The 143,764-nt window shown below is 44.5% G+C and overlaps 1 protein-coding gene across 23 annotated transcripts; it reads left to right on the forward strand.

The window, feature by feature from the left end:
* The first annotated feature begins 1,061 nt into the window (after positions 1-1,061).
* SCRIB (scribble planar cell polarity protein) lies at positions 1,062-116,304 on the forward strand. 23 transcript variants are annotated; one of them, XM_084282424.1, is made up of 46 exons: positions 1,063-1,444; positions 23,913-24,030; positions 24,297-24,375; positions 25,690-25,779; positions 26,518-26,574; positions 30,329-30,392; positions 31,676-31,750; positions 31,839-31,983; positions 32,336-32,454; positions 33,058-33,257; positions 34,328-34,494; positions 35,091-35,215; positions 36,430-36,555; positions 37,072-37,305; positions 37,794-38,111; positions 40,324-40,386; positions 56,604-56,693; positions 57,274-57,351; positions 58,896-59,210; positions 59,698-59,778; positions 66,831-67,097; positions 67,353-67,463; positions 70,169-70,345; positions 71,229-71,345; positions 73,383-73,571; positions 74,259-74,378; positions 74,628-74,684; positions 77,721-77,780; positions 78,521-78,604; positions 82,715-83,122; positions 85,349-85,417; positions 89,761-89,811; positions 90,418-90,459; positions 91,319-91,447; positions 92,789-92,896; positions 94,651-94,810; positions 96,297-96,465; positions 100,001-100,090; positions 100,403-100,591; positions 105,427-105,591; positions 106,275-106,414; positions 106,816-106,853; positions 107,702-107,776; positions 110,443-110,494; positions 110,657-110,691; positions 115,872-116,010. In XM_084282424.1, exons 1-45 carry the CDS (start codon positions 1,283-1,285, stop codon positions 110,659-110,661), a joined length of 5,778 nt encoding a protein of 1,925 aa, XP_084138550.1. In that variant the 5' UTR covers positions 1,063-1,282; the 3' UTR covers positions 110,662-110,691; positions 115,872-116,010. The 23 variants fall into 23 exon arrangements, with proteins under 23 accessions (XP_084138554.1, XP_084138562.1, XP_084138555.1 ...); XM_084282438.1 differs by lacking the exon at positions 110,657-110,691 and having other exon boundaries at positions 36,430-36,507; positions 115,872-116,304; XM_084282422.1 differs by lacking the exon at positions 110,657-110,691 and having other exon boundaries at positions 1,064-1,444; positions 115,872-116,304.
* The last annotated feature ends 27,460 nt before the right edge of the window (positions 116,305-143,764 follow it).

A 143,764-nucleotide genomic window follows, 5' to 3' on the forward strand; every position in this document is an offset into this window, starting at 1 on the left:
ATTAAGTTTAAATATTTTTGTTTTTTTTTGTTTTTCCCCTCCTTAGGGAGAGGATAAATCATATGATGTATTGCTATTATTAGAGTTTCAGTAGGCTAGATAAATATAATCTGTTTCTTAAAAAAAAAAACATTTATTCTGATAGGTTTAGTCTGAATAGAGACACAATGTCAAGCTTTTTTTCCTTGAGCTGTAAGTGACCAGAACCTATGCATTTCAGGTGTCTGCAAGTACCTACTCGGCTGATTATGCTTCTTTCTGGGGGTGGGAGGAGGTGATCATTGCTGTTGTTTCTTTCCGAGTACTTGGGCTTTACAGACTTCTGTTGTGCTCCCTTGCCTCACGTATTACTATGTGGAGGCATTGTTTGAGCTCTCTTCATAAAAAACAAAAATCATATTTCTGATTGCTGTTGTATGTAACTGTAACTTGTCAAGGGCAAGGAGCGTCAGACGTTGGTGCACCGTACTGCTTTACATAAGGGCATGTAAGCTGTATTTTTCTTCTTCTTCTCCACCGTGCTTTCCAAATCATTTCACACGTTATGAACTCGATGCCCAGGAGCAGCCCAGAAGTGCACCCAGTTCTAGCGAGTGGTCCCGGCTACCCCGGAGCCCCCCTGTGTAACGCGGGTTGTTTCCCTTCGGCTCCCGGGGTGTGCCTACGGAGCAGCCCAGGCCAGAGGCTGACCGCCAGGAGTCCCGGTCCCGTTCTGCTCTCAGGGGCGAGGTGCGGCACCACGGGCTGCGGATCGCCGTTAGCCTCAACGCCGCTGCGGCTGCTTTCGGAGCCGGCTCCTGCGACCGCCCGGCGCCCACCTCCCCCGGGCCCCGCTCGGTACCGGCCCCTCGGAGCCGCCGCTCCCCGCCCCGGCCCCTCCTGCGCTCGGCGGCCCGGCCCGGGGGCGGCGCAGGGGCGGGCGGGGCCGGGGCCGGGCCGGGGCGGGCGGCGCGGGGCAGGGCGGGAGCGGCGGCGGCGGCCGCGGACTCGGTTTCCCAGGGCCGCTCGCGGGGGGCGGCGCGGCCCCGGCCTTGGAGCGGGCCCGGGCGGGAGCGGCGGGGCCCGAGCGCGGCGGCCAGGCCCGAGCCGGGGGGCGGCGCGGAGGCGGAGGCGGCACCGGGGGGGTTCCGGGGCCTGCGGCCCGGCCCTAGCGCGGCGCCCGCCCCGCCGCACATCCGGGCCCTCCCTCGGGCGGCCCCCTCCCGGCGCGGCCGCTCCCGGCCGGGCCCGCCCCTGACGCGCCGAAGCCGATCGCGGCCGAGCCCCGGCGCGGCCCGGCGCGATGCTGCGCTGCATGCCGCCGCTCTGGCGCTGCAACCGGCACGTGGAGGCGCTGGACCGGCGGCACTGCTCGCTGCAGGCCGTGCCCGAGGAGATCTACCGCTACAGCCGCTCGCTGGAGGAGCTGCTGCTGGACGCCAACCAGCTCCGCGAGCTGCCCAAGGTGAGGCCGCGGCCCGGCCGAGCGCGCAGCCGCGGGCCCCGGTCCCGGCCCCCCGAGCTCCGGGCGCTGCCCCCGGCCCGGCCCGGCCCGGCCCGCGCATCGCCCCCTGCCTCCCCTCCGGTTGCCGGGCGGAGCCTGGTGGCGGCTCGGCCGCTCCCGTCCCGCCGCGCTGCCGGGGTGGGTGGGGGGGGGGCCGGGGGCTTCTCCCCTGGACCGGCCCCGGCCCTGTGGGCGGGCGGGCGCTGCCCCGGCCCGGCGAGGGGACCCCGCGGCCTGCCCGGCCCGGCCCTGCCCGGCCCGGCTCGGCCCGGCCCGGCCCTGCCCCGCTCCGCTCCCGGGAGCGGCCTCCTCAGGGGCCGCGCCGCGTCCCGCGCCCCGCTCGCCCCGCAGGCACCGCGGCCTCCCCCCCTCCTCCCGGCCCCTCCGCCGTGCTCCCGGGGGAAGGTGGGCGCAGCGCCGCCGCTCGCAGCGGGAGCCCCGCGGGGAAGGGAGCGAGGCTGCCCTGCGGAGGGGCGGCCCGCCGGGGGTCCCGTGAGCCGTGCTGGCTGCTAGGAGAGGCACGGTGTGAATGTAAAAGCTCAGTTTTAGCCTGTAAGCCGGAACAGGTATCGGAGAAGCGTTTTATTCTTATTGTCCGGGACTTAAGCCCGCGCTTGTACCTTCTTTTGCTGTTCTGTTTAGCCTCAGTGCTCTCTGTGCAGATAATGCTGGTGATAAATGCTTTGTAGACACACCATGCCAGTGTGATTCTTCTGTAGTAGAGGGTGGGAGATCTGCTCTGCAGACAGCTGCAGGCTTGACCCAGACACCTCTGACTCCTAAAGGGTTTGCTTTCACAAGGCAGAGCCTTTATTTTTTCCTTACAGTACCATTCAACCAAAGCAGAAACGATGGCGTTCCTGTTCTGCTGGTTACTCTGAAGCACAGAATACTGCAAACAAGAACTGGAATTTGAACCTGTGCGTGTGCTTGCCTCTCAGGAAGGAGAGCACCTTTAAACATTACTGAGCTATAGGGTGTTATAGAGGAAGTTTTCCCATGTATTCCCTGACAAAATTGTACAAAAACTGTAAAAATTATGGAGTATCCTAAGTTGGAAGGGACCCACAAGGATCATTGAGTCCAATTCCTGGCTTCATACAGGAGCACACATAAATCAAACCATGTCTGAAGTGTTGTTCAAATGCTTCTGGAACTCGAGCAGGCTTGCTGCTGTGACTGCTTCCCACCGTTAGTTAGTGATACTTAACGAACTTTTCAGTTAAAAAAAGTTTTGTGCTGGAAAAAGTATTTCACTGTAGCACGTTTGGATAGGTGCTCATCAGAGTAAATATGGTCTAAGCTACTTTTTTATTAAAACATTAAGAAAAAAGGTAATTATTCTTTGTTTTAAAGTTTCTTGTTAAACTACTCATGCTTTTCTTATTGACGTAAATTTTAGGGAAAAAAGAATCTGGAAAAAAAAAACAACCCCTGCTTTTCAGTTATAGTGACACTAGTATGATCCTTCTGTCAGCTTTCTTCCATCATGTGTCTGGGGATCATTGTACAATTTAGGTGGGGACCTTTCTCAAACTACTGGAAAATTTGTGTTACAGGCAGGTTAGGACTTATGAATGAGTATCAGTCTCTTTTGCAGAGGAGGCTAATTGCATCACATCGGCAGTGAACTTGCCGATCCTCGCACTGCGCAACTCCTCCTTATCCCTCTGAATACTCAGAGTCTTACTTTGTGTTTATGTAGAAACTGGTTAGACTTCTACATAAGCTGAAGATACTGTGTTTTCTTTTATGTTAGCTTTTGAAAAGCATCTTTTGGACAACAAATGCAAATTTTATACTGCTTTATTTGGTCAGTGATCAGATAGGTATAATGCTGTCTGTGGAAGCAGGTGCTGTGTGTCTGTCCTAACCACCATCTCCTTCCTGCTGTCACTCCAACTACTTGTACTGTTCTGCTTTGGACCATCAGAGTCCTTGTTGTGATCATGGGTTCCCTTTCTGGTGATGGAGTTGTCCCCAGTTTCTAGAGTTTTCTGGTGAGGGATTATTAGAAAAAGCAATAGAGAAGAGAAAAATAATCTTACATGATCACGAATGGTGCTTCTGGTCCTCCAGTCTCAAAAGAGGTGTGGTAAAGTCAGAAGGGATACAGAGAATGGGGAACAGAAGGCTTGATAGGGGGTATGCAACAGCTTTCACACAAGGCAAAGAAAAGTTCGCGAGGTCTCCTCAGTCTGAAAAAGATAGTGCCACTCCTCCGTCAGATGGTAGATGTCTGGAGTACCACAAATGGCCTGCAGGGATTGAACAGGGAGCAACTGACCACTGGTTCTTGCAGCCCAAGGACCGAGGGCATTAACTGAAACCAAAAAGGGCTCAGTTCAGAAACAGTTTTTCATGCACGCTGTAGTTAACCTGAAGTGTGGAATTACTTGTCAGATGACATAACAGATGCTCAAAGTTTACATGGGCTCCTGAAAGAGAAGACAACCAAAAATGAATAAATACAAAGCCCTCATGTTTGACTGAGAAGTGGCTTATGCTGCATATCCTGGGAGAGACCTAAAAGTACTGTTTTGGACTTCATGTAGTCACGCTCTTCTGTATCGAATACTGTCTACAGCAGCTATGGGCTTTCTCCAGTAGTGAGAGCTACCAGCTATCTCTAGCAAAATCTAAATGCCCTCTCCCTCACAAGCAGGGTGAGGGTCAGATACACACAGCTGGGGCAATGAGCATAGTACCTCTAAGTGCTGGCCACTCTTGAATAAAGCAAAGGAGCTGATGGATGCTGCCAAGATATGCTGTGTCCTGGAGACATGTCAGCAAGAGCGAGCAGAAATAGGTCCTAAAGTTTTTCCCTTTGCAGCCACCCCTACCACATTTCCTCCAGCTGGTGACGCGGATGGTCGGGTAGTCCAGACGAAGTTGATGGTCTTTGGTAGAACAAGGCTGCAAGGTCAGACCCGCCTGAGGCGTGACCCAGTATGTCCGCGTGTTTTCTGCAGTTCAGAGCTGCGCTTTTTAGTCCCAGGTGTCGTTCCCGACACACAAATCACATGCAGGAAGGGTGTTATTAAGGGGTATTACTGCTGCGGACTGTGTGGTCATGGACATGGATCTAACAGAGGGGTGAGAATCTGCGTGTTAGGTGAGGTGGATGAAAATTGAAAGTAAATTGCCCTTTCACCAGGGGAAGAGAGGACAGCAGTGCATGCTCTGGGCACACGTTTCCCTCAGGGACAGCAGTCAGAGGGGTCTTTGGTTGGGGTGGGGAGCGTCCCTTCCAGGTGAGACACTTCACGGAAAGATGTGCCTTTTGTGTGAGAGAGATGAGGGGAGGAGGATTTGTGTGTACCATGGAGGAAGATACAGGGAAAGGAAAACGTGCTGGTTTCACAGAGTAGAGCTGCACGTGTCTGTTCCTTGGGGGAACGGTTTTAGAGGAATACTGAGGTGTGTGTACGGGAGAGGAGAGCAGCAAATGGAGATGAGTTGGAAGAATGTGAATGAGAGAGAGCACACGGGCTCTAAAGCAAGCTTGACCAGAACAAGCTTGTTTTTAAGGGCTCAGGAAGGATTTTGGGGAAAGGCATCTGTGTGGAGGTGGTCTAAGCAAAAGAATGGAGGGGAGGCTGACTTTTGAAAAGGTCCTTCTGTTTTACAGTTAACAAATAACTTCCTTTTAAAATGTTTGAATTTATCTGACCCCTCCTCTGTGGGTTTTCTTACTTACCTTATCCCCTTACCAGGCTATCTCTGTCTGACATACTCTTATTTATTCCATTTAATCTGGAGTCCAGAAACACTGGCAATGTCTTGTTCCTTCTGTGGCATCATTTTCGTGTGTTCCAGAACTTCCCAGGTCCCTTTCCTGCTACTGTTTTGCTTTTGATCTGATTAGATGATCTGTCTGCCTCCTGGCATTTCTTAATGACACCACACTTTCCTGAACTCTTTCTTCCAAGTTGTAGAAGTGACTGCTTGTTTCTCTCCTTTCTGCAGTGCTGAATAGTCATCTGTCTGCTCTTGCTCCTTTTTCATTTGTCCCATGTGGAATCTTTCTTGTTTTGAGTACGGATTTTTCATTATGGTGACTGAACTCTGGTTATTTGAAGTGATAGATTAAATCTATGTTGGGAACATCTGCTGCCTTGTTGCAGGGATTTGCTGCCAGGGTGATACAGCATGGTTTAATGGAAAGTGGTGAATTTTATTTGATAAGTTCTCTGCGCTCTTCACTGGGGTGCCTGAATTCTAGAGGACAACGTGCCTTGCGCTGTGCTGACCTGTTCCCTGCCTCGCTTGTATAAAGTGATTCCTGCAGGACCGTGTGTAGCACCTCACAGCAGCAGGATGAAGTCCTTCAGCTAGGGACGTGGTTTTCAAGAGTGCAGCTTGCTAGATCGCTAGATTAGAGCTACAAGAGGCACCTGACTCGCACAGCCCACTGTTTGTGAGAGCAGCTCAGAGGTGCAGGTCTCACCAGAAAGGAATGAAGGTAGTCTGGCATTCAGCGGAGGAACGTGGAGGCGGTGGATGGAGCAGATCATAGTCAGGAGGCGTCCAGACTCTTGCTGTGTTTTCTGAGGAGTGCTCGGGTTGGAGTACGGGAAGGCAAAAGGGAGATGTCGGAAGAAACCTGGGTGGAGCAGAGATTGTAGGACCTGGAGCGTGTGGGAGGAGGAGGAGGTGGAGCTGAGTAGGAACTGAAAATAGTGAGCAAGTTGATGTGGGGCAGGGAGGAGACATCCAGGCAGTGTCGGCCGCAGGGCGCTGCAGACCTTTTGCTGGAAGGATACCTGGCAGGGAGTGAAGTGAATTCGGGTGGGGCAGGCAAGGCTCATCCGAAGAGTGGGGGAAAAAGGAGGAAATAATAGAGCTAGATTTGATACCAAGTTTTTAGTGATGGTGCTGAAGAGGCAAGCCCTTAGGAATGTATAGCTGAGGGGGTGCAGTTCTGTTCCTTTGCTTTTTCCTTACCCAAACTCCCGTGATAAAGTGGGTCCAGTGCAGAAGACTTCCCCCCAGCTGTCCAGCGAGGTGTTTTCATCTTGCACAGAAAAACAGAGGAGAGGGATGCCTGGCTAGAACTCCAAGGAGAGAAGGGAGGCCTTGTAGGTCTGCTGCAGATTCCTTCCTGTTCTGGCTTGTTGCTATTTGCATCATGGCAGGGCAACTTCCAAGCTGGTAGAAGCACTCCGGGTTTCAGCGGTTCCTCCTGTTTGGCTGCAGTTAGCCCGGGGCAGCAGCATCGGTGTCCTTTGTCCCAGGCCTGGGATCCTGCTGCTCTGAGCAGGGTGAAACCCGAGAGTGGTATTTGTCACTTTCCCAAGACAAGGTGGGGCGTTGCAAGCCTAATTAAGAGCAGCTTTTAATTTCCTGGCATCTGGGGCTTGCGAGGAGGATCTCGGCTTTTATTTACTTCCACGGAGGAGTGAAGCTGTTCCTTTTAATCTCTGCATGCTAATAGCCCTTCCCTGAGAAAGTCGGGGAGCCATGAATCACCAGTGACTGGCCTCCTCAGTGTTTCACCCTGCCATAACGAGACTCAGCATGCTTGGGTGCCCAGCGAGGGCTGAATGTGCGCCGGGCACCTTCTCTTTTCCTGCATGTGAATGCTCTGCATCACAGGCTTTGTCAAAACGGCAAGCTGCATTTGCTTAACAAAACTAGCCAAGAAACTGGTTTCACTTGATTGTTATGAGACCTGTGCACAGAGTTGGCATGCTTCTCAATGCCTTTCAGGAGCCATATGAGTTAATGTGTACAAATGGATGTGGTTTTATTTTCCAAAAGCCAGATATTCTGGATGTGCTGCTGCCCAGAAGTTGAAATACTGCGGGCCTTTTCACCCTTATCCTTCCCTCTCTGTACAGAAACCTTCTGTCTTGCAAATCCTGGATGGTGGCTAGTCACCAGGTAAGGTTCTAGGGTAAGGACTTGTGCTGGAGCGTTAATAGCTGAGAATAAGCTCAGTTATGGAAAAAAGAGCCAATACAACTCTTGGAGATGCAAACAAGAGAACAGGAAAGAGGAAGAAGGAAGTAATTCTGTGTTCTATGGCCTACAAATAAGAATTGACCATTGTCATTTCTCAGTGAGCTGCAAGGTGTGTGGTCAGCTTTCTTTTTGTACAGTGTATAGGTGTGTTGCCCTGTGTGGATCTCCAAAGGAGCTCAGTTCAAAGGAGTGTAACAGCGAGGTAAAAAGGCGTACTGGGAGGTGAGGTTCAGTAAAGCAAAGGGTTCATGAAGATTTTGGTGCTGTGGCCTAAACAGGGCTTCTTCTTACCAAATCTTCCCTTTCATCGGCTTTAAACAATGAAGTGAGGTCATCAATGGAAATACCTACTCAGGCTCTCCTTTGGGTTCAGCTCATCTTGGTATTGTGTAGACTTCTAGATATGTCTCTGTATAATGTCAGTAATGTCTTCCATACCTTTGGGTACATCGGCTGCATTTGCACCTTTGAGATTTTTCTTATTCCTCAGTGACAACTCCTAGCATAGGTTCACCTTCCCTTGCTCCTGTTCCAGGCCTCTAAAGAATAAATTCGGCATCACAGTGGCCCTGCAGATCGTTTGATCGTTAACCTGATCTGCTTGCGTGTAAGATCTCTGTTTATTCCCTTTGACTATTTTCTGAGCATCTGCCAGCAATAATTTGGGGGGTGTCTCACTGATGTTTAGGGCTAAAGGCAGGACTAGGTGAATCTCTTTAGGTCCATGAAATTCCTGAGTTTAATGGAATCACAGAATGGGTGAGGTTGGAAGGGACCTCTGGAGGTCATCTGGTCCATTCCCCAATTAATCAGGGCCACCTAGAGCAGGTTGCCCAGGACCATGTCCGGGTGGGTTTTGAAGATCTCCATGGGGTGAGCCTGTCCGGGCAGCCTGTGCCAGTGCTCTGTGACCCGCACAACAAAATGTTTCTTGACTATCAGGGGGAATCTCTTGTGGTCCAGTTTGTGCCCATTGTCTCTTGTGCAGGCCACCAGGCACAGCTGACGAGAGCATGGCTCCATCTTCTTTGCACCGTCCCTTCAGGTGTTTCTAGACATTGGTAAGATTCCTCTGAGCCTCCTCTTCTCCAGGCTCAGCAGTCTCAGCTCTCTCAGGCTCTCCTCACAGGAGCCTGTGAATGTTTTCCTCACATTTGTAGGCCTTTGCTGGACTCTGTCCGGTATGCCCATTTCTCTCTTGTACTGGGAAGCCCCAAACTGGAGCCAGCCCTCCAGATGTGACCTCAGCAGTGCTGTGCAGAGGGGCAGGATCACCTTCCTTGACCTGCTGGCAATGCTTTGTGCAATGCAGGCAAGGATACCCTTAGTCTCTTAGTGACAAGGGCACACTGCTGGCTCCAGGGTCTTTTCTGCCAAGCTGCTTTCCAGGCGGGTGGCCCCCAACATGCCCTGTACCCAGGGCTCTTCCCCAGACACAGGACCTTTTGAGACTCTTGTCAGTCCACCTCTCCAGCCTGTCAGGGTCCTTCTGGGTGGCTGCACAGTCCTGTGGTGTGTCCACCACTGCCCCCAGTTTCATGCCAGCTTACTGAGGGTGCACTCTATCCCATTGTCCAGATCATTAATGAAGATGTTGAATAGGACTGGACTCAGTATTAACCCTTGTGGCACTGCCATGCCTTCCAGGCCTCCAACTAGACTTTGCACCACTGACCACCGTCTGAGCCCGGCTGTTCAGTTCAACCAGTTTTCTACCCACCTTGCTGTCTGCTCATCCAGCCCGTACATCAGCAGCATCTCCATGAGGGAGTTTTGGGCACGATGCTCTCCCTGCCATCCGTCCAGCTGGTTGTTTCACTGTAGAAGCTTATCTGTTTGGTCAGGTGTGACTTCCCCTTGGTGAGTCCGTGCTGACTGCTCCTGTTGATTTTCTTCTCCCTCATGTGCATAGAAATAGTTTCCTCTGAACTGCTCCATCGCCTTCCCAGGGATCGAGGTGAGGCTGACCAGCCTGTAGTTCTTTAGGTTGTCCTCCTTGTCCTTCTAGAAGATAGGAGTGGCATTTGCTTTTCTCCAGTCTTTGGGCACTTGATTTCATAACATTGCTTCACTGTCTGCCTGACAGCAACTTGAATGAGGCAGGGCACAGTGATGAAAGATTGTGGTGGATCGTGAGACATGGTGTGTGCTGTGGCAGAGGGATGTGGTGGCCTGCAGAGCTCTTGCATTGCAAGGTCCGTTGTGGCTTCGGGCTCTGCCTTCATCCATTCCTAGCTCGAGGTATTTAATGCGGTGTGTCTGAGCTGATCCCCAGAGAGCTACCTTGGCACCTTCCTATTTGTGCGCTTCCTGTTCAGAGGAATTGTTTTTGTCTTCTGTGTCTGAGAATCTCCTGCTGTCTCCTTCCACACAGGGGCATTTAACTCTTCTTAAAAACATTTTCAGGCCACCAAATGCACTTCATGAACACCAAGGTTAGAATTTGCTATACTCTGAATACCCTGCTCTGTACCAATTCATAAACTTGATGTTGTCTGCCTTGTCTCAGTTTCTCGGTTTCAGTATTAGAGTTAGTATTCCATTATAAATTAGTATTATTTGTGGTTTTGTTTGTTTGTTCTGGCTTTTTTTTTTTGGACTGTCGTTGTTTATCGTGCATCTCAAAGTCACTACCGGTGCTGGAGATGTCTGTTGTGTCAATGTACAGGGTGATATGATTTCTGCCTCAAGAAAATACATTCCCACTTGAAATAATCGGAACAGGTAATTGTCCAACTCTTGACATTGTTCTCCTTTGCTAACATTCGTGGCATTACGAATAAGTATTTTTTTTCTTTTTTTTGTTATAATTGCTACCTGACCTTTCTTTGGTCAGAAGATGGTTTAGAAGAGAACTAGGTGGGTACGTTGGGTCCCTTCGTAAGCCTGGAGTGATGGAGACTGAAAAAGGCCACTCCTGGGAGGCTGGCATTCTGTGAAAGGAGTGGGTGGGAACAGATAAAAGGTAGAATTGATAAGGGACAGGTCTTTGGATAGTACTTGGGGCGTGTTATGTTTTGCTGCTTCATCTGTCGCCAGAGTCCTGTCCCACGAAGTGATCTCGGTAGATCTTTCCAGATGAATGTTTCTGCAGGATTTCGGTGGGAGATGTCACTGGGGAACCAGGGTGTGTTGGTGGCACTCTTCCAGGCCTCCTGTACAGGACTCAGGGTAGAGGCTGCTTGTGCTCTGGTTTCAGCAGGGCCCCTCTGCTTATGGATTTGTATGGTGTTGCTTCTTCCTTTGAGATGCACTCTAAGACCATGAATTGCTGCAGACAGTGAAAACCCCCACAGCTCTGCAAGAGCAAAGTGTTAATTGTGGTGATCTAATTCTGGCTTGGGGATTTCCTTTCTGCAGCCCTGAATTAGTTTGTCATTTCGTTTGGACCAGAGATTTCACTTTGCTTCTGCATTAAATGCTTGGGCATTCTTGGTGTTTGCAGTCGAACAGTTGCTGCATTCTACCCCTGAGGGGGCTGCATTCCTCAGTCCCCGATTAAATGCCTGGGATGAAGCAGCTGGTGCGCCTTTGGCTCAGAGACAGCTTGCTTTGTCTTAGCTGGAATGTGTCCCCGATGCTTAAGTACTTTTATATATTTGAAATGCATTCCTCAGGGCCTGATACGCGGGGTTAAATAGTCGGAAATCCGGCCGGTCTGCATTACGGAGGGCTGCGTGGCTGCAGCCGGGGAGCAGCCTGCCTGTGCGTAGGTCTCTCCAGCTCTGGTATGTGCGGGGGCACACGGAGCCGCTGCCTGCCGTCCTGCCCTGTGAGCCAGGAGGAGCCAGGGCCCTGTGTATGGCTCTCCCGTGCTGCACACCAGTGTCTCCGTGTTGTGTTCTGCCTCGGGTGGGAGGGTGGGGAACGGCCCCATCTCGTGTATGGGGGCTGGTGGGGAGGACAGCCCGTTGCTGCCCTTGCTGAAGCCCTAGGGAACGGTGACCTCTCCGTGGGGGGCTGGCTGCAAATGCGAGCCTGGCCAAAGGCTCGTGTGGCTGGTGTTTGGCTGTTGCAGAGGATCGGCTGCTTCTCCTTGGGACTCTGCTGAGTTGCTGCCTTTTGGGTGTTGGTGATTATCTGCTTGTGGTCCGAAGAGGCTAAAGCTAGTTTAGTGAAAGAGTGGAGAATGGAACAGCCCTATAATTGGAGCTGGCTATTGGGGAGGATCCCTTGTTTGGGATGGCAGATGGATGTGTATCCACTGCCTGTATCTTGCTCGCTCAGGTGGGTCCGACAGAGTAACCTGCCAATGCCAGAGGGATCTCTGAGGAATGTCCTGGTGTCAGGGTATACCTGAGTGGTGGCACTGATGCCTTCCCCTTGGCATCTGGGCTTTCTTGTAAGGGTGGGGTGCGGCCTCGCCACTGAAGCTCCAAGCTGCAGGTGTTTGGATCTCTCAGTGGTGATGATCATGTTTTTGACCTCTGCTCTGTTAAGTCCATAAACCTCACTACGTTTCAGATGGGAATGATTCTTTTCCTTTTTTCAAGCCGTTCTGGCAATATATATTGCTTGGATCGTTTCTCTCAGGGTAGGGAAAGGTCTCTCTGGAATGTACTGCTCTGGTGGTGATATTTAGTGCTGCTTGGGGGTGCTTGGGTCTTCCAAGTGGGCTGACTCCTGCTCTGCTGGGAGAGCTGCACAGTCCTGGGACTGACGTCCTGCATTGGTCAGCTATGGGATAGAAATCTTTCTGGTTCTTTGGCCTCACCTGTCAGGAGTTGGCTTTGAGCACAGTGATTTTGAAGGACTGAGTTCAACCTTAAAGCCGAGCAATTCTGAAGTGCTTTGCTTTGTGTTCTTTTTGCTCCCAGTTCTCCATGAATCTCTCCTATACAGCGGGCTTCCCAAAGGCAATCCCACTGGTATGGTCATCAAAGACCATTTCTCTTTTATCTCAGACGTAAGAGGAGGAACCCCAGTTCTGTTAAGACTTCTAGTGCTAGATCTGACACGTGCTCCAGCATGCTGCCACCTTGGCCATGGAGCGCCCAACAGTCTCTTGCTGCCTCCACAGGTAATGCTTTAGATGTAAAGCCCATGTTAAGCAGGACAATGTGAATGAAGCATAAGGCTCAAATATGTGGCCTGGTTTTGCTGCAAAAATTTTGAGGAGCTGCTCAAGCTGCTGTGTTTCACTGATGACACCTCCTGCCTGCAGTGGCTGAGTCCTCTGTGTTCTGGTGGTGTTCCTGTGACCCCAGCCCATGATAGCATTGAAAGCATGGGAAACCAGGCCCTGGTCTTGCTCATGAATCACCAGGAACATTGCAATTATTTTCCTGCTACACAGTCGATCCTGCCTTTAATTAGACATGTGCTGTCCTGCTGAAGGCAGTGGGACTGTACCAGCAGGGTTTGACAGCTGGACTTGAAATTCTCCTAAGAGTAATAAGATCATAGAATCATGGAATGATTTTGGTTGGAAGAGACCTTAAAGATCATCTAATTCTAACCCCCCCGTGTCATGGGCAGTGACACTTCCAGAACTTCCCTAGGCAACCTGTTCCACTGCCTCAACAGCCTCTGAGTAAAGACTTTCTTCCTTATATCTAATCTAAACCTACCCTCTTCTAGTTTAAAGCCATTATTCCTTGTCCTGCCGCTCCACTCCGACAGAGTCCCTCTCCAGCTTTCCTGTAGCCCCCTTTAGGTATTAGAAGGTTGTTATAAGGTCTTCTCCAGGCTGAACAACCCCAACGCCCTCAGCCTGTCTTTGTAGGAGAGGTGTTCCAGCCCTTTGATCATCTTTGTGGCCCTCCTCTGGACTCATTCTAATACTTCTGTGTCCTTCTTATGCTGGGGGTCCCAGCGCTGAACACAGTACTCTAGGCGAGGTCTCATGAGAGCAGAGTAGCAGGGAGTCTCACTTCCCTAGACCTGCATTTGATGTAGCCTAGGATATGGTTGGTTTTCTGGGCTGTGAGTGTACATTGCTGGCTCATGTTGAGCTTCTCATCCACCAGCACCTCCAGGTCCTTCTCCTCAGGGCTGCTCTCAATCCATTCTTCACCCAGCCTGTATTTGTGCTTGGGATTGCCCTGGCCCAGATGCAGGACCTTGTGCTTGGCCTTGTTGAACCTCATGAGGTTTGCAGAGGTCCACCTCTTGAGCCTGTCAAGGTCCCTCTGGATGGCGTTCCTTCCCTCCAGCAGGGAAACCCCACAGCGCAGCAGTTACCCAGGCGCTGTTGGCTTGCTCACTCCTTGCAGCAAAATCGCCCAACCCAGACAGCTCTGTGGCTCTGGGCCTTTGCGTCTGAGGCAGCCTGTGGGTCACAGGTTGTTTCTGAGGAAATGGGGAGATGTCTGAGTCCTGCTGTTTGGGCACCTGAACCTAGGAGCACCCTAATAGTTTTAACTGCAGAAGCAAGAAGGTTTTGGGTAATTCTGGTGTGAACGGCATGTTTACAGTGCGGACCCAGTTCCTCTAGATATGTAAGTCTCTGGATATATAAGTTGTCACTGCCTTATTTCAAAAACATTGGCCTGTGTGTCAGATCATTGTGGCTCCGTGGCTATATGAGCTGGGTGTCTGACTCCCCCTAAGTGCTGCTGAGCTTGAGAAACGCCACATCTTTCTAAAGCACTTTGTTGAAGTCCGCTTAAAGCATGCTTAGCTGAGGAGACAAATGTCCCTGCAGCCTCTTGTCTGCTGTGTGCAGGAGGTGTCCTGGCACTGAGGCAGCCCCCACGAGCAGCCTGCTACTTCTTGTGAGAAAATGGGAGAGGAGCGGGGACATGCAGCCATGGGGATGGCTCTCCTGCAGGCACAGGCAGGAGCGTGAGGCTGGCCATCAGAGGAGAGCAGCAAGGTGACACCGGGAACAAAGGCGCCTGTGTCCTGGTCCCCGTCCCCAGGCAGGCACAGTGCCCTTGGCAGGACTGGTGTTTGGGTTGTGACACGGAAACATGACTGTGCAGACGTGGACGGCTTCATGCCTGTCTCTGTGTTAGCGTCAGTGTGGGGAACACAAAGGGGTCTCCTTGCATTAGCAGCATTTGAGTGGAGAGCTGGGGCTCTGCCGCAGAGAGGCCGGAAGCTCTTTATTCTGTACCCTCAAGAAAACAAAGGTTCAGAAAAGAGTTCAGAAACCAACCCAGGCCTCAGGCAGACCTGGAAGGGGGGAGCAGACTGCATCTGAAGTACTGGGTATTTTCATCATCCCTTGGGTGCTTCAGCACCAAAGAGGTTTTCTCTGCTTGCTTGGCTGTGAAAACGTACCTTTCTGCATGTGGGGTGGGAGGTGTGGGGCGTATGGGCTCATTTTTCTATCATACAAGTTGTGGGTAGGTACAGGGCGCTGGCCTTGGCTGCAGTAACTCTGGGCTTGCAGGTGCCACAGGCTGGATCACAGAATCATTAAGGTTGGAAAAGACCTCCAAGAACATCTAGTGCAACTGTCCCACTACCACCAATGTCACACTCTAGACCATGTCCCCAAGCACCACGTCCAACCTTTCCCTAAACACCCCCAGTGACAGTGACCCCACCACTTCCCTGGGCAACCCGTCCCAATACCTGACTGCTCTTTCTGAGAAGAAATCTCTCCTAATTTCCAACCTAAACCTCCCCTGGCACAACTTGAGGCCATTCCCTCTAGGCCTATCGCTGGTTATCTGCAAGAAGAGGCCGACCCCCAGCTCCCCACACCTTCCTTTCAGGCAGTTGTAGAGAGCAATAAGGTCTCCCCTGAGCCTCCTCTTCTCCAGACCAAACACCCCCAGTTCCCTCAGCTGCTCCTCACAGGACTTGTGTTCCAGGCCCTTCACCAGCTTCATAGCCCTTCTCTGGACATGTTCCAGGGCCTCGATGTCCTTCTGGTACTGAGGGGCCCAAAGCTGAACGCAGCACTCGAGGTGTGGCCTCACCAGTGCAGAGCGCAGGACGATCACCTCCCTGGTCCTGCTGGCTGCACTGCTCCTGATACAAGCCAGGATGCCGTTGGCCTCCTTGGCCACCTGGGCACACTGCAGGCTCGTGTTCAGGTGAGCATCAACCAACACCTCCAGGTCCTTTTCCTCTGCACAGCTTTCCAGCCGCTCTGCCCCATGCCTGTAGCACTGCATGGGGTTGTTGTGACCAAAGTGCAGGAACCGGCACATAGCCATGTTGAACCTCATCCCATGGCCTCTGCCCAGTGACCCATCCTGTCCAGGTCCCTCTGCAGGGCTTTCCTACCCTCCAGCAGATCGACACTTCCCCCCAGCTTGGTGTCATCTGCAAACTTAGTGAGGGTGCACTCAGTCACCCTCTGTGGCAGGCATTGCCAGTCAGCACAAGGTGCATGGTGGCTTTGGGTACATCGGTGTCCCTGGCCCTGCCACTTATTTCCGTGCTGCCTTGGTCATTCCTGTGCTGAAACCCTTCCTGCTGAAGCAGGGGGCCAGTTCCCCTGAGCCTCTCCTGCACAGGCAGCTGCGGTGGCTGGGGTCACGCAGCACTGCTGTGCAAGAGAGGGGCTGTTCCCCGCTGAGCGGGGCTGGCTCTTTGGCCATTAGTCCTCTTTGGGGAATGGTTGGCTTTCCAGGTCTGCCCTCAGGATTTTGTTGTTCCTGGGAAATGGCGTAGTTGAGTGGTGTTTCAAAGGGTTTTGTTCTGATCCATTCATTCATTATTCTTTCTCCTTTTTTTAATTTTCCACCTCTAGATCTGGCTAAGTGAGCAGAGAAAGGAGGCATGGCTCTGCTAAGCGTTACACTTCAGCAGAAAGGAAGCCCTTGGTGGTGGCGTCCAAATTCCCAGTGTCACTATCTGAATACTGTGGTTCTCCAAGCTAACCCAGTAGCTCCATTAACCTTTTGTTCATGTCCTGGGGCTTTGCCACAGCCTCAGTAGTAATGTTGAGAGCTTTGTGGATATGAAAGTAGACAGAGGCAGGATTAAAGTTCAGAAAAGTAAGCCATTTCAGCAAACTGAAGAAACACAACTTAGTGGAGGTATGCTAATTGCAGAGAGGAGGAGGGAGCCTCAGACATTTTCTAGGACCTCTTGTAGACAAGCAATAGTTTATAAGGGCTTTTTTAGGATTTAGCTGTGTATATATGTGTTGTGTGTGACTGTGCATGTATTTGATGGTTGTGTTGCCATTCAAAGGGAACGTAACAGCTAGAAAAATGGGCTGACAGGAGTCTCATACAGTTCAACAAAGGGAGATGCCAAGTTCTGCATGCAGGGAGGAATAATCTCACACACCGTTACAGTCAAGGAAATGACCACCAAAAGCAGCTTTGCGGAAATACCGGGGGTCCTGATGGACAAGAAGTTGATCCACAGATAGGAAGAGCATTGACAGCAGGTCACTAGAGGTGGTTCTTCTGCTCTGCTCAGCGCTGGTGAAAGCATATCTGGAGGACAGTGTCAGAGTGGGTCTCCCCAGTGCAGAAAATACATGGATGGACAAGATTGTGCCCATCCATGGGCACAAAGATGGTTAAGGTTAAAGGACTGGAGCATCTGTGATACAGGGAAAAGCTGAGAGAATTGGGACTCTTCACCCTGGAGAAGGCTGAGAGGAAATTTACAAATGTATATAACCTGTCAGGGAGTGAAGGAGATGGAGCTAGACTTTTCAGTAGTGTCCAGTAACAGGACAAAGACGTGATGGGCAAAGAGTGAAATAGAGGAAATTCAGTTTAAACAGATTGAAACACTTTTTTTTTTTTTTTTTTCTCCTCTTTTAACTGAAATCACTGTTGAATACTGAAACATGTTGCCCACTGAGTTTGCAAAATGGCCATCCTTGGAGATTCCCAAAACAAAATGGGACACAGCCCTGGGAAACCTGCTGTAGTTGAGCCTGCCTTGCGCAAGGGTTGGATAAGCCGATCTTGAGAGATCCCTTCCAACTGCAACCATTCTATGATTCTGCTGGGCCTGCCCCAGTGACACAAATTGCCTTTTTGAGAGAACTACTGTGTTTGAAAATCTGCCTCCTTCACTTACTGACCAAGCTCTCTGCTAGTATCCATAGGCAGTGGGATTTCTACCTCTAGCTGATTGATAGAGGTTGTGTGTGAAGGAAGGGGTGACAAGCTCCATTCCTTCTCTTGCAGAACAGGAGAAGGCTGAGGCAGCTAGTTTAGGAGTGGGACGGTCAGTGTTCCTCAAGTGTGGGAGGGAAATAGGGGACTGTCAAACTTCTGTCTCAGTATTTAGGCATCTCCCTCTCTTCGTTTTGGTCAGCACCACCTCTAGTCCCACCCACCTGCATTGCTAGGAAGCAGTCATGATATGTGAAGGATGTGAGACTGAAAGCTCATTTCCAAATCAGGTTAGTATTTACTCCTTCCTATGTTCACTCTGCTTTTCTAAGCAAGAACACAGCATTGACCAAAGCAGGAGACGCAGGCTAACCAGGCTCATTAATTAAGTGGAGGCACAGCGTTTCACGTATACTGAACTGCTTGAGACAGTGGATGCCAGTGGTGAGAAGCTCTGCAAAGTGGGATGGCAGGCATCCTCACATTACGAGCAAGAAACAAGTTCTGGATCTTTTGGATACAAATCCATCTGTATGTGAAGCTCAGTACTTTTTCAATATAGAGATTTTTTTAGTTCCTCAGCAGGAGCCAAAGGTGAATCTGCCAAATGGGTCCAGTATTTGCTGCTAGCAATGTTTCTTGTTTTCTTACATGGTTAGAGCCTGTTGTTGTTTCACTTGAGTAAAACCACAATATGCTGTTTGGAAATGTTCTTTGAGTAGGACTGACCTAACTGTTGAAGATGAGTGTTCTGTGGTCAGGATGGCTGTTGGTAATATTTCAGTTTGAAGCTAATGCTTCTTTCCCTTTTCCCAGTAGAAAAAAAAAAAAAGGGGGGGTGGAGGGGGGAGGCGGGTTGAGCTGAGGCTTTTTCTTTGGTTATGCAAGCAGGCCTGTGATTTTGACCTCACGTTGCATGTACTACCGTTGACAATGTTCTTTGCATGTCGTACTTGATCACCTCCTCTCATCCTTTTGGATGTTGTGCTCAGAGGTGTTCAGTTTTCATAATTTGTCCCCATGTTTAGAGTTCATCTCCTTGTAGGGTCTGGCAGAATGCCCTGGCATTGAAGAAGGCCAGCAGGCCACCCTCCTGGGTGTATGACTAGGAGCTTACCTGGAGACTGGAGAAGTGATTGTTCCCTTTTACCTAGCACTCTGCAGGACACACCTTGATAACGTGTCCATTTTTCCAGTTTGGAGCCTGCAATACAAGGACAGTGTGGACAAATTGTTGTGAGGGGAGGAGGGCTCGGTAAGGTGTGCAGGGGCTGAAACACTTGCTGTGGTAGGATAGGCCAAAGGGATTTCTTCAGCCTGGAGAAGACTGCTCTGAAGGGACTTCATAAAGCCTGCCAGTGCGTACAGGGAGGTGGGTTATCGAGGTGATGGAGTCCAGTGGTCCCTGGCAGGAGTAGGAGAGGCATGGGGTATTGTTGGACTAGGAGGTTCTGGCTGGTACGAGGATGTTCAGTGAGGATAATAAAGAGGCAGGTGCAGGGGCCTAGAGAATTTTTTGATCCTCCTTCATTGGAGGTTTTGAAGACTTGACTAGACAAAGGCCTGAGCAACCTGGTCCAACTTCATAGTTGACCCTTGGAGCAAGGGATTGGACTAGAGACCTCCCGAGGTTCCTTCCAACCTGAATTATTTCATGATTTTGTGATAAAGATCTGTGAGGTACAAGGGATTAAGGGGATATTACTTCATTGTCCATTTGGACTGAAAAACCCATGGATCTAGTTTGTCTTGTTTTGTAAGAGATTGAAGTAATCAAATTTTATTTCATAATCATGGATAAACTTGGGTGACTTTTCAAGTATTTGCCTGATTTTGTCTTTAGAGGGGATCCTGAATGAGGATGTCACTGCTGAAAACGTGCTGCAGAGCCTGCATTTCACATTTTTCTGTATTTTATGCGATGTTATGATTTTGAGCACTGAAGTTATTTATCTTTCATCTTAAAGTGCTTTAGAGGCTCTTTATACTTTTCACTAATTTTCAGCCTATCAGTACATTAATGAGAGCAATGGCTTATGTACTTCCAGTCTGTTATATTGTAGTTGCACTGCTCTGGATATTCTAAGAATTTATGCCACCTGAATTGTATTTGCAAGACAATTTTGTAGTTGCTTTCTATCTTAGGCATCCTGTAGCCTCTCACTTACTGTGACAACAAAATGTAATATATTCTAATTCACAAAAGCCTTTCCTCCTACCCAGATATGCTGTTAATATATTAATATATAATTTATACCCTCACATCTTTGTGTTGAGCCTCTTTTATGTGTCATAATCTCCATCGTACTCTGAGCTGGCTGAATTCCTCTGCATCAGAGTCTTGTTTCACTAATCCATGTTTGCTCTTTGTGGTCTTTGGGCTTCTGGTTTGCTAGTAAACTGTGAAAGTTTGTCATTCGTTTTTTTCTCTCCAGACTTATGGTTTTATTATTATATCGCTCTAGTTGGAAGGATCTAAGTCATGCAGCTTTGGTGGTTTTTCTGTGTGTGTGTGTTTTGGTGCTCAGAAAATCTTGAAGTTGTGTGTTTCATCTCAATAGAGACATACTGTATGGTACTAAATTTGTGATTTTTTTTCCAGCTGTGTGAAACATGATTAACAGTGATTAGAAAAAGGGATAATTACTGGTCTCCAAAGAGACATTTGCTTTGGCTTTCACTCTTAGTTCCAGTAACAATCTTACAATTAATTTGTTCTTCCAGTGTCACAAGTGGTTCTGTTGTGCGGTCACGTTTTGTAAATCTGGCTGTTGGAGTTACAAGTTGAAGTATCCAGTTTCCAGAATAGTGAAATGAAAATTGCATGCATCATGCTAGATCTAGTGTTTGCAGTCTTCTCGGTTCTTTATTACCTCATGTTGTCACGCATTACATCATACTAAATTTACAATCTTAGCAGAGATAAGAGCAAACTTGACTACTTGATAGGTTTTTTCCTAAAAACCTTGCTACTGTAAATGGGAAGTGTGCTTTTGTTTCCTCCTGTAGAAAGACTCCCCTCTGAACAGCAGCTGAACAACCAGCGTGTTTCAGCAGTGCTCATCTATCTACTTAGGCATTTTTACTGTAATGACACCTCAGTCTGTACTACACCAGTTACGGAATCCCCGATAAGCTGTCCTGGCAAAACTCCTTGTGCTGTTGGTGAAAATAGTATTGAACAAAGCAGTCTGTAAAGGGAAAATACAGACCTGGTGCGTCTGTGTTTCAGCTGCCAGCATTTCACTGACACAGTCCTCTTGGTAAGGGGTTAACAGTGAGGACTAAGTAGCTGTTACCTAACAGAATTAAAAACAGGTTCTTTCTAGTCAGACTGGGCATGGCAGGTCACTTGGGTCCTGTGGAACTTTCTTCTCTAGCAAATAAAAAATCTTAATTCTTGCACAAGAACACTAATTCTACACCCGTCTTTTGTGATTTCCCCTGATAACTTCTAACTAATTTGAATTTTTATCACATCTATCTATCTATCTATCTATCTATCTATCTATCTATCTTTCTTTCTATCTATCTATTTTTATTTTTTATTTTTATTTTTTTTTTTAAGTCTGGCTTAACTGACTTCTAAGGAGTGGGATGTACTACTCTGATGTTTTGGTGTTTACTGAATGGAAATTTCTGCACATACCTGATAATGGTCTGTCAGTACTGTGAAGTTTTGAGTTTATTTAGTCACCAAAAAAAAAAAAAGGCTGTGTCAGGAAAAAAACACGTTGTTTAATAGGTGTAAAACAAAATACAAAACAAGGTATCTTGCAGTGTTGTGTTTAGTAGGTAACTCCCAGAAGTGAAGTTAATTGTGTGAAGAATCGAGATTGTCACAGCAGCCTAACTGAGGCTTGGTCTGCACTTAGCCTCAAAAGCACGTCTGTGTGCATGTAGGTTCTGATTATTTTCAGTAACATAGCTATGCTAGTAAAATGCCTGTTAAGCAGTTTGTTTTGTTAGATTGTGATAAACTGCATGGATACAACTGCTGTGCCAAAGAAGTGTGTTTTTTTTTTTTTTTTAACAAGTGCTTTTTTTTGATGGCCTAGCTAAGAAAGTAACATAACTGTAGGCGAAAGAGAAGTTGTTCACAGCTAGCAGTTCCCTCCACAGATGACTATTTTTAAATTCCTGTGTCAATAAATTCTTCCCATGTATCTTGCAGTGCAACGTATAGCATGATTTTATTTAGTAAATTCTATTTTTTTAAAGTCTGGACATCTAATTTGAGACTGTTTAAAATCTGTAGCCAGAAGCGCTAGAAGTTTGGACTATAGATGTTCCGTTCCCTTTGTTATTTTCCAACTTGCAGACTCTAGCAGGTCAACACAATGTCTTGCCTGGAATTTCCTTACATTCTAAAATTAGGAGAAGGATCTAAGAAACAATAGCAAATCAAGTCTCTAAATGTCCTGCTCTGGCTCGAGGCTTTGCTGTCATTTAGACTTTCACCTACTTCCTTTTTTCTTAAACTGATTTTACATTAGATAAACTGAATTAAAAAGAGCTCATCCTGCTCAAAATCAGACTGAATTTACTCTTCTCCTGATAAAGCTTTTCATGCTCCCGATGTCCTAAAGCAGTACAGTATCCAGCTCTGGTGCTGTTCAGCCCGTGTTTCTTGCTGTCTGTGTGGGGGGTGATGTGGAAGCCTGACAAGCTCGGTGTAGCTGCGGCCGTGTTGGGCAGTCCCTCGCACTGCACACGCACCCAGCAGCACTTCCTGGCTGAGACACCTCTGTGGGAAACTGCAGAGGCTTGAGTCTACAGCACAGAAGCTTTTTGTGAGAAAAATCAGGTGCATACAACTCGTTAGCCCGTCTGGTGGGGTGAGCAGCTCTCTTCATTGTCTGTGTATCTTTTCACAGTCACGTTTTGCATCACCTTTACTTCCTTCCCCGTCCCTTGTCTGGCTTGTGTTATTGTGTTTCGCAGTGTTAGCTGAGGGTGCCCTCCCACCCCAAACTGAATGAATTTCAGTACCCCCTTAGCTGTTCCTGGGGCAAGTCTGTTTCAGCAGCCTTTTATACAGATGGATTACTGGAAAGGGAGCTGAGGAAGACCTCAAATTCTTGTTTGGTCCGCAGTGAGGCTGTGTAGGCAGCCTTGACTCTCTGAACCTGTTGTCTGATCTGCAAATAAGCTTGAGATTGCATTTTCTCTTGCTTAGTGTAACTCCATTTCTGCCTCTGGCTTAGCACAGACAAGGTGATTACGTGGATTAGAAGTGGCTTGTCCTTGTCACTTCATAGACATGAGTTTTTACCAAGCTTCTTTTTAATTCTCTTTTTCATCGTGGGTTGAGTTGTTACCTCTTAAGGTCTGGTCATCTAAAACTCAAAAGCTGTTAGAGATAACTTAGAGTACTCATCTGTGATGTGGCAGAACCCAAGCACATAATCAGAGTCTTGCTTCAGTGTTATTACACGTGTAACAGTCTCTGCCTTGATCTATTTGTAGGTTATGGGTAAACGTCTTGAAACTGACTCTTTCTTTATCAGGTTAATAATGTTTGTTTGTTATTCCCAGCCATTCTAAAACAATCCAGGAAATACAGCAAACGCCACAGCCTTGATTTCCATCCTGTCTTATATCCTATGTCCAACAATAGCTAGAAGCAGCTGCAAGATTTGTCAAGCTAATAATTATAGTATGTTATGTTTAGTAAACATACTGAGAGGCTGTTTATGTCTAAAAGAGGATGATGGACGAAAGTTCTAATTTACTTCTTATAGGTAATGTAATTCACTTCTGAGGACAAGAGTAGGTGTGAAAAAATTGAACGTTATTGGACTAGCACACCTCTAGAGGTCCCTTTGACTCAACACTTCTGTGACTGATGTTTCTAGAAAGGAATTTGCTTTCCTTCTCTAATTCTTGGTTACTTGGGCCCTACAGATAGTTTGCTCACTCCTTTTCTAGTACAAGTGGCACAAATGTTTTCCCTGTTGTTGTAGGAAACTGTGACTGATGTCTTGACAAGCTGTACTGTACAGCAGGAATGTTTATGACAGCAGGGACAGGATTCAGTCTGAATGTCCTCTTATGTTTCTCCTTTGTTGGCTTCTCTGAACCATACTCATAAACATCGTCGGGTCTGTTTGTGAGCTCCTTTATTGTGACTTCCTCATGATGGGAGTATGTGAATGCCTAGGACGGGTGTTCTGTGTTTCCTAAGGTACCTGTTCATTTTGCATCCTACACAGGAAGGAGAAGGGCAGTGGGATAATAGAGATATTAAATAAATCATTAAGCTAAACTCATTACATTACGGGTTTCACCCTTGTCTCTTGTAGACCTTAATTGGGGTTCTCATCTGTGCAGTGACTGCACTTTGGGGCCCTCAGCAGGAGGGAGATTGAGAAGAGATGGCATTTGTCTCCAAGGATGGATGCTTGCCCTGAGGTGAGACAACACATTTTCCACAGAACTGCTGCTAACCCAGTTTTGTTCTCTTCCTGTCCTAGCCTTTCTTTAGGCTCCTGAACCTGCGCAAACTGGGCCTGAGTGACAATGAAATACAGAGACTTCCCCCTGAGGTTGCCAACTTCATGCAGCTGGTGGAACTGGACATCTCCCGTAACGGTAAGGTCAGAGCTCAGTGAGGGAATAGATGCCCCACAGTCTTGCTTCTTTGCATACTGCACTGCTGTGTGCATTTCTGTTCGGAGAGTCAGAACAGTTCACAGTGCTGCAGAGTGATCTGTCATGGGTCCGGAGCTGTGAAAATTTGCTTGTTTTACTGTGTCTCAGGCTGCCACCAGTACCTGGTGGCCCATTTTCCACATGATGGATTCTCCTCAAGCCTCTTTTTCTTTAATGTTTGTTTGTTTGTTTGTTTGTTTTCACAGACATTCCAGAAATTCCTGAAAGCATCAAATTCTGCAAATCTTTGGAGATCGCAGACTTCAGTGGGAATCCCCTCTCCAGGTAGGAAGGTGTATGCAGCCTTTTTGTACAGCTGAGAATGAGAGTTGAAGTTCCTCATCCTCCCTAGCTTTCTCTGGTCTTCATCTTGTAATTGTTTTCCCTTGAAGTTAAGGCCTAGTATCACCCTGCTTTTGCCAAGACCTCCTGCTGTCTGCTCTCCTGACACGTGGAACACTCAGCATAGGGGAAAGTTGGCGTGGCCTCTCTCTTCTGCAGTGCCTTTGGTTTGGACTTAGGAGGCTTTATTCATACTGATGCCACTAGCGTGAGAGACTTCTGTCCTCTTGCATTAAGTTTCTTACTCTTTTCCTACTCCTTTACCATGCTGCACAAAACAGAACGGATGGAGACTGGTTGTGTTATGGAGGAGTACAGAAAGCCTTGCATGCTATCCTTTGCTCTCTCAGTCCTTTTTGCTCTCTGTCGCTTACAACCTAGGGTGGCCATGCTTTGAACCTGTTTGGTCAGTTTCCATGGTAACACAATGCCCAGAACTATGTCTGGGAGCAGGGATCTGCCTTCTCTAGTATTCTCTCTCTAAAGCTCTTAACGCATAATGATCTGGGAATTTAAGTGTGGCTTCTCTGCCTCAATGAGCTATATTTTAAGGCACTGATGTCTTATGTATTGTCTGCAAGGGTCCCTGGAGATGCCAGCCTGATGCCAGATGCCTGCTGCTCTTGTGCTCCTGGGCAAGTGCTGCCTGTCACCCTTTAAATAGATTTAACTCTGCTTCCCTCTTGTGGTGCCAAACACTGTCAGAATGGGAGAAGCCTTTCAGTCTTTGAGAATCCCCATGCCACAGGAATGAGGAGCATTTCTTGCCCTACAAGATATTTGTCAGTCTTTTTGTGGTCCAGAATTCATCAGGAAAGAAGGATTTCTCTGCTTTGTGGGTCTCTCCCTGCTCTATTGTACTTTGGAGCTGTTGTGATTGTACTACTTGCTCCTGGGGAATTCAGCAGTGTCCTCTGCAGCAGTATGCCTTACTGGGTATTTGGATTTCTTGGTAGCCCTTCCTCCTTCCAGGCTTAAATGATTGCATGGTGTAGCTTAGTCTGTGGTTCATGCTTAAATACTACAGAGAGCAGTGTGCATACTTGGACATGTAGTGACTTTGTTGCAAGGAGTTTTGTGTCTTGGAAATGGGGCATATCCTGGGTCAGGAGCTGGAGTCAGAATTGGTTCCTGCCTGTCTCATTTGTACCTGTTTATACCAATTGGAATAAGACTGGCTTTTGGGGGATTTGAGTGAGTTCAGCACTGATTTTGCATGCAGAATTGATGGCGCTTTATTCTGTCATGTTTTCACAGACTTCCTGAGGGTTTCACACAGTTGCGGAGCCTGGGCCATTTGGCCCTGAATGATGTGTCCTTGCAGAGCCTCCCTAACGACATTGGAAAGTGAGTATGCTCCTGTTCCTCAGAAAGGAGGGGAGGGCCGGGGTAGGAGCACTGTGCTATTGGGGGTGGCAGTGCTAGCAGGACTTGTAGGGCAAGAGCGTGCTCTCCCAGCTACAGCTTGCTGCTGTACTGAATATGCTATCTGACCACCTCTAAGCATTATTCTTGTTGAAAGGCAACCTTTTTTAAAAGTTTCTTTCCTGGACTCAGCTGCTTCTACTCTTCCACGGTCAGTGGCACAGGCAAGGTGTAAATCTAGGTCTCTCAAATCCTCTATCTTCTCTCCTTCTATGAGTGCCCGTTTGCCCATTTCCAAACAGGTTTGGTCTGTCCTGTGATGTTGAAGTGACTCATGCTTCTAGCAAATAACCAAGGGAAACCTCGTGGTGCTTTGTCCATGAGGTGCAGTGCCCCTCCTATGGGATTTGGCTTTCTACATGTGAGGGATTTTTATCTTTTTGGGCAGACAGTCCTTTATGTGATATCATGTTATCTTGCCCCAAGTTTGGACGCTGTGTTGTAGCCCCCTGATTTTGCAATAAGGTGTCACCGTCATTACAAGTAATTTAAGATATATTTCCCCCTTTCCCTCATCTCCATTTGTGTGTACACATTTAAGCATATGCATTTGTGTGGGACATGAGACACTGTCACAAGGGAAGGGATATGAACATCTCCTTGGTACCTCTGAAGCCCTATTGAATGAATTTGGCTTTCTAACTCCCTTTTCTCTTACAGTTTAGCAAACCTGGTGACTTTGGAACTACGTGAGAACCTGCTAAAGACTCTACCAACGTGAGTATCTGTTGGCTTCAGGAGTCTCCTGCCTGATAGTTCAGACTCATGGGCTTGCTTTTTTTATAGTATAAGATTTGGAACTTTGATTGGGAGGGCTCAAACCTTTGAATAAGTTAGCTGCATCATGCAGGTTTTCTGTAGATTGTGTTGAGGAGGGAGAGAGATAGTACAGGTCTTAAGAGCAGGGAAAAATATTTGGAGTCTATCCTCAGCCTCTGTGTCAGAAATGATTTGGAATAGACAGGGTTCCACACAAAAGCTTCTGGAAATTGTGGGAACCTTTTTTCCTTGAGAGGTGGAACAAATGACGATTGTTATGGAAAAAGAGAAATACGAATACATACTGATGTGGGTGTTGGAAGAACTCTGTATACAGTGAAGTTAGTAATTTGAATGTCTACAGTATATTTTGCTTCTTATGTCTATTTTCTTTCTGATTGTCCTGGTTGAGCAGTTTGTGGGAATGGGTGGGAATGGCTTTTCTGCAACGGGTAAAAAATAAGCTGGCAAAGGAATATTCAAGGTAGAAAAGGTAAGTCATATTAAATGTCTCAGAGAGTTAGGAATAGAGCTAACTTTCTGGCAGAGGATATGTTTGGTGCAGCTGATGCTATCAAATAAATAGAATGTGGAGAATTAATAAGGCTGTACATCAATCTTTGATCTGGAGCCCATAAGAATTGTCTGCTGAGTTTTCTTTGAGGTTTCATTAGCACTGTCAGCTTGTTTTCTGCCTGCTTATCCATCCAGTTGATGGTTACAACCCCAGTCTTCCTTGAATATACATTGGAAGGGATTCCACCTGACTTTTTTGAATAGCAGTAAGTTTTGGGGCTACACAAACTCCCCAGTGATTGCACGAAGTAAGCAAATATTGTCACCCTTCCTTAGTGTCCTCTTATTATTCATGGCAAGCATTCAATCTGGCTACCTGTGTTTTCCTCTGTGCTTTCCTGCTTTATTTAGATAAGTGGGCAAAAGAGGCTTCTAATGATGTGTTCAAGCAGGGCTTTGATAATAAGCAGTATCAGTAAACAGTTCAGGCTTTAGTTTTGTTTCTTCTGTGATAGCTGTACCTCCCTCACTGCAGGACGTTGCTGTGACTCATGCGCATCCTTTTACAGATGGTTATTTTCCTCCAGGCTTTGCAAGTACAGGGTTTATCTGGCTCTAGAATTAATGTGTCAGTTTTGACCCTTTAGATAAGACATTTCCAAAAGGGAGCTGACAGTCTGCACGGGTCACCTCCCAGGCTTTATACCTGGTGACTATGAAGTGATAGACACGTAGTTCAAACTAACACTGTCATCTTGTCTCTGATGCCAAAGTTGCTGGATCTTTTGTGCACAGAAGTTGAGAGCATTGAAGCACTGTCACAGAAAGGTGATGTTAAGAGGCTGGCTGAGGGGACCCTACGTGAAATATAGCCACAAGGGAGAAGGCAAGAGCTGAAGCTCCTCATGTCAGGCTGAGAACAGACAGGACAGAGAAGTTTGGGCCCTGGCATTGGGACCCGCTGCTGTCTGTTTTGTGTCTTCTGTGTTCACGCAGGCAGATGCCACCGCTATGATAAACTACATAAGAGGAGCAATGGCTACATCCAGAGCTGGCTTTTAAACTGCAGTGAAGAATGAGTAGCTTTTCACCATCTAGGAATCAGCAAGTAAATAGATTTTGAGAATTCAGTCTGTGAACAGACTCATGGTTTCTGGGAAGATCTCTCATGCCCAGTGTTCCCTTGTTTACCTGAATGAGGCCTCTACACTCCCTAGAATGATGCTTGTAGCACGTTCTGAGTTTGGGGATTTTTCTCTGAGAGTTAAGTCCATACTTAGTATTCATCCTGCAGTGCAATTCCAGCTTCTTTTCATTTTTCCCAATTGACAGGATGATTTCCAAAAGTAGAAAGTGCCTTAAAAGACCAAGGCAATTTTTGTCAGGTCTTTCAGTCAAGCATGAGATCTGTACTTAGTGTGGTTACAAACTGTGCCCAATAATGGCTCCAAACAAGTCCAAGTGATCTTGCCAAAGAGAAGAATGACTTATAAAAATGGATGATGTTTTCATTTTGCAAGTTTACTGAGCGCAGTAGATAGACAGACTTAGGTACTCTGAATTTGTGACAGTGTCCTTCCAGTTTTTGCTGTAGTCATTCAGTGTCTTAAAAGATCCAGCTTACAGTGACCTTGACTTGTTAAAACTTAAATTCAGTGGTTGGCCTTCTGTCAACTGACTTCTGAAAGAGTTTGTCTTGTACAACTGGTTATCACTCCTCATCTATTCCACGTAGGTGGGGCACAGCTTGCCAATCAGTTGGGAAGCGTGGCTCACATTGATGTATTCTCGTGGAATGGTATAGAGAGATCTGTACTTGAAGCATGTTGTAAGACCTCATATATCAACATGAATTCCATGGCTCACTTTTCCCTATTTTGGGAATTCAAACTGAAGATGCTAAGGGAGAGTCGCGGCTGCTCCGCCCTTCAGAGAAGTCAAAGAACAAATGTGCAGTCATAATGAGATACTGCTGTACAATAGAATCCTTCTGACAATACTGTTGATAACCTTTGTTTGAGTGAATATAATATCTCAAAATCTACCACTTCATAAGGTGAGTACTTGTTCTTCCTGTGTAGTCCCAATATTTTTCTAGCCTGCTCCAGGCAACACAGATCTGTTTTTGTTTTTTCTTTTTTTTCTTTTCTCACAGGTTTCCAGCCTCCAACTTCCTGAGTTTGGGTGGTGTTGAGATGCATAGCTGTATTTACAAACAAGTGCAGTGATTTCTTTATGAGATCATTTCCCTATAAAGAAAAAAATAAGCACTGAAGACCATCCATTCTGGGAACATAGGCAGGCTTTAAATGGGAATTCTGCCTTAGTGTAAAGCAAGAGGCAGCAGCCCCTGTTTGGGAGAGTAGGTGTTGGAGTTGATGGGGTAGGACTGAAAGCTGAAAACTTGTGGACACTTGGACCATGTCAGAAGAACTGAATCCTGGTGTTGTGGTGTTGACTTTTCATCAGCAGTTTATAATGTGTTTGGATAGTGGGGTACATCCTAGGGACCACCAGTGTTGACAGGCTTTGTAGCACAGTTCCTGTGTAGATTTCTTGCAGTATCTTGCCCAGTGAGCTTCTTGTCTGTACACCTTAACCTTTTCTGAGACATCATGCCAGTGTTGTCTTTCCTTTTGTCTTAAACAGCTTGTCCATCCCATTTGGGGAGATTGGGGCTCTTAAATTTGTCATTCCTGCCTCTCCCTGCAGCTATGCTCCCCTTGCCTCCCAAATATGTATTGTCCTCTGCTGATTCCTGTTATTTGTAACTCTGTGCTCAGGTCCCCATCCTTGCAACAAAAATTGGCATCAACGTTAAGGTGTGGCTTGTCATCTATCATGTTTTTGCTCAAAGAGTATTTTTTTTTTTTTTTTTATAGTGGAGGGGGAGAGGCCAAATTGGTATCAGAGTGGAAACTGACCACTTTGGGACTGATGGTGCTAATGAACCCAATTCCCTGGTGCACATGGTCTGGCCGGGGGAGGGGTACCAGCTCTCCTAAACTGCTTGGCTCAGAGGGAGTGTGAAAAGGGGCAGGACTGCCCCACCAGTTTTAGGAATTAGTCAAAATTATGTTATTTGTGAGATGTGTGTCCCTGATGCTAACCCTCCTTTCTTTCTTTCCTTCTTTTTTTCTTTCTTTCTTTCTTTCTCTTTTTCTATTTTCCCCTTTCTATTCCCTGTATCTTGCAGTTCACTCTCATTCCTTGTCAAGTTAGAACAGTTGGATCTTGGTGGCAATGACCTGGAAGTACTGGTAGGTGAGGGATGGTGGGGAGGGAATATGGGTGGTTGGTAGGGGTAGCACCTGTACCTTTGTGGAAGTGTGTTTTTTTTTTTTTTTTTTTTTTTTTTTTTGTCTGAAATGCAAAGAAATAGACCCTCGGGTTGTTCGGGAAGATTCTGATCTGCCCAGGATGGCCTAGTCATTGTTCCCAGTATAATGTTTTCTTTGTGTGTTGGCCCTGTCTCACTTTCTACTATCCTCATCCACATCTTGCTCTGCTTTTTCCAAGCCCTTTTGCTCTGAGACGTTCTTTGTTGCTATCTAGCTGCCTAAGTATCTTTTCTTTCCAATGAGGTTCTCTGGTACTTTCTTTCTCTGCTGTGTTACACTGCCACCAGCTGTTGTTTTTCACTTCTGCTGGGCTGACTTTCTGCCTTTCCCTTCATAATTTAATTTCTCCTCTAGAAAGTACAGGACCATTCCATGCTGTTCCTGACAGTTATGTCAGCCCAGCATATGGTGTATACCCTGTGGATCGGGGTGCCTCCATGGAGGGCTCTAAGCCTAAGCATGCTGAGAGCCAGTGCATAATCTTGAATTACAGCTCATCTTGACATTGGGGGAAATCCAGTGATGTTCTTTAACTTTGCAGTTGTGGATCAAGCTGTTACTGAATCCCGTTCTTAATGTTCTGAAATGCTTTTTGGCAGAAAGCCAACTAAAATGGGAGACAAAAGAGATTTTGCAGCTTCCTGTGCACAAAGCTGCAGCCTGCTTGTGAAAACAGTTGGCTGACACTTGAACTGCACTTGAATGGTGCTTTAACTCCTAAATCAAACGCTCATCAGTGTGTGTTGTGTTTATAGGTAACAAAAGGAGCAATTCTATGAACACGTCTACCATTGCTGATAGCGCTGCTATATCATGTTGGGATTGCCAGTGTTAAACAAAAGCTTTTACTCATGTCTGGGAGGAGGGGGAGAAAGACACATTTCTACTGTGGGGCCAGCATTTCCAAAACCCTGTTTGGTTCTTGTCTTGCTTGCTACTGGACAGTCCTTGCTGTTGTCTTCCATGTTTTCATTTGGGAGCTTCTGCAGCCAGTATGCTAGCCCAGACACTTCCAAACATTTGCCTGCAGTATTGTGGCACACCAACACACTAGTCTCATAAACCGTTTGATGAATGGTTTTAGGAGGTGAGAAAGCAGTAACAGTATCAAGTTTTGAGGAGTTTTAGTGTGATTTGGAATATCCTAGAGCAGTTTCTCCCCTGGAAAGGACTGACACTGCTACTGTCCTGCTCTGTTACAGCCAGATACTCTGGGAGCGCTACCAAACTTGCGTGAGCTTTGGTTAGACCGGAACCAACTCTCAGCCCTGCCTCCAGTGAGTACTTGTTCAGTCTTTTGCTTCGCTGCTTTGTTCCCTCCCTGTACTGCTCCCTTGAACCACAGTGTCTCCTTTCTGATCCTAGGAGCTGGGTAATCTCCGCCGTTTGGTCTGTCTGGATGTGTCAGAGAACAAACTAGAGCAGTTGCCCAATGAGGTCAGCGGGCTAGTAGCACTGACAGACTTGCTTCTGTCACAGAACCTGTTGGAATGCATTCCAGATGGGATTGGTGAGTACTGTGTGATGGGGAGCAGAGCAGGACTTGAACTGCCCCAGAAGTGCTCCTGTGGGGAGGCTTCAGGCAAGACAGTATGTAACGAAGTATTAAGGCTTGATGGACGTAGTTTCTGTAGGTGAGTGCAGAAGCAGCAGATGATGCTGGTGAGCAGAACTCTACAGGACACGTTCAGGTTCTTGATCTGTATAGATGAAAGCTGTGAACAAGCATGGTTGGGAAGAAGGGTAGTGCCTGTATTGTTAGGTTAGGTAATCCCTGATGGGAGGCATTTCAGGCAGGCAAACATGGGACAGCATCATTATCTCTGTGGCTTAGTTCACACCTAGCTTGTTGCCCTGGCCAGGTCAGCTGAAGCAGCTCTCCATCCTCAAGGTGGACCAGAATCGGCTGACGGAGGTGACAGAGTCAATTGGGGACTGTGAAAATCTGTCGGAACTCATCTTGACAGAGAACATGTTGACAGTAAGTACACCAGCAGTCAATCCTCTCCTGTGCTGTTCAATAGCTACACGCCAGGGATCTTATCCTATCTTCTCACCTCTGAGGCAGGTTCTTTAGTGTGTTTCAGCTGCTTTCCTCTTAGCTTCTTTGCAGCAGAGGTTCACCTAGCTCAGAGACCCCTGAAGACCCTGGTGGAAGCTGCTTTCTTGGTATTTTTTTCTCAGAAAAATTCTCTAGGATAACCAGGATGGATCAATGCAGAAACGCATCCAGTCTCATGGGAGAAGGACTACAAGAAAAGCTATACTTGGCAAGGGGCCATGGTGTAGTGTAGCTTAAAATCTCTCTTATCCAAACTGCTCACAATTTATTAATACATCAATATTGGAAATGGACAGGTGACCAGGAGAAATATCTTGACTAGTGGTGTGTGCTGTGCTGAGATAAATAGTTGACATGTAACAGCCTGTGAACCTGCAGGAAAACCTATCCTGAGGTTGTGGAAACTATACTGAAATCTCATCTCTGGACAGAAGGCAGCTTCTTTTTTTCCCATCCAATAGAGGATTTTATGCCCATTCTGCTGTCTTATCTTTAGCAGCTACTGAATCATGTCCTTCCTAGGCCTTACCAAAGTCCCTTGGGAAGCTGACCAAGCTGACGAACCTGAATGTGGATCGGAACCGACTAACATCCCTTCCAGCTGAGATTGGAGGCTGTGCCAATCTGAATGTGCTGTCCTTGCGAGACAATCGCCTGTCCCTCCTGCCAGCAGAGCTTGCCAACACCACCGAGCTTCATGTCCTTGATGTGGCTGGGAATAGGTGAGCAGCAAGAGGGGTAAACAGGCTTGTAGGTGTATTCCTAAGGAGGCTGCTGGAAAAAGCACTATGGGCTGGGCCATGGTGTGTTTTGGGAGACTCTGGATCTGTGCTGATCATGGGATCAGCAGTTTAGAGAGGTTGCTTAAAGCTCTGGAAAGAGGCTGTGTCTCTCAAGCTTTTTGCCTGCAAAGCATAGGGTAGAATTGATACAGATGCATGGGGACATTTTTCCATGTGTGAAACAAAGATCAAGGGAAATTCCTGGTCCACTGTATTCATGCTTCCAAATTCTGTAGTTGTATGTCATCAATCCTCAGGTAATTGGTGACCAAGCCTTATGTTTTTCCCAGTTCCCAGTGGTTTGCACCACTCAGCAATCAATTGTTTGTAGCCTGCTACAGGTCTGTAATTCATGCAGGGATGGAGATGGTTTTTTTTTCCTGATTTGCATGTGATTCCATGGGTGTTTGCATACTCTGACTGTGGGAAGATGAAATTTCTACCAGGTGCCATGTCACATGCAGAAGTGTGATTTGGGGCTTTGCTATTTACAAAATAGTCTGCAGGTAGACTAGTTCAAAAACTTCCATTTAAAACAAACAGGAAAAAATAACCACAGTGTGCAAACATTTGTGATCTGGTCTGAAAGCTTCTGCAGGTTTTAGCTGCAGTTCTGTTAGCTGAGGCTGGTATTTTTGTAGCTGTTGGAAGCTGACCAGAGCTTCTGTTTGGAACATCAGTGATGTCTCCACAACAGTGATGCATTAAAGTGGCATCTTTTTGTTTTCCAAACCCCTCTTCAGAGTTCACCATTTTCCACATGGGAAATGATAGGAGTTGTCACCTGCTAAAAACTGATTCAGGTTCCTTGTGGTTTGTGGGGATCAGTCCCTGGCTGTGGCAGAGCAGCATGCAGCTTGAGACAGCTGCTTCTGTGTGTACAGAAGTGAGGGATTCCCATAGTGGCTAGACCCTGTCCTTCTCTAATGCAGATGAGGCAGTCTGGAGCTGAGTGGAATTGCCTTCGTTACTAAATAAGTTTAACCAACAGTTCTTCTTTTCTTTTGCAGACTACAAAACTTGCCGTTTGCCTTGACGAATCTTAACCTGAAAGCCCTGTGGCTGGCAGAAAATCAGTCCCAGCCCATGCTGAAATTCCAAACAGAGGATGATGAAAAGACAGGAGAAAAAGTTCTCACTTGTTACCTGCTTCCCCAGCAGCCTTCTCCTAGCCTAGGTAAGAGACTACATTATGAATGCTGTCCGCAGTACTGTGTACTGCAGAGAGTGATGTAGGGAAGCGAACGTGAACCTTATCTGCTTGGCTGGACTGTTCTTGGTTACTGTGGTAGCTGTAGTGCACCTAAGCTCCTGACTGACTGCTGTTGATTTCCAAGGCAGATTGTTAAAACTGAAAAATTGTTTCTCTACCATGTGGTGAAAAAGCTGCAGCCTAGTCTTCAAATCTTCTGCTTATATTTACTGACTGAGGAGTTTGTAGTCTGTAAGGTTTGCTTCCTGTCATGTTGATGTTTTTGTGTTAGTACTTCTGATTTGTGCCTTATTCCTACCTTTTTTTGTTAGTTCTTGGGTAAGATACGCTAGAGCTGAAACCTTCAGTACCTTTTGTAGAGGCCGCCATGGATCTGGTAGGAGACATACAAGAGGTGACAACATCTGTAGGCTAGATCCTATGTTTTCAAAGCCTCTGCAGCTTGATGCCGTGGGCAGATGAGACAAAAGTGCCCTAATGAGTTGAGAACTGTCTTTCATCCAAGACCACATCCCTGAATATTCAGAAAGTAGCTCCCAGTCTGTTATTTTTCTTCCCAGAGAATCTTCTGCAGAACAGTGTGGATGAGAGCTGGACAGACACCAATTTAAACAGAGTCAGTGTGATTCAGTTTTTGGATGAACCCAAAGTGGATGATGAGGAGGAGTCTGGAGCTGAAAGACGGGTAAGGAGTTTTCTGGTGGCTTGCTATCTTCCTATGGAAGCTTGGGCACAATCCACAGTTTTTTACATAGGACAAGAAGCAATTATGGTGTTCCCGTCTCACAGCTCCTATGGTATTGCTGTAGGTTTGTACTAAATTTTTGCAGTAATGAGGGCATTATGTGTCCTGAAAAGAAAAAAGGTATATAAGATTTATTTCCTTGAGAGCATTTATGCAGACTTACAGTTTGGTGGCTGTCCCATGAGAGCTGAGTAATGACTACTAACCTGCCTGCAGATCAATCAGGTAGTCTAGAGATCAGAGCAGTCACAGCAGTGTCAGGACTGGATTTTAGTTGGTGCCCTTCTCAGGGAAAAGCTGTACACCCAGAATTGTGCTAGGCAATCTTCTAGCCTGAAACCAGAGATAAGCCTGTGCTGTTGACTGTAGTGCTACTACAGTAGCTAAACGTTATAATTGTAGACAGGCAGCTTCAAAAATATAGCAGATCATTTTGCTTTAATTGCAGATGCAAAGGGGAGGATAGAAGTTTCACTGTTCAGCAGGTATTCTATTGGTTTAAATCTCCTGCTGAACTTATTCCTTTTTATCTTGTGGAGAGGCATTATCTAGAGATCTGAATCCTTCTAATGAAATGTAAACAATGTATCTGTCCTTCCAGCATGGAGATAATTATCCTGCTGGTGTTTGGAGGTTTACTGGTTAGGGTTTGGGTGTTTTTATTTTTTTCTTCTTTCCTTTAACATTCTTGTTAATTTTATGATACTGTTTTTCTTGACTTTTAGCTTGGATGGACCTAGCTAAGCATCACAAGTTCTGCTGACACACAAGCTTGTCAGACATACTAAGAAGCACCAAGCAGACTAAGATGAAAATCTACCTGTGTGTTGACTGATTGGCATTTACTAAGACAAACACGATTAAAAACTTCCCAGCTTTATAATTTCTTCCAGACCTTGTGTCAGATGGAAAGGAGGTTAATGTCTGTGAGATGGATCTGATAAGTGTCATCTTCCATTTCTCTCCTCTTCCCAGCTGCATGCTGTAATAGCAGAGAGGTCTAGATCAGATTCTGTGACATTTAGTTCGTGTCCAGGTGGGGCTCTAGTGGTCTGATCAAACATGTCATTTGAACTGATTCAATCTTGAAGCGTGACACATATTCCTCTGACTGTTAAATCTCATGCTCTGCATGCATGCTTTTGCTTTGGTAGGGCCTACAGCGCAGAGCAACCCCTCATCCCAGTGAGCTGAAGGTTATGAAGAAAGTGATTGAAGTTCGGCGCAATGAGGTACATGCTGCAAAACCTGGCACAGACCTGAATTCACCTAAGTCAGAAGTGAGTGCTGTTCACTAAGAAATGGATAACCATACAGAACGTGTAGCAGATGTGGGGAACGGGAAGGTAGTGTTTGTAAGCTGGGCAGAAAGAACTTAACTTTTGGGAAATGTGGGAATGGACTGAGCATGGATTGTCTGCATTTCATGAATTAGAACCTACCTTGTGGTGTCTACTGGGGCCACAAAAGTGCAAAGTGCAGCAAGGATACAGAAAAGGCCATAGCGGGGATTGTGTGCTATCAACAGGGAAAGAAAAAGAAAGCTCTGATATACTGAATAAATATTGATGGGAATAGAGTACTGGGGGGTGTTGCCTTGCTGCCCAGATGTGATACTGACAATAAATGCCCACATAGATGGTGAAACAAGGGTAGAGCTAGGAAGGTAACGGGCAACTTGAAAAAGCTGGTTCTTTTGGTAGTGGACCATACCCCACCCTGCACCAATCAGATTATACTGATCCGTTTCCTACTTTGGTTTCCGTCTTGATTTTTGTATTCTATCATCTTCTCAGGAGAAGAGACTGAGTGCCACATCAAATCGCAGTGAGGACTCCCACCTTTCTAACAGTACCGCCTCTGCTGACTTCAGGGGAGAGGAGCAGGGAGAGGAGGGACAAAGGAGCTGGCCAAATGGGCAGCTGTCTGAGATGCAGGAGCCGGAGAAGGTGGTAAAGCCAAAAGCTGAAGAGGAGCATAAAGAAGCAGCTGTCCAAGAGGAGGAAGATGTAGAAGTGGAATACAATGAGGTAGGAATCTAGGAACTGCATCAGGATCATGTTAAAAAGTGGAAGGATTTGAAAGTCTTGGAGAAAATGATAAATGGATTTACAGAGTGTGGTTTGGGCATTGCTGGAGGCAAGTAAAGGCCCTGGAAACTAACTGTAAGTAGAGATTCAGGGAGCCTGAGGGAGCAGGGTCCATCAAAGACTAGGAAAGATAGCATGGGAATGAGGCAGGGACTGTGCAAAAATCAGGGTTGCAGGTCTGAGTGCCCTCAGTCCATGAAGCTGACAGATGTGTATAGGTCAAGGAGTTGATACAGGGGTGAGGGCGAAAACAGGTAAGGGGAAATTTGAGTATGTGTTCCTGCATCTTCTTTATCATTAAAGCAAAAATGCTGGCTTTGCCTGTGTTGGTAGTAGAGGGACAGCAGATTTATGTGCTGCCTGCAGCTATAGCTGTTATCTGAGGCTCACAGCCTTTCTGGGGCTTTGCCATTGCTTTGCCATTGCAGCCTACTGTACACTTTGCTGAGGACACACTAATAAGGAGTGAAGATGAGGATGAAGACGAAGAACGACCATTCCCAGTGGAGAAACAGAGGCTTATCCGCAAAGACACACCCCATTATAAGAAACACTTTAAGATAACTAAGCTGCCCAAGCCAGAGGCAGTGGTGGCACTGCTACAGGGGCTGAACAGTGATGGAGTCCCAAAAGAGGAAGAGGAGCTGGGAAGCCGCAATAATAATGCAGAGCCTGAGGATCAAGAGGAAGCATGGGATGAGGATGATAGAAAAAATGGAGCTTTATCTGCTCAGCCATCGGTGAAGGTAAGGTCTTGAGGGGAGGGGGAAAGGTCAGAGGGGTGCCAGACCACCCTTCTGCTGCTTTGAACTACCAGCCAGGTTGACGCAGTACCAATGAAAACATTCTCAAGAGGCTCCAGCACTTCAGGAGAAACATGCTGAGGGCAGGAGAACTGAAGTTCTTTCTGGGGCTTATACAATTGTCCAATCGTATAAGCTGTGCCATGTTGCTTATGTCTGACTTCTCTTGCTATGTCCAAATGCTTGCACGCTCCCCTTATGTGCGATGTTGTGATCTGTGCTACAAGAACAGTTCTTCTGTCCCATCACTGACGAATTTTTTCATTCCTGTCAAAAAATGACCTTCTTGCTTGCTGGTTGTTGCACCTCGTTTGCTACAGGATGAGCCGTGTTCCTGGATGGATCTAATCTCAGGCTTATGTTCAGACTGCTTACAGTTGCTTTTCTGCCGCAGTTCAGGTCCTGAAGAGGAGTGGTAGTGAGAGCATCTAGGAGCATGCCATTCTCATTGGTTCTACCCAGTGCCTGCCCCAGCACAGGTGCAGTCTGATGAAGTGTGTATAGGGACTTGAGGGAGCCTGTGCTATGGAGTTCTGCCATTGCCATGGGGCCACAATGAGCCTTTCTGGTCATGGTTGGGGCTGACGAGTTAGGTGAATCACCATGTTTCATCAGGGACATCCAGATTCTTGCTTGAGGAAGATGCTCACGAAAGAATAGGAATATACTTATGAGGGACATTGCCTGATGTCAGACCAGTTCTTACTAAAATTGGTGATGAAATTGATGGTTTTGTGAGGTATACTTACCAGGCAGGGATTAGGATGCAGCTGAATCTACATTATATAGAGTATGACACCAGCAAATCTTATGGGAGAGATGTAGGTCTCTGAACTGGTGTAATATGCTGGAGTAAAACCTATTCTTGCTGTTACTGCACACACTCCAGACTACTGGGATCTTTTCAACCCCACGCTGGAGTTCAGATTGCACAGGGAAAGTTCTCGCACTCAAGTTTCCATTGGAGCCTTTCCTTCAGTGGATGCTTGCCTTGATGTATCTGAGCTGATAGTTGATCCCTAGGGATGAGACATGCAGTTTCCTTACCATTTGCAAAGTTCTTCAGAGTGAAAATGCATTGTTGCTGCTGCTTGTAAGAGTGTGTGAAGCCATCCTAAGTCCCCTGTATCTAAGACCTGCCGTACATGTGAAATGCCCTGACCCAAAAGGCTCATTTATTTTAGTCTGGGACTCAAAGCCAAGGACACAGTGACCCATTGGCAAAACCCATGAAGACTACATAGGTGTTGAGACCATGGGTTTGGTATTGCTGTTAAAGTTGTCCTTATTAGAGGCTAAACCTTCAGCCTGGAAATTACAATTCTCCTTTTCTTGGGGCTGGGTTGAATACTTGCTCCATGAAGGCAGGTTTATTAGCTTGCCTCCTTAGCTGTCTTCCAGAAGTAGAAATGTGGGGAGCAATGTCCGCACAGAGTTTCAAGTGAGGAATGTGGTATACATGCATTAAGTAAGAAGGTAGGACAAGGTGTGCAGGAGGCTGTCCTTAAATTGGAGTTGCTTGTTTTTTTTTTTTTTTTGTTTGTTTTTTTGTTTTGTTTTGTTTTGTTTTGTTTTTCTTCTCCCAAAGACATTTGGTTTTCAATAGAAATTCTAAGATTTCCTGTATTTGGGAGCAGGATGACTGAGCATCTGACACTTCCACCGGATGCATTTCCCTTCACAAGAGGGACCAGTGAAGTTTGATTTGGGATAGCTTCATTCCTGTGCGGCAGCTAGGTGGCACCAGAGGGCCCTTTGCAGTTCTCTTCTGTGTTGATTAATCCTTCCTCCTTCACTGAAAGACTCGGTACAGAGTGGGTAAAACCAGCTAATGGTGTTTAGCTTGTGAGCTTGATGGTCACAGCCTCAGTGTGTCAACACAGACAAAATATGGCCTTTAAGATGTGGTTTCCAGTTAGCTAGGCCAAAGAATGCTGACACTCTGCATGTTGTGAGCCATGGTCGCAGCCCTGTCGCAGGTACTTGCTGGTAGGTGGTAATCAGCAGTGGTATGAGTGGGGTCTGCTCTGGTGCTGTGTGGCCAGACCTATCAGAGTGGTGTGCGTTTGTGTGTTGGGTGGTGGTGGTAGTGGTGGTGGGTTTGGTTTATGCTCCACTAATCCGCATGCCTCTTTGCTGGTTCCTGTCCTAACAGGGGGTGTCGTTTGATCAAGCCAATAATCTGCTGATTGAACCTGCTCGCATTGAGGAGGAAGAGGTCTGTACCACTCCTACTGTTCTCTCTCTGCCAAAAATCATTCAATCTGCTTGATTTGCTTCCCAGGCTCACCCATTGTTGTAGGGGAAACTGATCTATCTGGGTCAAGTGGCTTCTGGACCTGACTGATTGTAAAAACACAATGATTGTTTCCTCCCCTGCTTTCACCTCCTTTCCCTACTTTCCATACCTGAGGTGAGAATGGCTGCTGCAGATCAGGAATGAGATGGAAGAAATGTGAAAAACCAAAGGGGGCACAGGTGGAAAGTTCCTATTTGCTGTGCACTGAGGAAAAAGAAGGTGGAAGAAAATAAATACATACATTCAGGAGTGGTGGTAACTCAGGAGTAGAAGCCTCAAGAATCTGCTGAATGCTGTGTATGGCTCTTTGGGGTAGGGAGGATAATCAACCTCAGGACACTGCAAATGCATGAGAAAGGTGAACTGGAGCTAATGATTCTTGCATCTCATGCAGCCCCTCAGGCAGTCTTCACATGCAGCACTTTGGGATATCAGAAAGGAGCAGGTGGCGCTAGGGGGGCTGTAAGGTCCCAGTCATATGTATGGTGTTCTGCACCAAAGCTTAAGTTTTCAGTAGGCTTGCCTTATCCTTTGTGTTAGTGGGCTTTCTGCAGGTAGTGTTTCCAGAGAACTATCGGAGGCAGAGTGCTACTGCCCATGGTAAGAGGCAGAAACTGTTGTCAGTACTGTTTGCATGAAAGATACTTTCCTTGGAACAGTACGTTAGTACCCATGTATTACTTGTGAGTGCTGGCCTATTTGTCTCTGTGAACTTGCCTCTGTGCTCCTTCCTCAGGGGTGAAATGGAGGCTTTTCTTTCTTGGTTTTGGAGTAAGACTTTCTGGGAAGGAGGTGGCACATACTTCCATCGAAATGTGATCTGGCTTATACATGGTGTGTTGGTGTGCCCTGAAGGTCTTTCAATCTCCTTATTTGTAGATCTTTTGAAAACACATTCACACTTCTTGCATTTCTCTTTGTATGACTCTTCTGTCATCAGTAAAGAGACAAAAAACTCACTACAAGTGCTTCCTGGTCCCTCGGTTAGCAACACACTGCTCTTGGTCATCCTTTCTAGCTGCTGGACCTCAAATTGCATATGCTGAATCTTCTTGCTCCTCAAGGCGCAGTAGCCCAATAAGCCTCAGCCTTGTGTTGGACACAGGCTGCCTGCCTCTTCCTTTTGTCCTGCCCATGTTCCACCTACATCTGATAAAAGTGCCTAGAACAACTTGGAGTCAACTGGGGAGGGCAGCTGGTTAGATGCCCCAAGTTGCTCTGATGTCCCTGTAGTATCGTTTCCTTCTTTATACAGATCTGTTGCCTCACTGTAAAAGACTAGTGTGGTAGTGCCATGTAGGATGTGAGATGGTATTGCAGCTCCCAAGGACAAACATTTTGGAGATCCACAAGATGGGTGGAGGTGATGGCAAAGTCACCCCAGAGCAGAACAGCTTTGGCAAGCAGTTGATTGTTCTACAGCTCATGGGGAGCAGTCAGCCTAGTGGATAGTTGCTGACCTCTCCAGTCAGCAATAATCTGTCATTTTAGAGGGGTCATGCTGAGCACAAATCAGGACAGCAGCTGGTATGGAAGAGTTAGTCTCCAAAAGCATCAGTGAAAGCAATCTATGGGACTCAAGCTGACAGTTCTGTGAGAGCTGGATTTGTGCACTGTCCTGGTGGGACACCTCCATCATGCTCAGAGGGGTTCCCCTTGCCATCTTTTGCTAGAACATCAACTGTGAGAAGCATGTACCTCTCAGTGAGTAGGGCAACAGGAGAAATATTTAAGGCCTGAAAGACTACATAGTGTCTGAGTAGAGAATCAGCTTGGGAGGTGACTGATACCAGAAATACAATCTACCTACTGTTTCCAGGGATGAATTCATATACTTGAGAAGAATCTGTTATAGCTAAACCAGTCTGTTATAGCTAAACCAATGGGCTATTTCCCTGAGCAAGGCCATTGCAGAGTGGAATCCCGCGTGTCTCTTGTTCAGCACAGAGTAAGTTCATGATGTTGCTATCACATTCCATGTATAATTTTATGCAGCTCTTAGAGAGAGGAAACTAGTGATGTTGTTTCAGGATTATGGTTAAGACTTAAAGAACACAAAGAGTGGCCTCCCCAGAGTAGAGCTGGAGACATCTGCATGACTTTAGTCAGCACTGTAACACAGTAGGGAGCCTAGCGCTGTGCATGCAGCTGGTACTTCCAGAGTTCCTTTGCCTGTTAGGGTAAGTGGTACTCTATTGCAGGGGAAGAAATAACTTCATAAAAGCATAGGACTTATTGATATCTGGATTCTAGTTCCCAATGTTTTGTCATAGTCTACATCTGTACTATAGAAAACGGCTGTATCTGGGTTGTAAAGGAGGCTTCTGGAAGAGAAAAATAGTATATCATGCTCCTATTTGAAGGCATGAGTTTGCACTTTAAATCTGCTTAGTTTCAGAGAATTTTCGAAGAAATAGTCCAGAAAGAACTGCTGTGCAAATTGAAGATGAGAACAATGCAAAGGAGGTCCCAAGTTCTGCTTAAGTGAGCAATGCTGCTTTGTCTACAGTAATGGCTGGTGTCATCCTGTGTTTGCCCAGTGTTAACTTGTCTTTTACAGAGCACCTGAAAATATGAGTCATGAAGTGCCCTGCTTGTGCTGATTGAAGAGCTTTATACATTCTTGCTTCTTCTGACATGACATTCTCACAGCTGTACAAGATTGTAGAGAGGATATTTTGGTAATTTCCATCCCTATGAAAAAGCTAGGCTGACGTTAGAGGTTGAAGGTTCTTGAGTTCCTTGTTGGACGGTGGAAAAGATTCTGTCAGCTTCCTCTGCCAGATCTTGTCGCTCTGGAGTCAGAAGCAAGTCACGTCTTCTTGTTAAAGCAGTCTTATCCTGTGGAAATTGCTCAGAAATGTTACCATTTGTGTTTGAATGCAGCCTTCATGCTTGGCACTACAGTTCTTTGCCAGAGGCAGACTGTGACAACACAGCGTGGTCCTGAAGCATCCAGTGTTAAGTGGGGTTTAACTTCGAAAAGGTCAGCCCACTTAGTTTATAGCATTGGGATGCCCTGATGCTGCTGCAGCACTGCATTGATTACTTGGCTCCCTGCACCTTGGTGTTTTATTGTTGACTTGGTGAAACTACACTACTTATCAGGATATTGTCACACTTTGAATTCTTATGTAGCAAATCTGATTTTCCCACAGTGTGATCTATGTATTTTAAACCCTGAAAAGATTAAGAAACCTCTTTTGTATAATGCAAGAAAAATATGTAATTTGCTCATCTGATTTGAGCAGGACATACTTTGAGGGAGCAGAGTCCCCTCAAAGTTACGAAAAGACACAACACTACTTTCTGTACTTGTTTTTTAAAATGTTTTATCATCCCACTGAACAAGGAAAATGTGATGTAATCTCTGTTCTAATTTTTTTTGGCTTTTGATTTCTTGCAGTACATTTTTTTAACCTTTTCCTAGTGAGATGAAAGGTCCCTCAGTATTCTTTCTTATGCTATCGCCCTATAACAGTTTGGATGTAGAGACTGTAATCTTCCCTTCCTAGATGCACTATTTTTCATTCAGGTCTATTAAGTCAGTTTGAATATGATTCACCTACAAAATGAGAGATTACTTGTCTGACTGCAGTTCATTCATCATAATATATCACTGTCAAGTGCAAATCTTATTTCCTATGGAGATTCTTGAGGACTGAGTAGTAAACTGTAGAATGATTTCTCGCTCATGTGAGGAGCTACCTGCAGTTTCCTTTTCACTCATTTAGTTCCTTTCTCAAAAAAAAAAAAAAAAAAAAAGCAATAGAGAAGTGGGTTTTAACAGAGAGAGAAAAGACACCTGTTTAAACAAAACACTACACTGCAAATCTGATCCTCCCTTTTGAAACAAGAAAACAGGATGTATACAACAGATACAGGTCATGTTGCTTAGGACCAGCATTACATAAAAAAAATAAATAGGAATTTCAAAAATGCCTCTAGAAATAAATGGGACATTTGCAAGCCTTTAAAAGTTGTTCTCTACTGGAAAAATGAATTGCATTTTCTGACTGTGTCAATAGCAGAAGAGAGAACTTGTTGAATAGTGTTGAGACCTTGAAATGAAGAATGTTATCTCCAGCTTAGATCCAGGAACTGAAATGAGAAAAAAATGATGCTAGGTTGACATTTCTGCAAGTTACACTTTAACCAAAAACAACCCATATTCAATCCAGAATCAATTAGCTGAATTTAAGGCTGACATAGATTAGGAAGAAATCCTGAAGTGAAGTCTCCTACCATCACTCACTAGCAGCAGAATCACAATGCTTGAGATTGGAAGGGACCTCTGGAGGTCATCTGGTCCATTCCCCAATTAATCAGGGCCACCTAGAGCAGGTTGCCCAGGACCATGTCCGGGTGGGTTTTGAAGATCTCCACGGGGTGAGCCTGTCTGGGCAGCCTGTGCCAGTGCTCTGTGACCCGCACAGCAAAATGTTTCTTGACAATCAGGGGGAATCTCTTGTGGTCCAGTTTGTGCCCATTGTCTCTTGTGCAGGCCACCAGGCACAGCTGACAAGAGCATGGCTCCATCTTCTTTGCACCCTCCCTTCAGGTGTTTCTAGACATTGGTAAGATTCCTCTGAGCCTCCTCTTCTCCTGGCTCAGCAGTCTCAGCTCTCTCAGGCTCTCCTCACAGGAGAGGTGCTGCTTCCTCACGTTTGTAGGCCTTTGCTGTAGGCCTTTGCTCTCCGATATGCCCATTTCTCTCTTGTACTGGGAAGCCGCAAACTGGAGCCAGCCCTCCAGATGTGACCTCAGCAGTGCTGTGCAGAGGGGCAGGATCACCTTGCTTGACCTGCTGGCAATGCTTTGTGTAATGCAGGCAAGGATACCCTTAGTCTCTTAGTGACAAGGGCACACTGCTGGCTCCAGGGTCTTTTCTGGCAAGCTGCTTTCCAGGTGGGTGGCCCCCAACATGCCCTGTGCCCGGAGCTCTTCCTCCCCAAGTGCTGAATTTGCACTTTTTGTTCAACTCCATGAGGTTCCTATCAGACCCTTTCTTCAGCCTGTCGAGGTCGGGACAGCAGCAGGACCCGCTGGTGTGTCCACCACTCCTCCCAGCTTAGTGGTGTCTGCAAACTTGCTGAGGGTATACTGTGGCACATCATTTAGATCACTGAGTTTGTACTGTGTATCACAACTTAGGCAAACATTTTATTTAATATAGATTGTGTTTTCTACTTTCCCAATGCATGCATGCACGCTCAGGTTTCTTCTGCTGGGAGGCTGTTCCAGATTTCTACTTGAATGACTGGAAAACTTGATTGTGAACTAAACTTGCATTTGTTTATTCATTGTTTTCATTATTTTTTTTCCCTGAAAAATCTTTTCTACTGTCTGACCCTTTGTCCTTTGTGCATTTTTATGAGTGTCAGTCACAAGTCCTTCGAGCCTTCATTTTGCTGATTAAAAAAAGATTATGTAAGTCTTCTATGATTTATTCTTTATATCTTGTCTTTCTCACTACCCTTTCGTGCACCCATTCTACTTGAACTCAAACTTGTTGACTGTTGTTAAGATGACAGAGTTTATTCAGTCTTCAGTTCACTATATTCCATAGTTTTTCTTCTACTTATGGTGTGGCAGATTCTGTTTATGAATAGGAATTCTCTTTAGCTACCTTGTTTTTATTCCTCCATTCAGTGTCAAGGATCTCAGGTTTTGTCATGTTTAGCGCAAGAATTTTCCTTCTATCTCATTGTCACTTTAGACAAACACTTTTCTAGTGTGCTGTTCTTAGCAGCACAGAATGGAAATGAAGCAATTCTTAGTGTGAGGCTAGCCAATGAAACAAATTTTAGAAAAATTTCATAAATTTCCCAGAATTCTGTCATTTAATTACATACTGCCATTTTAATTCTATATTCCTAAAATGGACCCTTAAAACAATAAGAAATTTCTGGGCTGCAAAGGAGTTGGAATGTGAAAAAATTTAGTCAGAATTATAAAAAATGAACGACTATACCAATGATTTTAACACAAAAGAGCATCAATAAGAATAGGAATAAAAATCTGTTACTGCTAAAGAGAGGAAAAAATATAAAATTTCAGTATTACTCATTCTAGCTCAATCTGCAGTATTTCCATGTCTAGGTTTTTCTTCTAGTTCTGGGAATGGTTCAGTGCTCTGTATCTTTCTACTTTGGTTGGGGCAATGCCAGATGAATACACACTGGGAGAAGAACTCACTGAGAACAGCCCTGTGGAGAAGGACTTGGGGGTTCTGGTGCATTAAAGGCTCAACATCAGCTAGCAGTGCGTGCTTGCAGCCCAGAAGGTCAGCTGTGTCCTGAGCTCCATCAAAAGAGGCATGACCAGCAGGGGACGGAGGTGATTCTCCCCCTCTGCTCTGCCCTCATCAAGCCCCACCTGGAGCACTGCATCCAGTTTTGGGGCTCCCAGCACAAGAAAGCGAGTTCAGAGGAAGGCAACAAAGATGATCAGAGGGCTGGAGCACCTCTCCTATGAAGAAAGGCTGAGAGAGCTGGGGCTGTTAAGCCTGGAGAAGAGAAGGCTCCAGGGACACCTCCTTGCAGCCTTTCAGTAATTAAAGGGGTCTTATAAAAAAGATGGAGAAGGACTCTGCTCAGGTAGATGATGATAGGACAAGGGGGAACGATCTTAAACTAAAAGAGGATAGATTTAGACTAGACATTAGGAGGAAATTCTTCACTTGCCCCATCCCTGGAGGTGTTCAAGGCCAGACTGGATGGGGCCTTGGCCAACCTGATCACCTGAGTTGGTGACTTCCCTGCCTTCCCTGATCCTTAAGGTCCCTTCCAACCCAAGCCATTCTATGCTTCTGTATTTGGCAGGGAATCAGTTGCCATTCTGTGATTTTTATCTTTGTCCAATACTGATTTTGTTTATCTATGCAGTTGAGTGTTTTCATTTCCAGAAGGACTCTGTCCTGTTGTGTACCATGGTTTAGCCAGTCCAGTTCTTTCAGGAACCTCTCTTTTGCTGTTGATGTTTCCATGGCTGTAGGAAGCCTGTGTGCCTATTGTGATGAGGAGGAAGGACTAGCTCCTTAAATCCCTATTTCTGGAATTAACGGAGGAACTAACTATATCTATATGAACCCAGAGGTTTTTATGGTTCAAAAGTCATCATCAAGAGGTATATTTAATATATTGCATTCTTTCCGTCATACTCACTTAATGTCATGTCATCCATTGTCTTGGAGCCTCTTTGGAGAAGGGGGTCTGTAGGAGTACACCTGAGCATTTAGCATTGCAGGTCACCTGTCCTGTGTCAGCTCTTCATACTACTGTCAGTCATTAGTACGCTGCCATCTCTGCCTTGCCAGGTATCCATTCCCCTTGTAACTAACAAAACATTATAAAGGAGGAATAAGCAAAATCAGAGCAAGAAAATCTTCAGATCATCTCTTCTGCCAGGGCAGGATCTTTCCTTTGTGTTCCTTTTTCCATTGTTCATTTTTAATTTAGTTCTCAACATCTCATGCAGTGATGTCTTACCTTCCATTTGCTCACTGATATTTTCAGCCTGTCCCTATGTCCTCATGAGTTACTGCTTACTGAAGCCACACAGATTTAGCTCTTCTAATCTTTCCTGGTGAGTCAGTGCCTCTGGCTCCTGAACTGTTATGTGTCTCTTCTGTAACTACCTTCTATTTTGCTGGGATCTTCCTGGAAACAGACACAGGGTTGAATGTGATATCTGTAAAGACACCTCTGTTGGTGGGTATGCCGGTCTTTATTTGGGAACTACGAAGTGCAGTTTTTAGTGAGGCATTGTGATTCTTTCAGTGGTATTTTCCCAGGTCCTTGTAATGTGTTATTAAGGATTTCTGAACTGTTTATACCATTGTACTAGATACAGTGGAGCTGCTGTCCATGAATTTGTCTCATCTCTCCAGTCCCATTGATGCACTTTTATTCTATAGTATTCACTGGCAGTAAATTGTGCAATTCAATTGTACTTTGCATTGCAAAGGTTTTATTTTAAGAGTGCTGCTGAAAATTAATTGGGAATCCAATGGCAGTCTGGTCTGGTGGAAGGTGTCCCAGTCCATGGCAGACGGGTTGGAATTGGATGATCTCTTTAAGGTCCCTTCCAACCCAAGCCATTCTGTGATTCTGTGACCCCTGATTTGTTGCTACAAGCGTGGAATAATCTTTTCCTATGAAGTCATTAATGTCATGAAAAAGATTTAAAAAAATAAATTATTTCCCATCCTCTCCCGTACTGGAAGGATGCTATGCTCCTGTCAAACAGAACAATTAGCATTTTTTTCTGTCAGGAATTCAAAATAACATCAGGCCTGATAAAGATCTCTGCAGAACCCTACTTCATAGTTCTTCTTTATTTCAGTTAGTTCTTAGTTTGTATAATGTAAAACTAAACCCAGCATCCTCTGATGTCAGTGTGAATGCCTTGTGATAAGAAATTTCATGTTTTACAAAAGCCTGCTTATTAGATTTATACTGTTAATCTGTCAGCCAAGTTTAGAGTCTTGTCAAGGAATGGAATAATGGTGTAGGTTTTTTTTGCTTATTTGAAAGACCTAATTTTCATAATATTCAACTGCTTGTTATGAATGCTATTTCTGTCTGCTCAGTAAGGGACATGCATACTAGTTCTTCTGTTTCTTTTCTGGAAATGGTGCTAGGATGACTGACTGGTAGGTATCATCTTGTAATATCTTAATTTAACAGCACAACGTAAATGCTATTTCAGGGTATCAAGTTTCCAGGATTTTATAAGTACTCTATAAGTATATTGGAGACCTTGGTCAATTGTTAGGACTCTTAGGTACAGGTTATCTAGTTCTTCTAATTTTTTAAGTGATTATTCGTTTTGATTATATTTAATGGATTCTTGAGCTCGTGTTGGAGTGAAATGTGATTTACGTGATATGTATGCATTATCTTATTTCTATCTAAATACAGATCAGAAGTATTTATTGAATATTTGCCTTTTCCAAGTCACTGTTGACAACCCAGTCTCATCTAAAGTTTCAAGTGGAGTAAATCCAGGGATCAGACACTGCCTCTGAACGTATAGCATGCTATAAAAAGATGTCTATGCATGCAGAAACTTGCTGCCTTCTGGAAATAAAGCCCTTAAACCCTCACTCCTTTGGGCATGTCTGGAGGAACAACTTGGTCTTTCAACAGGCTCTGAAGAGCAGCAGTTCCATACTTGGTCTGCTGAACCCTGTAAATGTCTAGATTTCTCCCTCTGTATCTGCTGTGCCCCTGCCAATAACAAGTTGCAAAAATCCTTAGTTGGCAGTTTGTAGGACACAGCACTAAATACTGTTCCAAGTCTGTTGGGCAATATTCAGATATCCCTGTCTGCTAGAGAGCAATGCTTCTAGTTTCTCTAGAAAGGTTTACTCAATACATTTACTCAATGCAATTTGGAATATCTCAGAGGATCAAGAGAATCTGTTAAAAGATTGCTATATCAAAAATCTATGAAAAACAGGTTAGATTCGAACCAGTCCTTAGAATCAGAAAATATTCCAAGTTGGAAGGGACTCACAAGGATCATTGAGTTCAACTCCTAGGTTCCCAAAGGACCACCCAAAATATCTGACCACGTGTCTGAGAGCATTGCCCAAATGCCTCTTAAATTCCAGCAGGCTCGGTGCCGTGACCGCTTCCCTGGGGAGCCTGTTCCAGTGCCTGACCACCCTCCCAGTGAAGAGCCTGTTTGTAATATCCAGCCTGAACCGCTCCGGTCACAGCTTCAAGCTGTTTCCTTGGATCCTATTGCTGGTCATCAGAGAGAAGAGATCAGCACCTGCCCCTCCGCTCCCCCTTGTGAGGAAGCTGTAGACCACTGCAAGGTCTCCCCTCAGTCTTCTCCAGGCTGAACAATCCAAGTGACTTCAGCCATTCCTCATATGTCTTCCCCTCCAGACCCTTCACCTTCTTATTATGCTCTTATCTAACTGTATTTTGGTCATTTTGTCCAGAAAGATACTCTGAGAGACAGTATTGGAAGCTTTACTGAAATCCAGAAAGATTACATTGGCCAGCTTCCTTTGGTCATCTGGATAGGTGATCTTATCATAAAAGCAAATTAATTTGTGAATTCATGTTGGCTACATCCACTGTCTGTGTTGTCCTTCATGTGTTTTTTGATAACTCCTAGAATAATCTTCTCCATAATTTTACCAGGCACTGAGTATTACTTACAGGCCTGTAATTGCCAGGATCTTCTTTCTTGCCCTTCTTGAAAATTGGGACCACATTTGCCAGCTTCCTCTCCAGATTCCTAAGACCATTAAAAAAATTAAAAAATAAATGAGAGAGGTTGTGCAATGACATCAGCCAGCTCTCTCAGTACCCTGGGATTAATCCCATCAGGCCCCGTGGACTTATATGCACCAAGGTGGAGCAGCAAATCCCGCACAAGTTTGGGGTTGACTCGGAGTTTATCGTTCCTGCAGTCACGGTCCTCCCATTCAGGGCAGCTGGGGTACCAGAGCCCATCACTGGTGTTGAAGACAGAGGTGAAAAATGCATTAAACATCTCTGCTTTGTCTATGTCCCTGTTTGTTAGGAGACCATCCTCATCAAGTATCAGACCAATGTTTGCTCTGGTCCTCCTTTTCCTGTTACCACACTTTAAAAAGCCTTTTTTATTGTCCCACACACTGCTTTCCAGCTTCAACTCTCATTGAGCCTTGCCTGCACAAATTCTCTCCCTACAAAGGTGAGAAGAATCCCTGTAACCCCGCAGAGGGCTGTGCTGCCATCCATACCTGGACAAGCTGGAGCACTGGGCAGTGAAGGGACCTCATGAAGTTCAGGAAAGGCAAATGCAAGGTCCTGCATCTCAGGCAGAATAACCCCGTGCACCTGTAAAGGCTGGGAGCTGACCTGCTGGAGGGCAGCCCTGCAGAGAAGAACCTGGAAGTCCTGGTGGACAGCAGGTTAACCATGAGCCAGCAACGTGCCCTTGTGGCCAAGAAGGCCAACAGTATCCTGGGGTGCATTGGGAAGAGTGCTGTCAGCAGGTCGAGGGAGGTGATCCTGCGCTTCTACTTAGCGCTGATGACACCTCTCCTGGAGTATTGTGTCCAGTTCTGGGTTCCCCAGTACAAGAGGGATGTGGAGCTCCTGGAGTGAGTCCAGGAGGGCTACAAAGATGATTAGGGGTTTAGAGCACTTATTGTACAAGGACAGGCTGAAGGAGCTGGGCCTGCTTAGCCTGGAGAAGAGGAAACTGAGAAGGGGATCTGATCAATGCGTACAACTATCTGAAGGGAGCGTGTCAAGAGGATGGGGCTGGACTCTTTTCAGTGGTGTCCAGTGACAAGACAAGACGCAATGGGCACAAACTGAAGCATAGGAAGTTCTGGCTGAATATGAGGAAACATTTATTTATTGTGAAGGTGAACAGAGCACTGGAACAGGTTGCTCAGAGAGGTTGTGGAGCCTCCTTTTTAGGAGATATTCGAAACCCGACTGAGTGCCATCCTGTGTAATGTGCCCTAGGTGATTGTGCTCAGCAGCAGAGTTGAACTAGATGATCTCCAGAGGTCCCTTCCAACCTCAACCATTCTGTGATTCTGCGTAGTTCTCCCACGTCACCCAACCTTGGTTCCGGTGACTGTATGCTTTCTTTTTCTGCCTAAGCACTTGAAGAAGATCCCTGCTTAGCCAGGCCAGCCTGCCCGTCCTGCTCGACTTCCAACATTTTGGAATTCCCTGTTCCTGTGCTCTTAGGAGGTGGTACTTAAAAAATGACCAGTAACATTGGACCCCAGTGTGTTTAAAAGCACTTTCCAGGGGACCTCACTAACTGAGCTGTCTGAAGTCTGCTTTCCCCCAGTCCAAAGTTGAAGTTTGGTGGCAGTTTTCCTCCTATCTCCAAAGATTTTAAACTCAACTACTTCATGGTCACTATGGCCAAGGTGACCACCTATTGCCACTTCACATACAAGACCCTCCCTGTTTACAAGCAACAGGTCCTAGAGGGCACCTTTCCTAGTCAGCTCTCTTAGTACAAGTACTAAGTTATTATCAACCACTGAATCATCTGGGTTCAAAGAGACCTCTAAGATCACCCAGTCCAACCTATGACCTAACACTAACGTCCTCCACTAAACAATATCACTAAGCTCTACATCTAAATGTCTTTTAAAGACCTTCAGGGATGGTGACTGAACCACTTCCCTGGGCAGCCTATTCCAATGCCTAACAACACTTTTGGTGAAGAAGTTCTTCCTAATATCCAACCTAAACCTCCCCTGTCGCAGCTTTAGCCCATCAAGGTGCTTCAGGAATCTCCTGGACCTTTTTGTCTCAGCTATGTGATATTCCCAGTTGACATCTGGCAGGTTGAAGTCCTGAAGTCCCCCATAAGGACAAGGACAGCCAATCTGGAAGTCTCTCTCAGTTCCTTAAGGAATAATTCATCAGTGTCATTGTCATCCTGGCCAGGTGGTCTGTAGTAGACTCCTGCAATGATATCTCCTTTATATTTGTTTGTATGTTAATCCTTACCCAGAGCCTATCAACTGCATTGTTGCCAACCGCAAACTCTGTGTAGTCCAGTGCCCCATTACATAGAGTGCCACCCTCCCACTTTGCCTGCCCTGCCTATTCTTTTTGAAGAGCCTGTAACCATCCATTGTAACACACCAGTCACAGACCTCTTCCCAACAGGTTTCACTTACGACAACAGTGTCATAGCTGTGGAACTGGACTAGGGCTTCTAGCTCCTCTTGCTTGTTTCTCATGCTGCGTGCATTTGTGTAGAAACATTTCAGATGTGCTTCATTGAACCCAGCCCCTTGTGGCGCAGACTGAATGAAGGGTCTTGCTAGCATACAGTCCCTCAGTTTTTGGCATGCAGTCCCATAGCTTATCACTGGCAGGCCCAGTTTTGTCCCTTTCCTCCTTCAAATCTAGTTTAAAGCCCTATCAATCAGCCCTACCAACTCTTGCCTTTGTTTGATTGTGTTCCCCAGAGACTTAGAGGCAGAAACACAGATGAGACTGAGGGAGGTAGAGGAGAGGGGAGGAAAGTGTAACTGTTGGTTTTTACTTAGGTGCAATCAGTATGATAAATGTTTTTTTTCCTAGTCTCCAGTTCAGGGAAATGCCAGCTTTAGGCTGAAGTGGTGGCCTTTGCCATTTTCCCACTTTACTCTTGTCCAAGCAGCACATTTCCACTGAGGGCATGCACGCTTGCCTGTCTGGAAGGAACTAGGAAGAAACACCAGATATGTTGCCCATTTAATGAACGTTTGCCTGTTCTGCTGCTGTAAGGAGCCAGAATCAGATGAGCAGCATGTTTCTAGGTGGGGAATATCACAGATCTGTTGTTAAGTCTGAGATGAACCACTGTTGGGCGGTGGGTGGATCTGTGTTTCTAAGAGTACAAATGCAAGAAGAGAAATAAATACACGGAAAAGTCATTGACAAGAGTGTGCAGGGGTGGTCACAGTGCCATCCCCTGCTGTTAGGACAAATGTTTTCTTGAATGAAAGTCAAAGCAGCTCTAGAACACTTACACTTTTAGGAAGGTATAATTTAGTATTTCAGTACAAAAAGCAGTGTCTTAGCCTTTGTATGAAATAAAGTCATAGACTATCCCACAAGAACCCTCAAGGTCCAGTTCTTGGCTCTACACAGGAGCACCCAGAAGTCAGACTATGCGTGTGATAGTATTGTCCAAAGGCTTCTCAAACTCCAGCAGGCTTGGGACCATGACCATGTCCCTGGGGAACCTGTTCCAGAGCACAACCACTCTCTCAGTTATGAACCTGTTCATAATATCCAGCCTGACCCTCCTCTGTCCCAGCTCCATGCCATTCCCTTGGGTCCTGTCACTGTCACTAGAGAGAAGAGCTCAGCACCTGCCCCTCCGCTCCCCTCGTGAGGGAGCTGAAGGCCACCATGAGGCCTCCCCTCAGCCTTCTCTTATCTGCGCTGAACAAACTAGGTGATTTCATCTGCTCTTCATGCATCTTCCATTCTAGACACTTCATCATCTTCTTAGCACTGAATGTAAAACTAAAAGATACGTATAGGCCACTGGAACCTTTTTTGTAAGGCTTCTTTTTTGTCAGGTACATATTAATATTATACTCTTTCCATAGAGTTCAAACAAACATTCACCAGTTTGGTTTCTTACCACAGTATTTTATGGGAGAACTTACTTGCTTTGGGAGTTGGAAATCTTTCTAGCCTAAATATATTTATGTCCCACGCAACCCCATTTGCTGTTGTTCCAGCAGCATCTTTTAAGTTTAGTTACACTTGGTTCCTCATTGGTGTTTTGTTTTTTCACTTTACATTGATAGACCTGCGGTTCTTAACCCTTAGCACAGTTGACTTTTCTGGCAGATTTCCTGATATTTTTGGTCTGTTTTCTGTGAATTTGTGAAATCTGTTGTTTTATGGTTTATCTTTCAGTTAGTTTCAACAATCAACTTAGCATGAAACTGAAAGTGACAACCAGTGACATCATATATTCCCTGTTCGTTGTCAAAAGCAAGTCAAAAACAGCAGTCTTGTCATATTCAGTCACTGAGCAAAATCATCAGCTATCTTATTCAGGAATATCTGGATCCTGTTATTAGAATTCTCTCATTAGAATTCTACATATGGGAACCAAGTTTTCTGTAGACAGACAATTTTAAATGAAATTAGATAAAAGCTTTTATAGCATTATCAAAATCCAGTGAGACTGGAGAATAAAGTGAGTATTTTCACTTAGATCCTAATAGACTTTTTCACACAAGAAGAGTTTATGTAATGTGTAAGCGGTTTTAAAGTGTGCTATCAATGATAAACAATGCTGTTTTATGCCCACCACATTTTTGTCTCATCTGAATAATCCATGTCTTTCAGTACTTGGATTTAACTCAGTCTCCAGGTCTTGCACTACAGACAATGTATGTATGGTCAGTCTAGAATCCAGGGTTAGCTTGTGAAGATTCTGGCTCCTTTCTACTATAGCATCGACTGGGCATAAAGGAAACGGCAAAGAACCTCAGTCCAATTCTGCATTTCTTGGGGTTTTTGATCTTAGTAGAATGTGAAGGCCCCACAAGCTGTTGCTTTTGTCACTGTAGAAAATGAAGAATATTTGAAGGGAGGGCATTAAGGAAGGGCTCTCCTGCTTCATTCGTTGACTGCCTTGTGGCCTGGCCAAAGCCAAGTGGATCTGATGTTGAAGCTAGAAACCTCTGCAGCAGCCGCTCTCTGTTCTGGACTTTGTTTCCAGAGAAGTGACATCTGGAGGACAGTAAATTTGGTTCTCTCCAGAAGTCTGCATACATTTCCATCACTTGCATCACCAGCTCCTTGGTCCTTGGCCCTGACAGATCCCCGAGGGAACCCTGCCTATCCCATTCCTTTCCGATTCCTACCACGTGCTCCTTACCTTCCTTCTCATGACTTGGGGCAACACAAACAGTTCATGCTAGTGCCCTGAATATAGGCAATTTCAGTTCAAGTTTGCGGAGAGTTTTGCTATTGCAAGGGGCCTTAATTTGGTATTTGGAAATGGGAGATGGGAAGAAGAGGCTTCTGGATTGCACAGCTACAATCCTGAGCCTACACATGCAGAGGGGAGAAGAGGAAGGAGCCACTGAACAAGACAGATGGCTTTTCCAGAATCACACATTGATTTCCATCAACAGAGTAAAGCCAAGTATCTGTCCCAGTGTATTCTGGAACGTGTGCCATTCTTGTTAGTGCATGTTACATTAGGGTGATCCTTAATCTCCCAGTAGCTGTATGGAATTGCACCCCAAAGAGAGCTATGTGGTAGATCTGGGCTGTGATACAAACGCTATCCCTGTTTTCTTATCCAGTCCTATTCTACTCTTTCTCAATTTACTTTGTGGTGGACATCTCATTCCAGTGTGTTCAATACAGGCAAACTAACTCTTGGTCTTGAGATATAGTTCAGAACCCAACTATGAAAACTGGTTTGTTTATATGTATTGCAACTTTGGTCCCTTTGAGGCATCAACACCACAGCTTACACAAATACATGAGTAGATGCATGCAGATAAAGTCTATATTCTTGTGCTTATTCTCTTAAGTAGTCATCTCTTGCTCTTCAAGATGTTTTTGGCATCTTCCATGCCTGCACTGACTTGTAACCTGTGTTCATTCTGCTTCCAGCTGACATTGACTATCGTGCGGCAGACAGGGGGGCTGGGCATCAGCATCGCAGGGGGCAAGGGCTCCACCCCCTATAAGGGTGACGATGAGGTAAGACCTTGGACTGCATAATTATTGAAGCACCCCCTTTTCAGGGACTAGTTCTCTGTAGATGGACACTGGATTTCCATATGTAAGAGCTTTGTGGTTGTTGGACTGGGCTTTCACAGAGCAAGGTGGAGAGCAACCCTTGACCTGCTGAGGAGCCGGGGGCTGGAGCACAACTTCTCAAACATTCAGGCTACTGACCACCAAGAGCAGCAATGAGAGCAGCAGTTTCTTTCCCACTTGTGTCCTGATGTACAGGACTCAAAAGGAGAAAAGTACAGGGTTGTCTTCCACACATGATAGCATCACCTGTGTTGTTCTCAACCTACTGGAAAAGGATTACTGTTTCCTGCCCTTTTCCTTTTTGTCACCTGTGGGGTAGCCCTGGAACGGGAATTTTTTTTCTCCTTTCCACCAACTCCTGAACAGAGTGACGTGGATGTCTTGTCCCCACAGCCAGGGTATGGGATTGGCAAGGGATTTCCCCTTTCCCTTAAGTTGAATGGGGTGGACTACTTTCCTTCCACACTTTACATGGTTGAGGAATGGACTCCACTTCTTTTAACATAGAGTGTTTTTCCAGGGCATCTTTATTTCCCGTGTGTCAGAAGAGGGACCTGCAGCTCGTGCAGGGGTTCGTGTTGGGGACAAGCTTCTGGAGGTAAGAACCTAGCTAATATTTCTAATGACTAGAGAGTGGATGGAGAGGTGTGGGTTGATGCATAAGTGCATTGCACTAGTCTGTAAGCCAAATTAAGCATCTGGAGCTGCACAAGGAGAAAACAAAATCCCCCCTAGCTGAAAAAGTAGGTTGTTTAATTAACATTGCCATTTATCTTTGAGTTAGCTGCATGGGGTTTGCTGCCTTGTGGAGATGGTAGAGGTGATGGGAAGGATGAGGCTTCCTGTGGAAGAGAATTCCCCTTCATAGAAAGGGCCCCTCCTATGGTTGTCAGGAGCTACCTTGGAGACATGTTGCAGAACCATAGAAAATCCTGAGTTGGAAGGGACTCACAAGGATCATAAGTCCAACTCCTGGGTCCACACAGGAGCACCCAAAAATCAAACCATATCTCTGAGAGCATTGTTCAAAGCTTCTTAAACTCCAGTAGGCTTGGGGCCATGACCATGTCTCTGGGGAACCTGTTGCAGTGCCCAGCCACCCTCTCAGTGAAGAGCCTGTTCCTAATATCCTGCCTGACCCTCTCCTGTCACAGGTCCATGCTGTTCCCTCAGATCCTGTCACTGTCACCAGAGAGCAGAGCTCAGTGCCTGCCCCTCCGCTCCCCTCATGAGGAAGCTGCAGGCTGCAATGAGACCTCCCCTCAGTCTCTTCTCGGGGCTGAAAAATCCAAGTGACTTCAGTCTTCCCCTCTAGATGCGTCACCCTCATTTGGACACTCTCTAATAGGTTTATGTCCTTCTTATATTGTGGCACCCAAAACTGTACACAGTACTCAAGGTGATGCCGCACTACCTCAGAGTAGAGTAAGACAATCACTTCCCTCAGTTGGCTAGCAGTGCCGTGCCTGATGCACCTCAGGATCAATTGGCACTTTTGGCTGCCAGGACACACTGTTGACTCATACTCAACTTGCTGTCAACTAGAACCCCCAGATCTATTCCTGTGGGGCTACTCTCCAGTCTCACATCCCCCAGTCTGTGCATATATGCAGGGTTGCCCCATCTCAGGTGCAGAATCCAGCACTTGCTTTAGCTAAATTTCTTGCAGTTGGTGACTGTCCAGCCTTCTAATTTGTCCAGATCTCTCTGCAAGGCGTCTCTGCCATCAAGGGAGTCAACAGTTCCTCCTAATTCAATGTTGTCTGCAAACTTGCTTAGTATGCATTTGAGTCCTGCATCCAGATTGTTTATAAAAACATTAAAGGGATCTGGCCCTAAAATGGAGCCCTGTGGAACCCCACTAGTGACTGGCTGCCAGCATGATTTTACCCCATTCAGTACAACCCTTTGAGCCCTACCCACTAGCTACTGTATTATGTATTTAGGCAGCACATGCTTTGTGAGTACAGGGAAGCTCCCTTGTGGGGTAGCAGGTGAGGTCTGCTTGGAACAGGGTTGCAGCACTAGGAGATGAGCTGTGTTTTTGTTGGATGCCGACTGCTAAGACTGGAGCTGTCTTTGTAGGCTGTTGGAAGATCTCCCCACAAAGGGAGGGTTGTGCCTGGCTCTTTTTGTCCCCAGGTGAATGGCGTATCCTTGCACTGTGCTGAGCATCATGTGGCAGTGGAAGCTCTGCGTGGATCGGGAAGCTCTGTCTCCATGACAGTCCTGCGGGAGCGGATGGTGGAGCCAGAGAATGCCATCACCGTCACACCGCTGCGCCCTGAGGATGACTACAGCCCTCGTGAGAGGCGAGGTGGCCTACGCTTCCCAGAGCGGCCTGAGGGGACACCTCCCACGGAGAGATACTCCACCTGCCTTATGCGCAATGAGAAGGGTCTGGGCTTCAGCATTGCTGGTGGCAAAGGTTCCACACCCTACCGGGCTGGTGACACGGTTAGTAATGATTCCTTGGGAGGGAAGATGCTCAATCCCAACTCTCGGCACTGCATGAGGGAGCAGCACGGGGTCTTCCTTACACTGCTTGAGGCAGCTAGGAACTCTGCCCAGGAACTCTGAGCTGCTGAGCCAGGCAGTCTGTGTCTTGCTGAGAGCCAGAATCTACTCTTAAGTCAGGGAAAGAGAGAAGTTCAAAAGGAGGTGGGGCTGAGGCTCACAGTTCCTCCCAGTGACATTTAATCCTGCCAGTGTCCTCTTGACATATTCTGGGCTCTTGGCCACATGAAGACTTTGCTGCAGGTGGCTCCAGAAGCAGAAAAGGGTTTGTGCTGAGTGAGGAATGAAGAGGAAGTGCCAGGGCAGGGGAGGGCTCTGCAAAGGGGAAAGAGCTGAGACCTGCCTGCTGTCAGGGAGTGATTCTGGAAAGCAATGCTCTGGTGAGGGGAGGTACAAAGCTGCTCTGACCTTTCTGATTGTCTTTCAGGGGATCTTTATCTCACGAATTGCAGAGGGTGGTGCAGCCCATCGGGACGGGATCCTGCATGTAGGAGACCGGGTCATCTCGGTGAGTGTGGGTATGCAGGGAAGGGCAGGAGGGTCTGGAAGGGGTCTGACTCGCTGCTCTTGGGACAGCAGGCACAAATGCAGCTCCCTGCCCTTCCTCAGACAGGAGATGTTTTCCTGTCTTTGAAGCTGGATTTTGAGGGTCTTTTTTTCATCTCCTTGGTCTTCTCTGAGAGTGCTTAATATTGCTGGTTGTCTCCCTGTCTTTTAGCAGCCTGTGACTGGCAGTGGGTACTGTTAACGTCTCCTCCTTTCCCTGAGTGCAGCGTGTGAGCATGTCCCCACAGGGACAGTACGCAATAGTCAGGGCTGTACTGGAGAGAGGTAATATGGGTGATATGACAGCACTGCCCTGGCTTGGTGTCCCTCCAGAGCCTTGTAGGACAGCCTTGGAGAGCTGTGCTCTAGCAGGATGTGTAGGAAGGGACGTTCTGAGGCACAGCTGACAGCTGCTCCCTGCCCAGTAGCAGGGGTCAGTATAGGCTGAAGAGGAGGAAGGCTGCCTGAGGGCAGTGTGGAGCTGGCAGGGCACATTGGAGTGCTTCCCCTGCTTTCATTTAAAACTCTGGCCCCAGTTTCCCTTCCTGTTTGCGCCAGTGATATGGATCTCACTGCTGCCTCTAACCTCAAGCCTGCCTAATGTGTCACCTCCTCTCCCTCCTTTGGGGGAGAGTCTGCTGAGTCTCCTGACCCTCTTCCCAAGCTCGCATGCTGCCTCCAAGTGAAAGCTCCTGCATCCTGGTGCTGGTGGTGGGTTTCTGATCCAGCTGTTGTGGTAAGAGCATGTGTTACCACAGAGCTGGTGTGAGTAAACACTGATACAGCCTTGTCAGTGCTGGCTTCTGTCTGCTCTATCCCTAGGCTGGGGGCTGTGTTGTATTTGCTCTGACACAAAATTTTAGTGGAGCTTTAGCCCAGGTCCGACAGGTATATCTTGACAAGAGACTTTAACACCATGGTACAGCGTCGCTCCGTCCTTGCTAGGGCTTCCACCCCCCTCCAAAAATCAAGCATTGACCCTGACTGTTGCCAGACAGAATAGCAGAATCATAGAATGGTTTGGAAGGTTGGAAGGGATCTTAAAGACCACCTAGTTCCAACCCCCCTGCCATGGACAGGGTCTCCTTTCACTGGATCAGGTTGCCCAAAGCCCCATCCAGCCCAGCCTTGAGCACTTCCAGGGATGGGGGCATCCACAACTTCCCTGGGCAACCTGTTCTGCTGCCTCACCACCCTCACTCATCATGAAGAATTTCTTTCTAATATCTAATCCAAATATCCTCTTTTAGTTTAAAGCAGTTACCCTTTCTCCTATCACTACACTCCCTGATAAAAGAGTCCCTCCCCATAGCCTAAATTATTTTGGTTTTGCTCATCTTTTGATGCTCCACTGGTACAGAGGCATGACTGAGAGGCATGATTACAGGCACACAGACCATCACGTGGTGTTAATTGGCTCTACCTGTGGCAAGAAGGAAACACAAGATCTCAGAATGGAGTTGTTGTGGGTTAACCTGGCCAGCAGCTAAACACCACACAGCCATTTGCTCACCCTCCCCCCTCCCTCTCTGGGATGGGGGAAAGAAATGGGAAAGTGAAGCTCGTGAGTTGAGATAAAGACAGTTTATTAAGACAGGAAAATAATTATAATAATAACAATAACAACAACATCAACAGTACTACTACTAATAATGTGTATGAAACAAGTGATGCCCAATGCAGTTGCTCACCACGCGCTGACTGATGCCCAGCCTAACCCTGAGCAGCCAGCCCCCCCACCCTGGCTAGCCACCCCTATATATTGTTCAGCAAGACGTCAGATGGGATGAAATACCCCTTTGGCCACTTTGGGTCAGCTGTCCTGGGTCTGACCCCTCCCAGCTCCTGTTGCACCCCCAGCCTGCCCGCTGGCAGAGCAGAGCGAGAAGCTGAAAAGTCTTTGGCTTGGTGTAAGCACTGCTCTGTAACAAGTAAAACATCAGCGTGTTCTCAGCACTCTTCTCATCCTAATCCAAAACATAGCACCCTACCAGCTACTAGGAGGAAAATTAACTCTGTCCTAACTGAAACCAGGACAGGAGTCATAAGTCAAACCCTATTTACCCCTCCATTAGCAGATATATTTATATCCATCTTCACAGGGCATCTTCATAGGAAAGCAGATCTAATTCCCTAGTAATAGCTTGCGGTGTCTTCAGACTGCTTTATTTGAACCCAAGGCTCATGTAAGCCTAAGGCTACATGTAAGCCAAGGCTTACAGAGCTCAGGAGCACTGTTAGATTTTGATGTGGATGAAGGTTTTGCTGTCCTTAGTCCTCCGACACACCTCACTGCAACAATATGTGCAGTGTTATTGCATAGGTAATGAATATACCCATGAGCATGGTCTTCTGCTCTCAAGGATATTTCCTGTGCTGAACTATGTTCCGTCATAAAAGCTGTGGTGTTGAGCATCAGTTGCAGCTCAAATCTTGTGATCACTTAAGAAATCAGGTACAAATTATCTTTCAGGAGAATCCTTACCTGGTCTAGACTATTCACATAACGTCTGCACCTTCTAGCAAGCATCTAACTGTAGGAACTCCTGGCATCTGTGCCTCCTGGTAGCAGCTGCTATTCTGCCTTTCCTGCTTGTGGGGTTCACAATATCCACATGGTGGTGGTAGTGTTAAATCCTGAGGCCTCTCATATCTTCTTGGTGATAGTTGTCCTTGAGATGTTCTGCTCTTTCTAAGAGACTATGAGCAAGCTGTGTGAGTTTTGCCCTGTCTCTGGCCAAATCCGCTGCTGGGTCAGACCTGTGGAACTGCCCTGGCCCAGTGATACTGGATGTTGAAGGAGTGCCTATTCACTTCAAAACAGTGCCCACACAGCATCACACAAATTCTGTCTTTACCACAACTCTTCCGAAGCATTAATGGCCCATTTTTATTGGAAGACTTTCCAGGACATGATGATCCACAGAACATGCTGTATAGGTTTCTTGTGTTTCCCTACGGGGAAAGCAATAGGGCCCTGGTTAAGATACAGGTGGTTTCATAGGTCCAGCAGGCAGAAGCCTGTTTGCCAAAGCCATGGTCTCCTAGTCATGCCTCTGTATCGCTTTGCCAAATATTTTTTGTTTTCTTGGGAGAAGAAATACAGCACAGCTTCATATTCTTCCCCTGTGCTCTATATCATCCCGGACTTCTCTACAGGGAAGGACCAGGATAGCTCCTTTTACAGTCTTCAGGGAGCTTTGAGTACATGGATTGAAGAGCCCAGCCTAGATCTTTCTTCAAAGATAACTCCCCACAAAACTCACCGGTGATTGATTACTAACTCTCCAGCCTTCCTCATACTCCAGTGTCTCTTATGAATAGCACCTGACACAATTGTGACAGGCATCTTGAGAGTCGTCTTGGTAGTGGAAGATGGAGCAGAAAGCAAACGGGACAGGGAGCTGCATGGGGGAATGTTGGAGAGTTTGAGTCATTGGATGGGAATCTAGCAGGGAGGGTGCAGGATGGGGAGCAGTGGCTAAGGGCAGCTATTTTGGGAGGGATAGAACTGGGAGTAGAAGGAAGAATACTTAATCTGGGGGAGCCTGAGAACAGTAGTAGTACCAAGTGATATGTGAAGGTCCTAAAGAGCAGTCTGATCACTAAGAAATTTGCTAGAGATCTATAGCTCCCTGTGGCATGGACAGATGATACTCTTTCCCTTCCTCTGTGCATTCTGATAGCTTAACTGCTCCTGTTACCCTTGCTCTCTTATTATGTAGAGACACAGCAATAATGGCCACTGAAAACTAGCTATCCAAGAGCTGAGAAGGTATCATGATTGCCAGGCAATAGAGAAGCTCATGCTGAAAATGCTGTCAAGAGCTGTCGTATATAACATACCTCTGACTCAGGGAGTTCTTGCGACCTCATTCACTGGAGTCTGGGGAAGTACTACTGTATACTTGTGCTCCGACAATTCTCATCAGTGGTGGAAGAATAACAGAGCTCACTTTTCAGAGTGGAATGCATGAAGTCAAGAGTGCATGCTGCTGCTGCAGGTCTCTCTGTGAAACATGTAGGGCCTTCATCTGGTGATAAAAGCCTAAGGGCCAAGCCTCATCTGTGTGTCACCTTTGTTAAAAATTGCTGCATCCCTCAGACAGGAGGACCTAAGAGGATCCTTCCTTACCAGTCCACTAGATGGGAGGCAGCTGCTTTTCCCCATTCCCAGGTCCAGCCCTACAGGCACAACCAGCCATGGATTTGCACAGACAGGAAAGGAGGAAGTACTTTTTCAGGCTTCCATATAAAGATTAATGGTTCCTATAGGGCATGAACGACACGAATGGCTTAACCCTGTTTCTACCCAATGGCTAATCAGGTTTAACGTTTGCTTGCGGAACATACACGTGCACTCCCTCACTTAACCACCATGCAAATTCACATTTGCATGTCTCTTCAGTTTCTGGCCCAAGCATCAAGTTCTTCAAAGCTCTTTGGTCAGACCCTGAGCCTTTTATTCAGTCTCTGGGCCAGCTGCTGGGTTTTTCCAGATACTGGATTCCTTCTTGCTGGCTAGTTCAACATGAGTTTTAGCAGTGAGTCTTGTGCTAGTACTATGCAGAATAAAGAACAAATTCACATAGTAAATAAGAACAGGGTATGGTAAAAAGGTAGAGCAGACTGTGGTGATCAGGCACAGGGCTTGCCCAGACAAGCATACTGTCTTGCAGCCTGCTTGCCTGTGATCAGCCTCTCTTGTTCTCTACCTTCTGTTTTCCCATACTCCTTCTTCCCCTCTCCTTGCCCCCTCCCTTTCCCTATGTGTGATTCTTCCCCTAAACATCCCATCAAAAATTTTGCACATTGGCACAATCCCTTTTAAAACTTCCTATAGTGAGTTTGCTTTTTCCTGTGAGGGCTGTTCTGACAGCCCATGATAATCTTCATTACCAAGTTTTTGGTCACACTTCTTCAGTGTTACCTTTTGAGTGATTTAATGATCCATCCATGAGTGTCTTGAGACTTGTCTCTATCATCTGCTTTTCATTAGATTTGTGCATCTCTCTTTTTAATTTATCATCTTTCCTGCTGATTGCCTTTTATGCTGAACAGCCATTACCCAGGTACTTTTGCATCCTTCCTACAACCTCCTCCTGCATGTATGTGCAGGCTGGCACATCTTCACATCCTTGTTAGGCCTCTGTAGTTGGTGCCAAAGATGTCCCTTTGGGACAGATGTCTGAGTATCAGAGGACAGGCTGTGGGGCTGAGAGTTTCCTGACTGTGTCACAACTAGGAGTGTAGGGCTATCTCATCTGCTTTTTATGTGATAGTCAGAAGATAACTAGTGAGCAGGGCAATATTGATGGTCTGTCAGGCTGATGGTCTGACAAAAACGCCGCTGTAGGCTGAAGCCTCCATGTCATAAGCAGAATAAACACACTTCACTGTGGATTGGATAGTTGAGGGTGGTGGTAGTGTTTATAAAATTTCTGGACAAAGCCTTGTCAGATTGTGCACAGTCAACTTTGCCCAGAAACTGCTTTCTTGAAAGGAGCCTGGGAACCGTTACAATATTTCTGGTAATTAGACAGTGAGGAGTCAGGCTACAAAATCCAGTTGCTGTGGCTGTTAAAAAGTCATGTTATTATTTCATAAGCTCATCAAACTCCATCTTAACAGCTATTATTTTCATGTCATTGCTGTTAATTTTGGAAAGCTATTCCAAAAACTATGGACTAGAAACCTTTTTAATTTTCAATGTTAATGTTGTCATGGCAAGTTTGGTGCTTCTGGCAGCATTCTTTAACTTAGCTCTCCCCTTGATACTCTGCCCCTTGTACAGAATAGCCTTCCTCTTGGAGAGCAGTCACATCCTTCTTGTTCCTTTGATTTTCTAGTCAAGCTAGTTTGTATCTTGTTTTTGTAGGAAAGGCTCTCTGTTCCATTTCTTGTCTCACAAGCATTTCTCTGTGCATTTTGATAACTTATGTTAGATTTCCTTATTTCGTTAGTGTGAAGTGTGAGAACAGTATACATTTTTTCAGATGAGGTCTCTTCAGTGGTTTGTACAAATGACATTGCTGCTTCCATGTATGTACTGGAAGTACCTCTCTGGTCACAGCATTGTCTCTTTCACTGATACCATAGCAAAACTATATTTGTATTCTTGATATTATTTGTCATAGCATATTGGATAATGTCTTCTTGTCCAAAATATTTCAATTTTTCTTTTTGTGTCAGCCAGATAATCACTGCTGACTAGCTCAATCTGTTTGTTGTTGCTTCTAAATCTTCTTATACCTGTGGTACACTTTTTATGGCTTAAAACTGACAACACAGGACTATCCTCCCAAGACTGCCTTAACGTTGCCCAGCATGAGGGAACAGCGGTCCAGTAGCTAGCAACAGGTTCTGTCACACATCAGATTGTGTCCTTCATCTCTTCAGTGCCTGTGTCTGGGCTCTGAGAGTGATTGATAGGGGCAAATGCCCTAGTTCAAAGGTAGCTGATGCCATGGTACATTAGTGTACTGTGACATCGCTTCTGGGAATCACTGCTTTTTGCCTTCCTTCCATATTAAGATCTTTGAACCCATTCCTTTAATGCAACCTCTTGGGTTTCTTTTGTCATGGCCAAGTAGGAAAGCTGGAATGCAAAGCCAAAAAGGAGTCATAGATACTTTCCTGATAATGAATGAACAAGGGCATAGTCTTGACAATAGCTTTGTAGCACTCCAGGAGGTACAGCATCATCATACTTAGTGTTTTTAGTCCTCTGGAGCCTCACTGATGGTGATGGGGCCTGGAGGTTTGGAGGGGAAGGTGAAAGGGGTTGGTAATCTGTTTGGAAAGAGGATCGTGGTCAGCTGGGAATGAGCAGGTGCCCATGTCCTTTTGCCAGATAGGAAGAAGTGGGGTAAGTTACAGAGTGCTTTGGTTACAGACTTCTGGGAAGGGGCAGGTTTTCACAGAATGGGGCCCCTTAGGGTGCTTTGCTAAGGGCTTAAAATGACAGGGTGTACTCGTGTGATGGTCTGACACTGAGTTTGCGGGTTGTTCTAGATCAATGGGGTAGACATGACAGAAGCCAGGCATGATCAGGCAGTAGCGCTGCTTACCGCATCCTCCCCCACCATCGTGCTGCTGGTAGAGAGAGAGGGTGCAGAGCAGCTCAGCGAGGGAGACTCACCAGGCGTGCCACGAGTGCGCATGCACTCCCCACCACCGCCTCCCAGCCATGGGGAGAGCCCACCTGAGGAGACACCTTCCTGCAAGGAACTGCAAAGGAACCATCTGTCTAAAAGCCTGGAGGATCAATATCCCATTGAGGTGAGCCTGTCTGTTAGAACATGGGATAGTGTAATCTTTGTACTTTTTCATATGAAAAAGTGGTAGTCTCATGAGGGCTGGCTCACTGGGTTGCTGGAGCACTACAAAGTAATGGGTAACACTCTTGTCCTGTACCTGTGGGAGTTTACTTTGTGCTCACTCACACAGAACATCCCTGACTCCATGTTTTTCAGTGTTTGTGGTTTTTATGTGATATCCTTTATTCTCTGTGACTCTACCTCTTGTTCCTTCAAGGAAATACACCTTGTAAAAGCAGGTGGTCCCCTAGGACTCAGTATCGTAGGAGGCAGTGACCACTCAAGCCATCCATTTGGGATTCATGAACCAGGTGTCTTCATTTCAAAGGTAAAGTCCTGTGTGGGCAGCCTAGCAGTGAATGATCCTGAGATATTTAATTATTGAGGTTAAGATGAAGGATTTTGATGTGAGAGTATTAGAACTCGTAGCCAACAAACGCTACCTATCCATGTGCTCACAGATTTTACTCTTTCTTGACTCTATAATTTCACAAGGAATAGAAGTTAGGTTTGTTGGTCTATAGCTCTCAAGATAGCTCTCTAGAGTACTTCTTTGTAGATTTGAGTTGTACTGACACTGTCAGTCCTGGTACAGTAAATGGTAGTGACGTCTACCATTTATAATGGTAGATGATGCACTTACAACAATAGTGCTGCAGTTAAACATTTGAGTTTTTTCAAAATTCCTGTGAGAAAGTTATTTCCTGTTTAGTCTGGCATCAGACAGAGCAAAATAATGAAAAGATGACAAAGGTTTTACTCAGGTGAAAAAGCTTATATGAGACCATAACATATTGAATGATATTTTGGAGCAAATCTTACTTCATTTTGTGCCAGTGTTAAATTTTTCATTGGTGAAGTACCTTGATATTTGTTGTGGGTTTTTGAGATAGAAGCAGTTTAATGAAAGAAAAGCAAAGTCTGTGCACAAAAGCAAAAGGAAAAAAGACTATTCTCTATTTCCCATCAGCAAGCAATGCTCAGCCGCTTCCTGGAAAGCAGGGCCTCAATACATGTACTAGTTGCTCCAGAAGACAAATGCTTTCATAATGAGAGTCCCCCCCATTCATCTCCCTTCATCCCCCTCAGCTTTTATTGCTGAGCATGACGTTATATGCTATGGAATATTCCTTTGGTCGATTTAGGTCTGCTGTCCTGGCAATGTCCCCTTCCCACCTCTTGCCCACCCCAAAGGCTACTGGAGAGAGTAGCCTCGAGTTGGAGAGAGTCTTAATGTTGTGCCAGCACTGCTCAGCAATAGCCAAAGCATTGGTGTGGTGTCAGTGCTGTTCTAGCTACAAGTGCAAAGCACGCTGCTATAATGGGCTGATGTGGGGAAAGTTAACTCCATCCCAGCCAGAGTTAGTACAATATTAAAAAAAAAAAGTCCTACAAGATGATTACTATATGATCACCTAATTGAAAGTTAGCACCATGTAATAACATTACAGAACATATTAATGGACTCCAAACTGTGTGGCAGTTTTCAAGAGGTAGGATGTCAGTGAATGGGAGGGCTCCCAGATGGATTTTGCAAGGATTTGTACCAGACCTGATGCTATTCAGCCTTACCAACTGTGTGGACATAAAGCTCAAATTGCAGCCAAGAAACTGAACAAAAATATACTGCAATTGTAATTCATACTGAGGAGGAAAGATGGAAGTCACTTTTTCCTCTTCAAAGAAATACACTTTAATGTAGCTAAGCATGAGGTTTTGCATCTAGATATAGTTGGTGTAGACCAGTTTTCCCTTTTACACTATTTTGTTCTGGAAAGCAGTAACTTTGAAAAGCATAAGAGCATCGTAATAAATGAACTGTAATGTGAGTTCCCACTGTAAAACAGTCATCCAAGTGATACTCGGACATGTAATTAGGGACCGTGAAGGGAACCAAAACTCATCTGAAGGCAGTGCTGGCTAAGCCAAAGCCAAAATCTATAGTCAGTCGAAATACCTGCAATTTCAAAAGATTTTAGATGGAGAAGAGGAAATAAAAGTGACAAAGATTATTCAAAACTACAAGCGTTTTTCAAAACTTGAAAAAAAAGTCATATAATGAAGGGAGGAAATTGTGAAGTACCAAGGGGTGCTTTTTCCTAATGAAAAAGAACTAAACTGTACGTTGGGGGAAAAAAAATGGTCAGACAATATTGGGGTGAAAACTGAGGAGAGGTTTGAAATAGCAAGAATAATTATTCACTGGGAAAATTTTCAAAGATGGTCATAGTTTCTGCAGCCCTGAACACCTTCAAATTGAGGTTAGATATCCATGTGGGACATAACTGTTAAAACACACTTTTCCTGAGTAGAAGGCAGTGGTGCATAATGACCTGTGATAATCGTCCAGTGGGTTAGTTGACTACTTGTGGCCTAAACAACAAAAGTGGAAATGCCATTTGAACATTGTCCAGTAGCAAATAAATGGTACTATAAGCAGTACCAATTTTATCAAGTGTTGTCAGGTGTCTGAAAATCTGTGTCCTTTCTGCTTGTGTCACAGCCTCCCTGCTGTCTTGATGTATGGACAATTTTCAAGGCATTTGCTCAATCTTTGCAATATCAGCTCAACTTTTGTGGCATTAAGGCTGAGTTTGTATCTCTCTGGCTACTGTCTTGACTTCCAAGGTACTGGTGATTTAGCACTTTTTTCCAATGCTTCAGAAGTCTCCAAATGAGAAGGAGTTTGAGTGGGAGTACATGTACATGCATGTACGCTGCGCTTAAAGGATAGAACTCACCTTTTTATGGAGGCTTCCTGGAAGTCAGTAACGCAGTAATGCACCCGAGCAGCTTCTTCACAGATATAACCTCTTCGGAAACTGTATCTGTGGAAGTCAAAACATGCTTCAAGATGTTGGAGGATAGCATAGGGACATGATAAAAATTAGCCCTTACACCTTCCTTTGCTGAAGTCGTAACACTTACTTGCTGTTCATCTGTTTTTCAAGCATGTCTACAGGCTTTATCAGTGTATCTCCAAGGAGAGATGGAATTTTCTTTTCAAGATGTAACATTAATGATTCTTTGTAGGTCATTCCCCGTGGGTTGGCATCTCGCAGTGGACTCCGTGTTGGGGACAGGATTCTGGAAGTGAATAGTATTGACCTGCGCCATGCTACCCACCAGGAAGCAGTGAATGCCCTACTCTCCAACACCCAGGAGCTGACTGTGTTAGTAAGACGAGATCCACCACCACCTGGTATGCAGGTAGGTTCTGAGTAATAGTGCTGGGGTAAACTGCACTCTCTTCTTGATAGAAGGCTCAACTCTGAAGGCAGTTTCTTATCTAGTTGGAAGTCTGGGTCTAGGATACAGCCAAACTTCTGGCTAAAGTTTCTGGATCCAGAGGAAGGCCACAAGGATGATCAGAAGGCTGGAACACCTTTCATATGAAGATAGGCTGATGGAGTTGGGGTTGTTCAGCCTGGAGAAGAGAGGCTCTGGGTGAACTTGTAACAACCTTACAGTACTTAAAGGGGGCCTACAGAAAAGAAGAGGAGGGATTTTTTCATCAGAGCGTAGTGATAGGGCAAGGGATAACTGTTTAAAACTAAAATAGGGTAGATTTAGATTAGATATTAGGAAGAAAATCTTCATGATGAGGGTGATGAGGCACTGGAACAGGTTGTCCAGAGAAGTTGTGGATGCCCCATCCCTGGAAGTGCTCAAGGCCAGGCTGGATGAGCAATCTGATCTAGTGGAAAGTGTCCCTGTTCATGGCAGGGGGGGTGGAACTAGGTGTTATTTAATGTCTCTTCCAACCTAAATCATTCTATATTACATTCTGTAATTCCTTTGTGGAGGAATCCATTCTCATATAAGTACATACACGGTTGAGGGCTGTGGAGGGTTTCTTGCCAGGACCATGATGATATTGTGATCATAATTGATCATTCTCAGATTTCACAAAGACTGGTCTTGAATAGGAGACAGAAATATAGAAAGGGCAGAGCCGCTGTGCCAAATCAGTGAAACCAATTCAGGTCCCTTTCGCTATATTTAGAATATGGCCAATTATTGAAACTTTTTCCTCAACAATCCCAGCCTGAACTTAACCCAGAAACAAGGAAGACTGTATCTGTATTTGCAGGAAATATGCATTGAAAAGGCTCCAGGAGAGAAGCTGGGCATCAGCATCCGGGGTGGAGCAAAAGGCCATGCTGGAAATCCATTTGATCCCACTGATGAAGGCATCTTCATTTCTAAGGTACCGGACCACGAATTATGCAACTTGGTTGCATGCAAGGACTGGTAGGGAGAAAGGTGATCCTTGTGGGAATTTGTTTCGTGTGCTCTCTCCACTTTTTACTGGGTACACTAATTCTCCTTTAGTTTTTAGTTTTTTCTCCATCCACTGAAGCATGTGCATGTGTTTCCTTTCATATTTCCTCCTCTACAACATCTGTAAATTTCTTTTCTCGTTTCCTATGCTTATCTTTATTTTGCCTTGCATTCTTTCTTTTGCTTCCCCCAAGTGCTTGTGGCCTTTTTGCTCACTGAAACATGCATTCATTTTCCTCCTTTCATTGAAAGTATTATGAATTAATTCCTGACTGTAGTTCATGTGCAGTGCACCATGTGTGTAATTTTTCCCTTTTCTTTGTGACTCCTTGTGTGCATACTCATTTGTCACGTTGCTTTTCCCCAGGAAGTAACACACATTTTATTTTCAACAAAGTACTATATATAAGCTTATGCTTCTTCTGACCTTTGTCAAAAAGTACTGCATCTTCTTTCTTACCAAGGGAGCATAGTGACAAGGAGTGTAATTTTACATCCCTTGCTTGCTTTGGATGTTCATATTAATGTCACTGTTTCCCTTTCTAGCTCATATGTTAGGGTGGAAACTCTGCCCCTACTGTAGAGAGTCCTTGCTGGACGGTGGACACTCCATAGCTGCCAGTTAATCCTTTGTAGTAATTGGCTGCTGTTGCCCAACTCTATGGAGGACAGGCAGGTTCTTTAGGGATCCTTGGTAAAAGTAGGACTGGCCACAGGGCTGTGATTGTAATTAGAGATTTACTATTTCATAAAAAAAAAGAAGTTAACAACCATCATAGCTTGTTATCTACAATACCTTATACTTAGTGTTGTCCATAGGTTTGTGCCCGGTGTGGCATGCCAATAAGTACACAGAGTCGGAATCCACGCGAAGGTCTTTTAATTAAATAATTAATTATATAACTTGCAGAGTCAGGTGCTTGGCAATCTTTTGCAAAGCAAGTAAACCTCTGACTTGAATCACTGTAATTTATACACAGCAAACTTGTGAAAACTCATCTTTGGCTACTTTTGATTGGCTATTACAGCTCACCTAACTTAACTCCACTGAGTTTGCGCGTTAGAGGAACAGCGGGGGGTGGGTGGGGCAGGGGGCACACCAAATCCCACATTAGCATACATTAGCATTTTCATAGATGTGATTTTAATATGCTAATGACCTCTCAATGAGCAAAAGGTTACTATAGGTCAGTCTGGGGCTGTTTTTCTCCGTCTTGTTTTTTACCTTTTATCGCTTATCTTCCTTGCTTCTGCTAGCTTGAGGCTACGTCTTTTTTTCAGCTAAAAGACTACACAAGCTATAGAAAGACTATAAAAGCTACAGGCCTTCCTATTTTCTTCAAGGTTTTCTTGTTTTTTTTTTCCCAGCTTTGGGACTGTAAATGTGGCTTATAGTTGCACAGAATTTCTAGAATTCTCAGTTTCATGGGCTTTTCAGTCATCTGGATGGACCCTGTTACCAATCAGTGTGTGATACAGTCATAGTCTATCGGATAGTTATTGATGGTTTTTGGATATCCTTATCTTCATCTTCTTGTTCCTCTGATGGCCCAGCCTCATATTCTTCACAGAAGAAGGCAGGTACTGATCTCTTTTCTCTGGTGACCAGCGATAGGACCTGAGGGAATGGACTCAAGCTGCGACAGGGGAGGTTCGGGCTGGATATCAGGAAAAGGTTCTTCACCAAGAGGGTTGTCACACATTGGAACAGGCTCCCCAGGGATATAGTCATGGCACCAAGCCTGTTGAAGTTTAAGAAGCGTTTGGACTATGCTCTTAGTCATATGGTCTGAATTCTAATTTTTGGGTAGACCTGCGTGGAGCCAGGAGCTGGACTCGATCATCCTTGTGGGTCCCTTCCAACTCAGGATATTCTGTGATTCTATGATTCTTCCTGATGGTCTCCGTGTTTACTTAAGCTTAACTCCTGATGTAAAATCTTGATTTTGCCCATTCCTTGTAGGTGAGCTCCTCTGGGGCTGCTGCTCGGGATGGCCGTCTGAAGGTGGGAATGCGGATCCTGGAGGTGAATCATCAGAGTTTGCTGGGAATGACGCATACAGAAGCAGTACAGATACTGCGAAGTGTGGGTGACACACTCTTGGTGCTGGTGTGTGACGGCTTTGATCCCAAGGCTGCAGCTGCCATTGAGGTAAAGAGTGAAGTGCAGGGTGCCCTTGTAGTGACCAGTACTGCAAGGATCCCACCTATTCTGCAAAGAAGATTGCTAGATTTTCCAGCCTTTCGCTGTAGATTTTTTTTAGAGTTCCCACATTTCGAAGTTTGGTCTCCTGCTGTATGAACTGGGAGTGATTGCTGGTTCATAAATCAGAAGTCTCCCAAGGCTGTGTATCTTCTGCTGATTACAGAGCTGTTTCACTATATCACTGCACTGACTAGAAATGTAGTTTTCAAACTAATTGTATCTGGTATATTTTATGCCCATTTTTTCTTGTACTGACTGATGTTACTTTTAAAGTAAATTTCTGTCTATTGGAGATCACCTTTCCCCACAGGAAAACACACATAGCAAGCCTGTGCCTTATCAAATTTCTGAGGTTTAGCAAGTAAGCTTTTTTTTAAACCTTCACTAGATTAGATTATGTGCTCAGTTCTTGGTAACCTTACCCTTTTCTGTACCTGTTTCAATTCAGATTCTTCTTTCTTAGCCCTCAATTTCCTTGTGTAACTGACCATTGAAATAAGGTTTTAAGTTGTGAAACAGTTCTGACTTGCCTAGGAGCGTCTTAGTACTCTACATCTGGTAGCCCAGGATATATAATTTTTTGTATGGTATACTATGGGCTTTCACCATGTTTATTCCCCTTCTATTTTGTAGATGTCTCCAGGAATTATTGCAAACCCTTTTGCTACTGGTATTGGGCGTAAGAATAGCCTAGAAAGTATCTCGTCTATTGACCGTGATTTAAGCCCTGAAGAACTGGAGATCCTACAAAAGGTGAGTATTCTGGCTACAGCTGGGAGAATGATGTAGAGTGGAAAAAGTTTCCAAAAATCTCAAGTTTCTCCCTCAGTGCGTGGAATCTGCAGTATAATGGATAATGGACTTCCTTTTTATGGGATCAGCAGTTCCCAGCACTTTTATCAGGAATACACTAGGACATGACTGAAATCTTCATGAGGCTGCAGGTGCTCCATGTGAGGAGAGAGCACTGGGTGAAGTGGCTCTAATTTTGGTCTCTCCTAGGAGATGGAAATGGTGAGAGAAGCAACTCAGTGGGAGAGAGAAGAAATGGAGAAAGTGGTGAGAGACTTTTCATGTAGTGGAATCTGTTCTTGACAGCAGTTCTGCTAAGTCTGTGAGCCCTAAGGAGAATGCCACAGATTACCTCTACCTAAATGTGATTGCCGTGGGGAGCTTTGGGCCGTCTCTCTCCATAGTGCACCTCTCAGTTATCGTAGTTGCTTTTTGGCTTTGCCATACCTTCCTGTGTACTTCTTTGATGGTACTTACTGTTATTTGTGGAGTTTGTCTCTGTTACCTGCAGGTACTTTCTGACCAAGGTTTTCTCAAAGCTGCAACTTTGAGGAAAATGGCATATTATTTTGGAAGTCCCACTTTAATCAGTTCTGTGTATACAGCACTCCATGATCAGACAGAGCTTTTCTGAGCAAAGATGAGAACACACAGCTCAAAGTTGCACTGAGTTTGAAGAACTGACCCTGTTAATCAATCAGAAGTTTGTGCTCTTCAGTTTACATGGCCATTTTTCTGATTGGTCATGAGAATTTTGTATTTCTACTCATTCTTTCAGTCTTCCACAGAAATAGATTAGTAGAGACAAGCCCCTCAAGTACTTAGGTTTTCTAGTTATCCTTCTTAAAACTGTAATTTATCCAGTCAGATCCTTTTTGAAAATTAAATTCTTCAGTACTGTCAGTTGTAAATCTGTTCTCCTGGCAGATTAATGTGTGTACATGTTGCAGGCAGTTTTTCAGGTTTCCGATTTAGATCTACTTTAATATTTGTGTAGGTTCTATTTGTAGTTGTAATTCCTCAGCTGAATGGATTTCACCAAACCTGTTTTTTTTTCTGTGTGTGTGGTTTTTGTTTTTGTTTTTACATTTGCTGTACCCCAAGAGCGCAGTTTTGTTGGCAATTCTGGACGGAGATTATCTTTCTAGTTCAGTTAACTTTTGAGATTTTATTTTTTTGTTTTTTTTTTTTTGAAAAAACAATAATGGGTACAGGCTGTAATAGTACAGAACAATGAACAAGAAAACAGCCTTATGACCTTTCAGTCATGCAGTGTGTAATCATTAAATATATGTATTTTATATTTACATAATCCTGCCCTGTCTTCTGGTCCATGACTGGTATGGGCTATGCAGGAATATGACTTTATGAAAGACTGGAGCAGAGAGACAAACAGGTTTCAGCATGTTACAGATCCCTTTTGAAACTTTTTTCATCTCTGATGGCATAAAGGTTGGTTAGATTGACATCACCATGTGCAAGAGTTGGATAAGAGCTGTCTGTCCTAAGGATCTGCAAAGTGTTCTGATGGTGTTTGAGACCTATACGTATAGGAGAAGTCTTCCAGTGGACCATATAGAATACTAGAGTAATTCAGGCAGAAAGGGACCTCTACAGGTCTTTTGGTTCAGCTCTCTGCTCAGAGCAGAGCCAACTTCGATGAGATTTATTCTTTTCACATAAAATTCTCCTTCCTTGCCTAGGAAGGAAAGTAGAGTGGTATGTTGCGATTTCAGAAAAACTATTTTTGTAGTGTTACTGTTGCAGCAAAGAATATTCCTACCAGTTTTAAATTGGTAGCATATGGATCTGAAAGCTCTCTAATAGCCTTCAGATGTTAGAAGTCATTACCCATATTTCTAAAACCTTTGGATAAACCAAGAGCCATTCCTGCTTCAAAACCATGTAGCTCTGTCTAAGCAGGTTGCATTATTTCAGTCTTAGGTAGGTAAAGGCTTTTCCAAAATTTATGCTGAGATTACTTAAAAATACACCCAGAAACTGTCAAGACAAACAAACAAACAAATAACCACAGAAGGACAGAAAAGCTTTTATGGTTGAGTGGGTAGCCTTGGCTGCCTCTCATTTTAAAAAGTACTGGTGGTGTTATGATTGCTTTTTATGAAAAATTTGAACTTGAAAGATTACTGTGAGTTTGAATATCCAGTTTCACGGATAATACTTGTCCAAAATACGTGTAACCAGTTCTAGTGTAGACTTTAGCATAAGTATCCCTAAATATCCCATTGGGTCCTGTGATCCACCAGAGCATTATTGCCTTCTCATGTCTCTCATTATTGTCTGGAGATTGGGGGTGTGATGTGGGGCATTGATTATTTGCTAGTGGTAATGCAAAGAGGTTTTCAAAGAGGCGAGCTAGGTGCATACCAGAACTTTCAGGTGGCTCCTTCTTCATTTCTCAGATGTATTTCCAGCCTTGGGATTTCTGGACCATCTGGATGCTGCTGTTTGGGAGCAGTCGAGAGGGTTGGAATATGCAATAGAATGGAGAAATTATGCTCCTTTTGTCTGCAGCCCTTACTCTGCAGCATAGGTTCTGGGGGAAAAGTCACAAAATGCACAGATATCATTCTTCCATTATGACAAATAACATATATTATTACCTTCGTCTTGCAATTTTGAGGCAAGGCTGTAGTAGGGTGTGTGAGATTAGTCACTGGTGACTCTTTTATGATATTCCTGTGCTGTGCTAACCAGATGGTTTTAAGCCCTGCCTACAATTTCTGTCTTTCTATAGCCTTTTGGCTGTGATGCTATTAACAAGCATGTGATTTTTTTACATCTTTTTCCTTGATGGAAAGGAAAGGCCTGTGCTCTTTAGATTTGTTTTTCCATTCCCTCAAAGCTTCCCCAGTCTGTGCTCTGTCAAGATGTCTGTTCTAGCAATAAGCAGTCTTCTCCTATCCCTCAGTGATGTGCAGTTTGTGCTGTGTGGGCAGCTTTAGCTCCCCTTCCTTTTCCCCAGGATTGGCCCTGCTGAGGATCTTAGAGACATCTGCCCTCTTCCCCTCCTCTGGTGACAACCTGGCTTGTATTGTGTAAGGTGTCTGTTCCCATTTGTTTTGCTGGCAATAACCCAGCTCATGCAGAGTGCTAACTTCTCTTTCCCTGAGCCCAACTCGTGCTGGATTTCTGCTTGTCCCATCCTGGTGCCAGCCCTGTTCTGTTCATGCCTCTCTGTTCTCCCCTCAAATTATTGCCCAGCATGGTGCTGACTTCTTTCCCTCTCTCTTTGCCTGCACTGCTTGGATGCTGCTCTGACTCTGTCCTGTCTCATGGAAGGAGTGGATGCGTAGGGAGCGGGAGGCAGCCACACAGCAACTTGAGGAGGAGGCGGCGGAGGTGAGGAGCATGGTGGGAGGGTTGGAGAGTCATAGAAAAAATGGATTTAAAGGCTAGAAAAATATCTAAAGGTAGAAGCACTCATTCCCCTCAGTTTGTGTTTTCACCTCACCCCTAACCCCCTCCCTAAAAGACTTGAGAAGATACCAGGAATGAAGAAGTCTTTAATGTGATTGAGAAAGTAATGCTGTAAAATAGTGGCTAAAATTTGAAAGCCAGGCAAATTCAACTGGAAAGTAAAATAATACAAAAGTATACAATGAGTTTGAGTTAAGGCAGAGAAAAGATACCACTTGCTCAAATAATTCCATCTCCAGACTGGAAGTCTTTCTGGATGCTATTTAAAACAAAAACCAATCTGGTATGTGTGTATATCATATGCTTTCCTCCTCCTGTAAGGGAACGGATGTGTGCACACTGGGGCAGGAGAAATGGTGAGGATCTATGCACCAGTGGATGACCAAAAGCCCATTGTGGCATGCTTCCAGCAGTTTTTCTCAAGGCCAGCATCTATCGTGTTTCCCTATGGATGTGTTTGGAACACTTCCAGGTTCACTTCCGAGTGTGGGAACTTCCCGCATAGTTTGGAAATAAGGTCTTGGTTATTACTAGGGGTGGTTTCCTTTCAATTGCTCTCTATAGTTGATTTAGTTGACTTTTGGCCTGATCTCTTCCTGGTGTTTGTGTTGTTTTTGTTTGTTTGTTTGTTTGTTTTTGCTCCCCCCTTTGCCCCTCTCCAGAATATCACGAGTGAACCTTTGAGACTGGACTATCGGACCCTGGCTGCTTTGCCCAGCAGTGGCTTACAGAGAGTCAATCGCACTGTAAGTGAGGGGCTGTTGAGTTGTGGGTCCCTGCACGGGAGAAGCTGTGATCATCCCCTTACCTGCCCTCACCTTGTGCACTGGTGTGAGAGATGATGGTCCTCTCAGCAGAACTGTAGTAGACTTCCAACACTGAAATAGGAGGGAGCTGTAACAGAAGGATTAGAATTAGCAAAAGAGGAGAGCACAGAGACAGGTTGCTTCCCATTTTGGAAAGGGAGGTGGCCTCTGTAGTCGCTGAGACGCAGAAGAAGGTGTTTCAAACAAGGCAGAAAGAACAGCTCAACAGGAGAAAAGAATATGTGTGAATGAGAGTGTGTGGGGCGTTGTCATAGAAGGGGGCAAGTACTGAAAGCTGCAGAATAGGGAGGGGAAGATTATGCTGGACACAGAGGACAACAGTATTGTGTGCAGAGAAAAAAAGGGATGTAGGGCACTGATAGCAAATGTATTAAAGCAAAATCAAGACCCATCTAGAACTGCAAAAGGCAAAGTAGGAGTGATTGCATCATCACAGCCTTGGATACTTCTACCTCTCTGCATTTCAGTCCCTGATATACAGTGGCAACTCAGTAAAGAGACAATTCAGATTTCACAGATTTCACACATTACTGTCATCCATCTTTCCTGTGTTCAAAGTCTCAGTTTACCTCTCCATCTCTGTTTCCTTTGGTCTTGTTTTGTCCTCCCTGTATCATACCTATTCTACTGTGTTTCTGCCTGCTTCTTCAGAGACACATCCTGAGTCTTAACCTCTATTCCTTTCCTGCTGTTGCAGCTAGACCACCCCTTTGCTGATATCATCAGAAGCTAAGTATCTCTTGTCTTTCCACTGCCACCAGACCTGATGTTTCCTGTGTTCCCATTCCACTGTTTCAGGATCATCTCTTTTACATTTACTTGTCTCCATTTCATCCATACATGTCTTCTCTCCTATTCGTCTGTCCTCTCATTGATTTCAGGCCCTCTTGCTTTTCTAATTTCACACTGATTAGAGATCTTCTTTGCCGTCAGCTATGACTCATATTGTTACACTCCGTGCTCCCCAGCTTTGAGTTTTCTCTCCTGGCTGTTCACAGAGAAAACTTTTATCAGGAAAAGGTTTAAAGTATTTGTAGCATCTCTTCATGTAACTTAGTAGCTGGAAGCAGGGAGATAGCCAGCCCCATGCAAGCAGCTGCCTCTTGCTGAACAGCCCGTGTCTTCCAGAGCAGAGCAGCATTGGGGAACTTGTGCCTTAGCGGTCTGTGTCAGCCCAGGAATGCTGGGCACTGGAATGTGCAGCCGGACACATTGGAATGCCAGGGTGTAAGGGCGCATCTATAAATGTCCCATCTCAGGGGAAGGGCCAATTAGTGCCTATGTTTGTCTTCTTCCAGCTGTCTTTTGCACAGCCTTGTCTTTGCTTTGTTTCAAAAAAATGTATCTGCTCAGACTGTGAGATATGGGCTTCAAGGCCAGCAAGGTTCTGGCTTTCCTTCAGTAACTGCACCTAGCTTATTTGATGACTGACTGGAAGATTCAAGCATGGATCAGTCCAGCCAGCAGAAATCCCTGCAGCTCAGTTAGCAGGTTGTCTATCCGCAGATAGCCTGCCTGGATTAAGAGGGCTAATACTATTGCCCTATTCCCATGGTATGTTTTTTTTTTCTTCCTATACTTAGCCCAACTCTCTCACCAAGTACTATTTCCTAAGCAGCGTCTTACATATCTTCTGTTGCTGTGTAATGCCCTGCAAGGGAGTGCAGGGCCTGCTGTTCTTCACACTGTTGAGCAGGAGTAGGTGCAGACCTCTGCCATATCTTTGCTGTAGTTTGCAGGTGGATTTTCTCATGGGGATGCCCCAAGAACTGTGCCTAAAGAAAGGGCAGATGGTTGTCCAAACTACAAATGTTCAGCTGAAAGCTGCATAAGAATATTCTTCTCAGTGATGCCCTCTGGCCATGCCAGCTTCTCAATAACTCGATGTCTTGCAGAGCACCCAGTGCACTTGAAATTCAGGATAATACCATCACATTAATAAAGGAGCTGTTGTAGTCTCTCATTTTTCTGCATATTACAGGCATGAAAACTATACCCATGAAAGATTGTCTAGCCACAAGAAAACTCTTATTTTGCTTTCTGGACTAAAAGAAATGGAGAAGACTTATATCTCTCAGTAACAGGTCACCATTGATATTAAATTAATAATCTCTACTATCTAGTCTGAATTTCTTCAATTTCTAGTCGTTGATTCTTTCTCTGTAGCAGTGAGATTTCAGGTTAGGGCAAAGTGATAGATCAGAACTGTAAATGCATTTTCCATGGAGTATGCATGGTAAAATAGTATTGGCCTCTCTGCTGGACTGTGGAGTGACAGAGGCAAGGCTGGGAAAAGCACACTGCATTGCCAAAATCTTTGCTTACCCAAAACAGAAATTGTTACTTGTTTGATAAAAATAGTCCACTGTGGAGAGGAGGGAGAAGGGCATCCTGCACTAGAATACAGTGCTACAGCAGTAGTGCTGGAGATTAAAGGAGGAATGTGTGAAGCTCAGTTCCAGTCATGTCTGTGAACAAAACAGGGCTTTGAGGTCTAACAGACCTCATGGAGTCTTGGTGAGATGACCACCTCCACAGTGCCATAAAAGTGTCATTTATCTTTTTTCCCTTTGTGTGAGCAGGGCAGGCCTTCGTGATTTTGGGATTCATCTGGAATACACGTTGGTCAGTATTGTAATCTCCTGTTTAGCAAGGGAAAGTGGCAGTAGTGAGAGAGTGGTCTGCCTGTAGGACCAGCAAACCCACCTTGCAGTGGTGGATTGCTAGTAGTGTTCTCATTACTGCATCCACAAGCAAACAAACAAACACTGTTCCTGAAAATACTTTTTGCCTGGTGTAACTTTGTGTGTACTGCAGCTCTGCTAGTGTAGATTGTGGCATTTTGTGAAAATAAGGTTGGATTTTTGGTTGGGGGTGTGTGAATTGTTTGATAGCATTCTTACATTGGAAAGTGACATAGCTACAATAACAGTATTCCTAAGGGTAGCACAGGCTTCATTGTCTGAAGAAATGTGATAGGACCCAGGGCTCTGCCATCTACTGCATTAGGTTGGGTTGGGATTTAGGGGCTGGGGGAGGGCCTCAGAAATTCCTGAGCCTCTCAGCTGCCATTGTAGTCACCAGTCCATCCAGCCCTTGAGAGCTATTTTTGTGACTGCTGCCGTGACATAGGAACTGTAGAATGTGCTCTAAGCAGAAGGGGTCTTTCTGCTCCACAGCAGGCAGTTGGACAGAAGGAGTTTGGAACATTGTTCTGTGATTATCTCTGCTTCCCTGAAGAAGGCTTTGGCTGGGGTAACAAGCACTCTTTTATAGTATTAGAAGAGGAAAGGTCAGTGCTTCGTCTTGGATGGGTACAGTTGATCCTAGGCAGAACTGGAACTCTGTTTCAGTTCTGCCTTCAATAAGAGTGCTGAAAGAGATCAGTGCTCTGTTAGCTATTATTTAGCTCTCTGGTACAAGCAGTTGATAGCATATTGATGAAATGGGACCATAAAAAGTATGATTGTGCATGCAGATATGATGGATCTGCTCAGGGTGAGCAATATGGTGTTATTGTGTGACTGTATGGAAGTGCACTGGAGCAAGATGGGAGATGTTATTCTGTAAGATAGTGCTGGAGCTACTTGAAAGTGTGCTGGGGTGAGACGGGTGATATTTGGCTATGTAATGGTGGAGCTGAGAATGTGCTGTCGTGACGTGGAACACTGTGTTTGTGCAGGTTTTGGCAGTCACTTTAGCTAAGGAGCAGCAGTGTTATTGTTGAGTTGCTGAAATGTAAGCTGGAGTATGTATGAGAGCTGGAAAAATGCAGGAGTATGCATGTGCCTGTTGATTACTTGGTGTATGTATTGCATGCTGTGAGAAAAAGTCCTCTCTTGGAAATTGTATTAAGGATCACAAAGTCGGTGATAGAGTAGAAGAGAGGGAGGGGATGGTAGTATGGGAAGTAGTACTGATATTCTTCTCTCCCCTATCCTTCAGCATCAGCAGCTGCTCTCTATTTTCTGCCTCCTCTCCTTTACTCTGTTCTCTTCATTTCTTTCTGATCATTTTGTTTCCTCGCAGCTTATTCAGTATAATAGGGCCAGCTCCAGAATGGAGGGTGACTGCACTATGCTGTCTCCACCAGTGGCCCAGGATAGCCGGGACTCCTCCCCAGAAACAGCTGCAGGCCTGATCAACAGACGTGTGCCTGGCCTTCCCCAGGACCCTGCATCACCCAACCAGTGTGCAAGTGGGGCAGAAAAGCCCCAGCTAGACAAGCAGGATCCCACTGGTTGCCCCCTGTCCCAGGACCAGATGCCAAAGATGCCAGAACAAGAGTGTATGATCGACTCTCAGCCAATCCTCTTCAGTGAGAACCCCTTTGTGGTGGCTAACCGAAAGGGGAAAGCAGCAGGCAAGGCTTGTCTGGGGGGCCCACCCCTGGGCTATGGCAGGGAGGGAGTGCTGAAGACCAACCTTTACTTCAAGGCAAGCAGTCCCATGGCATGCTGTGTGTGGCATGCAATCACACAGTTAAAGCCACTTGCCTCCTACTAAACCACCGCGCATGCACTGGGCCCCAGATGCCAGGCAGCACGAGGCCTGTGCAGGGGCTGGTCCTATCTAACATACGTGCTTCTGTGTGCAGTGGCAGTCATTCACTGACAGTCAGTGAATTGTCCTCCAGCCACTAACGAACCCCAGTTATTGCCAAGTATGCATGCTGCTAAGCCCCTCTTCGTGAGGAGGCAGTGATGTAAGGACTGGGGAGGACCTTCTCTTTCCTCCTCCCTCCCCCCAGCTCCACCAGTGTCTCTATGGGCAGGCAAAAATCAGGAACAGTAGTGTTCCTTGTCTACAGTAGTTGCGAGAGCAGGAAGTTGGCAGGGCTTGTAGAAGAAGGGTAATGGTGTCACACCATGTGTTTGTATCTGGGCCTGAACAAACACAGACATTATTAGACCCCTGAAAGCTAAGAGGCAGTGCAGCTGACTTAGTTAATCTACAGCCCAGGAGCATGCTGTTCCTTGAAGTGACATGTTTCAATATATCTAGGCTTTCAGTTTTCAAGGGAGAGCTTTGCTTTTCACTGTGGAACATGTGTATTTATTTTCTTCACTGTTGCACAGCAAACAAGTAGCTGAGCAAGGACGACTAGGCCCAAAAACTTGTCTGCTCCAGGTTAGCACCGCACCCACTTCCCTTCTTCCTTTATGAGCCTTTTGGTAGATGCAAAGAGCAAGAGAAGCAAAAGAACACTAGGCAAACACCATACCCCACCCAATACATGCACACACACAGAAGGAAACAAATCAAAACAACACCTAGCTATAGTTTTCTTAGATGTTTATAGCCTAGTTCCTTGGTGAGAATTTGTTTTTCACATATGTGTAGGCATTTTAAGAATAGGACAAGGCATGCAGTGGCACCTCTGTAACCTCTCAGTATATTCAAAGTCTGTGCTATGGACATAATAGGGACATATCCACCTTCAGAGTTAATGATTCAAAAAAGCAGGGGTTACAAAGCACTGGCCCTTTTTGAAGGCAGGTTTTATGCCAGATCATCTATCATCAGTTAGCTTGAGCTAATCTAATTCCACATTGCTGTTGAAAGGGATTGATTCCCCTTGTCTGTATGTTCTCCTGTGTGCTGACACCAGAATTTTGTGTCAGCTGTGTTAGGAAGCTTAAGTATTTTCTTTGCAGAATTAGTTTTTTTGTAGAACGGCTCCCTCCTTGATGGATTGGTAGGCTGTGTGTTGTCGCATAAGGAAGGGTTGGACAGAGGTACTAAGAAGCAGGGTGAGTGAGAGCGTAGCAGTGGCATGGAAGTAGATGTGTTGAGACTGCCACATCTCTGTCACTACAGTGCTAAGAAGAATCAGATGTTTTCTGTTCTTCAATATAGACCTCAGATTACATCTCCTGGCTTGGTCAGTAGAAACACAGTTGCCCAAGGCTGACCTGAATCCAGTTAACAGGATTCACTAGTACATGAGTATGGTATTAATTGCAAAACCCTATTTACTTAAACAATTCTGTAAATCCCAAACAACTTGTTTCCATCTTTAGGCATCTGAAATACTTTTCAAATCATGCTCCTTATTCATGTGCACAGTATGGTAATTATCGGGGGCTCTGCCATCTTGTTGCAGCTGTTGGGGTTGGCTGTAGGCTGGCTCTCTGCCAGAACATTGCTGGTCATAGGCTCCTGCAGAAGGGGTGAGAGCCCTGTCTTTCCTGTGCTCGTCTGGTCATAAAGGGTCTACAATGGTTGTGGCTGGGGATTAATATTGTCTCCTTTCAGTTGGGAGTGGCTTTTGTTGTTTGGTGTCTATACAACACATTGTCTGTCTTAACTGTGGTCCAGCCTGTTGAGGCCTAACAGGAAGTTAGGAGGAGAAGATTCCAGGAATGCCTTACAAGGCAGAAGGCTTCAACCTAATTCAGTTGGCCTTGCAAGGCATTTTGATGTGATCTGACTTCTAATGTTCAATGTAATTCCCTTGCTATTTCTGGTACTTTTTGCAAGTTTCTGCCACGTAACAGCTGTCATTGGACCAATGCTAACTCTGGTTTCTTGTGGTGAAGTGACCAATAGCTGGCATCAGGCCAGATATCAGTGGTCTCCCTTGCCTGCTGCTGTCAATGCAAAGGGAGATACATGGACGTCGCTGCTGTACAGTAACTAGCTTTGTCTTCTCTCTTGCAGGCTCCTGCGAGTGAGTCTGGGACAGGAATTTCCCGGAGGGAAACCCCCTATTCTCCTAGTAACCAGCAGGTGAGACTTCGCCCAGGACTGGCAATGTGGGGAAAGGCAGGCTGGCATGTGTCCAGGAAAAGACAGCACCAGGGCAGAAAGGTAGAAGAGGCCAAGGTTAATTTCTGTATTTCAGAGTGATACCTTTGTGGTGGTGAAATATCCACCACAGGAGGCATCTAGAGAGCTAGGGAAAGAGCTCTGCTTTTTCAAAATATCTCAGAGACCTAGGAATATAATTAGCTAGTCATAAACTCAGTGGAGAGTTATTGCTCTGAGGGTTAATGAGCCAGGGGAGTACCTAGAGTGACTACAAATGATAGTTGTCTGTCTTTTTTGAGAATGACCTCACCAATGCTTTACATGAGACTGTATTAAATGATGTCAATTGGTACTTCAGAAGAAATGGAGAAGTCAGGATTCGGAGAATCATCTCATGTCTATAAACCATTGCTACTTGGTCTCCCAGTCTTATCCCTAGTTTTGTCTGTGACTGCTGGCAACCAACGTTGTCTCTTCAGAAGAAAATCAAATCTGCAGCAAACAATTATACGTTAGCCTACCTTTAGGGAATGATTTTCTAAAACACTGGTTAGAGGCTAGTTTTCAATCTGAAATGTGGGGTGGGTTTTTTTTGTCTTAATTTCATGCAACTTTTGATGTTTGACAGCATTATTTATCCTCGCAAACTCTTCTTACCCATATCAGCTTTGATCTTTTCTTTTAAATCCTTCAAAGTCTTTGATTTCACTTTTCATCCTAGGGCAGTAGGTTTCACAAGTTAAGCCTTTTGAAACGAGACCACTCTTTCTGAAAGTGGATTTTGAAATTTTCCCTTTATAGGCATTATGTGCAACTGCATTTTGTATTAAGAGGTTGTGGTGGTTTTACTCGGCTGAGCAGCTGAGTAAAACCACAACTGCTCTCTCACTCCCCCTTCTCAAAGGGAAAGGGGGAGAAAATACAGTAGAAAGGTCTCAAGGGTTGAGATACAGACAGGAAGATTACTCAACAGTTATTGTCACAGGCAAAACAGTCAGCATAGGGACATTAATGAAATGTATTACCTATTACTAACAAGCTAGAGCAGTGAGAAACAAACAAACGAAACTACAAACACCTTCCCCCCATCCACCCTCTTTTACATCATCCCCCTGAGTGGCACAGGGGAATGGGGAATCAGGGACTGTGGTCAGTCCATAACACTTTGTCTCCAACGCTCCTTCACAGTCACTCTCTTCCCCTGCTCCAGTGTGGGGTTCCTCCCATGGGATGCTGTCCTTCCTGAACTGATCCTGAATGGGCTTCCCACAGGCAGCAGCTCTTCAAGAACTGCTCTGATATGGGTCTGCACCATGGGCTCCATCCATCAGGAGCAAAATACTCCAACATGGGTCCCCCATGGGCAACATCTCCCCCCACATCACCTCCTCCTGCGTGGTCTCCTCTCCACGGGCTGCAGCTCCAGCCCAGGGCCTGTTCCAGCAGGGGACTGCCGCAGGCCACATCCACCTGCTCCACCGGGGGCTCCTTCGCAGGCTGCAGCGTGGAAATCTGCTCCATGTGGGACCCATGGGCTGCAGGGGGACAGCCTGCTCCACCAGGGGCCTCTCCACAAGCTGCAGGGGAACTGCTGCTCCTGACTGGAGCACCTCCTGCCCCTCCTTCTTCACTGACCTTGGTGTCTGCAGGGTTGGTTCTTACTCCTGCTGTTGTGCAGCAGTTTTTTGCAATTCTTAAATCTACACTCACAGAGGTGCAAACAGCATTGCTTACTGGCTTGGCTCTGGCTGGCAGCGGGTCCCTTTGGAGCTGGCTGAAAATGGCCCTTATTTAACATGGAGCAGCTGCTGGATTCTTCATACAGAGGTCACTCCTGCAGCCCCCTGCTACCAAAATCTTACCACGTAAATCCAATACAGAGCTGTAATGAGTTGAAAATGGTACTGTGTACTCTGTTCTTACTCATTTTGCATCTGTTGCATTCCTTTTGGAGTGTGACTGCACTCCTACTATTCAGACCCAGCAGTTGCCAGATCTTTGGCTCAGTCATATCAGCAACCTGAGCTTGACAAAAGCTATCTATTTTTTTTTCTTTGTTAATTTTTAGCTTGCTCAATGAGGTGAATCGCATCATCTTGGGATGAGGTGACCAGTAACACTGACAAAGGAGAAGGGTCAGGACCACATGGCTGGGGGTAGCAAATACAACTGTGGAGCTGTAGTCAGCAATAGCTCACTCCATCTTCTATTGCCTCCATAGCCTATCTTGCGTCTTCCTTGATTCTTAGATACTTTGATATCAAGTGAGCACCAGATACACAGTAAGACTGGAAGAAGATACTATTCATTAAAGCAATGGTATTTCAGTGCATTCTGTTTCAGCTCCATACATTCATTTATTTGCTTTTTTGACAGCAGATCCTCAGAGGTGTATTTTGGGCTGTTTACCTGCCAGTTTTCTTTGAGATTAAGGTCTTTTTATCAAGAAGTATTCTTGAGGTGAAGATGATACTCTTCATTCTACATTGGAAAGAAATCTAGATATTGCCAGCAATGTGCACTTGCAGCCCAGAAAGCCAACCATATCCTGGGCTACATCAAAAGAAGCATGACCAGCAGGTTGAGGGAGGTGATTCTCCCCCTCTACTCTGCTCTTGTGAGAACCCATATGGAGTACTGTGTCCATCTCTCAGACCCCCAGCACTAGAAGGACATGGACATATTGGAACTAGTCCAGAGATGATCAGAGGACTAGAGTACTTCTCATATGAAGAAAGGCTGAGAGAGCTGAGGAGGTCCAGCCCAGAGAAGAGAAGGCTCCAGGGACACCTCCTTGCAGCCTTTCAATAATTAAAGGGGTCTTATAAAAAAGATGGAGAAGGACTCTTTGCTCAGGTAGATAATGATAGGACAAAGGGGAATGATCTTAAACTAAAAGAGAATAAATTTAGACTAGACATTAGGAGGAAGGTCTTCACTGTAAGGTAGTGAAGCATGGGAACAGGTTGCCAGGAGACGTTGTGGATGCCCTATCCCTGGAGGTGTTCAAGGCCAGGCTGGATGGGGCCTTGGCCAACCTGATCACCTGAGTTGGTGACTTCCCTGCCTATGGCAGGGGGCTTGGAGTTATATAATCCTTAAGGTCCCTTCCAACTCAAACCATTCTATGATTTTGTGATATTAATTTACTCTGAATTTAAAGAACATCAGCTCTCATTTTTAACATCAGTTAAAAAACAAGCGCAGGTCTCAAAGGGTGGCCCTGTATCTGTTCACAGGGTGATTTAGGCTGGAAGGGACCTCAGGACTAAGACTGCTTGGAATAGACCCAATTAGATCAGGTTACAGAGGTCCATGTCCACTCAAATTCTGAACACCTTCAGAGACAGACAGTCCAAATCTTTCTAGACACCATCTCCAATGTTTCAATGTTTGAGTACTGTCACTGCAAGTTTGTTGATTTGGGTGGTTTTTGTTTGGGTTGGGTTGGGTTGGGTTTTTTTGAATTAAACTAGCATTTGGTTAGAATGTCCCTAGTTCCAATGTGTCATGGGCAGCTTTTGTGATACCCCCAATGCTTTTTGTTACAAATTAGTGACTCGGGTTCTTGAAGATGCTTTGGTATCACAGTTAGTGAAGCATTAGTCTAGTGGTATTCTCCAGTTAGTGGTGTTCTCCACCTGTGTTATGGACATGAGCTTTCTGTCACAATTACTTAATTTAATACTTTGTGAATCAAAGCCTTGTACAGCAGTCTCCTGCATGTCAGGTAAGATTACATGTATATCTGGTAGATTTAGTTCTCTTTGGACAGTGAATGTTACACAAAATGGAACGGGTCCCCCAGATGTGGCTTGCATGTTTTCTGGGATTTCAGGAGACTGACCTTCAGGTTGTTGCTCAAAAGTAGAAATTCCAAGAAATGGCATCTCTAATTCTTTGTCTCCATCTAGTTTTAATGTAAATTCATTGTTTTTGACATCTTGTACTCAAACCTGAATTTACAGGCTTATTTCAGAGCTCAGAGAATTATTCAGAGAAGTCAAGTCCTTTGTCCAGAGGCTGGTGTCGTGATGGTGTTGCCTGGCCTTGAGTTCTGCCAGCTTCTGATGGGGAGCAAGCAAGGCTGGGGGGGGAAGGATCTGTTTGTGGTGGGGTTGGGCATACATTTATGGGAGACGGCAGTGGGACTTCCTCCACGGCAGGCAGCAAGGACCTGCAGGGGGCACTGACAGCTCTGGGTAACTACAGTCTCTGTGCTGGGAAAGGTGCTTGTCTCAGCATCTCATGCAGGAACCCTGGTCTCTTCATTTTCTCTCCATTTTCTCCCCTGGCAATCCTCTGGCGTTACCTCTCTCCAGACACCTGCAGCCACTCGGCCTGCTCACCTGTCAGGCAGGGAGACCCGCTTTGTAAGTGCCCGTTGGTGTGCAGTGTGTGCTGTTGCTCTGTGCTGCTCTCACCTGGCACCGCTGCTCGTCTCATCTTCCGCCAGCTCTGCGCTCCCCAGCTCTTGGTCTTGGTGTGCACCGCGGGCTCAACGCAGAGAGCAGTGCCCAGAGCAGCCAGCCAAGGCATGAAAGGCTTTTCCCACTAGACACTGATGAGCTGGCATCTGGGAGTGCTTTCTGGCAGAGAAGCTGTGGTGCTGATGGCTTTGCTCGAGTGCAGTAGCAAGTGCAGAGTGCAGGGGATGTAAACAAGGGCCAGGATCAGCTGAGCTGGAGCAGAAAAGGAGAGGGTGGGGGTCAATGCATGGAGATGCACTGAGAGGTGTGAGTGCCTTCTCACATCACAGAGGAACTAGGAGCAGTTCCTCTTGTGGGAGGGCTCTGGACATGGGCTCCCCACCTGAAGAAGGTATTTGAGGGGTTGATATGGAACTTCAGATTTTCTCTGGTACAGGGGAGAGGGTTGTGGGTGAAGAGTTTTGTATATTTTTTGTTTTTGTATGGAGCAGGGTTAGCTAAAGGGTTCTGGCTTGGTCTTCACATTTACACCTTTATTTCTGTTTTCAGGCTTCCATTAATTTCATTGCATCACAGGATGATAGTAAATCAGTAAGTACATCTGTTATGAGACTTTGTTGTAATGTCCTTATGCATTCTGCAGTGCATAGAGCTTACCTGTTCCTTCTGTGTGTACTTACTTTCAGCCCTGTAAGTTTCCATGTTGGCTCTTGTACTCTCCTTCAGTCCTCCATTATACATCAAGTTTGTACAAATGCACTTAAATATTCCTAATTTGATAACTTGATGCAAATGTTCTTGCAGTTTTTATTCCTGTTTACACTTGCAGCTTTCACTTGTGTTTTTGCTGGCTTATTCAAGTTCTGCTCCTAATCTTTTTAGTATGTGATGTTTTGTTCACTTCCACACAACAACCAGCAGTGATGGCATCTAGGTCAAATCTCAGACTTTTGTGTCCACTCATTGTTCCTATCTGTGTCTGCATTTCTAATTGGAGGCCTAGCTGGTTCTCTATTCATTTGCACTTCCAGCTTTTGCCAGTACTCATTTATCACTGATTTCCCAACTGCATCTCCCATTCATGACGCATACATTTGCCCAGCTCCAACATACTTGTGCCGTACCCCTCTGACCATTGTAGCTGCCACTTTTATGGCAGATTCTTCCCTGTGACCTGGGCTTTCTCTTTGTTGTTTCTGTTATCACCTTGACTTGTCGCAATCTCTTTGCCTGTACAAAGTACTTGTACCAGAGGCATTGCTTTGTGTTTGGTGTTTGCTTCAGTAGCTCAATTGAATTGAACTATTTGAAATGAGTAGAATTGAGCTCAGGTGCATGGATTTGTCTTATTCACTTGCATGCCAGAGACACCTTGCTCCCCTAACTTCTTGCCTCTCTTCTCTCTCTCCATTCCTCTGCTTTTTCCCCTACTATGTGATATTGACACAAGCAGACCAAGCCAGGTGTCATTCAGCCTCTTTCTCGAGTGCGTCAAAATGCTGCCTCACATAGTTCGGAGGACAGGGACAGCCCCAATCCCTTCCAGCAACCTGAGCCGTGCTCCAGTATCCAGAACTCTGTAAGTGGCCTGCAGTTCTTTCTTGCTAAGCTTGTCCTAGGCTGCTCTAGTGCCACTTTTTCTGGCGGGTAGGCTGAACACAGCCTCCCAGTGGTGTCTTTGCATTTTAAAGATCCATGTGCCTTAGTTAAAGCTGGTTTTGAATTTGCGTCAGACTGGATGCCCTGATTAAGAACCCATACTCTCCAAGTCAATATGTCCCCTTCAGCTTTCTAACATAAAAGAGCCTCACCAGCCTGCCTTGTGTCTTCACTTTTCCATTCAAAAATCTTGCATTGTTGAAACTGAATTGTGGCCGAAATCCTCATAGCAGTTAGTTTTAAATCTTTATTTATGAACTGTTGTATTCTGTTGAGGCATAAATCATTCAGAACGCTTTTCTGTCAATGTCTTGCATCTTGGAGCAAAAGCCAGTATCATCTCACCGATAGTAAGTTTTTTGATTTGCAAATAGTTGTTTTTCAAATATTATTTTTATCTGGGATGTATGTTGATGGGAGAGAAAGATTAGGTATTTTGGTCTTTGCCTTGGTAAGAATTGTCGTGTCTTGTGTACCTGTAATATAGCTCTTCCCTTTTATTGAAACCTATATGAAAATATAGCAAATTACAGATGTTTCTCTGAATAAGTGAAGGGAAGATTTGAGATCAAAGTCTATTCTTCTCCGGATTATTGATCCCTGAGTGGGTTGCCACTGGTTTAGGAGGCTGTGACCATTAGCCTTGAAGTCTGCAGAACTATGGACTGGTCATTTTAGAAACAAGTACAATAGCCACTGGGAAAAAAAATACAAAATAAATAGAATGAGACTGATGATGAGATGATCCCTTCTGACAAGGAAGGCTCATTTAGTCAGAAACACTAGATAAAGCCAGGGCTTATCTTCCATTTTCTAGTAGACTAAAATTGGCTAATTCAATTCTAAGGGTGGGTCAACTGTGTATCTGCTGTATTCCAGCATCCAAAGCGCATTGATTCAAGTAAGTGCATTCTAGTTGAATTGTTTGGAAATCCTTAAGGATCAAGAGAGAAGTCTGGCACCTTGGCCAAAAGATCCATCACAAAATTCTGGTGAAGTCAGGGTGGATCTGTGCCACCAGAAGTATCAGTCCTCCACCATCCAAGAAATAAAATGGGGCTATGTTACACATGCTGCTGTATATAGTGTCCACTGCTCACCTTTCTGTACAAGGCTGCAGTAGCTGTCCCTTCTGTATTCCAGGCTTTGCAGGCTGAGGATTTTGCAGTGTTTCCCTCATTTTCTGTTTGTTTTGTTGTTGTTGTTGTTGTTGTTTTATAAATCTGTGATTCTTTTTATAATTCTGTATTTGTCCCTTTAGCCAAAGCCACCTTCACCACCCTCTCCTGACGAGATTCCCATCAATGTCAAGCAAGCATACAAGACCTTTGCAGCAGTACCCTTGTCACACCCTCTGCTCGAGACACAGGTAACTAGTGCTTACTGGGGAGAATGTTGCCCAAACACTGGAACACACGGAAGATAAAACATTGCAAGTGAGCACAGGAAGTGGGAGAGTAGGAAAGAGGTAGCAACTTATTTACCCCAAAGAAATATGCTGTGTGTGATGTTGAGGATGAACAAGGTTCATGAGTTAAATGTCTTGACTCACCTTGTACACAGATGATTTCTCAAGTTCTAGCTGCTGTATCATGGTTTAGGAAGCAATTATTGATCCTGAAGTAGCTCACCTTGTATTTTGTATTATTAAATTAAATTATTTTCATCCTCCCCAAAGTAACCTATCATTCCAGGATGCTATTCCAAAATTTTTGAATTTTAACAGTGCTTATCTCCATTCAGTGGAGTGGATGAATGAAATAAAGTGCAGAGACCTTTGACAACTCTGCATTTCTGGAAATCTGTGTTCTGGTCTTTGTCACTCATTAACTTTTTTCATGCATCCTTGGTTTCTGATTCAAATTTGGCAATGCAAATGTTAATAAAGATTGGTCACAAAACTGATCTTTGTAGTCTCAAGACTACAGATCTTTGCAGTTCTTTGTTTACAAATTTATATTATCAAATGAGGGTGTTAGATTAATCCTCACTGCATCTGTTTCATTGTATTTTTTTCCATTTATTTTCATGTTGTATTTTCATCCTTGAATATTTGTCCTAGAGCTTTTTACAATGCTTATATTAGACTAATGGCTCTGCTTCTCAAATTGTTTTTGCCTACTTCTTAATTCTTACAATATATTAGCTATCTTTTAGACATAAATGTCCACCTACTCAAACAAGTCAATTAAAAAAAGATGCTTGTTGGACTTTGAGTTGCTTGGGTCTTTTTCATTCAGAATTCTTGAACGGTGATCTGCAGGGGGGAGGTTTTTAATAGCTCTTGGCAGTTCTCATTTTACCCTTACCCTTACAGTTTCTGATTTCTGGTTCACAGATGGATTTTGTGGATCAATTTCTTCTTTTCCCTGTAATTCTACTCTTCCAATATTCTATTATTTTATTCTGCTAAATAAGATTTTCTTTTCTTCCTGATAGTGAAATTTCCACTTCTTAGAAATAAATTTTACTTAGTTATATATTTGATTTAAAGAAAATCTAAGCCTCCATCTTAAGCTAAGCCCTCTGCTCCTGTTTGGTTCACTGATTTCCCTTTAAGTTTCAGTTTCTGCCCTTTTAAAATCGAAAACTTTTGTCACCATCTGTTTCTGTTTATCCCTCAATTAACTTAAATCCTCTTTGCCCACTACTCACAATTGCTAAGTCTGAAGCAGCCTTGCCTTGTGTTAATTCTGTGACTGTTCTGTGAACCAGTCCATCAGCTGATGTCCCTGACTGCTGCTGTTTTATATTGCATCATTGACACTTAGTTTTGGGAGAGGAGTGATGGTAGAAAACCCTCTCTTTAGAGTGTGCCCACTTCTCTGTAGAAATTGCCTGGTCAGACCAGCACAGAGAAATCCAAAACTGCCCTAGAGGTGAGTTCTGGTGACTGGAGCAGGAACTAGGACAGGGACTCAAAGAGGATTCAGGCTTTCGGGACTGTGGATGTGGAGACAGGATCCCAGTGTGGGTACACGCTGAAGGGCTGGGGAGGAGGAGGAGGGTGTGGGTATGGAGCATGTGAGTGGGGTGGGCACACACAGGGCGGTATTCAGGGTGGTATGGGAAGAGAGCCTTGGTTTGGTCACTCTGTGGACAGTGCTGGTGCATCTCCCACAGGTGCCGATGCCAAGTGGACTGCACAGCCCCGAGCAGCGATCCTTCCGCGAGAGGCAGAAGTATTTTGAAGTTGAGGTTAAGCAGCAGCAGATGGATAAGCCTCCCAAGCGTGTCTCCTTGGTAGGAGAGGATGACCTGAAGAAAATGAAGGAAGAAGAAGGTATGCTTCAATCTGTGCAGGGAAATTTGGCCTGTTAAGTGAATCCTACCTCTATGGGAGGCATGAGATAGCACACACGCGAGGAATCCAAGACCTGCAAAAGTGTGTGGGTGGTTATTAAAAAGGCCTGGTAACTGCTTGACATATGTGAACTTGAATGCGTTTATTGGCTGCTCCACTGTTACTGTGTAAAACACAACCTCTAATCAGGACAATTATGAGTACAAGAATTAAAAAAAAAATGGGGAAGAGAAATCTCACAGTGAAGATTGCCCAGATAATAAATGAAATTTTAGTTTACTCAAGATGAAATATCCCAGTAAAGTACTTCAAAATCATCAGTTACATCCTCTGGATCTCTGCAATTCTAGCAGTTACCCAAAGATTTCTGCTGTTTTGTGCTACCACTGCCAACAAACTACAGCTTTAGAAATTTCTAAATCTTGTCATAAAGATCCCTAGTCATGTTTTGAATTAGGCACACTTACTTGCACAAGTGTTCCACTTGCGTTTTCTTATTTTAAAAACATTTAATAAAAGAGGCCAAGCATTGTTATTAACTTCGAAGTTACAGTAGATTGGTCAGAACACCTGCCTGCGGAGAGTAGCCTATTCACAGGCCCCTTTTGTTCCTGTTCCTCTTGGGTCCTGTGCAGCTACCTGCCTGCCTAATGGTTCCCTTTGACTCAGTGCCAGGAGGAGAGGGTTTCTCATCACTCCAGTCCTGGTTTTGGCTGAGATAGAGTTGACAGAGTTAATTTTCTTCCTAGTGGCTGGTACGATGCTGTGTTTTGGATTTAGGATGAGAATAATACTTAAACATACTAATATTTTAGTTGCCACAGAGCAATGCTTACACTTAGTACGAGACTTTTCAGCTTCTCGTGCCGCCATGCCAGCGAGGAGGATGGAGGTGCACAAGAAGCTGCAAGGGGACACAGCCAGGGCAGCTGGCCCAAACTGACCAAAGGGATATCCCATATGATGTCATGTGGAACAATAAAATGGGGTGGGGGGTTGTTGCTGCTTAGGGAGTGTCAGTCAGTGCGTGGTTCTGCATCACTTTTTTTTTTTTTCATATTCTAGTATTCTCTCTCATCCCACTGTGTGGGTGGAGTGAGTGAATGGCTGTGTGGTGCTTAGCTGCCTGCTGGGTTAAACTACAATAAGCCTCTAGGAGTGGAGGCTTATTGATGAGGGAGGGCAGAACTGAGGGAATGCAATTACATCTGAAACATTAGTGGAGTGGAGGAGAAACAAAGGAAATGGTGAAGAGCACAGACTTGAAGGGATGATGAGCATAAGTTCTGCATAGAGGCTTCATCCTTGTGGGGTTTTACTGAGTGTCTTGTGGTGTAAGAATCACAGAATCACAGAATTTTCTAGGTTGGAAGAGACCTCAAGATCATCAAGTCCAACCTCTGACCTAACACTAACAATCCCCACTAAACCATATCCCTTAAAAGTGCCTGTATTATTTTGACAGCTCGAAAGCTGCAGCAGAAACGTACCCTTCTGTTGGAAGAAGAAGTGGAAGAGGATGAGATGATAAAACAAGTGCCTGAAATGAGCATGCAGTCCAGTGTCATCATTGAAGGAGTTGAGTACAAGATTGAGAGACTAAATGGAAGGAGCATCCAGCCTCCAGGAACTCGGTAAGACAAGACTGATAGTTCAGTGCCACCTGCATGTGTCAGAGGTGTCTCAGCATCAGTAATTTTCAGGGAAGAGGCTGGATATTATCTCAGCTTCAACATAAAACCACACAGTATGGGGTTTTGTTTTTCCAGCTCTTTCTTTTCAGAAGAATACCTTCTTCAGCTCTGTGCTTTGGAATGTAGAACCATTGATTTTTGGTGATAGATAACTTGTGATAAGCCTTGGTGCTGGACCTAGCTTTGATTTTTTAGGGTATTGATTCCTGGTTCTCCTGGACTTGTTCTCCATGTTGTTTTGATGTTGTTTTCTCATTCTTGGGCACAGAGCTGGGGAATGAGAAAAGGCTTCTCATAAAACTTCAAATAAAAATAAGGCTGCGGTAAATAGACTAAAACTAGAATAAAACTACAGCACCCACCTTTGGATTTGTCCTTATCTGACTTCATCTGCCTGAGCGTATTCAAAGCATTTGTCACTGTCCTCCATGATATCCTTGTCTCTGAAATGGACACACAAGGATTTGACAGATCGACAACTCAGTGGGTAAGGAATTGGCTGGATGGTTGCACTGAAAGAGTCAATGCAGTCAATGGCTCAGTGTCTAGGCGGAGATCAGTAACAAATGGTGTTCCTCGGGGGTCAGTATTGGGACCAGCACTATTTAACATCTTTGTTGGCAACATGGACAGTGAGATCGAGTACACCCTCAACAAGTTTGCTGATGACACCAGGCTGTGTGGTATGATCGACATGCTGAAGGGAAGGAATGCCATCCAGAGGGACCTTGACAGGCTCAAGAGGTGAATCTAGTGAACTTCATGAGACCAAGCACAAGGACAAGAAGGACACAGAAGTATTAGAACAAGTGCAAGGTCCTTTGTCTGGGCCAGGGCAATTCCAAGCACAAATACAGGCTGGGTGAAGAATGGATTGAGAGCAGCCCTGAGGAGAAGGACCTGGAGGTGCTGGTGGATGAGAAGCTCAACATGAGCCAGCAATGTACACTCACAGCCCAGAAAACCAACAATATCCTAGGCTACATCAAATGCAGGTCTAGGGAAGTGATACTCCCTGCTACTCTGCTCTCAAAAAAACCTCGCCTAGAGTACTGTGTTCAGCGCTGGGACCCCCAGCATAAGAAGGACACGGAAGTATTAGAATGAGTCCAGAGGAGGGCCACAAAGATGATCAAAGGGCTGGAACACCTCTCCTACAAAGACAGGCTGAGGGCGTTGGGGTTGTTCAGCCTGAGAAGACCTTATAACAACCTTCTAATACCTAAAGGGGGCTACAGGAAAGCTGGAGAGGGACTCTGTCGGAGTGGAGCGGCAGGACAAGGAATAATGGCTTTAAACTAGAAGAGGGTAGGTTTAGATTAGATATAAGGAAGAAAGTCTTTACTATGCGAGTGGTGAGGCAGTGGAACAGGTTGTCCAGTGGTTGTGGATGCCCTATCCCTGGAAGTGTTTAAGGCCATGTTGGATGGAGCTTCGAAGAACCTGGTCTAGTGGAAGGTGTCCCTGCCTGTTTTGTGTGGGGTGAGGGTGGGAGGGATTTGGAATTAGATGATCTTTAAGGTCCCTTCCAAGGTCTTAGGTGACCTTGCTTGAGCAGGGGGGTTGGTCTAGGTGATCTCCGGAGGTCCCTTCCAACCTCAACCATTCTGTGCTCTGCTCTGCTCTCGTGAAACCCCATCTGGAGTGCTGTGTTCAGCCCTGTGGTCCACAGCACAAGGACACAGAAGTATTAGAACAAGTCCAGATGAGGGCCACAAAGGTGATCAGGGGTTTGGAGCACCTCTCCTGTGAAGACAGGATGAGAGAGTTGGGGTTGTTCAGCTGGGAAAAGGCTCCGGAAAGACTTTCTAACAACTTTCCAATATCTAAAGGGGGCTTACAGGAAAGCTGGGGAGGGATTCCTTGTCAGGGAGTGGAGTGATAGGACAAGGAGTAATGGCTTTAAACTAGGAGAAGGTAGATTAAGATTAGATATAAGAAAAATTCTTTAATCTGAGGGTGGTGAGGCAGTGGAACAGGTTGCCGAGATAAGCTGTGGATGCCCCATCTCTGGAAGTGCTCGAGGCCGGGGTTGGGTGGGGCTTTGAGCAACCTGGTCTAGTGGGAGGTATCCTTGCCTATGGCAGGGCGGTTGGATTTAGATCATCTTTAAGGTCCCTTCCAACCAAAACCATTCTATGATTCTATGGCTTTCTCTTCTGAGTCTGTGTTACAAATGTATTTTTTTTCCCAAACACTTTTTTTGGGGGTCAGTTTTACAGAGGCTGAAAACACTCATATTTGTTTTTCTTTTTTGAATCTCATTTCTCTCCATTGTTTCTATCCAGTCTCTGTTGAGCAATTTCTCACATGATGAATGCACTGAGAATCTTCCACCTTCTGTGCTGACCTTAGCCTATTACTCATCAGCTCTAAAGAAGGACATCAGCCAAATGCACACCAGCTGCTTGGTTTGATACAAAGGCCTTTCTTATCCCTACTTTTTTCATATTGAAATGTGGGAGGCTAGAGAACAGGAAGCCTGGTTCCATCAGATTGCTTTGCTCAGCCAGCAGTGATTTTAACAGTGAAAGGCTCTGAGAATGTGTTCAGCTTCAAGCTTACAGTGCTTACCTGTGTAAGAATAGGCAACCGCTTATATAAGACTTATATAAGACTTTTGATTCATGCTTGTACAAAGCAGAGGTAATGGATTAGGTGTGTACATCTAGATGTGTACATCTTGAAATTTTTTTTCTTGTCATGCTGAAACAGAAACTGGAATTTAATAAAAATAAACTTGAGCAGTAACAATAAGGGCTCAAACATTTAATAAGTTTTCTGACTGCCAGCTGAGCTGCGGTGACTGTGGGCATGTGCTTAACCTCTGGAAAGCAGTGCTGTGTGACCTACAGTTCAGCTGATCTGACATGCAGCAGTTTGTTTATGAGCATAAATCCTCAGTGTGTCAAGCAGAGTGTGCATAGTGTGGCTGCAATGAGAATCATGGCTCTGAGATCTCTCAGGATTTGTCCCTAGCCCAGACATGCATTCACTTACAACTCAGGAGGATTGATCCTGAGTTGATTGATCCTGCCAAAGCAGTTTCCCTAGAGCAGGCTGCCCAGGTAGGCGTCCAGATGGGCCTTAAATATCTCCAGAGAAGGAGACTCCACAAACTCCCTGGGCAGCCTGTCCCAGAGCTCCGTCACCCTCACCGTGAAGAAGTTCTTTCGCATGTTGGTGTGGAACTTCCTGTGCTCCATTTTTTAATCATTGCCCCTTGTCCTATCCCCACAAACCACTGAGAAGAGGTTGGCAAAAATGAGGAAAACTGAATGTAGAGAACATGAACAGTTATGAAATCAATAAAAAAATGCTTGCAGCAATGGAAAAAAAAAGCTGTTCTGCAAAAGCATTAAGGGTTGTGTCTTCAAACTGAACTAGTTACTGCATTCTAGAGCTTGGATATTCTGAATACTCTTTGGATATGCCAGCCTACGATACTGTTAGCTGACATGCTTTTGTGGTCTAGGTCCTCAGAGGTTAATGAGAACAACAGCTCACAGAGGAATTCACTGGAAGAGGCAATGAAGCCTGAACAGAGAACCAACTCTATATCTGGGTAAGTAGATGAGCAATGTCCTTTGCGTAGAAACTGCCAGATGACAGAGCAGGTGACTCCTACTTTTTAGCAAATACAGGGTGTGAAAGGAAGAATTTTGTGGAAAAGGGGAAATTGATTGGAACCAGCTTCTTAGCAGAAGTTTAATTTTGTGTCCTCCTTCCATCCCCCAAGATGATACCCTCGGACCTAATTGTGGTACAGAACAGTTGATTGTGGATGTTGATCATCACATTTCACCTTGAGAAGAGCAGACAGAGTTGTACTGAACCAGGCCTGCCTGTTTCTCACCGCTTTTGTCTCTCTGCCAAGGTTGAGTCCATTAAATCTTGGAGCAGGAGATCCAGTGGCACCTGTGCGGACAGCCAAAGCTGAACGGCGGCACCAGGAGCGATTGCGAATGCAGAGTCCTGAGCTCCTTAGCAGTCAAGAGAAGGAGCTTTCTCCAGCAGAACGTCGTGCTCTGGAGGCAGAGAAACGAGCAATGTGGAGGGCAGCACGGTGAGACAGATGAACCATCACTATTCTCTTCACTAAGCTAGTTCAGAGAAAGGGGAGCTGCTGCATGTCTTGGAATCCATGGTGTTAAAAATGGGAAACAAAGAAACCTCCCTATGTCATAAGCTGGGAGAGGATGTAGTTGCACTTTGATTCTGTTCAAACAGTGCAAAGCATCTACTGCTTGGCTGAGTTCATCTGCTTCTGACAGCTACATGAGTGAGATGTCTTATAGTTCAACAGTGCTCATACAGTCATGAAGACTGAGTTTTATAAAATACAAAACTCAAACAGCTTTATGTGATGGTGACTGTATCTCTTTCCTCTCAGCACAGAGTTCCCCCTGTCTTTTGTAATAAGTGAGGAATGATGGTATTTATCAAAGCTGTGAGGTGACCCATTCAAAATGAGAAACAGAAAGAGCGTTTCACATATTCAGTGTCGCTAAACTGGTAGACTAGCTGAAGCCAAGAAATGAGCAAGATGAGGACATTTTTATCCACATAAGCTGTTTGTTCCATGAGATGTGAGAGTGATTAAAAATTTGTTTTGAAAGAGGTCTTCCCACCTCAGATCTTTAGATTGGAGGCTAGTCCAGGCCCTTACTGTGTAATATAATTCCTTTCAAGAATTAGTCAAGCTGCTCCTGTAACAAATTATAGTTTTCTTTCCTGAATGCTCCTGTAACAGGCATTCAGATGATAAATGCAGCAGTCTTTCTGGGGGGTTGAGTGAGAACTTTTAGAAGAACATGACTGCAACTCATCGTTGCCAGCCTGCTAGATAGGATGTTGGAGGGAATACTGTGAGTTGTACCACCTAGCAATATCAGTGTTTGTGATTAGATTTGGATTATAATAATGCTGCCTTCTTCTGAGGCTCTGAGGATGAAGAAATGTATAGTAGAATTATCAATGATGAGAGCTGACTATGTATGCTGATCTAGGGTTTTAATGGTACACATCTTCCCATTGTTACTTGATCATATAACAGATGAATCTGGTTATAGTTTTGCTGAGCTGGGTTCAACTAATGTTCACAGTACCAGGGCTCTTGTCCTTTAGGAGGAATTTTCTTAGCATGCTCCAGCTCCATTGCCTTAGATAATCCCTTTGGTCTGTCTCAGATGATTTTTTTTTTCCCGAAGCATTGCCTTAATTTCAGTGCACTACCCTGCAGTGTCAGAAAGCTGATCAAGTCACTGGAAAGCCTACCTGTTACACAAAACCTTAATTTGGAAGAGAGTGATTTCTGTCTTCTTGTAGCATGTTATACCTTTGTATATGTAGGTTGTTATACCTTTGAAGCTGGCCCTGCTTTGAGCAGCTTTAGGATCAGATGACCTTCAGAGGTCCCTTCCAATCTGAGTGAATCTATACTCAACAATCTCTCCTTCACCTGCACCCCAGACATGGGGGTGTCTACATACAGGTACAGCGAGGAGTCAGGATTTCACCACAGTGTGCTCTGACAGGATTGCTTCCTTCCTGTGCTATTGTCTCATGCTCCAGATACTATGGAATTCTGTCTGCTACTCTGACTTGCTGAATGTTCTGCTGTATTTGGCATCACACTCCTGTTCTAGTTGTTGTAGTTCCCATGGCTTCTGTGTCATGACTTGTCAGGAGGCATTGTTTGCAAATGGAAGTTCTGTATTTTCACATTAAGGCAAGAACAACCCTTTTACAAAAATACTGACACATGGAAGAAAGTTCATGAACAATGCCTGCCACAATAGAGGCATTGTCATTGTATTATAGGGCTAGAAACTGGGCAGGTGTTGTAGAACCAGTATGTGGTTACAGACCATAGTGCATCCAGGCCTGGGGCCCCCAGCACAAGAAGGCTGTGGATCTGTTCAGGCAGGTCCAGAGGAGGGCCGTGAAGATGATCAGAGGGCTGGAGCACCTCTCCTCTGAAGCCAGGCTGGAGGAGCTGCAGATGTTCAGCCTGAAGAAGAGAAGGCTTCACAGAGACTTCAGATTTTCAGTATTTAAAGGAGGCTTATAAAAAACATGGAGAGCAACTTTTTGCTTGGGCAGAAAATAATAGGACAAAAGGGTTTTAAACTAGAAGAGGGGAGACTTAGATTAAGTGTTAGAAGGAAATTTTTCACTCAAGGGTGGTAAGGCATTGGAACAGTTTGCCCAGAGAAGTTGTGAATGGAGGTGTTCAAGACCAGGTTGGATGAGTCTCTGGGCAACCTGGTCTAGTAGGTGGCATTCCTACCCATATCAGGGGGGATGGAACTAAATGGTCTTTAAGGTCGCTTCCAACCCAAGCCAATCTATGATTCTATGATTGATTCTATGATTTTATCTCCCTCACACCTCCACTTCCCATGCATATTTCCTTATATGCTGGAGCAGGCTGTATTAGCTCAAATTCCTCCAAAGCCTAAACATTAACATGTCCAGGTAATTCTATAATAAAAGCCTTGTTTATGGTGGATATAAAGTGGAGAAACGTGACATTGCATGTTCAAACGTTTGAAAACATAGACATTACAAGGACTCTACTATGTCACAGAATGTACATCACTTGCCTGAGGAGTCTGTGTTCTTACATGATCTTGTTACTGTTGCTAGCAGATAAAGAAATCTGAAAAATGATGGGAATAAACAACTTTTTTTTTTTTTTTTTTTTACTGATCACATAATTTGCTCCTATAACATTGCCATACACCTGCTGGTCCTTTTGAGTCAGCTGGGCATTTGTTGAAATTGCTTAGATTACAGTCAAGTTTTACATTACACTATAGAAGGCTTAGTGAGTGTTGAGTATAGTTTTTTTGTCCACTCTTGGCAGGAGATAGATCATATCTTCATGCCTTTTAAGCATGTTTTGTTCACAGAAAATGAACTAGGGAAGGGAGAGTTAAGAAAATGCATGAGGAGAAGCTGCTTGGAGCTGCATTGGTTTTGAGCTGTTAGATTCCATGTAACTCTTTTGAAGTTACGCACACCAGCTTCTCAGCTTCACTTTGCTTCTGAGAGCAAGGTGTAGATTTTTATTCAGCTCTCAAAAGAAGTGTCTGGCTGATTCTTTGGGTAGTGTTAAGTCCTTGCTTTTATTGGCATCAGCAGGAAACAGTCAGCTACCATATTAAACCCCTTTTGGTAAGACAAGGATGGACTGTCCCCTACTACCACAGATCTCACAGATCCGGTCTTAGGAGCCATCTTCTGTAAATGCTAGAGCAAGTGCAATGACATGATGGCAGCTGGGGCTCATGTCTTGTTTCCAGAGGTCCCCAGGCAGCACCACATGTGGGAGGGAGGACTGGATTGCCCTGCACATGGTGCTGCAGCCTCACTAATCTGTATTTTCTTTAAGTGCATGCCACTGGTTTTATTACTTTCTTTCTAATCTTCTATCTTCTGCTTCTTTCCAGTTCTCTGATCTGTGTGCTGTCACTTGTGACCCCATCAATTCACACCATCTTGGGCTTTCCTTTTTCTCCCTGTGTCATCAGTGCCCTGACAGGACATGTGATGCCGCCCCATCCTCACCCCACCCCCACACACCCACTCCCCTGTCCTCTCTTGGGACAAACACACTGAGGACCGTGCTACATAAGTGTTCTCAGTGCACACAGCTGCTGACAGTGGTACCATAGGAAGAGTGTGACTGAGAAGGTACAGGCACATATTGAGGGGGAACAGCAGTACAGCGAGGCCTAATGCATCTTGGCAGTTTTCCCAATGTGCACATATGGATGCACTCATCTCTGCAATTGCAAGTGTTTCAGGGCCTGCGGCAAATAGACCCTTCATAATTTGCATGCCCGTTTTGCATTGGTGTGGCCTCACCTTGAATAGTGTGTGCGGTTTGGAGCTCTGCAATATAGGAAGGATATAAAAATAATAGAATGTGCCCAAAGGAAGGCAACAAAGATGGTTGAAGGACTAGAGGGGAAGATGTATGAGGAACAGCTGAGGTCATATGGTTCGTTCAGCCTAGAGAAGAGGAGACTGAAGGGAGGCCTCATGGTGGCCTGCAGCTTCCTCACGAGCGGAGAGGAGGGGCAGGCGCTGAGCTCTGCTCTCTGGTGACAACGACCCAAGGGAACGGCATGGAGCTGTGACAGGGGAGGGTCAGGCTGGGTGTTAGGGAAACCTTCTTCACTGAGAGTGTGGTTGGGCACTGGAACAGGCTCCCCAGAGACATGGTCATGGTCCCAAGCCTGTTAGTGGTGTTCAAGAAGCATTTGGACAACATTCTCAGAGATATAGATTAACTCTTAGGTTGCCCTGTGTGGAGTCAGTAGCTGGGCTCAATGATTGTCATGTGTTCCTTCCAACTGGGGATATTCTGTGATTCCATGATCCCATTTTATCATGGTCAAAAAAGGTGCATGCTAAAGGTGGTCAGATGTTTGTATGCAAATGTACAGAGGTGATCAAATGTGCATGCACATACACACACTCATGTCCTGTATGCCCTCAGTCTGCTTCATACATGCACACACTTCTTTGAACTACCTGCTGGGCATTTCCACTGGTCTGCTGAGTGTTTCTAGTCCTTTCCTCCCAGGAGGGCCGCCTACTTAGACTCTGAAGGCTAACACTTGTGGGCACATCATCCCAGATTGCCCTCTGCAGGTTACTGCTTCTAAGACAGCAGTTGGTGTTGGGCAGGATCAGATATATAGGAGCCTGTTTTAATCAAGGCTATGCCTATTATCAGACACACACTTCCCCTTGCCAGGTTATGTTCATGTATCTGCTTCTTTCTTTCCCTGTGCTTGTCCGCTGTAATGTTCATCACCATCATCTCCTGTTCCTTTTCCTCCTCCCTCTCTTCTTCTTCCTCCTCCTCCTCTTCCTCCTCCTCAGATCCTCAACTCTTGAAGACAGTATTAAACAGTACGAGCAGGATCTGGCCAGGAAGCTGTACCAGTCCCGACAGTGGGCACCTGCTCCCGGGGCCAGGCCAGCTCAGATGTCTAGTCCAGTGCAGAGTCACGCCTCAAGAATCCCTGGGTCAGGAAGCCAATCCAGGTGTGCACAGCCCCAACCCTGCTGGCTGCATGCTCAACTGTCCTGTCTGTGTCCCCACATCCTAATGCAGTGCACCAACCTGTGACCTGCTAGGGGCAGGGAGAAGATTTTTAGCTGTTGCTGGTATTCATTTCTCTAAGGTCCCACAGACTACTAACAGTTAATGAGAATGAAGGGGGGATGCTGGGTCTGTTTGGTTGGGTGGGAGCAGACATTTCTGAGGGCTGAATGTACTTTTTCTTAGGTATTTCATAATCTCCTAATGACATAAGAGGGTTAAGATGCAACACACTGAGAGCAAAGAGGAGAGTGAAACAAATCCTACTCATCTGAGTCCTGGCCATTCCCTTCCTTGGTTCCTAATTTGGGTTGCTCTCCTTCCTATATGGCACCTCTGAGAAGGCCTGCAGCATCACATTGGGTTGATGCTTAGCTCCAGGCTCTGTCTCTTCAACACACATGTGAGCATGTGTGTTTCAGGACAGCAATGTCTGATGAGAGCAAACCAAGCTGTTCTCTCCTGCTTTGAAAATCTGTCTGCCTCAGGGAACCAAAAGTACTTAATCTGCCTTTCTGCACTCAGCTTGTTGACTGTGGTCCAGTTGCTGGGCACAGAAGAGGGCATTATCTTTTACAGACAAGGCAATATCTGATGCCTCCCTCCCTCCTTCTTTCTGAGACAGGATGAAATCCCTTGAACAGGATGCTCTTAAAGCCCAAATGGTCATTGCCAAGTCCAAGGAGGGGAAAAAACGCAGCACTCTGGAGCAGCTGGCAGAGTCACCTTCACCTGTTCCTACCCCATCACCAACACCACTGGAAGGTACTGTACAGCTATCTATATCTCTGAGGAAAAAAAGTTAATGCTTCTGTAGTTTAACTTACTTGAAAACAGACTTGCTAAAGCAGTTTCTTCATTCAGCTAAAGTTGGAAGTGCCTTCTAAGCTCATGACATTTCTCAGCATAAGAGATAATCCTGACATGTAGAAAACTTGAGAGACCAATACATTTGAGTTACGGTTCCAGGGAACCAGAGCAGAACTAAAAGGAGCATTGTGACTAAAAAGGAGAGAGGCATTTATTTTGAGACTGCGGTGTCTTCCCTGAGTCTAGTCTTTTATCACACTTAAATACTGTTAAGTGGAATGTGCAGGTTTGTGTGTGTATGTGTTGCAGATAATACAGACATTCACTAAATAATGTTTTTGTGTTATCCTTTGCAGATTGCAGTCCCAGGAACGTCACTTCACCGGGAAGGCTGGTATGACATATTCTGCTTGCCTATGTTCTCTCACCTGCAATCCTGGGGTTTCTCAGTTACTCACCTTGGGTGTGAATCTGGACAATGGGATCCCTATTTAAACATTTAATCTGAATCTGGCTGCATGATGTACAGAATTGTGAAGAGGAGGGCACTGTGGATGGAGCTCTGTCATACTGATTGCTAGAGGCATCCCCCTTTGTTACAGCTACTCTGTAGCATCTGTTTTCCATTTCTCTGTTTTACTATTTCATCCCTTTCTTGGTTCCTTTACACTATCTCCATGTTCAGAAAGCCTTTTACTTTAGAGACTTTGCCCCCTTGTCTCTTCAATAGCATAATACTGAGAACTTTAGCTGAAATCAACATCTTGCTTTTTCTAACCACTGTATAAATGCAGCAGGACATTGTTGCAGAGAACTGTCAAAATCAGTAAGACCACAGAATGGTGGGAGCAGCTGCACAGAAAGAGGACCTAGCTTTGCCTAAGGTCACACAATACAGACAACTCCAAATTGAAATACCAGCTGTGCTACAACTATCAGGAATCTTGCCACTGATTTTTCCATACACACTAGGTTACGTTAAGAACCCTGTTTTGTGTGTGCAGTTTACTAGAGCACATGCTTTCTCTGCAACTTGGACCACCTGTCTTCAAACCAGAACAGATGAAAGACCATGTCCACGAGTTGCCTTTTTTTTCAGAGGCTGTATCTAGACACTATTGTCAATAACTGAGACGCTCTGCTTCCAGCTCTGCGTAGATCACTCACTGTGCTGCTCTCTCTCCATCCATTTTTCTCTCCTTACTCTCTTCTCTGTTTCTTCTCATTTGCTGTCCCTTCTAGTCCATGTCTGAAAAGAAGTTTGACTACCGGGAATTTGCTGCTATTCCTTCCTCCAAACCTGTTTACGAAATCCAGGTATAAACTGCATGCTGAATTTCTGCCATCTATTGGATGGGCTAGTGTTTGATGTGATAGAATTGCCTGCACCTGAAGTGATGACCTTCAGAAGAGAGGTTGAATGACTTGAGGAAGTCCTCTTCAGAGTCGCTGTGTATGTGGCAATGGCAACTGACCATGCTTTATAATTGAGATTATTGGAGACTTCAGTCAAGTTGTTAAAAAGTTGCACCAGACAGTTTTAAAAATAGTGTGAAAGCCTTTTCAAATACAAAGTAACTACATCTTCACTTTAACTGATCGTGAAATATTAAGTGAAAGATGAGAACTAAAAGGGAAGAAAAAAATATGGAAATAATTGCCAAGAAGTTGCAAATTGGAGTTAATGTTAACTTCAAACTGGAATGTGTCTAGCATCCTGCCCAAGAAGCAGCTGTTGACAATTGTCTTATGCTGTAATGCTTCTGTAGATTAATTATGAAGTAATAGTGGTAAGAGGACATCAAGTCTGGGGCATGAGCACCTTGGCAAGATTCTTTTAGGGGAGAAAAAAGCTTATGTCCTCATGTCATTTAAGCTGCTTTGTCGTTCATGTGAGCTGCCTATTTCTGCATTTGTCTGATTTAGCCATTAACTGATTGCACGTGACAGATGATTTGAGCAGATACTATACATCTGTATTTTTGTTGTTGTTGTTTTAGCTTTATGAAAAGACAATGAGGCAGATACCTGCATTGACATTTGTAGTGTGTGTGGGAAGCTAGCAAATACTGGTATGTTAGGCTTTAACCTGCTGCCATGACACAAATGTTCCAGGTCCCAAAAGGTCTTTTTCCCACTACCAGGCTGACTTTAGCAGAGTTCTAGTTTGAGGAATCTCAGGCAGTTAAACATTTGATTCATATTCTTGGCTGACAGCTTTTGCTGGTTGTATTGCCCAGCCCTTCGTAGTCATTGATCTTTTTCTGTAAGAATCCCTTCCCTATTGTGGTGCACACTTGTCCAGGTTTTGTACCAAGTAAGTGAGTAGAGAGTAGGAGTGGCAACTCAAGCCCCACTGGCAGCCCTGTGCTCCCTGAGTTTCCCCAAACCTCTGCTGAGGTCATAGTGCAGCACTGTGTCTTGATGCAGCTGAGAAGTTACCTCTAAGTGATAAGGCTACACCTCCAAGTCATCAGGCAGTTCCTCTGGACCTCTCACAGCAGTGCAGTGGCCATAGTCACGCAACTGTCAGTCACTTTGGATCAGCACAATGCTATTTGGCTGCACTATGTTCCTCAGCAATACATGCCAAAGTCAACACAGTTCCCTATGTTCTGCTCTCTGCTGTTCATGAAGAACATGATTTCTACCTTGCATTCACTTTATTTCTAAGTCACTCAATGAACTGAGATCATCTCCCACTCTTTCCTACCCTCACCAATTTCATTGCTTGCATAAAAATTTATGCGTAAAATTTATAGGCAAAATTTATAGGTAAATGAGAGCTTGTTGCATTTCTCACAGCTGTGAAACTTCTTAATGCTTTCCATAAAAGTGAATAGAGCCATCATTCTTTATCCTACAACTAAGTTTCTACTTGTGTTCTTGAGCTGAACAAGAAGACTCCTAAAAGAAGATTTTGATCAATGGTGGCCAAAAGTTTCAGAAATTTGTCATTATTAAACCTGTGGAATACTAAGTTCTTCTGAAACATTTGTATAGCTCGGAAGCGTTGAGCTCAGTGTAAGTATTATGTACAAACTTAGAAAGAATAGTAGAAGTAATAAAAGCAGCCATTTTTGATGCAAACAAGTACCTTTACAGAGTACTTTGACCTTTCTGTCCTTGAAGTCCTATACTCAGCTAGATTAAATTTTCTACTTGAGTGAAGTAAGCAGTACTCGGGACATTTATTCCAGTGCCCAGAGTAGTGCTGATTTTCAAGCCACCTCAAGTTTATGACCATGAGCAAAGTTGTTTTCTCATTGTGAGAAACTCTGACCCGGTGAACTACAGACAGCTCTGGTTGGTTGTTGGAACAGGCTTCATTCTGTGAAGTCTTTAATGTTAGCAGGAACTGGTACAGTTTCATAGCTATCACTTAGCCGTTTTTCCAGAGCTGTCTCTGCCACCTGTTGGGATGTAAGCACTTTCTATCCCATGTCAGTTCTCTATACACACCTGAATAAAGAAAAATTTTGTTTTTGCCTAAGAAGCTAGGCCTGGGAACAGTGTAGGTACAAAATTAGGATCCAAGACTCTCAAAGAAATACGTCATTGCTCCCCTCCCATGTTTCTACTCCTTTTAAATCGTCTTTATGCTTTTTGCCTTTCCTGCCACTTTCTATCCCCTCCTCCCTACCCATACAAAGTAATGGGAGAGTAATGTGGTGCACTGACACACCTCTAATCTCACAATTCAGACACTGGGCTGGTTGACTTCAGCTCAAAAGGTTAATGTGTAATCACACACATAATTGTAGGGGCTGGAAGGGACCTTGGGATATCATTGGGTCCAACCCTCATGTTGGGGAGTTGGGGGGTAATCATGTAAATTCACTGCGGGTCATGCCCTGGCTGCTTTATTACCAGAGCCTTTGAGGGCAAAAAGTTCTCTGTAGTGTGTTGGAAGGCTGGAGGTGGGGAATTACCTGGCACTGCTGTTACAGAGATGGATGCTTCTGTCTTCTGCTCTTTTCCAGTCACCCGATGCAGCTGATGACCTCAGATACATAGATGACAGAAATAACTCAGGTAAGCTGATGGCCAGAGGATTCTTTTTTGTGATACTACTTGTGTCCCATCACAGTTCTAGAGTTTGCCTTTGCCCGCTTATGGAATCCCCAAGGACTTCAACTTCTTGCTGCTTGAAGAAATGACTTTTTTTTTCCTTTTTTTTTTTTTTGTCCATTCTAGAATGAAACCTTGAAACTTGCTACATTCAGTCTTGGGTAGGATATCTGCATTGCACTTCAGTGATGGCTAATTTGCTGAGAATTGTGTGTTACAAGCATGCCTAATCTCCTTCCTGTTTTGTGTTCTGGAGTAACAAATGATAGTAGAACATGGGTGGGAAGCTTTGGCCTCTGGCACCTGCTGGCAGTGGATAATGTCCATTGTTCACAGTCTTCCTAGTGCTCATTCTGCTAAAGCAAAGAATCTCACTGCCAGCAGCAAGCAGCAACAACTAAAGTCATTCTGGTTTAGGATTTGAGAGCATTTGGATGTAGCCCAGTGACTCTTCAGGTCACCTTGTGGATCTTTGTGCATGGTCACCTAAATAAACACTAATTAAAGCTTTGACTCTTCAGACTGTGCTAGCTACAGTATGTCTTTCTGTTCCCAGCTATAACAGACACGCTCAGACTATCTTCCACATCATTTCAGGTGGCTCAAGGAGTAGTGTGGAGCTCAGCAGGGCCTGCCTCCTCTTTAATAGTATTTTTGTGTCATTCAACAGTTGGTGCTGGTTTTTTTCTGCCTATTCCACATCTATTTATTTTTGTTTTATTTTACACAAGAAACAGTTAAGCTTGCAATTTTATCTTTGCGGTTCTCTCTTGGTAAAGGCTGCACTCCAGATTGCTGATCAACGTACATTCATTTACATTTATATTCATTTCAATGTACATTGATCAATGTACAATCATTTCCAGAGGAGGTTCTGCTGTAGAGATGTTCAACAAAAGCTTACTTTCCTGAGAGTAGCATCTATTTCTCATGCCTATGCAAACTTCCCAACTCTGTTTTTTACTTTTGAGGTGATTCATTCACTTAGTCTCCATAACCTGCATAAGACAGGTCATAGAAGGATCGAGAAATAATCAGGAATTGCACAATGGTTTCAGACTTCACTATTGCCTGTCATTGGTCTGTTGCATCCTCATAGAGAACAGAAGCCATAAAGAAAAATGGTGGTGCTCTATTAAGAGTTTTTTGTTTTATTGTTTTGGGTTTTTTTTTGAGCCGGTCTTTAATTTTTATTTAATCCTTAAGTTACCATTGTATGAAGCTATGATATACACCAAAAAGGATGCAGGTTTTCCAAAATCGATTTGGAAGAATAGCAGCTGAAGATGCAGCTGCACTCTCTTGGTATGGGTCAAAGGTTAGACTAGCTGATCTTAGATGTCTTTTCCAACCTGAATGACCTGAAAGCTCTCAATTTTTTTTGTTCCTTTCTTTCTTTGTTTCCATTTTTTTCCCATCTCATTCTTCTGGGAAGTGCAACATTTCAGTCAGTGTATAGATTAAAAAAAAATAATTCATGAAGCATACATTGATTTTTGGGCATTTTTTTGTATTGGGACTCAAAAACCTCTCCTTTTCAGCAACAGTTCCAGCCTCCTGCTGGTCCTGTGTTCCCCTCTTTTTAGATATTTTTCTCAGAATATGTGGAGACAATATTTGGAATAAAATATTTAACTGAGAAAATTCCTGATAATTGGAGTGATTTTTATTTGTATTTTTCTTTACCGTAATGGGAAAAGGAAGGAAAAACCTATTACCAAAAATTAAAGGAGTATGTATTTAATACAGCTTTAGTCATGTCTAATTGCTACATTTAGTGACACCTCTTCTCTGTACTCCTCTACATGCATTGGGGATATAATCACAATTTTCCTTGATCATGGAATTATGGCTGTTTGACCATATTGTAAACTCATAAGCAATTCCTAACCTTTATGATAGAATATCAATATAATAGAAACTCCAAGAAATCTTAACTGCTGACTGCAGGAAAGCATTAGCATATTTCTCTTCTTTACATCTTTCAAAACAACATTTCACTTTTCAGTGGTGCCTAGTGACAGGACAAGAGGCAACAGGCACAAACTGAAACACAGGAAGTTCTGGCTGAATATGAGGAAACATTTCTTTATTGTAAGGGTGATCAGAGCACTGGAACAGGTTGCCCAGAGAGATTGTGGAGTCTCCTTCTCTGGAGACATTCAAAACCTGCCTGGATGCCATCCTGTGCAGCGTGTGTTAGGTGAACCTGCTTGGTAGGGGGTTGGCCCAGATGATCTCTAGAGGTCCCTTCCAGTCTCAACCATTCTGTGATTTTCTTTCTGCTCGTTGCAGATGGGCTCTAAGAAACAGTCCCTTCCATTCTTGGGTCTGACTTAATGGTCTGCAGTAGTCCCCCACCATCATCTTTTAAATGTGTTTAAAAACATTAAATCCAAGGCTGTTAAGAGGCCATGAAGATAATGAACTATGTACTAGCATTTTTAGGGTGGGACCATGCTAGGTTCTTGTTTTATGATACAGCTTTTCCAAATCACTTACAGCCAGTGGCTTTTGCTTTCCAATCGTATAACCGTTAGGTTTCATAAATACATCCTTTGTAACTTTCTATTGCTCTAATTATTGAACACCAATTTATGATATTCAAGAAGTTATTTTTCTCCTCATGGTCTTTGTTATGTCTGATGTTTACAGCAACTTACATGGGAAAGATATCTTCTTGTCCTACACTTGTCCAATCACTACTTGTATTACTAGTTTGGCCTAGGACACAGCTCAGCAGCTCATATACATGTGGGAAACATGGATGATCCCTTTACCTTCTTCTTGTATGTTAGTTTAACCTCATCAAGCCTCTACAGCCACCTCTCTGGTCCCAAGAACTGCATCCACCCTTTTGCTTTCCAAACTTATTTTTTACAGATTCTTTACCACAAAAATGTCAAAATTTCACAAATCTAGAATCTCTAGATTCATACAAGTTGCAATGCATGTGTTCCTTTCCATTGTTTTCTGACTTCTGTCAGGATAGGGAGGACATAAGGGAGGCTGTACTGGTTCAGAATATGTCAGTATCTCTAGCTGTGAATGATTATGTAAATTAGGGAAAGACAGTAACAATCAGAGAAAATGAGCTTGCTTGCATTAATCTTCTCGATTTTCTTCAATGACCTATTAATTATGGATGTCTTGAGCCAGATACTGTATCTGGATTATCAATGGAATAATCCTCTAAAAATTATCTAGTCTTTCTAAACTACTTATTCCATCTTTTTTGACACTTTGTGGTACTGAGTTCCATCACTATGCACTATTGCAAATGCAGGTATATAAAGAGTTACACAGTAGCAGAATGTTTTCTCTAATGTTTCTCTAATGAATCCTAATGTTCTCCCATCTTTTCTGATATCTAATAATCAAAAGTGAAACTGTGTTCCTGAGAATTGCATTGTTTTCAGAAAGCTTCTCCTAATGACTATAGAATTGATGCAGAACCATGATTTCTATTTAAGGATGTTGCATTTGATGCACAATCAGTATTATACTACTTTTTTTTGAGCTTAAGCTTCATCCAACTGTAGAAGTAGACATATATGTCAGAACAAGGTTTGGGATAGTCTGACATGAGCTACTGGGAATGCCAAGAAAAGAACATAAAAGAAGCATAACATGATTCTTTCCAGAAAACTACTCCAGGCTACAACAAACTGTGGTGTTACATTTTATAAGCCAGAGGCCTTTAATTTCAGAGGTGTTTGCTTTTTTCTTGAATCTATACACATTTGCAGTAGTTTTTCACCTTCCTTGTTATTGCCCAGTCAACTCTGTAAAATCCTAGTACACTTTTTGTAGCTGAGTTTCATTTGACTACTCTGATACACAGCTTGGAATAATCAGCAATTTTTCTCAATGCAGTCATAATCACTTCTACTCCTCATTAGTTACCAAAACCTGACCCTACTATAGATAGCTACTCCATTTTGTGATGCACGGTAATTTCTTCCTACAATTTGTCAATGCTTTATCTATTTATACCCTAAAGGATGTGTTGTCTTATCCTATGAGCTTTAGCTGAAGATTAATTTTTTTTTTTAAAAGTCCAGTAGACTGTGTTGAGATCATAAATATTTGCATGTTTGATAACTCCTTTGAGAAATTCTAGTGGTCTAAGAGCAATGAATTCCCTCTGAGACACATTGATTCCTCTCCCCAGTTTGAATTTATCTGCATGTCTGTCAATGCTTTTGTTTTATACCAGCTTGCTTTGTTCAGAAGTCAGTCATCTATTTGTCAATCCCAGAATCCTTTCAAGATACCAGTTTTGTCACCTATGCTCACTTGGTTCTGAGGCCTTTGCAAACAACAGGTTGATGCTACAGTTATTAGTTCAGGAAGGCTTCTGGATTATAACAAATATTCCAATGTGGGTAGTGTAACTAAGGTGACATTACATCTTGGAACATGGCTCTAGAGTAGAGGGTGGCCTACCAGGTACAACTCAGCATCAGCAGACTGTGCACCTTTGATCTGATATATATTCATGGATTTCTGTATTTGAGGTTCTCTATTAAATTCAATGACTTCAGGCAGGCTTCTCAGGAGCCAATTTGTACTTGAAGGAAAAATTCTGGGGCTTCAGGAAACTTTTTCCTTTTAACACAAATATCTCACAGTAGATGCTCAAGCAATATTATCACAAGGGGCTTATATTCCAGGTGTATGTAAAAGTACATGGGGTAAGCTGTACCAGTTCTTTTCAGGAGAGTAAGGAGACACTTAACAGCAGTGTACTTCAGATGTGGAATACATCCTGAAAGGCCTGAGACCAAGTTAACTGAGGGTCAGTCCTGCCAGAATATTTTCTGGTGAGTTATTTTGGTGGGGGACCCAAGTTGAAGTCTAAATTCACAGAAGGGACTTCAGTCATGCAACTTCAACATTAACCCAGGCCAAAATGCTCACCTCTCTCAGTAGGTACTGCATACCATCCTGGTCCTCATACTGCTCTTCAGGGCTTGATACTCCTTTGAAACTAGCAAAATGCTTAGCGCACTAACATACACCTCAGTCTCTTCAGTGTACTTGATTTTTTCCTAAAGCTTGGTGCTTCCATACTGTTTTCAGTGAATCCTGGGTGTTAGGGGCAGATATCACCTGAGCTGTGTGACTTTCTTCCCAGACTCCACAGTAGGCAGTACTTTAGGTTAGGTACAGGTCACCTAAAAGTTCTGGGCATGGTATTACTTAATCACATCTTAAAGACTCCAGCACTGTCTCAAATTCAGTACCTGGGTATATCCCTCTGTCATCGTTAACTGTATCAGCTAAACACTTAACCTGACACTTTCTCCTAAAATCTTGACTTCTGTTGTTTGTGCAGTTCCTCAGGAGCAAGATGGGCAGCCAGAGGAAGAGGAAACATTACTAACACATGATTCATCAACACCTACTGCATCAGCACTTGAAGAAATGGCTCTGTACAGCAGCAAACGCAAACTCCGACACAGCCGGCGCAGTCTGGAGACTGCTGTCCCAACGTAGATGATCTGATGCACCTGGGTGATAGAATAGCCCAACACAGGGCTCTTGAACTTCCTGTGCTCCAGGAACAGCACTGCCTCCTGGACTCTGGATGGGAACTGAGCACCCCAGGGAGCATTGTGGTTAACTAACTTCGTTTAAGGCTGTGAACCACCCTCTTTTCTCACCCAATAGTGCACTGGGGCGTGTCCTAAACAAAATAGGACAACACTAGACTAAGATGGCTAATTGAGAGGAGGTGTGGGTAGGACAGTGGGCAGCTGCAGTTTGTTAGCCTGTAAATATTGGGGGGGAGGGAGGGGATAGGACGGAGAACATATGAGTGTAAGAGTGTGTAGGGCTCCAGCTGTTATTTCCTCAACTTGGATATTTTTTTAAATAGTTAATATGGGAGCTTCTACTCTGGTATGAATTAGAAGGAAGTTCCAGCCTTTGCTCCTATTTAATTTCCAGTCTTTTGCCAAGAAGCATCTCCTTCCACCTCCCACACTGTGTCACCTCACTTTCTTTTGGGAGTGTATGGAAGTAGGTAGCTTGGAGGCAAAAAGAAAAAAAATAATTCAGTGAAGTGCCTCCCTCTGACACTGACAACTGACTCAAGCAAAGATGACTGAACGAGCAGGAGCCTGTGCCAGCTCTAGGAAGCATCAGCTCCATTTCACTTGCCTCTGTGAGTGCAGCAATCTGTCCCATGTAGGAAACTGCTCCTGACAGTATTTTGTGCTATTCTGGGAGACAGGTACCTACCTAGAGATACACATAATTGTGTGCATGCAGCGTGAACCACTCTACCTGCATGCTGTTCTAAGTGTCAGAGGAGGCCAGGTATCTGTCTTCTGTCCACTGTGTCTGATTTGGTGAACTGCGGCAGAAATGAGAAAGGAGTAGAAAAGGTGTAGCAAGGGTATAGCAGTGTGCATGTGTGACAGCAATAGAGAGCAGGGTAGTTGGGGATTAGGATGCGGTGGCAGAGGTAGGAGGTGTAAACAGCAGATAAGGTAGCGGGTTAGGATTCAAGAAATGGGGAAGGGTAGGAAATGGCATTGCTGGGGTCAAGTTAGGAGTAATAGGGTCTTACAGATAGGAGGATACTAGTAAGTGACTCCATTGTGTTGCCCACTAGCTGTGAAATGAAATGTGATATTATGAGGGGTGCTCAGTGTGGGACTCTCAAGGAGTGCCTGCTAGGCAGGGAGCACAATGAAGTGAGATGGATCTGGCCTATGCCTTGCAATAACTACACGGTTCTGCTTTCTGCCAGCTTGTTGTCTTCGGGCCCCTGCCCACATAGAACGGGGCAAATACATGCAGGAGGAAAAATAAAAATGAGAAAGGAGCAGGAGTGTCATTCCTGGTTTCCATGAAAGGGCCATGAACAGTCTGTATCAAGTGACCTCTGCATTTGTGGAGGAGACTGACACCGCTTATTGCTCTGAAATCAGTCTCTGCTGCTCTACTGCCCACTACTGAAGTAAAACATCCCTTTTCTTTTCTTGTGTTTTTTTTTTTTTTTTTTGGTTGTTTTTGTCTGTTTGGGTTTTGTTTGTTTGTTTTGGTTTGTTTTTGTTAATGCCTCCAATAGAGAGAAAGACATCTGAACTTGACAGTAGTTTGATCTGTCTACACAGATACAATGGTGCTCTCTGGTGAACCAGTCCATCAGTAAGACCAGAGTTGTATCTTAAGCCTCTCAGTGGCTGGATGGGGCTTGGGAGTGGCAGGCACTTCTGCTTGTATATTTGCTGTATGACTGGATGCATTTTTTTTATAGTTGAAACTCTCCCTTCATGCCAAAATCCAGTGGATCATTTTTAACTGACTTCATGTTTTAATTTTACAGGTCTTTGAAGGGGGAACTCAGATAATCTCAAGCTGCAGCTATAGCTGCTTCCATCATCAGCAATTTGAGCTTTTCCTTTTTAAAATCTAATTTTAGCATATGCTTTTTAACAAGAGCAATTTTGGAAACAATCCTGGATTGGTTTTGGTGACTAACGTGATTTTTTTCTTTCCCTTTGTGATACCTGGTGCCAGGTTCTGGGTTCTCTCCCCTTCTCTCCTGAGAGACTCTGAGGGAAAATTAGCGCATCAAGACTGTAACTAGTGAAATTTGTACAACCAAAGAAATCTATTTTGTGGTTCAAGGATAATAAAGTTTACTTTACATTTTAGAACCTTTAGTTAATGTGGTTTGCCCTGTGTGAAGTCTGCAATTTCTATACCAACACTTTCTTTCTGATGATTAGCAAACGTATAATCTAGCAATCATGCTGGTAATTTTCCTGCTTCTAGTTCATGAAAGGGGATGAAGTTTTGAGTAATAGAGAACAGCCAGGGGCTTCTGGTATATTAGGAATCAACAGGGAAGCAAACACCTGTGAAATGCCTAAAAGGAATCAGGGTATGTTCACCTGAAAAAGTGACATGGACAACAGCCCAACTTAAGTGTCTTTTTGCCAGTACATGTAACAAACAAGAGGAGTTGGAAGCCATTGTGCAGCTAGAAAACTATGATCTAATTGGTGTCACTGAAACTTGGTTGGATAAAGCACATGACTGGAGTGCTGCAGTCAGTGGCTATAAACTGTTCAGAAGGGACAGGCAAGGAAGAGGGGAAGCAGAGGGGGACCTGTCTTTAAAAACGGTGATGAACACATTGAGGGCTTATGGCTAAAAACTGGGGGCCAAGCAAACATTCTTACTTCAGCTACAAACAAGGAGCTTCATGCTCACAGGCCTGATCCAGCTAGGGGGCTTCAACCACCCTGATATTTACTGGAAAAGTGGCACAGCAAGATTAAACAGTCCAGGAGGAGACACTTGGAGTGCATTGAGGATATTTTTTAATGCAGGTGATAGCCCAACCAGAATAGAAGCATTACGGGACCTGCAGTAATTACTACCCTGCCCTGGTGGAATTCAAAATCCTGAGGTAAGATCTTGAATTTTAGGAGCGCAAACCTCCAGTTGCTTAAAGAATTATTGGATGGGACCCCCTAGAAAACTGCCCCTGAGCAGAAGGGTTAAAGGCTTAAAAGAGCAGAACAGAGCTGACAGCTTTTCAAGGACTTTTTTTTTTTTTTTTTCTTGGAGCACAAGATCTCTCAGTTGACATGTTTAAGAAATAAGGCAAGAAAGGCATGAGACCCGCATGGTTGAGTAAGACCTTCCTGGTCAAACTAAAAAGTGAGAAGGAAATGCAGCGGAACCAGGGACATACATCCTGAGGATAATGTAAGGATGCTGCCTGGATGTGTAGGGATTGGATCAGAAAAGCTAGAGGCTGAATTTGGCAAGGAATGTGAAGAACAATAAGAAGGGCTTCTACAGGTATGTTGCCCAGAAAAGGAGGAATATGGAAAATATATGCACCTGATAAATAAGAGGAGAACAAGTGACAACCAATGTGAAAAACTTTTTTTTTTTTTTTTTTTTTTTGTCTCAGTTTTCACTGGTAATTACTCTTCCCACATCTCTCAAGTTCCTAAACCTCAAGGCAGGAACTGGTGCAACAAAGTCGCTCCCATTACAAGACAGCAGTTTTGAGGCCACCTGGTGAACCTGAACATACACAAGTCCATGGGACTGGACAAGCTGCATTTTAAGGCCCTGAGGGAATTGGTTGATGCAAAACTTTCCACCATCTTCAACAAATCATGGCAGCCCAGGAAAGTCTCCAATGACTGGAGAGAAAGAATTCTCACATCCATTATAAAAAAGAGTAATAAAGAGGATCCTGGGAACTACTGACCAATCCTTGTCAACAAAGCAGAGCAGCATTACTGTGGACTGAATTGATAAACTCTACACTATTACTTGATTGCTTAGCATGTTATATATACCTTCTGTAGAAAGCTGGCAAAGACTCACTAAGTTGAACAGCAGTAGAGATGACAAAGCCCTTCTACAAAGGGCAGTCCCAGCAAGAGTAATTTACGGCATTTACATAGTCCATGTATTCAAACTTAATTTTCCCCAGAAATGCATGAAAAACAAAACAAAAACAAAACACCAAAACCCTACAAATATGCAAGGCATAGTAACAAAATTTCAGCTATCAAGAGCCTAAAAATTTAAGATCTAAAAATTTAACTTCCAAAGAAATATATGTGATTAGCAATGGAGAAGAATAATTTGCAATCTAAAAGCCACTTGGACTTTGGGGTAACTACATATCCTGAATCCTCACCTCTAAGGATTATGGGGAAGAAAGAACAAACTCTACAGAAGAAATAAATCAAGCAGATGGGAAGGAACCTTAGTGCTAAGCAAGCACTAAGGCTATATTTTATGTCCACTCTTGCTACAAAGCCCTCAGGCCCTATATGGAAGTTTCTGTGGCTCCAGGTTTAAGTCCTGTCACTGGTGAACAAGTGAGGGATGTAGTTCATGTCCCCCCCCCCGTATTTCCTTTTATATTGGATGAATGGTAGGCACATCTGAACACCTGCAGGATTCTCTTCAAGGATTTTCAACAGATATGAGGTACTCTAACAGAGGCTGTCATCACAACACATTTACCTATATGGGGGGGAAAAGGGGGGGGGGAGGGAAGGGGGTGTCTTGGACAGCTATGGTTTGTAACCCAACATAATTATGAAACAGCACACCAGCAGACAGAATTTTGCAAATATATAAACATAAGATAATGCCCACTGGAAGAAGTAATTTCTCTGTGGATTTATTCTGGAAAAAGACAAAACAAACAAACAAACAAAAAGCTGTGGGAATCAGTATGCTCAATGAATACATATGTTAAAGTCTGGCATAATTAGATATCACTGGTATTTACAATAAGCACTACAGTGACAGAATCTGAGGTTATTTGGGGGGTACTGCTTCTATGAAATTTCAACCTACTAGGGTTTTGTAAGGAAGTTAAGAAGACATCAGTGTCAACAGACCAGGAATGGACAACAGAATGCTGGATCCAGCCATCCCAGGTGATTGCTTGCTAGCCAACATATGCACTGATAGTCTTCCTGATTGCAGAAGCTTGATACACATTGTGGTCAGAAAAACAGGCTTGGTTTACTGTCCTGCTGAAGGCTCTGTGAGCCTACAAGTCTGCTTGATGGATACTCCTGAATAGCCTTGATTATATTATTTGCATATCTTATCTTTTTTTCTGTTTCTTGACCATTCCTTTCTCTGCCCATGCCACCTTTTCTTCACTTTGGTCTCCTCCCAGAAAAAGAACAACCACTAATTATTTCTTCCCTATTGGGCCCAGTTTTGATACATTCATACCTAAATCTGGTATTTCTGATAAGTTGCCCAAGTAATCTTAGTATAGTATTACTGATATGGTGGCTTAAGGACTTTTGGCCTAACTACAGTCTACACCTCAGAAGGTCCCCAGTATTCCAGTTATCTGCAGTTCCTTGCATAATTTACCCACAACTATCTGTGAAATCCAGCCACCTCTCATGGCACTATTTGCAAATCTTTTGTCAGCTTCTTACATTGTTATTTGTTATGTCCAGCAATTTCTTGCATCATGTCTAGTACTGTCTCATGTGCAGTTTAAGTCAGCTTAACCACTGGCCACTATCTTAGCTAGCCAGCTCTGACTGTTTTTTTCTTTTATTTCATGGCATCCTTGTATGAGACCAGTGTTTGATTAGTCATTGTACTTTCTTCTAAGGCACAGGCTGCAACTCAAAGATATTTGTGCATATTATTCTTTCCAGTTTGCAATTAAATTTCTATTTCCAGGTCTATGTTAAAAAAGTGTTTAAGTTGTTTTATGTTTAGATTTTTTTTTTTAAAGTAGAATGTTTCCTGGCTAATGTTTCTAGTATCAAACATGAATCAAAAGTACTGAAGTCCCTCAGAATAAATGGTCTCCGGTTCTTAACACCCAAATGCACAAACACCCAACAGTATGTAAAAGTATGTAAAAGTTTTAGGATAAAATTAAAAAATCAAACAAAAGTGAAGAAATAAACCCTGTAAAGAACTATGGCATTGTGACAGCATGTATCATGTACTTCAATTCCAATGCAAGAGGTACTGTGGGTAAAAGGTGAACTTGCTGGTAAACAAAAGGAATTTTAATTATGTGTCAGGAGATTGGTCTTTGCAGTACTGTCAGCATACAATGTCCCTAAAAATAGCTCTAGCATCACAGAAGAATGTATTAATCCCAACAGATAATACTAAAAAAGCAAACAAACAAACAAAAACCAAAAACCAAAACCAAAAACAAACCATGAAAGATAATACCATGTGAAAGAAACTTGGAAACAGTGCATAGACCAGTGAACAGTCACCAGAAATGGCAACAGCCCTTGGTCATGTCTAATGTGAATGTAACATAAATTCAGTATTCCATAACAACAACTCATTAAAAAAAAATAAAATAAATAAATCAGTGTAAAACTCAAGTAGCTTATCCGTGAAGATAACTGGCCACTTTATTGCCAAAGGGACTGTTTGACTGAAAAAATGCTCACAGCACAAAAAAATCTATGTTTTGATATTAGCCAATAATATCTATCTGGGGGGAAAATGTAAAAGTATCTACTTCAAGAATAAGGTGAATGTTCAACTGTAAAGGATTTTTCAAACCAATCAAGAATGCCTATAAAAATTAAAACAAACAACAACCACCACCAATAAAATAATAAAATAAAATAAAATAAAATAAAATAAAATAAAATAAAATAATAAAATAAAATAAAAAATAAAGTAAAATCTCTTTAAAAAGGAGGGTAGAGAGGAAAACGCAAGTGTTAATCACAAGGCTGACAGACATCTCACCTGTGTGATTTGAATCTGAGCATTTCAGCTGTGTTTGCCACTAAACTCTGGCTCATTTCTATAACCACTGCACTAAAGAGTGCTAACTTCAATGTTTTCATGTTTCTTTTTTTTACGACAAGCACATAACTTAAAAGTGACAAATCAAATCATTAGCATGTGAATGTCTGAGTTCCAACATTCCTTGAAAAACGTTCTTCCTTCATGAGACTTCATAAGTAGCAAGAAAATGAATCATGGAACAAGTTGTCCCGTGGTTGTGGATGCCCCATCCCTGGAAGTGTTTAAGGCCATTTTGGAAGGGACCTTAAATATCATCCAATTCCAACTCCCACCCACCCTCACCCCACACAAAACGGACAGTGACACCTTCCACTAGACCAGGTTCTTCAAAGCTCCATCCAACATGGCCTTAAACACTTCAAGGGATGGGACATCCATCCATGTTTCAGTATAAATTAAAAAAAAAAAAAAAAAGATTAAATAAAAGCCATTTATAAATAAGCCACTAGGGAAATTAGCTAGGTTCTTTATTTCCAAGTTCTTCAGTCTGGCTGATTTGAATACTAAAGAATCTCTTCTTCAAAATGGAAATGCTAAAACTACCACAAATCTGTACCCTGAGTGAACAAGAAAAAAGTAAAAAGTTAATTTCTAAATCTAACTGTATAAATATTTCTCAAAAAATATTAGTAAAGAGCAGAACTTACAAAAAATGAAAAAGAAACTGCTCAAAGAAAGCTATGTGCATAGGTCAGAAAGAAAAACCACAAAGTGAAAACTCCCCCCAAATCAAACTTACTTTACATTTCAAAGTGTAGCTTAGAAAATACACACTTTGCCTCTGCTTTCGAAAGGACTATGATGTTGAAGATGGGAAAAAAAATAATATATATATAGTTAATAGGAATGAGGATTAGAAAGTGGAATTGCCTTGCTGGAGTATAGAAAAATTCAAGAATACCATTATCCTCAAGAAAATCCTGCATAATTTCTTTTCCAGAATTTGTAAGGGATGGCGCACTAAATCACAAAGATAAAAAAAATACTTACGGAAATCTTTCCAGTGTGGTGTTGCAGCATGAGTTACTTAAAGCTACTTGTTCACCCCTAGCCCTCTTCCAAATATGTAAGAAAAATCTTACTAATTTTCTTCAGACAGGACCTTCTGTGAAACTATTTTATTTGCGATTGCAATGGCGGGCATCCTGCAAACAGGAACACACAGTAAAAGTTTATCATAACCTTATATTCCCTATTACTCGACACCAGATTTCTCCTGTTTCCTCATTGGCTGAGTACTACAGGTTCACAACCTACTCAATACGCTTCTATACCATATATGTACAATTTTATTTGACCAACCATTAATTTCTCCTTTTCAGCTATTTATTCTACAATTTTATCTGAAGCAGACACTGCAACATTTAATCACTGGTCTCATTTTACCCTTTGATTTCCACTTGCATACACAGTTCAGTTAACGTGAAAAAAATAAAGTAGCAAAATTAAGAGAGAGATAAGGCATCTTCCCCTACCTTTCCTCCTCTAACTAAAAGATAATCAAAGCTTCCTTTGCTAGTTAAACAGAGTTTGTTTTGACTGTTATTGCTTTCAGGAAAGATGCTAAACAAAACCATCTGATGTGTTTATAGAAGAGAACAACTGTGTTGCAAAAAACAAGGTGATGGAGCATGCCAAAGTAGTAACAGAATTCCTAAAATTCCGTATGCGTTTCCATAGCTATTCTTCCATCATTTAAATGTATAAAATCCATTCTTATTCTCCACAGTAAGAATACTGAGTTTTAATTGTGCACTAGAAACAAAAATGAAATACTTTTCCTATTCAAAACACAATGCATCTTCTAGAAGTTTCCCTGAGTAACACTTCAGCAGCCCGCAGGACGAACCAGGATCATCTCCAAAGTGAAAAAGTATATAAACATAGGATTCTTGTAGTATTTGAGGATTTCTATTCTACTTCTGATGCATTCTGTATCTCACAGATTATAATCCAAGTCAATCTTGTGTTGGACACAGAATCCAGACAGTCTATGAAATGATGAAAATTTAGTCCTGCATGGTGTATTTCACACAGATTTTACTTCGCCTTGTTGACTGTTTAGAACCAAATGACCTACAAGCCTTTGTATTCGCCAGCTGCCTCAAGATGAGAACAAGATCCACGTGTTGTCAACAGCAGAGAATTACTTTGGTGAAATTCTGTTACAGAATCCTAACGGTAAAGCCATGCTCTAGCCTAGAGAGGAAAGTAAAAAGCTGCCAAGATCTGCACCCTAAGAAAAACTCCTTTCCAGTCCCAACTCTAGTGATCGGTTTAAGTGTGAGCATTTTAGTGAAATTTACTATCCAAGCATCTGAGAACAAGACTTCTCTACAGCACTTCAGAGGTCATGTCCTATATTCATATATGACCAATCTTTAATGAATGGAAATTGAAAAGTAAAACAACAACCAAAGGAAATATCTATCTCATCAGGAGGCATAAGGGAAAAATAAAAATAAATCAGAAACTTTCCACACTTCAAATAAATAATCTAAATAAATCAGGTAGGAAATCATATATAATCTACCTGGTACACCTGAATGGAAAGACAGTGTTGTTGCAGCCTCACGTTGACTATTGTTTACCGTTCTGTGCTCCACAATATACAAAGGATATCAAGATACTTGAAAGTGTCCAGAGGAGGGCAGCAAAGCTGGTAAAAGGGCTGGAATACATGTCCTCTGAGGACACTTGGGTTTAGTCTGGAAAAAAGGCTAAGCAGAAACCTTATTGCTCTCTGCAGCTTCCTGGGGAGCTGAAATGGAAAGGGAGGTATCAGTTCTTCTCCCTGGTAACCAATGATAGAACATGAGGGAATGGCACAAAGCTGTGCTAGGGGAGGTTCAGACTGTCCATTAGGAAAAAAAATCTTTAATGGAACAAGCTTTCAAGTGAAGTGGTTGATTCCTCTGTGTTCAAGAGGCATTTAGACAATGCCCTCAATAATACGCTTTAACTTTGGTTAGCCCTGAAGGGGTCAAGCAGTTGGACTTCATGATCTCTATAGGTCCCTTGCAATTGTTCATTCCATTCCATTCCATTCCATTCACATATAACACCTGCTTTTACAACCCCAAGATCCAATGGCACAGCTCTGCAAATGTGTGAAAAGACTAGCTAACTTTTAAGTTCACTTCTGGTTAAGGCCTTAAACAAGCAATTCAAGCAAGATTTAAGTACCTAGAACTAAGCCTGAGAATGAACATTAGAACGATTTAAAGGCACACCACAAAAAGGAAAGAAACATAGGTAAAATGTCACAACTAAATCAAAATGTAAGAAGAAAATCAGGTACTAAGCTGTACGGGTACACACACTAAGGAATACACATTAAACTGGCTCTGTTCTCCTGATACAGTGCATACTGTATCACCACCGATCCAACTCTGTCAGAACATCCTCAAGTCACTGGTAGTTGAAGGACACGAAGCAAGTCGCAGGCTGAGTCACTATGTCCCGACAGTCCCGACAGCTGGCCGCTGCCGCCGCGCGGGGCAAAGAGCTACTTAGTGCTGCCGGCAGGGGGGGCGGCCGGGACCGCTCAGGCGCGGGCCGCCGGGCTGCAGCGGCGGTGTCACACGTCGTGGCCGGGCACCGCCGTTCCTTCGCGGGTCACCGGCTCCGCAGCGCAAACTCGCTCCCGGCCGCAGGAGACGGGCCGGGCCACAGGAGCCAGGAGCGTGAAGACGACGCAAGAGCTCGACGACGAGCGGCCCCAACAGCGAGGCACGGAGCCGTTCCGCCACCTCGAGTCGACGGGAGCCGCGGCCGTACGGCGCGGTCGCCGTCTCGGCACGGCCGCTGCCTCCGTGCTGCGGCGCCGCCTGGACCCGGCGGCAGCGCGAGGCCGCCCGGTGATGCCGCCCGGTGACACCGCCTCAGCGCCCAGCTCCGCCCGCGCCCTCAGCCGCGAACCGCTCAGCGGGCAGGCGCCGACCCGCGGGGCGCCGGGTCGCTGTCCGGCGGGGGCGTTCCTTCCAGCGAACACAGACTTATTCCAGCGGCTCTGAATGGAGCAGAACCGAGGGGGGAGGAGGCACTGCGAGAGTGGCACGTTCGTGCTCAGCCGCCCGAATCCTGTCAGTGGGAGCATGTTTGAACAAAAGTGCTTTAAGAAACTTAAATGCAAGGTACGTACCTGTGAAGAGTAAAGACACGTCTGCAATGAATGTACAGTATTCTTTAAAGTTTATTGAAAAATCTGGGGGCAGCACTCACAGAAAACAAGTCAGCCTAAGTTAATAAGATCACGGGATGTAACAGTGGGTGCTTAGATGTGCAAAAGCGCCTAGCAACGTCTGCAACAGAGACTGAGCTACATGTTTGGAAGTCGAAGTTCGACAACTTCAGACAATAAAAAGGTGCAGTTCTTCAACTACAGAAACTACTTACCTGCGGTTTTGCTGAATTCTCAGTCAATCAATTGAAGCCAACATTCTTCTAATACGTTTTCACAGCAAAATGATGATTAGTTTTTCTGGTCTTCTCATGCAAGTCAACTGCATTTAAACTGACTACACTCTGCGTCTTCTCTACGTGCTACAATACTGATTTATGTAAATAGAATCTATATTAGAAATTAAAATGCAACTTTTACTACTGAAGCTAGAGACCCTGGCAAATGGTGTGATGAGCTCAGATCATAGGGGATCTGTTTCTCCAGCCTTTTTTCTGTGGGGAGACTTTAACTGGCCAGGCCAAGCATATGCATGTCAGATCATACTGAAAGTTCAGCCACACTGAATTTTAATGCCACCCTATGCTGACTGGGGATTACCAATCTAGTCACATGTCAAAGTGTCATTATCTCATCACAGGAACCTTCATTCCTTATATCGTCTCCTACATCTTTCCCCAGGAGAAAAGGATGGCAGTATTAGCTGAATATTCTGCTAAGAAAACAACAAAAACATGCTGGTACCCAAAGAATGCTGCTATACCAACGATATTGACTGTAATGATTCTTCCTCTTATTCCCCATTTTAGACTGTTAATTTAAGGCATTTTTTTTCACTCAAAACAGAAAACAAACAAACAAACAAACAAACAAAAAACAACACTATAAGCATAATAGTGAAATTAGGCAGGACTAAATTTATATTCATGTTCCCACTTCCATACTTCTTTTCAGATGTCAGTCCTGTTATAATAATGTCAGATTTCTCCATAGCCACACTTGAAATAAATAATCTTTACAATAAATAATTACCATGAAGAACTGGGAGGGGAATGAAGGAGGCAAGTTTCTGAAGAGACTCCTCCAGTATCTGTGAGCAAAGCAAGGCTGAGAAGTCAAAGACTGGAGTACAATGAATTCTTCAATGATACACAAGCATGTGTTCACTGCATAAAAAATAAGTTCTATGCTGAGTGCCTGCTGGTAGCTATTACTTCGTGATACTGGGCTGGAATAAGAACAGGAAGATCTTGTTAAACAGCTTCAGACTAGAAAGATAGGAGAAAGCAAAGTTACACTTAACACAGATAAGGTAATGTATACAAATGAAGTGTCTGGAAGAGATCAAAAATGGAAGGGGCAGAAAGGGTTAGTCACAGATGTTAAGTCAAAAGGAGCCTTCACTGTCTTCTCTTCCATTATAGTAGTCCAGGGGATCTGAAATGCTAAAGTAAGCAACTCAAGAGATCAAGAAAGATGTGTTACTATTCTCCTCCAGGTCCTGGGTCATGTCAGTTCATCTTCTTCGGTGGAGATGCTGTGTCTCTGTCCCTGGTATACTGATAGTGATCATAGAAGGCCAACTGCTCTTTACAGGATGGAGAGCCGGGGCAAAGCATAACAGTAAGATCTCCTAAGCCAGGTTAGGAGTGTCACCAACCAGAACTCAGTCCCATAATGACTGAACAGTGATGGAGACAGGGTCAGCTGAGAGTCCAGACAACCAGACAAGCTTGTGGTGGCAAGGTAGATCTGAGGTCAAATTAGGAAGTCTGACCACTGGTCAGGGTCAGGTCCAGTGACGGTGACCAGGTTCAGACACAGCTGATTGCTGGGCAGGTCCATAATGACAAAACAGGTCTGAGATGAAGATGGGTAGTCAGTCATGGTTCAGGGCCCAGATAAGCAGGCATGGGCATGGCTGTAGCTGGGATGGAAAGCAATATTCCTCTGATGTAGCTCAAGCAGGACAGAAGGCATCGGCTGAAGGTGAAATGGAGATCCTGAGGCCCATGGACTGAAGGCTAGTGAGGGCCATTATAGCCTGCTAGTGCACTTAGGGCCCTGATATTTACACTGGATGATCATGTTTAGTCCCGTCTCTTCCTACGTTTCTCCTCTGAAAACTCTATGACATTTGTCATTCATCTGAGATTTATTCCATTGTCACTGCTAGCCATTTATAAAATGATGATTCTAACAGTTACTGATTCAGATTCTAACAGTTACTGATATGGCTAAATAATTTTAGAGAAATTAAAAAGATTTGGAGAGACAAACAAGCACAGAATCGTAGAATTCTTCTGGACTGCCCTTGTCACTGCTGATTACTAAGAATCTTGTTCCTTCCTAATTTGACTTGAATGACGCAACTTGTAGAGTGGGATCATACACCAGTTAGAAATGCAAACTAGGGAGTGTTTTTGCCCTTTGTCAGGACAAAACAAGCCCTTTCTGCAGGTCACCTTAGTCAGTGCTTTAGAAATAAATATTCTCAGACAGTACAAATAAGAAAACAGTTGAGCTTGTTCCATCCTATCTTCTAATAACACTGACAATCTCCAAACTTTACTTCTCTCCAATTTATCTTCTGGGAAATATATTTTAGAACATTAGGGGTTGGAAGGGACCTCAAGAGATCATCGGGTCCAACCCCCATGCCAAAGCAGGTTCCTCAGAGCAGGCTGCCCAGGTAGGCGTCCAGACAGGCCTTGAATATCTCCAGAGAAGGAGACTCCACAACCTCCCTGGGCAGCCTGTTCCAATGCTCTATCACCCTCACTGTGAAGAAGTTCTTTCGCATGTCAGTGCGGAACTTCCTGTGCTGTAACTTGCAGCCATTGCCCCTTGTCCTGTCCCCATAAACCACTGAGAAGAGGTTGGCTACATCCTTCTGTCCCTATCCCTCAGATATTTATATACATTGAGGCAACCTCTCTCAGTCTTCTCTTCTCCAGGCTGAACAGACCCAGGTCTCTCTGCCTTTCTTCTAAGGGAAAATGCTCCAGGCCCTGTATCATCTTTGCGGCCCTCCGCTGGACTCCTTCCAGGAGATCCCTGTCTTTCTTGTACGGGGGAGCCCAGAACTGGACACAGTATTCCAGGTGAGGCCTGACCAGGGCAGAATAGAGGGGGAGGATCACCTCCCTTGACTTGCTGGCTAAGCTCCTTTTAATGCACGCCAGGATCCCATTAGCCCTCTTGGCCACAAGGGCACACTGCTGACTCATGGTCAACCTGTCGTCCACCAGGACCCCCAGGTCCTTCTCAGAGCTCCACTCCAGCAGGTTGTCCCCCAGCCTGTACTAATACATCCGGTTGTTCCTTCCCAGGTGCAGGACTCTACACTTGCTCTTATTAAATCTTATTTCCCCACAGTTATAAACAAGCTACTAGCCAGCATACTGTTGTAGAATGAAAGCAGCAACTGTCTTTCCTAAGAACAAACACTGACATCTTTGCTAGTGTGAGCAATGGCACAGATAATACCTTCAAAGAAGAACAAAGATAAATTATAAGAGAAGTAAAATGGTTGGATAAGTAATGTCAATAATGCTACGAATAAAACTAATGCCTTTTCAGTTTTTACTTCCCTTTTAACTTGCTAACAGTTTTGACCAGGACAGGCAGACAAAATAAAGCTTCAGTCCCTGAAGCATGTGAGGTGTACGTAGGGAGTGAGGACATAATGAAAGATAAGATTCTGTTAGGCCATGTTTTCAAGTTATAATCCAGCCTGAATAAATCACAGATGAGAATGGTTCTCAACAGCTGGCATCCTGACCATAGATTTCACATTGATCAGCTAGAGGCAGAAGTCCTTCCAAGCACAGGCTGTAACTTTCTTCCAGTCCTTTGTGATTTCCAGAGGAGAAGGATGAACACTGATATACAGGAGGCAGGTATTTATGTCCTTCTTGTGTATTTTGGCAAGATTTGTCTACGTGCTATGCCAACAAAATCCTAGAATTGGGCTGAGGACAATACAGCCTTGGACTTGCCTTTCCATATTACAGTACACTTCTGCCCTTTCCTGCCAATTGTGTCAATGCACTAATTTGCTGAGCCACTATATGAAATGGATCCAGAAACAATTCAAAAATTTAATAAGTTTAAAGAGAAAATGTTATCTTTCTCAGTTTATGGTGAAGTGGCAAAGGTATAGGTACAAATGTCAGAAATAAAAAGGAAAAAAAAAAAAAAACACAACAGTTAAAATACAAGATGCAAACAAGTACACGATAATGCAGAGCATCTTCATTACTGTGGACTACCCAAGGAAAGCCAATAACATTTTTCATGGAATAATCATACTTTAAGCAGCTCCCTCAAGTTCTGGGTAAGTTCTTGTCTCTTCCACCAATTATTCTAGTCTGGGTTTCCTGCATTAATTCTCAGCATATGCATAATCTTGTCATCTCAGCTCTTTAACTTCTTTGTTTTCAGTATCCTCCTCATCCCTGGTAAGCCTATGTGCTGCAGGTCTGCAGCCAGAAATGGAACTTTTGTGGCTTCATGGATACTTTAGTTGTATATCTCCCTTGCATGAGATAGTGTTTTTATATACATTAGTTTTATAAGAGAAATAACTTCATATAATTTCATCAAAATGACTTGATGCCATAGCATCACTTTTGTTCATGCATCTGCCACTGCTGCTATTTAAATTCATACTGGTGAATATATGTGTAATTTATGACATGCACTCTTTTGCAGGTCAGAAGCCTGCAAAAGAGTGCCTGTCCTTAAGCAATAAGGAAAAGCAGAGTCACTTTCCCAAATGGGTACAAATTTCTAAGAACCAAGTGTCCACCATGTGTCACATCAAAATAAATAAATAAATAAGTAAATAAATAAATATGCAGGAATGGGACCACAGGTTACCATGTACCTGAGACAAGAGTGTGACTGCATGCATTTGTTCACTAGTGAACAAGCTGGACTAGCCAGTAGGTGGGAAACAGGTAGGGTGGGTATATGGGCTCCAGATCTGGCTGGGGTATTGGACAGACATTGGAGACATGCTGATACTCAAGGGTTCCATGAAAGCATGTGTGTGTTTGTAAGTCTTGAGAGCGGGGAGTGTAATTGCTTTCCCTTGAGAACTTAAATACTGATCAGCCAAATAGGAAAAACAAGACTTGACTGCCTGTATTGAGGTTACTTCTTGTAGTGTTAAATATGACTGCTGTTGATAGCAACCCCAGCTGAAGGCACCAAGTTTGGTTCCTGCAGGAAGGCATAAGGAATCCCAAGGCCCCAGATAGCTGAAGGACACAGCTACTTAGAACATTCCTTAATATTAACCTCCTCGGACAGGAAGAAAAACAGGACAGTTGGACCAAAACATGGTGTATGCAATTATATGTGTAGAAAAATATGATCTATTATGTAACGTTTTGCAGCCATTTATTCATATGTTTACTCATACAAGTGGTGAGAAACTTATTCAGAGATTAAATAGGCTGCAGAACCATTGATCTGAACCGATAAAACTGATACAGCATGTATTCACAAGATCTAACTGGAGGAAAAAAATGATACCTAATCAATAGTCAAGTATCATCAAAGTCCTGCCTTAAGAGTAGAAAAGAGATTACTGAGCCCTGCATGTGGGAATATCATTGTTTCAAGCCAAAAGCCACTACAATCACAAAGTTCGTATACCTGTTTTATCTTCATTCAGTCTGCGTCTCAGTGAGCAGCAATCAGCCATATCCATTACTGATCACACAGACCTTTGTGCTATGCGTTGGTTCAGCCTACTGTATCACCTAGTTGAAATTAAGCTACAGACAAAATTTCCTAGGATAGGGAATAGAAAGCTGCTGTGGACAGAATGCTGTGTGCATTCTGTGTAAGCAGAATGCAGAATAGCCTGCTCATCTTTTCAAGCAGGTTCACTGTTACTTTGTTTGCTGCTTTCTCTCTGGGTGTTGAAGTCTAACAGCTGTAACAACTGCTGCAATCTGAAATTAGGTACACTTACTTCTGATTACTTTGTTTTATCCCACTGTAGCATCATGTCATTAACCCGTATTGTAAGCAATCTGGGGCAGCAAATGTCTCTTTCCTATTGGCTCTTTGTTTAAAGGTAGTCAGCATAAAAGAGCCCTGGTGAAGACATTAGTCACAAATCATAATTATCTAAGGGTATTACTAAATTAATCCAGTATGACAATAAAATTAGTAACAAAAAAAAATAAAAAAATTAACAAATGCATCGGCTGACAATTCCTTAAAAATAACTAGTATTATATTGGAAATAATAAGGAAAAATAAACATAACCAACCTTCTGAATAAAAAAGCAACAAAACATTATTAATAGTTGGGGGGTGGTGATGTACGTGGAGCAGGGGCTGGACTGTGGAACTTAAAGTTAGCGATGGCAAAGTAGAGAGCCTCTGGGTAAGGATTAAGGGACGAACAAATAAAAAGGATGTTGTGGGAGTCTATTACAGACCATCCGGCCAGGATGACAACACCAATGAATTATTCTTTGCGGAACTAAGAGATACCTTGAGATCAACTCCCCTTGTACTTATGGGTGACTTCAACTTGCCAGATGTCAACTGGGATTACCACACGGCTGACAGTAGCAACTCCAGGAGGTTCATAAAGCACCTAGATGATAACTTCTTGGTGCAGGTGCTAAGGGAGCCAACTAGGAAAGATGCCCTCCTTGATCTGTTGCTGGAAAACAGAGAAGGTCTTGTGGGAGACATGGCGATTGGCAGCCGTCTCAGTCATAGTGACCATGAAGTGGTTGAGTTTAGAATTTATGGTGACAGAAGGAAAACTGCCACCAAAACTTCATCACTGGATATGGGGAAAGCAGACTTCAGGCTGCTCAGGGAACTAGTCAGCAAGGTCCCCTGGGAAACTGCTTCTGAAGGCATTGGCGTCGAGCAGTGCTGGTCAGTCTTTTAAGCACTGCCTCCTAAAAGCACAGGATCAGGCAATTCCAAAATATCGGAAGTCAAGCAGGTGGGGCAGAAGGCTGGCCTAGCTGACCAGGGATCCTCTTCTGGAGCTTAGGCAGAAAATGTACGGCTGCTGGAAGGAGGGTCAGGCGATGTGGAAGGAATACAAGGACACTGTTCGCATTTGTATGGAGAAAATTCATGTGGCCAAAGCTCAATTAGAGTTGAAGCTGGCCAGGTCAGTGGGAGACAATAAAAAGGTTTTTTTTTAGATATGTGACAGAAAAAAAGAGGGCCAAAGAAAACATAGGTCCGCTGCTTGATGGGGAAGGTCATCTCACAGACAAGGACACAGGCAAAGCAGAGATGTTTAATGCCTTCTTTGCCTCTGTCTTCAACGCTGATGATGGGCTTCAGGACCCAGGGTGCCCTGAGCTAGAGAACCATGACAGTGGGAATGATAAACTCCCAACTGCCCCTGAACATGTGTGGGATTTGCTGCTCCACTTGGATCAGTACAGGTCCATGGGTCCAGATGGGATTCATCCCAGGGTGCTCAGAGAGCTGGCTGACATCATCACGGAACCTCTCTCAATTATTTTTCAATGGTCTTGGGAATTTGGAGTGGTCCCAGTAGACTGGAAGCTAGCAAATATATCAATTTTCAAAAAGGGCAAGAAAGAAGACCCTGGCAATTATAGGCCTGTCAGTCTCACATCAGTGCCTGGTAAAATTATGGAGAAGATTATCCTTGAAGTTACTGAAGTGTACCTGAGGGACAATGCAGTCATTGGTCCCAGCCAACATGGGTTCATGAGGGGCAGGTCCTGTTTAACAAATCTGATTTCCTTTTATGGTAAGATCACCCATCTAGTCAATCAAGGGAAACCAGCTTATGTGATCTTTTTGGATTTCAGTAAAGCTTTTGACACAGTTTCCCATAGGGTCCTACTGGACAAAATGTCCAGCATACAGCTAAACAAAAACATCATACGATGGGCGAGCAATGCACGGGCAGGGCTCAAAGGGTTGTGGCAAATGGGGCCACATCTGGCTGGTGGACGGTCACCAGTGGGATCCCCCAAGGCTCCATTTTAGGGCCAGTCCTCTTCAATGTTTTTATAAATGATTTGGATGTAGGACTAGAAGGTGTTTAGAGCAAATTTGCCAGTAACACTAAACTTGGAGGAGTTGTGGACTCTGTTGAGGGTGGAAAGGCCTTGCAGAGAGATCTGGACAGATTGGAGAGCTGGGTGATCACCAACCGCATGAAGGTTAACAAGAGCAGGTGCTGAGTCCTGCACCTGAGACGGGGCGACTCTGGCTATACATACAGACTGGGCAATGAGATGCTGGAGAGCAGCCCCACAGAGATCGATCCGGGGGTTTTGGTTGATAGCAAGTTGAATATGAGCCAGCAGTGTGCCCTGGCAGCCAGGAGGGCCAACTGTATCCTGGGGTGCATCAAGCATGGCATTTCTAGTCGGTCAAGGGAAGGGATTGTCCTGCTCTACTCTGTGCTGGTGTGGCCTCACCTCGAGTACTGTGTGCAGTTCTGGGGACCACAGTATAAAAAGGACATAAAATGTCAGAGAGTATCCAGAGAAGGGCTACAAAGATGGTGAAGGGCCTAGAGGGGAAGATGCATGATAAGCAGCTGAGGTCACTTGGCCTGTTCAGCCTGGGAAAGAGGAGGCTGAGGGGAGATCTCATCACAGTCTACAGCTTCCTCACGAGGGGGAGTGGAGGGGAAGGCACCAATCTATTCTCTAGTCACCAGTAATAGGACCTGAGGGAATGGTGTCAAGCTGAGACAGGGAAGGTTTAGGCTAGACATCAGGAAGACGTTCTTCACTGAGAGGGTGGTCGCACACTGGTACAGGTTCCTCAGGGAAGTAGTCACTGCACCAAGCCTGTCGGAGTTTAAGAAGGGTTTGGACTGTGCACTTAGTCACATGGACTGAATTTTTGGGTAGACCTGTGTGGTGGCAGGAGTTGGACTTGATGATCCTTATGGGTCCCTTCCAACTCAAGATATTCTATGATTCTAGTTATTGATTGGAAAGATGCAGGTAATATCCTAATTCTGTAAGTGTGATGAAGAAGTATTTTTTAGACCATTATCAATGAGATCACCTCTGTCATGAACTCCCTTCTTAAAATCAGGCATTCTAGATAATTTTCACTCTAGAGTAAAACAGACACTGGCTCAGGAAACATCAAACCTATTTAAAGTTCAGAAAACGTGGAAGAGCTGATAATGGTAACATAATGTTGCTGATTCATTTGTGTATACAGCAGTAGTGAGCCTGACAATAAAAGTATCTGTACAGTTTGATAGATTTTTAAGCTAGAAGAAAAAAAAGTCAATAAATACAGTTTAAAGGATGGGAGAAGAGATTTTAAAATGTTGTTTATTTAATTTACTGAAGAGAAGACTGAAAGGTGATGTGTTTATGTTAGTTGAATTATTGACAAATATTTAAGTCAAATATAGGTTATTAGACTCAATGCAGAAGACTAAATTCTATGTACATTATAACATAGGAGACTGTAGCAGAAGAGCGATAGTTTTTTCTGGCCATAAGCTTTATGAAGGCAAGTGCCACTACACTGACATTCACCTCAAATACGGTATCCAGGAAGAATACTTCAAAAGGGATCTTGCTTGCTGGTAGAAATTAGAGCCAGAGTGTATGTGGATTTTACATTCCTTGACAGATAATTTTAAACTTTATTACAAATAATTATTATTTAAGGAATAAAAGGTTTGTAAGGCCACACACTGAAACCTTGTTGAAAATTTTTGTGAAACAATCACAAAGAAAATAATTTGCAAAACAATTTTTATTTGACCTTTAGGGGGATTTGAAAATTCATGTTTCAGTATGATACATGAAAAAGACCTAAACTAAATGAAACTTGCTTTCCTTACAGTCATCTTTGGTTCAACTCAACCTAAATGTCATCTTCAGATTAAAAGTGCTATTTATCCCATCTAAATTTAGGTGTTTCTATATAAGATAGCTGATTCATCTCCCTCTGTACTCAGTGGGGTTTAGCTGTAGTTCACCTGTTTTCGAAGGTCTGAATAGCATCCTAGACTCCATTGACATAGTAACAAGCCCTCCAAAGACTATAAAATGATCATGGGTAACTTGCTGTGTTGTGGACACCTACATTGTAATCAACAATGTTGAGTCAAATAAATTCTGCCTTACATATATATATCATTACCAGGATGCTATTGGCAGTATCATCACTTTTTTGGGCCTCCTTTGGAATGTTGTTTCAGTTAAAATTAAATGGAAGGACAAATAAAGACAGAACTGTATCTTAAACTATTCACTTAAAAAAAGGAGACAATGTAATTTCTTAGACTAACAAATAGATACGAAAGAGCTTTGAAATTTCTTTACAACAAATGTGCTAAAACTGCTTCTTTAACACTGTCGACAGAGTATTAGGTATTTCAGGAAGCACACTCTAGGCTGTACCCCTGTCTGTGAATCTCACAAACAACCTTAACTTCTGAAAGATGCCGTATTATAACTGGAGTGAGTTATGACTGAACTGCTGATAACTTCAGTCAGGGAAGGAATCAACTTCATCTTTGCAACAGACCCTTCACTTACAGTGTCAGTTTTCTTTGCCATTAGCGAAAATGCCAGATGACCCGGACTCGAAGCCAAACAGCTTACAAATACCACACAGCCCTGTGCATCTCTTGGCACAACCTGTGTACATCATCAAGACAGCACAGAAGATTCAGATCACCTCATGGATGAAAACCAGCTGGTCAAAGCAGAACCTGAGTAAGAAAATGGTCATAATGTTAGATAAATGAAAGTATTTTGGAAAGCCTTCTATCACATATACCTTTCTTTGGCTGAAGGTACACACAATTGGAGCAGTCAGAGTGTAGATTAGACATATTATCAGACTCACAGGCATCAGTGGCAATAAAAAAATCAATTACAAGTTAGAAAAAGCAAATCACCATGAGGGTGGTCAAGCTTAGGAACAGGAACTGAATGAAGCTGTCGGATCACTGTCTTTGGAGATACTGAAAAAAAAAAACACAAAAAATACTACTGAATAACATGATCTAATGGATTCTGAATTGAATGGGGATGCTGGACTATTTGTCTCCATGGAGACTTTTCAAACCAAAATTATTCTATGATTTCTTTCTATACTCAGATAACAGTCTTTCTATACTCAGATAACAGTAACAACTAATACATTCAGCTGTCTTTTATTATCTATAAGATTCAATCTTATCCCAGTAGATGATGATCACAGTTATTCATGCTTTTGAACAACTGCATTAACCAACCATGCTTCAACTTTACATAATACAGCAGAGTATCTCCTCAGCAATGTGTTAACCACAAGAGCATCAAACTGACCAAGTACTCCTTACACTGGCTTCTTTGGATAAACACCTTTGGATAAATTCTAAGTTGTGCTTCTTACCTCCAGGGTGTGCACATGGAAAATACAAAGATCATCTGAAGTTCTAAATTTTGATGGAGATTGTCATAACCATCCCAATGGCACAACAGAATTTTCCATCAGAAAGCAAATTTGCTTAGACTTGTATTTTAAAACATTTATTTGATCTTGCCTTTTCTAACAAAGATAGCAACCTACACGTTGAAAACAAGAACAACATAAAAACTTTATCAAAGGAAAATATTCCAAGACATACACAATTATACCAAAGAGAAGAGGAAAACAGCAAGACAAAGCAGAGATAAGTCACGTGATGGATGGATGATTGCTGCTGGAAACATCTACTTGCAGCTGAAATCACTGACAGATAAGAAACTGCAGAGTTCAGATTGTTTTACCTCCATAGATGGCCATCCATCCTGCATTCTTTGTATCCCTAAAAGGTGTAATTCTTGAAGTCTTCAACTAAACACTCAAAGTAAGTGGGGCATTGTAAATAGAATATTCCTGCTCCAGTTCCTTTCCTCCAAAATAGAGATAATCACACCATCACAGCCCAATTGAGTACTTAGAAATTAATTGATGTTTGTTGAGCATTCCAGCAGTATACTGATGAATAGCATGGCAACACCTACATGGAAGTTAATAACTCCATTCAGTCTGGTGCTTAAGTGGCGTGTGGTGAATAATGCCCTGGGCAACACAGTGAAGGATGATTAAAAGCTGTATTTACTGGTTACCTCCTCAGTTGGAACTCTCTCCGTCCTTTTGCATTGAGTGAAATAAGCTCCTTCTGAAAAATTTCCCACAAGGATGCTACTGATGTCTGTACAATCGTGCACATTTCCAAGTTCTGAAGACATCCCCTCCTGTCTTGGCTCCTTAATATTAAACTACGCTTTGTAATGCTTACACGAAATTATCATACAATACATGACCATACAGAAGGAAGCAAGACCCAGGAATGGACGGTACGGGATGCGCGGGCACGCCCTGACTGCGCTGTGCGTGCACATGCACCACGCATCACGGCTCACCCGGCCGCGCCCGGCCTTCCTGTGCCGCTCGCCCTCGGCCACAGCGCCCGGCCGCCCCCCGCGCCCTCTCGCTGCAGGGCCCCGTCCCGCCGTCCTTGCGCTGCGCGGACACCCAGGCGCCGCCAGCAGGACAAGCTCAACGAGCGCCGAGGCCGCGTTCCCCGCCTCTGGAACATGGCGCCCGCGTCGCCCCGGCCCCGGCCCCGGCCCCGCCCCCGCCCCCGCCCGCCGCGGTGCCCGGGCCCGCCAGAACCGGGCTGCCAGGCCTGAGTCACCGCCGCCTCCCGCGGAGCCGCCTCCCGCCGCGCCCTCCCAGCCGCCCGGGCACCGCCCGGCACACAGCAGCCGCGGCGGTTGCCAGGCTGAATAAGATAGAACATGAAAGGCGAAATAACAGGAGCTGCCACGCCCGGGGCTGCGGGGAATCTCGCTTAACCCTTCTCAGCCTGCGCTTGAAGCTGGCCCCAACTCCACGCGCGGCTGCAGTGCCAGCAGGACAGCCCCTCTGCCAGCGAGGCCGGGGTGCAAATGACAGTGTACGGGGCGGGGGGGCCGTGCAGGGAGGCGGGGGAGGCACGGCTATGGCCTCAGATACACTTTCGCACAGCACCCCCAGGGAGACAGGAGGGGCCGCGGGTACAGCCTCAGGTACTCTTTAGGGGCACTCCCAGGAAGATGGGGGTGTGTGGGCATGGCCTCGGGTACCTTTCAGAGGCATGCCAGTGCCCTGCTGTGGAAGAGGGAGGCCGAGGGTCCAGCACTCCAGTCACTCCTGTTGTGATGGTGCCATGGCTCAGGCCCCATGGGTGCACAGTGCACAACACAACGGTCTCCCCAGCATGGACCCCTGAGCATGGCCAGTCCCTCCTGAGCCCAAACCCTCAATTCCAGGGCAGCTACTGGACTACGGTGTGCATGGGCCAAACCTGGGACTGGCAGCCAGGGTCCCTGCACGGCTGTCAGTACTGAGCCTGCTTCCCAGGCCTGCTCCAAGGCCCAGGCCTGAGCTGGTCTGACAGGCTCCGGGCAGACGGAAGGGAGAGGCCGCCTGCGGCTCAGGAATGTGCAGCCCTTATCTCTGGCTCCCCTGCAATCCTGGGGAGGGAATAACTCTCCGGAGTTTGCCTTTCTCTCGCTCTTACTCACCCTCTGCCCTGGGTGGAGCTTGATTCTCGCTGGATTGGAGGTGCCTGTGAATCAGGCTGCAGGCACGTCCAGGGGAGCGGAGAGCTGGAGAGCACGACCCACCACCTGCCCTGGCTCACCTGGGAAGGTAGGAGAAGTTCAGGCACCTCCTGGGGTACCTGAATGGCTTCATGAAGTGGTGGGCAGGGGCTGGGGAGGTCCTCTCCTGCTCTTCTGCGCAGGACTCGGTGCTCAGGATTTGGGGCAGGGACTTTCTGCAGGTTGTTTGTGGGCAGGAGATGGCTACTTTGTGGGGCCGAAAGGTTCTAGTGGCAGGAGCTGCCATCTGTGCCATGACTGCAGTAGGAGGAGAAACCCAGCAGGAGACAGAAGAGGTGAGTGGGGAGGGAGAGTGCTCCAGCACAGTCGGACACAGCACTGTGGCTAGTGAGGGAAGAGACCTGTTGTTTCTTCGGTAGCCTGATCAAAACTTATCAGTGAATGCTTCGCTGAGCCTGTGGCCCATCTCCTTTGAGAAAGCCCCAGGGAGGGTACATTTCCAGACTTAGCCCTGTCCTCAGGAAGAGATCTCACAACTTGACTCAGCTTCCCACGACAGAGTCTGAGCTGGCCATCTCCTTGGACAGAAAACCCTGTAGGCATGTGTGCTCAGATGACTGGGATGAGGACTTTGCTGGTTGTATGGCTGGAAGAGCCAAGGTCTGAAGCAGGCAAAGAGCCATGAGACATCTGTTGAGGCCCACTGCACCCATACTTGCTTTGACCTCACTCCGCATGCATGGGTGTGTAGCTGTCTGCTGACATGGCTTGCAAGCAGCGACACAGACGTTCATGCACGTACATGCAAAAGCACAGACAGATGCGTGTGGACACATGCATGCACAGGCACACACGCATATAGCTCATTTTTTCCACAGATGTGAGCCTTCTGGTTTTGTGTGTGGAAGGGGAAGGTCTTGTATTCGTGGCACTAAAATGACTGAGGTCAATAGAATTCAATTATGGCTTTTGTCTGGCCTGAGGACCAACGTTCTCTATCTTCTAAAACAGTTAGAGGGGAAGGAGGCACTTGGAGAGGGACAGAAGCCTTTAAAAACCTTATTCTGCTGAAAGAAATTAATGCATGAAAGTTGCAATAAGCTCAGCTGTAAATACAGGAGTAACAACGCTAGGCAACAAACCAGCCCCCAAGCAGAGCAGTGACACACTGCAGAACACAGGGGGTCGGTATCCCTTTGCACAGCTTACAATAGCATGTGTTTTCATTGAACAGTGAGTAAAGAAAGAGACAAGCAGTCAGAAAAAAGATAGCAATTCTTCACCCCTTTGCAGGGGCACAGGGTTGCAGATTGGTGAGGCAAAGTTATTTTAATTTTAGCCTAACTCCCATTGATCTGGTGGGCTTCAGAGCTGTGTATGAATTACTGAGAGCTGTATTTGCTTGTCACGTGGCAGTGCAAATAGGAGTATATTGAGGAAGAAAAAAGTTATGCTCATTGTGTGGCTGCAGGGAAAATTGCATGCCAAAAGAAAAAACAAAAATGTCATACCAGAGTCTGGTTTGATTGTGACAGAGTAGGATCGTGGAACAGAAAAAAGATACCTGTCTTTTCTTTCTCATTGTTCAGGCAATCTGAATTTTCTGAGCAACAAAAATTTAGCCCCAAACCTTGTAGTATTGGACTTTTTTCTATTTTATAAGTGGAACACTTTTGGACTGCTTATCATGCCTCATTTGGCAGGTCTTAATGAGGAAGAACAGTTTTGTGAATAGATTTCTAAAATCTAAGTCATGGTATGGGGTAGAGTAAAGGCCAAGGGTTGCATGCAGTTCTCCAAATTATGTGTTACATTATTTGGCCTTTTTCTTGAAGTTATACACGTTCACTAGTACATAAAGAAGCAAAAGGATTGACCGAACAAGAGTAAATTCGGCATAAGTGTTGCCAGTGCTTCAGGTAATCTCTCTGTAGAGGCCCCTTTTGCATGCAGAATCACACTTCAGTTTTCGGTTTGTGTTAGCATACGTAAGTAGCTGTAAACATTGAATTTTGGCCTAGTAACTTTCTGCAGGCTGGATTTACACATACCACTTCATGCTCTTTATTGCATAAGACAGTTAAGATTGACATGCTGTCTCAATAACCACTTCACAAGGAAAATTATGACATGTAATTTTTCTTTTACTTTTCCTTTCCACTGTGCTGTAGGAAGATCCCATGGACATTCCAAATGTATGGCTACAGCAAAGAATATTTTGTGGGATCCCTTGCACAGAGTAGCAAGCAGAGGGGAATGGGAGTCCAGCAGGTGGTCTGAAGTGCTGACCAGGTTCCCAGTTCTGCTCTGCCACATGCTGGTAGCACACAGTATGTTTACTACTCACCTCGGTCATTATATCAGTTCATAGGGTGAGCTAGCAAACGTATGTAATATGGAAGATAAAGTTGTAATCTCTGGAAGCTCAGTGAACAAACTGATTAAATGAGTCGAAGCAGTGTTTTATCTAGTGACTGTGACTTCAGATGAAATTAAACTCCTAGACCACAGCAGGCTAATACAGTGTTTTTTAAAAGGAGGACTGTGATTCATATAAAACCATCTAGAGTAAAGAATTTGATCACATTCACTCAGATGCTTTGACACAGGGTGATAGTAGGGGCTGCTCAGATAACCAGAAGAGAAAGCCTATAGTTATACATATGGCATTGTAATAGGAATAACAAATTTCATATTTTTATGTTCTAAACAGAAAGTTTGACAGTAACCCAGGCTTTGAGCCTACAGCCTACAACCAAGAGAACTTTAGAATGTGAACACAGAGACTTCAGCAGAAAATGCAGAAAGGAAGATCGAAAGAGGAAGGATAATTGCTGTGAGGATTTAGCAGATGCAGCTGTGGCTGAGAAAGTGTCTAATTCAGAGTACTGCCCACATTTCACGAGACTGTTCTGTGGAACATATCTAAGCCTTACTTGATGAGAAGAGAAGTTAATAGGAAGGTAATTAAGTCTCCAGTGTGGCCCAGAATCCAGTGTTTTTCCAGCCACAGCTCTTGTAAAATTTCCATGGCAATACATTATTTCTAAACCAGGAAATTCTGGAGTATCCTTGAAAACTGAAAGATCTCTACATCAAGTTTCTAATCTACAAGAA

This window comes from Netta rufina (assembly GCF_964035555.1).
Source record: "Netta rufina genome assembly, chromosome: 2".
In the NCBI taxonomy this organism is placed as follows: domain Eukaryota; kingdom Metazoa; phylum Chordata; class Aves; order Anseriformes; family Anatidae; genus Netta; species Netta rufina.

Bases quoted from the DNA above. Each gene is read 5' to 3' on its own strand.
- SCRIB (XM_084282422.1), top strand. From the start codon at position 1,283: ATGCTGCGCTGCATGCCGCCGCTCTGGCGCTGCAACCGGCACGTGGAG. The intron at 70,346-71,228 runs GTAGGTTCTGAG...CTGTATTTGCAG, and splicing joins CACCACCACCTGGTATGCAG to GAAATATGCATTGAAAAGGC. The intron at 96,466-100,000 runs GTAAGACAAGAC...TTTGTGGTCTAG, and splicing joins ATCCAGCCTCCAGGAACTCG to GTCCTCAGAGGTTAATGAGA.